General features: G+C 37.1%; 5 protein-coding genes and 1 long non-coding RNA gene across 7 annotated transcripts in view; 1 reads left to right on the forward strand and 5 right to left on the reverse strand.

Annotated features, from left to right (window-relative positions):
* The window catches only part of LOC121390277, a 5,452-nt gene extending 5,117 nt beyond the window's left edge, over positions 1-335 (reverse strand). The window contains exon 1 of the mRNA XM_041522059.1: positions 123-335. Within this exon, the coding sequence (XP_041377993.1) occupies positions 123-335 (213 nt within the window). The remainder of the gene's footprint in view (positions 1-122) is intronic.
* A 4,015-nt stretch (positions 336-4,350) lies between these two features.
* On the reverse strand, positions 4,351-4,944 carry LOC121390278. Its single transcript, XM_041522060.1, has one exon. It carries the CDS (start codon positions 4,942-4,944, stop codon positions 4,351-4,353), a length of 594 nt encoding a protein of 197 aa, XP_041377994.1.
* Positions 4,945-16,495: 11,551 nt separating this feature from the next.
* LOC121390025 lies at positions 16,496-34,028 on the reverse strand. Its single transcript, XM_041521725.1, has 9 exons — positions 33,915-34,028; positions 27,965-29,156; positions 25,426-25,723; positions 24,609-24,776; positions 23,049-23,222; positions 21,901-22,053; positions 21,106-21,211; positions 20,260-20,381; positions 16,496-19,523 (listed from the first exon to the last, which is right to left on the reverse strand). The coding sequence occupies exons 2-9, from the start codon at positions 28,564-28,566 to the stop codon at positions 19,230-19,232; spliced, it is 1,917 nt and encodes a 638-aa protein (XP_041377659.1). The 5' UTR covers positions 28,567-29,156; positions 33,915-34,028; the 3' UTR covers positions 16,496-19,229.
* LOC121390280 (E3 SUMO-protein ligase ZBED1-like) lies at positions 17,419-17,889 on the reverse strand. The gene has a single exon (XM_041522066.1). It carries the CDS (start codon positions 17,887-17,889, stop codon positions 17,419-17,421), a length of 471 nt encoding a protein of 156 aa, XP_041378000.1.
* Positions 33,977-121,363, forward strand: LOC121390024 (tripartite motif-containing protein 2-like). Of its 2 annotated transcripts, none has more exons than XM_041521723.1 (4): positions 33,977-34,086; positions 82,371-82,458; positions 113,631-115,664; positions 119,569-121,363. In XM_041521723.1, exon 3 carries the CDS (start codon positions 113,633-113,635, stop codon positions 115,661-115,663), a length of 2,031 nt encoding a protein of 676 aa, XP_041377657.1. In that variant the 5' UTR covers positions 33,977-34,086; positions 82,371-82,458; positions 113,631-113,632; the 3' UTR covers position 115,664; positions 119,569-121,363. The 2 variants fall into 2 exon arrangements, with proteins under 2 accessions (XP_041377657.1, XP_041377656.1); XM_041521722.1 differs by lacking the exon at positions 33,977-34,086 and adding an exon at positions 80,535-80,677.
* On the reverse strand, positions 55,050-80,364 carry LOC121390026. Its single transcript, XR_005960143.1, has 3 exons — positions 80,290-80,364; positions 71,190-71,345; positions 55,050-55,200 (listed from the first exon to the last, which is right to left on the reverse strand). It is a non-coding gene; the product is annotated as an uncharacterized LOC121390026 (long non-coding RNA).
* Positions 121,364-135,167: the final 13,804 nt, after the last annotated feature.

A 135,167-nucleotide genomic window follows, 5' to 3' on the forward strand; every position in this document is an offset into this window, starting at 1 on the left:
TTAGTATTTCATAGGTGTGTAATATAAAAGTACGTTACAGCTCTCGTTAACGTTTTATAATACTACAATGAAACACACACAAATTACAGAAAAGTCTGGGTTTTATATAAATAATTCCTCACCCATGTGGTAACTAGCGCAACATCTTGTGATTTGTCATGCGCATCAAGAAGAAAATGTCGGATGTAGAAATAGGTCCTCGGGTCTATGGTATTAATGTTTTTATTGGCTGAGAACGGTCGGTAGGCGTATCTCTTCAACGCGTTAAACACTGACGTCACATTCGTGTTGCTTTCTTTCCACAATGACAGTTCAGTGGGGAAATCGACTATCATCTCCAACAGCAAACTTCCGAGGCCTAGGTTCAAGAAACTGTCGTCAAAGTCCGGAGGTATTCGGAAAGCTCTGCCGGCGGAGTCTCTAGATAGCCAAATAGAAAGTACTCGATATATTTTATTATTATTATTTTTTAATAGCTGACGCAACCTTAAAGGTACAATAATAGCGGTTCCCGACATTTTATTATTATTTTTCATTACTTATTAATTTTTGCTTTGAAACATAAAGTTTATACCTTCAACCATATGCCTATAAAAATTACATCCAAATAATTCCATTTACTAGTGGAACACAATTTATTTTAAGAAAGAAATCTTGAGAGTTTGTTACGTCATTGTTTTTTTCGTACACATTCAGCACACTACGTTTACGTAGAATTCTTTGCGGTTAGGTCTCCACTATAGTTCCTAATTGTGACATATGTTATGGTTCACATATTCACTTCCAGCAAATGGTGAAGAATTAAAACAATATGTATGTTTAATGGTAAGCCTTCTGGCTGTATTTTGCCCATGTTATTTTGTAATATTGTACATTGACCTTTTGGGACATTGGTGTACAGCGGAAGAGACAGCGGGAGTGAATTGGTTGATGAACCACCTGTTCGGACCGGTATTACAGCCAGATGCAGTCATATAGCATAAAGCAAAAAAACTGACACGGAAATGATCTCAGTTTTGGAGTGAAAATAAATGCTTATATAATGTATGTTCGCAATGGTGTATGCTGTTAGTGCCAACGAGAACCCGTTCTATTGAGTTTGGGCAATTTAACTTGAGGTTTCAATGGCAGATGACAAAAGAAAGAAAGATGGTGGCCAGTCTATATTTACTCAAAAATTATTCGGGGAAAAAACTTTTTAAAATTATTACTCTAGAATTACTTATGAAAAACATTATGCGCGGGGTCGATTAATATGTAGTCATTTATTACAAAATGGTTTTGGAAATAACGAAACATTGTAGTTTTATCTTTGACATATGACCTTTAAAGATGCTCTATTATAGTTGTATTAAGGCCCAATCCAGGCGCGTATGCAGGGAGGTGTACGGGGGCGGGGGGTATCTAGTCTGTGGCAAGCGAAGATTGTAGAGGGGGAGGGGTTCGAATCATGCAGTTCCAGAAAAGTGTCCGCATTCTCAAGTTGCGCCAGTCTACATTCTCTGGCTATATTTTGTTGGTCTATTCAGTAGGTCAATCACCGTGGGACCCTGTCGTACTCTGTGGCTGGTAGAGTATTGGTTCATATCCCAGTACCGGTTAAAACCAAGAGTAAAATATAAAATTTGCTTTGTTTAACGACACCACTAGAACACTTAGTTTATTAACTTTAACATTTGATCAATCAATTTGACATACAGTTTTAGAGGAGACCCGTTACAATTTTCTATTAGTACTGTACCAAGGGATCTTTTATATGCATTTTACAGCAGACAGGACAGCACATACGCCTGTGATACACTTATTTGGAACTAGAAAAAAGAGTACGCGAAGAAGGTTCGATCCTACGACCCAAGCATCTCAGGCTTAATAGCAAGTGGTCTTTTATATGCACTTCTCCAGACAGAACAGAACATAACACGACCTTTGATAGATCAGTCATGGGGCACTGGTGAGGACGGGGTAAAACAACCAGAGAATAAGTTCACCGAGGAGGTTCGATCCTGCGATCAAAGCACGTCAGGCGAACGCTTTACCTTCTGAGCTGGATCCCTTGAAAATCAGTCAATGCAAAGCTCAGTGTTTAGTCACGATCAATCTATAATTAAAGGGACAAACCCTAGTTTTTAAACATTAAGCTTTAAAGGTGTATTTTTGACTATTATAACCGTTTTTGATAACTGAAATCATACTTTACTTACATTTTATGGTTTAGATTATCAATTTTCGTACATTCGAAGTGTAGCCAAAATGCTTTTGTCATATTTTTAAAAACACACGTGCGTCTGAGAAGTAACAGTTATGGAGTCGAGTTTTAGTCCATTTTCAGAGGGTATTTCAAAGTCACGGGCTCAGTTGTAACGTTATCCAAATGTGTTTCAGGTTTGTAGATTAACTAAACTTAGTGTTAATTTTCACGGGTTGAAACCAGGGTCTGGCCCTTTAAGATCAGGTCTCACTACACAGATGTCATCTGCCATTGAAACCCATGTTATACTACCAACTTCAAGCGAAGATTGCCCATAGAACGGGTTCTCGTTGGCACTAACAACATACACCATTGCGAACATACATTATATTAGCATTTATTTTCACTCCAAAATTGAGAACATTTCCGTCTCAGTTTTTTGCTATATGACCGCATCTGGCTGTAGTACCGGTCCGAACAGGTGGTTCATTAACCGATTCACTCCGGCTGTCACTTGTGCTATATACCCATGTCCCAAAAGGTCGATGCACAATATTACAAAATAACATGGGCAAAATACAGCCAGAAGGCTTACCATTAAACATACATATTGTTTTAATTCTTCACCATTTCCTAGAAGTGAATATGTGAACCATAACATGTGTCACAGTTAGGAACTATAGTGGACCGTCATCAATGAACTCTCACCCGGAAGTCATCTGTGTAGTGAGACCTCAGGTCAGGTCATGGGGCTTAAAGGGAGAGTAAACTAAAACATGAGCCTTATTTGTTGGAAAGATGCATACCCGGACCACCAACACATACTGACACTTTACGAAATGAAAAACGCGTGACTTTAGTGTTAATAAAAAAAAAAACGTGATTATTCCTGCTAACTGGGGGAAGCCATTTTCTTTTCTTTTCGAGGCGTCCGAGACAGCTAGCAAGGGGCGAAGTGACGTCAGCTTCTGACCATCTCCCGCATGTACAGTGTAAACAAAAGCAGTAATTTTCGACAAGGCGCTTCTCTTTGATCAACCTGACTTGTAAAACAACATAAATGACGGGATAATATAATAATATATTTAACTAAATATATTTCAAGTTGCATTAACGGAACAAAATGGGGTTATAGTATTTTTCTCTGTTAAATAATCCAAAGGAAAAATGTACACTATTAGGCCTATTGACATGCTATGTGGGAGCAAAAACAACAACTCACGATACCCAAGTGATACTTTTCTTTTCTTTGGGACTACGTAATTGGTCAGTTCTGTGGTTTTAGATGGAAAAGTCAACTTATTCAGTAGTTTTACAGAACTATTTACAGTAATAAACCATGTCCATTACCATTTTAGGGGCGACAGGTAAGATTACGCAATAGCGGTATGTATTTTTGTGTCTAGACAGCGTCAATTAATTGGCTCGTCTCGTTACCAATCAAATACACGCCTGCCAATCAGGAATCGCAGGTAGAAACAATTAACAGTATATACCAATTAACTAAGAAAACACTCTGTGTATCATTCCAGTACGTAGGTTAATGCATAAAAAAAACATTGTTAATTATTTCGACTTGTTGTGTAGCCACTTTGACAATGGAGTTTTATTTTGTATTGAAAAATAATATATATATATATGGTTTATTACTGTATATATATATATATATATATATATATATATATATATATATATATATATATATATATATATATATTGCTCGATATACTTATTGCTGGCTTACTGGGATGTATATTATTACAGAACATTGCAATGTATGACTATTTATCATCCCGCAAAAAACAGGTAGATTGTTTCTCTAGTTCTAAGGCTCATTCCTGACGTTACGCGTTAAGTATCACGTAACCACCAGCTCGCCAGAGGGCGTATTAACTGGAATGGAACAAAATGGCTGCGCCCGTTATATCTAATAGCCGTCACATTTAACCGTTTTATTAATTAAATATAATAATATACTTGTTGATGTTAAGCAATAATGTGCATTATATATTTTTGAATGTACATACCAGTCCAAAAGCCTTGCTTAAGCATTCCTTTAACGTGCACATTCAGAGAAAGCTGCTGTATCGCACCCCTGTCATGAGAGCAGGAGTCGACCCCTGCCGGCTCCTCAGTCCAGGACAGGACTATAATTAAGATACTTACGCCATTTTATAGAGTTCATCTACTATCTTTTCCGCATCTTTAAGGCCCAACCAGTCGAGAAGTTTCTCTAGATCCTTTACTGGCAGACGGTGGATTGTATCCAGTACGTGGTAGAGATTCTCGGGAGAGCTCTGCCAGAAGTCAACCGTCGCGTTGTACCTTTGTGGCCAGAAATTCATGATGGACGAATTGTAGTGACGGTTCTTGTCATGGTAACTGCTGATGGAATCCAGAGCTAGAACAATCTGCTCTGATGACGGTTTTGGACAGTCTCCATACAGATAGGCTTCCATCAGAACTATAGTGATCCATGACGTCACGAACATATTATTGTCATACACGCCCGGCATGTCGCGGATAAAAGCTAGTTCTGGTGGTCCATGTGTGTTGACCTTTACCTCGCTGCCATAGCCTCCCTTTTCCTTCCTCCAATGCTCTAGAGGTTTGTATTGGGTATCTTTCTTCTCTTGCAGATCTGAGGTCTTCTTGTATAATTCCTTAATTAAAGAGTCAGTGTTAGACTGCACAGTAAGTAGACAGACTGTTATAACAATACCCAAAACGCATACCAGTTTTGTCTGAAAAATCATTTTTGATTTAGGTCTCAGTGTTTGAGTTATTAAGACCTCTCCCGAGTTAAAACAGAACAAGAAAAAGACAGTGAAGGTATGTACACATTTGGCACCTCAGCCTTATCGGAATGACCGAGGTTATTGAACGATTTATGCGACGTACAATAGTAGGATCTTGCAAACTAACCACATGTCTATTTTCACAGGATACAAAATAGTGTTTTTAAAAAAACATGATAACTTTGTTAGGCAACTGATTTGGTTTATAGTGGACTCTCAACTCCAAACAGTCTCTGTTACATACATACACACACAGAGAGAGAGAGAGAGAGAGAGAGAGAGAGAGAGAGAGAGAGAGAGAGAGAGAGAGAGAGAGAGATTATGCCAATCATAGATCATTGTCCCGTTTGTTAGGATCGTATCCAATATGGCATAAGGGGGGGGGGGGGGGGCGCTTTACATGTATTTTCATATGCCCGTGTGGTGGATCTTGTAACCATGTGGAATCCTTATCTGTCTCAGCCTTAGTAGTGTGGTTATGGTTATAGGCTACAAGGTAATTGGTTCACACCTTTGTGCTGGTTCTTACCCAGAGCCTTAAACGGCTCAGTGGGAAGAATTAAGGCCACTACGCACAGTCTTGTCTCTCACTAACCATTGTCCTGGACAGACACTAAACGGTAAGACACTAAGGTTCTTCAAAACACACTCAAACAGGGCAGTTTACTCGTATTCAGAGTAAGAGTTTGTGTTAAATACATCTCTATTGATCAGAACGAACAAAATTCATTAATGTATTCAAAATCTTTGAAACTTTATTCAGATGACACCATGAAGACTTAATGAACAATGAATATTTACAATAACAAGGTGATAACAGCAGTTCTTCATAAAATATACTGAACTACACTGAAAACGCATCATTCAATTTTCATTTGTTCTTGCTATCATATGTGTAAATTCACTATAAAACATGCAATAAGCCTAACACGTGAATACAATTTTTGGTTTTATTTATTGCTTACCAGAATACACCGAGTTATAAAACCCTCAGTTAAATGTATTATTTGTGTCCTCATATCCTTTTTAACCTTACAATTCTGCCCGATGCGTTGTTTTTTGTGGATTTCAGTATACTAGTATTTACAGACACGATTCAATATAACAATAAACACAACTTTAAAAGACAAACAGTGAAGAGATCTGACCTGATATCATGAAAAGATTTGTATATGAATTAATATTCCATATTTGTTTGGTAATATTGGAGATGTGTATTTGTGTTTAAAATGGGTAGTAAAAACAATGTAAATAATTATAGAGGTATCACTCTCATGAGCCACTTATCAAAATTGTTCACAACAATTTTAAACAATAGATTACTGAATGGGAGTTCAACCTACAATATTATATCTGATGCACAGTTTGGGTTTAAGCCCGGTTTTAGCACGGTTGATGCTATTTTTGCTCTGCAGAGTCTTATAACTATTACGCTTGGCAGTAAGAAAAGGATCTATTGTGCTTTCATTGACTTTAGTAAAGCATTTGATACAGTTGAGCATAAGGCATTGTGGCTAAACATTTCTAAATTAGGATTAAATAGTAAGCTTGTAAATGTTGTAAAATCAATGTATGGTCAGATAAAATCATGTGTGAAATATCAGGGAAATGTATCTGAATCCTTCTGGTACAAATCCGGTCTAATTCAAGGAGAAGCTCTTTCGCCATTCTTGTTTTCTTTATTTATTAACGATCTAGAAATGGAACTGTTAAATTCCACCGACCGACTATACCAGTTAAATATGCTTCATCTCTGTCTACTGATGTATGTCGATGATGCAGAATTGTTTTCCGAAAGTGCGCCTAAATTGCAGAGTATGTTAGGGGCCGTCCATAATTTTCAACATTTTCACGAGTTAAACTGTACACTTTTGACCACCCCCTCCCCCTCCCCCCTAAAAGTGTACATCCCCAAATGAAAAATGTTGATCAATAATTTTCATTTTTAAAAAAGGCGTACGCTGGCCTCTTAACATTCCACCCAACCACCTTACCATGAAAAGGAGCACTACTGGTGATCTATTTCGAATTAGGTAGATGACCTTTGTACATAAGTAGGAACATCTGTATGGTTAAATATTGGATAAATTTGTTGAATACAGATAACTGTATTTTGAAAGAGTGTTATAACACCCTATATGACGAGTGTATAAGAAAACCACGTTCTTTTAACTGGGTTAGTCAAATAAGAGACTTGCTTCTCACTAATGGTTTTGGTCACATATGGTATAATCAAAATGTAGAAAATGGTAATACATTTATATCACTATTCAAACAGAGAATGACTGATCAATTTATCCAAGCTATGTATGCTGTATTCAACAATTCTCCAAAATGTCTGTTATACAAATTCGTTGTTAATAATTATTGCTTACAACCTTATCTTCAGAAACCTATTGCCTTGAAATACAAACATATTTTGAGTAAATTTAGATTATCTTCCAATAATCTCTTTATAAAAACGGGCAGATACCACAATATTGACAGGAATAATAGAATTTGTCGTCTGTGCAATATGAATGTAGTAGAAGACGAATATCACTTTGTTCTAGTGTGTCCTTTCTTCAGTAACATAAGAGATAAATATATTAAACCTTTTTATTATAATAAACCACATTATTTAAATTAACGCAACTACTGTCCAGCGACAATTCAAAATGCCTAATTAAATTGTGTAAGTATTTGAACATTGCTATCACGTATAGAACAGACAACATTGATACGTGACATATGTTATTATATTGTATAATATTGCTATGCATGCATTACCCATTTACTATAGAATTTTATTGATTGTAACCCGGTGCTACATACCATTCCCAGCAGTGTGCACATTATATTATTTTATATATAAATATGTATGTATGCCTACAAAATGTATACTTTTTGGCAAAAATAAAATGTGTTTATTACACCTTCTTTTCACCTCACCAAGTTTTATACTTATCAGTCGCCCTATAACATTTGTAAAAGACTATGCCACTGTCTATGGTTTACCGAATTTCTTTGTAGTTTCAGAAATATATATATATATATATATATATATATATATATATATATATATATATATATATGTATGTATGTATGTGTGTGTGTATGTATGTACATGTACACGTACACACACACACACACACACACACACACACACACACACACACACACACATATATATATATATAGACAAACAGATAGATATAGATACATACATACATACATATATATACACACGTGTGTGTGTGTGTGTGTGTGTGTGTGTGTGTGTGTGTGTGTGTTTCCCATTACCATAGTTTGACACCCAATAGCCGATGTATTTTTCGTGCTGGGGTGTCGTTAAACATTCGTTCGTTCGTTCGTTCGTTCGTATGTATGTATGTATGTATGTATGTATGTATGTATGTATGTATGTATGTATGTATGTATGTATGTATGTATGTATGTATATATATATATATATATATATATATATATATACAGTGGACTCTGTCTAAACCGGACTCACTTCGTACAATCGAAATAGTCCGGTTTACATCGAAGACCGGTTTAGACAGAGTTCATCCAGAGTTATGGTTCTTGAATGATCGCGATCAACAATGACATTTGAACCCATGGATGGTTGGGAAACATAGTCATACAAACCAGACTTGCCTCCAACACATAAAAAAAGCAAAATGATTTTAAATTTTTTTTTATTGATTTAATACACATCAAATAGCACACGGAGTTCGTTGTTTTAACAATCTTTCTGTTTTGACTGTGTATTTGAATCAAATTCTTGTATTAATTTGACTTTAGTTTCTAACGAAAATTTGATATGTTGCCGTTTTTTGGGTCGCTCCGCCATTATAAATGAAATAAGACATCACAAAATATACATGTATGTATGTATGTATGCCCACAAATGACTGTCAGGTCAGATGTCGGGAATTAACGTGCTTATATCAATTTAATGTTCAAGCACTCTCGTTGCGAGCACGATTTCTAACTAAAATTAAAAACGTTTATACAAATGATTAGATAAAAATACTAATTAATGGTTAAATAAACTTTATTTACAAGGAAGTTAAAAAGTGTTTATACAAAGGGTTAAAAAGGGTTTCTACAAATGATTATGTAAAAAGTAGAATATTGACAATAAAATATGTCTGGTTAATCTGGTATTTATGTCGGAGGAGAGTAGACGGGAAGGTCTGCCCCATTTTTAATTCATTTCCCTAGGCCATCCCATCCACCACCTCCACCATAATGGAAATGTTAAGAATTGGAAAGTGGAGATTGATGAATATCTCCATATTAACCATAACATGAACCCGCATAAAACTATGTGATTGGTGCTGTGACTTAACTTAAGTCAAAAGAGCTATCACCTATCAAAGAAGAAGGTAAATAATAAAATAACAATAAAACAATAATAAGAAGAAAATAAAATAAGAAAAAAATAAAGAAAAATAAGAAAATTTATATGAACATGTCATAGTAGTAAATTAAAAGGTGTTAATGTAAGTAGAAAGGGAAAAGGTGGATTATATTTTAGTGTCCAGTCATATAAAAGTAAAGTAAAATTGTGGGCAATATTAATGTTAAACCCCCTCTGAAATCCCAATAAGGATACTAATCCATACGAGATGTAGTTCCAATAGGGGTCACATAATTATTAAAATACCTAAAGTAATTTTGTTTTTATTAATCACATATGGTTAAGAACAAAAGCCAAAAAGTTAAAACGTATAAGGATTACTAATATACAGCGTATTACTCCTGCCAGAGAGATTAGACGCAGTGTAACCCTTGATAAATTAAACGTATAAAACACAGCATAAAACATAGAACATAACACACACACACACACACACACACACACACACACACACACACACACACACACACACACACACACAACATATATATATATATATACAATTATTATTAAAATAATAATAATAATAATAATAATAATAATAAAACAAAAAAAATCCCACAAAACAAACACATAAAAAAAAAAAAAAATAATAATAATAATAATTAAAAAAAACACAAAAAAAACCCCACAAATATATATATATATATATATATATATATATATACAAACGACTCGCACCTATTTATACGTGCTACACCATTTATGCTGTTCTGTGGTTCATATACTTTCATGAAAGTAAGAAATTTAACATGCAATTTTTAAATAAATTGAACATACATAAGACTGAGTCCAATGGATGTTTTGATAAGACTGAAACTGATCCCACGAATCATTATCCGGCGTTTCGTCCATAAGAGGACTGCCACTGGCTCCCCTCTATCTGACTTATGTTACTACAGAGGCAGTGACAAGGAAATAATCAAGAGTTATCTCATATTGCAAGACTACACTAGTCCAAAAAACCAAAATGGCTGCCATAACGATGTAAACATAATTTTCTTACTATGGTGTGTATTAGTTTTATTTATTTCTGCACAGATTTGTTTTTTAATAGCATTTTTGTTACTTCCAAAACCTTTAAACGTTTCTTTTTATGTCAACAAAATAGAGGATGAAAACGACTACAGATATATCTTTTGTCTCTAAGAGGACTGCCACTATCAAAGACTATAGGCAACAAACAAACAAGATGGCTTTTCCTGCAGTCTCTTTTCCCCATCGTGTAACGTGATCATTAGATAATGCAAAATACAAACAGAAGTACAACTTTAATAAATTTGTGCTTTCATGATCAACAGAGATCGTCATCATTTGCTTATTTGTCTCACAAGTGTCATCACCATTTTATATCACAAAACAGCTAACAAATTGTAATCTTTTCCTTACAAATTGTAATATTTTCCTAACAAATTGTATTATTTTCCTGACAAATTGTGTTGTATTCATGACAAATTGTGTTCTATTCCTAACAAATTGGGAAATAAGATGCAGAGTCAACTTCAGAACTAGATTTTTCAAGTCTTTCTTTTCTTTTTTTCTCTCCACTTAATACATGTGCATGTAATCTCATACAATCTCTTACATGAGAACTGAACAGTCACATTCCATTGTAGCACTCTGAAAGACATTTTCTATTTAATTTCATCTTCACTGCATTGGAATGTGAACAAGATTGTAAATTACCGTAGATATAAAGTAAATCGAAGAAAGGTGGGTCATGGAAAAATATAAATGCCTAAATAATTAAGGATTGTCTGTTATTTCTTTTATTCTTTTAAGTTCATCGGGGTATGAACAAAAAATCATCTGCAAACTGTGTGAATCGGCGAAGCTCTTCTCATATAGGTTTACGGATGATTTTTTTTCATGCCCAGAGCGTAAAAGAAATAACAGACAATACTTATAATTAAATTTGAATCATACTTTTTTTTCTTTTTTCTTTTTTTAAATATTTATTCCAGTCCCTCATTTACATGACAGACAACTCATGCTGAGGACAAAACATGAGTCGTGGACAGCATCAGTACATGACATAATTATTAGATTTTAAGTAAACTTTCATATAAATATATGTAAACTATACAAATCATGTAAACAAAACAAGACAAATGATACCACTATGGTTTATAAATGTACCATCGATGTCCTAAACTGCGTTCACCTAACGACAAAAACACGAATACGATATTTACGGAAATACTATTCTACATTTTTCAGCTACAATACGTGAAACGAAATAGATTTCAATCAATTAACTTAAAAAATCAACAACGTGGGCGTAAAACAAATCCATTCTAGTAAATAAAATTGAAACACCCTCCAGTAAACAGGAAAGAGTGCGACGTTTCTAACTGCGTTCAGGCGCATGCGTTTTCAAAATGTATCGAACATAGTATGTACGGTTCGTATTTTTTCATTTTTAAGGCCACAACATGAAAAAATATATGTTTCTTAACTATGCACAGTTGACAAACTCTTTCTTTAATATTTTTCTAAAGGAAAAATTCAATTTGTCAAGCGTTCTGGTCCAGACCGCATTTTACCAACACCCACCGCTAACACTTATTGTCAATTCTGATAGGTATTACGTTCATACCAGTGAATAGTTTGTAAAATATCATTTTATTTACAATTTGATTCTTAATTAACACAATTTATACACTAAATATTATTTAGAATTGATATCAATGAATTATTAATACTATTCACTAAAGTAGAAGCACAAACATATAGCATATACATTTTGCAGATCGAATATAATAATTGAAAACAAATTCTAACAACAGGGGTGTTAAACATCATAAAAATTAAATGCTTTGGCCCTGCTGGTCTTGCACGTGTGAAGTCATGTGACACGCACCGAATGTTAACTCATCTTTCTCCATTTTAAGTCAATTTCTACGAGTCAAGTGGACCCGATATTGGTAATTTTAAGGAATAAACAAAAACGACTTAGTAAAATTAATGGTTTTAGGAGTTTGTAAAGTTTTGTATTTAGATACTTACTTGTTTGAACTTTATTGTTAATGAAAATGTTCTAGAACTGTGAAGAAAAACATCACAAATGAACGACAAGCAGACGACAACAAATCGGATGTTAAGTGCACGAACCGTGCAAGAGGAAACAAAGTGAACTGAGTTGGAAGCATAACGCAGTTAGGGACGTTGACGATAATAATAAAAAACGGTTATGGTTTCTGTCAGGCTAGGTTATAGACGAGGGATTATATAAGGGAATCAAGATAATAAGTATAAATAAATAAATAAATAAACCAATAATAATAATAATTAAAAAATAAATAAATAAGAAGAAACAAAACAGAAAAGACTTCACACACACACAAACACACACACACACACACACACACACACACACACACACACGCTCTCTCGCTCACTAACTCACATACACGTGTATGTAAACGTAGTTACTGTTAAAAACCCTTTATATTTTACATATATATATATATATATATATATATATATATATATATATACATGGTAATTTTAAAAATATTAATTTCCTGTGCATTCTTGCAAAGTTCTGCAATCCTATTTTACTAACATTTCATGTTTTAACATATGAACTGTTGGTGGTGGGGGGGGGGGGGGGGGGGGGGAGGAAGGTGTAACATACTTGTAAGTAAATAAATAACCGAGTACTTGAATTATCAAGTTATGTTTTCAAAGAGAGAATAGTACATGGACCACTTAGTAAAGAATTTATTGATACTGTTGTTACTGAAGTGTATATGTTTTTCTACAATGTATCTTTGTTTAATTTAAAATGTGTAATGTCTAGCTGTATCTGTCCTAATGTGTTTCTTATGTCCGAATATAACAAGTTCAAGAGAGAGATTTAGGTTACATATAATTACAAGATGCCAATAACCAATTTAAAAATGTATTCCAGAATTCTTGAACAATATCACATACCCAAAAGAGATGTATTATAGATTCTTTACTTTTATGACAAAAGCTGCGCCCTTCACTATCAACAAGTTTCAACTTATAGGCAAATGTGTTAGTAGTCAATATTCTGTGTACTATTCTATATTGGAACCATCTTAACTTTGTTTCCTGCGTGGTTATAAATGGTTTTAGATAAATAGTAGATCAGTTAAGCTCCATGGTGAAATGACATTGCCATTTTGCCATAGCTGTATTTCGATTATCAGAAAACATTAATGTATAATAAAATAATTTGGAGCCTTTCAGGACAGAGCAGAGTTTACGTTGAACAGGCGAGTCATCTAAAGATATGTTTGTCTCTATAGTAGTCGTGTCATTTTCAGTTTCTTTAAGTATGACCTGAATGAATTAATAACCCCATAGTATTCTAAGAAACACACATTTAATTCGTATAGTTCATTAAATTCTTTTAATTTATAAAATTCACCTTTTTCATTAACAAAATCGCAAATCTGAGAAATACCCTTTTCTAACCACTTCCGTTTAAACGTTTTCTTATTTATTTTTATATGGGAATTGTAAAAAACTGGTTCTGATAAAAAGTCTACAAATGTTGTTACTTTAATGGCTACAGAGAAATCATAAAAAGCACTAATACAATCCTTCCAAAATAAACTATTTATATTTTTAATGCATAGCTTTGGACATTTTTTTCCAAATAAAGCTACATTATGAAGTTGTGGGAAACATACAAATAGAATTGGTTTCCATTTAGGATCTTTTGTCTCTAGTTTTCGTATCCATGTAATCTTCAAAGCTTTAACATAGCTAAATATATTTATCATTCCAAGACCTCCCTCTTTAACAGGTTTGCACAGAGTTGTTCTTTTAACTTTATCTGGTTTTTGGTTCCATACGAACTTGAACAGTATACTGTTTAATTCTTTCTGAAAGGATTCAGATGGATTTGGTAATGCTAATAATAAATAGCTAAGTTTAGATATTAAAAGTGCTTTTATTACAACTATTTTACTGAATCATACTTATTAAAGGAATGCTAAAGCAAGGCTTTTGGACTGGTATGCATATTCAACGATACATAATGCACATTATTGCTTAATATCAACAAGTATAATGGTATAGTTAATTAATAAAACGGTTAAATGTGACGGCGATTATATATAACGGGCTCAGCCATTTCGTACGATCCCAGTGAATAAGCCCTCTGGCGAGCTGGTGGTTACGTAATACCTAACGTGTCACGTCAGGAATTAGTCTTCGAACCGAAGAAAGAAAACATACCTGATTTTTGCAGATGCATCGCAATGTTCTGTAATAATATCCATCCCAGTAACATAGCATCGTGTACATGTGGTTTATTTTTCAATACAAAATAAACCACCATTGTCAAAGTGTTGAAATAACTGCATTATGTTTTGTATATCAATTAACCCACGTACTGCAATAATAGTTGGAGTGTTTTCTTGGTTAATTGATCTTTTCTTTCCGTGGAAAGTACCTGTGGTTCTTGATTGGCAGGTGTATATTTAGACGGTCCCCAGACACTGTGTCTAGACACTAAAAAGACGTGCCTCTTTTATTAAGACCACAGGGTATTGTGTGATAACCTCAAATTGTAATGGACCGTACCAGCCATTCTGATGCTTTATTATTTTAAGTAATTCTGTAAAACCCTTGATTAAGTAGACTTTCCCATCTAAAATCACAAAACTGACCAATTACGTAGTCCTAAAAACAAGAGAGAAAATTATCACTTGGGTATCGTGAGTGGTCGTTTTTTCTTGAACGTATCCTACCAATAGGTCTAATAATATGCATTTTTTCTTTGGATTTTTTAAAAGAAGAAAATACTATAACTCCATTTCGTTATATTGATGCAAACTGAAATATATTTAGTTAAATAGTTTATTATACTATCAAGTCATTTGTGTTGTTTTACAAGTCAGGTTGATGAAAGCGAAGCGCTTTGTCGTAAATTAGAGCGTTTGTTTACACTGTGCATAATAGAGAAGTTAGATGGAGCTGACGTCACTTCGCCCCAAGCTATACCACAGGACGTCACAAAACGAAACAAAATGGCTGCCCCCAGTTAGCAGGAATAATCATGTTTTTTTATTAAATCTAAAATTAAGCGTTTTTCATTTGTTAAAGTGTCAGTATGTGTTGGTGGTCCGGGTATGCATATTTCCAACACAAAAGGCTCTTGTTGGAGTTTAGTCCACCTTTAACAATAACACTAAAACTTCATACTGACCTCATATTATGTACCCGAGGGTGGAATAGCCCTGTCCCACATGGATACATAATGGAGGATTATTTTTCTCCCATCCAGTAGATGAAAAACATGCATTTTCAGAAAATGTGAAAAACCTAAACAAAATTATTTTACAATAAAATAATCTGAAAAGATCGTACTCAAAAATGGTTTATACTAAAAGTATAAACCGAAATTATGATAGTATAATTTCATTATGACAGCAGGTTTCCTTGTTTTTTTTTTATGAAATATAAATAGCATTTCTTGCGTTATTTTGCCGTCTACATGACGTCACCCACAGTTAATATCAGCTCAAACAATAGAAGTCACGTGGTCATGCCAGACCGATTTATTCCGCATGGGCTGACATCATAGAATATGCCTGTCTTGCATGGCTAGGGCTGTCACGTTTACAAAATTTAGTAAACGTTTACACGATACCTATTAAACGAAACGGTCCCGTTTAACCGCTCTTCGTAGCGTGTCCAGTTTCAACTGGTTCTCCACTGTATGCAGTAACACAAGTGAAGGCGTCGCTTGGAAATGGAGACCAGTTATCGCTTATCACTTCGGCCAATTTCGGTAACCTTCGAGAGTATGTAAGGCTTTCTGCCAGCAAATAATTTGAAGATACTGAGAGAGGAAACCCGCTTTCGCCACTTTATGGGCTACCCTTTTCGATTAGCAGCAAGGGATATGCACCATCCCACAGACAGGATAGTACATAGAATGATACATGCCACGGTCTTTGTTACACCAACGGGAATCGATCCTAGATCGATCGCGCATCAGGCTTGCGCTGTACCACTGAGCTATGACCCGCTTCCGAGTTCCGATTATCTACAGGTGTCAAGGAGTTGTTTTATTCAATCCATTATTGTTAGAGAAATCAACGCATTGGACCCATTTTCCATAATTTATTGGAATTAGTATGAAGTAATGAACAGAATATAACGATTTTCAGCCATAATATCAAAATATGCATAACACAACAACAGAATTCTTCCATTATGCAATGTTCTCAATTTTTCAAATAAAAAAGTGTCAACTAAAATAATGTAACAGTGCAAGAGTAGGTTGCGAATCTGCGACGTTAATATTATATTTTTCCTTGCTAAGAACTAGTTTCAGCCATATTAAATATCAAAAGCACAAGTCAGCACAACATAAAATATTTTTTTCAATTTACCAGCCCAGCTCCAATCCAGTATTACTTTAGCTTCAGAAGGTTTCTATGAAAAAATAATGAAACAAGAAGCCGCAAATCTTGGACATTAATAGTTTCAGCAATATTAAATATCAAAAACTGTTTTCATTACACAATGTTTTCAACGCGAAACGTTTCAGTTAAGTCAATCAAACTGGGGTAGAGCAGGCCGAGTCTCGGCGACATCAACAGTTTCATTTGACTCTGGCTCCTGTTTCACAAGGGTGGTGGCGGCAGACTCTTTAACAGCTTTTTCTTGTTGGACATTTTTATCGCGGATTCTCTTATTCAGAAATATAAGCTTGTCGGCCGAATCTGAATCGAGAGAAGCACCCAGTTTTGTAACAGTTCCGCCTGCAACTGAGAAAACACGTTCTGAGGGGACGGACGTGGCGGGCACAGACAGAACACGTCTCGCAAGTACAGCTAGTGTTGGATACACCGTTTTATTTAGTCTCCACCAATCAAACGGATTCTTGTTTGTGCTGATTGGCTTCACGGTCATGTAAAGAGCCAACTCCTCACTACTTGACGTGGGAACAATGATCTCACACTCTTCTGTGTTAAAATAAGGCCCGAGCAGGAATGACACTTCATCTTGCGACATTTTAGCATGTTTCAAACAGGGCTCAATTCCATCAGCATCTGCAGAAACCGTAGGGAGGGGTTGTTTTGATAATCATTGGGAATTTGCAGTTCATTCACACCGGACAGAACATTAGCTTTCACAGTTTCTCTTTGCTCATCAGATAGAAATGGCAGATTTTTGTATCTTGGGTCAAGGAAAGTAGCAAGCATAGTAAGGCTGCTCAGTATCTTGTCGTCGTTGAGACTGTAACGTCTGTCAATGTCTGCGAGTAACTTTTCTTTGAAAGTCGCCACACTGACACAGTCAGTGTCTTTTACCAGAGGATGGTGGTTTTTCAAGCTATAGAGGATAGGATAGAGTCCATTAATGGTCGGATACTCTTCTGAGCACATGATCCGTGTGGCCATATAGAGTGGCTTCAGTACAGGTATCATCCCCTCTATGATGGTCCAGTGACTGTCGGTCAGATCGAGTATTCGGGCATCACCTGGACTTTTCATGTTGTGTACGACAGCATAGACAGATAGACGTTGTTCAAACATGTCAAATGTCGAGTTCCAACGCATTGGACAGTCTAATATCAGTGAATGTTCTGGTAAGTGCATTTATTTTTGGCGGACTTTCAATTCGTTGTTAGCGAAAACTGATCGGCGAAAGTATGATACAAGCTTTCTACCAGCGACGATGGTACCTGAAATTGATGGTATGTCATCGAATGCGCCTCTAATTGACAGCTGGAGGGTGTGTCCAAAACACCATATGTGCATAATTCCATCCATGTGCTCCACACATGCAACCATGTTAGACGCATTGTCAGAGACCAGAGCAGTTACTCCCTCTTTCTCAATACCAAACTCACTGATAACAGCTTTTAGATCTTGAGCTATGTTCATCCCTGTGTGTCGTTCTGTTGTTTGACGTGTTGCTAGTACGCAATTGTGAAAGTAAACTTCGTCATCAACAAAATGAGCAGTAACAGTGAGGTATCCCTCGACAGCACAGCTTGTCCAGTGGTCACACGTAAGTGCCACCCCAATCTGTTTGTTTAACAAGCGAACCAGTTCTTCTTTCATTTCATCATAACTGATAGATATATATTTAGCAATGGTGGTTTTTTCTGGAACTTTAAATGCTGGGTTTAACGTATTACAAAAGTTTTTGAAACCAACCCCTTCAACAATACTCATAGGGCGAAGGTCACGAGCGCACATACACGCCAATGCCCCAGTGCATCGTTGCCAGTGTTCTTTTGACATGCTGGTAGCATGTTGGCTGAACGCAGTTATTAGCTTTTGAGAATGGGAGTTGCCGTTCTTGTCATTATTGTCAATGTTAATTAGGGACTTATGCTTGAACTTTAAATGATTCGCCATAGTTCGCGTACTACCCCCTGAGTACGACATTGTCGCTGACACAGCAAACACTTAGCGCCTGTTTTACCCCCCTGTTCTACAACAGAAAAGAATTTCCATACCGGCGATCTTTTCTTGCCCTCCATTTTGAATAAGGTCTATGGGATAGTGGATGACGTCACGACTCACATTCATCGCTTACGTCATAATTCGTTTAAACGGATACCATTTTTGTAAACGTTTAGTTGGCCTACACAAAACGATGCCGTTTACACGTGTAGGGATGGGATGGGAGAAATGACGTCCCCTGACAATGTAAGTTTTAGGTTCATCGAGAAATTAACAAACTCCTGTTGCTACATCTGGACCAATGAGATCATGTTATGTGGTAATGAATGTAACGGAAATTTAATTGTTAACAATATAAAAGATACGGTAGCTGTGAATATAATCAAACAGATAGGAAAGGTCTTCATTCTTTACAGTTCCTATGATTGTTGCACCGTGTTTTCAAACTGTGCTAGTGCCAGCATTGTCACGGAGTAGGTATACGCATCAGAAGACCAGAAGGGGAAGAAACCCGAGCCAGTGTTGTAACCGTGGAATTTGGTCGGGGTTTTCACTCCAAAATGTGGCTGGTTGAACATGGCTTCATATTTAGCTTCTGGAATAACGCCCTCGACACCGAGCATGAACAGACCTTGAGGAAAGTGCACGTGATCGTGGATTACAGTGCCGTTCAAATACTGCAATCTGTTTATTGGATACCAAAATGGTAGAGTCTGAAAGAAAGATAAAGAAATTAAACAGGTGCATGTGGTGGTCGTGGGGGGGGGGGGGATGGCGCACTGTAGGGATTCACCTCACCTTGCTCTAGTAAATTTTCTTTTTTATAAAACAAATTTCCAGGGTAGCGTGATTTGACCCCCAGATAAACAGTAACAGTCAATACCCCTGTCCTTGCTAAAACATTTACGCACATACCTGAATAAATGTATATTATTTATTAGATCAAACCAATTCCTACGGCCAATGTTTTTTGTTTTTGTGTTTTTTATCTGTTGACTTTTGTGAAATGTGTGTATCTTTAGAATTTACACATACACACACAATATAAATAGTTATGATCCCCAGTAGGCTGACCATTTCAAGGTTGGGGAGCCTTGAACTAAATGTCCACTTACTATATACAGTGAAACTCCTCTAAACAGGACACCCTTGGAACCAAGTAAAATGTCCGCTTTTAAGAGGTATCCGGTATAGAGGTTCCCCTTTGTAAATATCTGTACAGAAAAATGTCCCGTTTTGAGGGGATTCTGGTTTACACGGGGTCCGGTTTTGAGTGGTTTCACTGTACACTTATTTGATGTTGCTGACAACTTCATCAATAAATGTTTATCTTTATGCAAATTTACAAAATACAGTTCATTTGGTTAGTCAGATCACCCTCAACTTCATTTTATTATTAAAATGATATTGGAAAGTGACTTTGCTTAAGTAAAAATATAAAATACATACATCAAAACCTTTACTGGAACCGGAAAAAAATGTGTTCCATGGTTTATAGTCGCCAGACAGAGTAAAAACAGTCAGCCATTTGGTCGCTTTTGATGCAGTTTCTATAACTTTTGATGGTGTTTCTGAAAAGAAAAAGATATATATACATATACTTTGTATTAAAATAGTTTAAAACCATAAGCTAATTTAATTCTTTTTTAACAAAACATCTTAAAGGACTTGATCAAATGTAAGACTGTAAATTAAGGGGTTATTGGGGTTTATACTTGGGGATGGTGCTGGATCTGAAGCTAAAGTAATACTGGATTGGAGTTGGGCTGGTAAATTGTGATGGGGCTATGGCTGTTGCTTGGAATTGGGCTGTCACTTTAGCTTGGGCTGTAACTTGGGCTTAGACTTGGGCCATCACTTGGGTTTGGGCTTAAACTTGGGCCGTCACTTGGGCTTGAGCTGTTCCTTGGACTTAAGACTTGAGCTGTCACTTGATTAGACTTGGACTTAGACTTGGGCTGTCACTTGGACGTGAACCTTCACTTGGGTTTGAGATTAAACTAGGGCCATCACTTGGCCTTAGTCTTGGGCTGTAGCTTGGGCTTAGACTTGGGCATAGGCTGTCACTTGGGCTTAGACATAAGCTATTGCTTTTGTTTTAGCTGTCCCTTGGCCTTAAGATGGGCTATTGCTTGAGTTTTGGCTGTTGCTTGGGTTTGGGCTTGGACATGGCTTGTGCTTGTGTTAGAGGTTGGTCCAAGACTGGATTTGAAAGTGGGGTTGAGGTTAGGATTACAGATGTGACTGACGTCGGGGCTGGAGGTGCAGCAGGGATTGATATCCTCATTTGCCCACCTTTCATCCACACAAGTTTTCTCGTCATGTCGTCAAACACGGTCCACGTTCGAATGAGACAGTTTACAGCCATAGCAGTCGTGAATATCCGGTCTTCTGCTCGTATCTGGGCAAAGAAAAGCGTTTATGAATCTTCTGTGACATAATAACACAAACAAAAACTGACCAAAATGTCTACTGGCCCTAAATTCATTTTGTTGAGTATAATAGCGAAAACAAATGCGTTATTTTATAGATGGGATCTCACGGTATCTTATATCCTAAGTTCAAGGGCCATAACTCTGTCAAGCATGGATAAATTCCATTTTGGCAGAGTTATGGGTCTTGAATAAACTATGGACGTCATATTTCATTTGGTCATAACTGTCAAAAAATGGGTAAATCCACATAAAAAACTAAAGTTTGTTTTGTTTAACGACACTACTAGAGCACATTTATATATTAATCATCGGCTATTGGATGTCAAAAATCCACAAGAAACTAAAACTTTATTTGTAACTTTACATGATAAAGCTATGCAAAACATTTCACTTCAATATCTTGAGGTTTGGCAAACAACAAAATAAGGTCTAAAAAACTACATATGGGACAGATGGACAAACAAACTGACTGACATAGAGACATAATGACTGAGACAAAACCTAGAAAACATAAATATAAAATACAAGTTCAATGTATAATTATTACATTTCCAAACAATAATTAATAATTAATAAAAAAATGTATATTGGATAACACATTCAGTGAATAACAAATTAAATTTCAGTTAAAAAAATGAGGACATTTGATACAAACAAGTGTTTTGTTGTCTCGAGTGCAGTCTCCGTCCCCCAGAAAGTCATCAAAGAAAACCATATCGTCTCCTAATGGCTTGGCCTGGTCCAAGATCACGTGTGTGGCTTTACCCTTCAAGACTGGAGCCAGAATCGACATAACTTCTACAAGTGCCTGAAAACAATATATGAAATATATTATTATATTAGTGCCTCTATAATGCATTTATTTGAGAAACCAATCACACAAACTGTAAAAAGCAGCCAAATCACATTCCCATGTAACATGTAAGGTAATGAACTCGGGGGCCCAATCCCTGACATTACTATAAGACGTTTCTGGGAAACTAACCTATTTTAAAAAACCAAAAACTCCAAAACCCCAAACAAACAAGCAGCCAAATCACATTCCCAAGGCTGAAAAGAAAAACATAGCCCAATGTGCGGTCGGTCTAGGATCAATCCCTGACAGTGGGCCCATTGCACTATTTTTCATTCCAGCCAGTACACTACGACTGGTATACAAAAGACTGTGGTTTGTGCTATTCTGTCTGTGGGATGGTACAAATAAAAAATTCCTCGCTGCCAATGGAAAAATGTAGCAGGTTTCCTCTAAGACTATAAGTCAAAATTGCCAAATGTTTGACATCCAATAGCAGATGATTAATAAATCAACGTGCTGTAATTGTGTCATTAAACAAACCAAATTTTAACTTTATTTAAAGTTAGGAACACTCAACTTTGACCCAGCAAGCTGTTATTTGGTATAATTCTACCTAGACAATACCAGCACACCATGACTGGTACATCCAAGGCCATGGTATGTGCTATCCTGTCTGAGGGATGGTGCATATAAAAGATCCCTTGCTACTAATGGGAAAATGTAGTGGGTTTCCTGTCTAAGACTATATGTCAAATTACCAAAGTTTGACATCCAATAGTCGATGATTACCGTAATAAATCAATGTGCTGTAGTGGTGTCGTTAAACAAACTAAATTTTAACTTTATTTAAAGTTAGGAACACTTTGAACTTTATCCCAGTGAGCTGCTATTTGGTATAATTCCACCTAGATAATAAAACATTATATAATGTCCTACACTACAATTGTGAAACAAGTTTTCTTCTCTCGAATTATTCCTAAAACAATGGCTCAAGAAGTTGTTCTTACTGGGTGTGGTAACTTGCTGTACTTTGCGGTCCTTTCAAGAAGAGCATACGTCCTTGCCACAAAGAAGTAGAATTCTAACACTGATGGATAGTAGGTCAGAGCAAGGTCGCGTCGACCGATGAAATCTGCTTTGATCTCGTATGCAATCAGTGAAGTCGTGTTCAGAAAGATTTGCTGAAATATACAATGTAATAACAGTTAATAGTGGGATGTGATTGTGATCATTTCTGGGAACATGTACATGAAGTAACTGAAGAATGAATGAATGAATGAATGAATGAATGAATGAATGAATGATTAATGACACCCCAGCACACAAATACACATCGGCTATTGGGTGTTATGTATCTGAAGATAGAAGCACAGGAAATTGTATAACGGCGGAGGGTGTACTATCAAAGATATATAAAACAAAAGAAGTATCTATCTAAGGATGGGCTCTAGACTGTGGCGAGTGAAGCTTTTAGGGAGGTCCTGTTCCCCTGAAAAATACATTAAAAAAACTAAAAATTTGTCTTCGAGCAGAGGGAGTTTCAATCCCCCTCAAAATTCACTACACATGTATGAACTTCACCAGTCAAAGTATCATTATAATATAAAGGAAGGAAGGAAATGTTTTATTTAACAACACATTATATTTACGGATATATGGCGTCGGACATGGTTAAGTACCACACAGATATTGAAGAAGAAAACCTGCTGTCACCACTTCATGGACAACTCTTTTTGATTAACAAAAAGAGATCTTTTATATGCACCATCCCACAGACAGGATAGCACATACCATGGCCTTTGATATACCAGTCATGGCGCACTGGCTGGAACGAGAAATAGCCCAATGGGCTCACTGACAGAAATCGATCCCCCAATGACCGCACATCAAGCATTTAGGACTGGGCTACGTCCCGCCCCACACTACAATATGACTGCATACATCTATCATTATTACGATAGTGTAGTAGTGTTGGTATAAAGTGCTGCTATTGACATAGCCACTGAAATTTCTCTATTAGCTCAGTTCAGTTGTTAGAGAACTGGAATCTCACATCAAGGGTCTCTGGTTCGAATCCCTTCTGTGGAGGACAATTTATCTGATACAACTGGAGCCGACATAGGGACTGGGCATGTTCTAAGCATAAGAATACAATTATAACCCAGTCAGGACCCGTAACAGTTCAACTGCCCATAACCCATAGATTTGGGTGGTAGCTTCACTTGAGGGTGCAGGGTGTAGGGGGGTAGGGTGGGCTGTTACATTTGGAGCTGACATAGGGACTGGACGTGTTCTAAGCAACATAATACAATTATAACCCAGTCAGGACCCGTAACAGTTCAACAGCCCGTGGTCCATAGCTCTGGGAGGTAGCCTCACATGAGGGTGGGGGATGGGGAGGGGGTAGTATGTAGTAGTGTTAAAAACATTTCCCTATTGTAGCTCAGTTGATAGACCAACGAACTCTCATACCGAGGATCCGTGGTTCAAATCCCCTCAGTGAATGTTGATTTATTTAGTTACACAGCAATATAAGAACTTTTATAATAAAAATTTGCTTTACAAACCTGAATTTGTTTGTCGTCGAGAATACTGAGTGACTGAAGTCCTGACAGCACTGATGACGTCACGCCATACATGAAGTTGGCTGCCACCGTCACATCGACATTGTTTATACCAAACGGCATGGCAACCCCTTTCTTGTATATTTTCATCTCCTCTTCGATATCCTGAATCTAAATAAAGGAATTATTATGTGTTCAGTGGTTAAGTGTGGCATTGTCAAGTGGCACTTGTAACCACCTACTATACTCCCTTACCACTGGTGGTCATTAGTTAGTGCCATGAGGATGCCAGGTGGGTGTAGGATAATACACAGAGACTGCACCCATGGAGGAAGTTGAGACAGGTAGGTGATGGTGTAGACATCTCAGAAGACAGAATCGGAGGATTTAAACTGACAGACAGGGTCAAAACAAATTGAATTTGTGGGAGAAATTGAAAAGTTTTTTTAATATTAAGATAATGTTTGGGGTTTTTTTAACGACACCTCTGGAGCACATTGATTAATTAATCATCGGCTATTGGATGTCAATCATTTGGTAATTCTGACTCGCAGTCATCAGAGGAAACCCGCTACATATGATAGACAAAAAGTGATAGAGGAGAAAGATGAATGAATGTGTGAGCCAGCTTTAATGGGATTTGAACCACTGTTGTTAGCTTGAATTAAGAAGGTTAATACGCTGGCCCAACAGTGTCCACCTACCAATACATATTAACATTTTTTGCAACAAAATCTTGTGACACCATAAAAGTAAGACTAGTATCTAATAAGTGAGTCATATTTTAATTTCAGTTTTTATTTTTAAAAAAATTCATTACCCATGTGCTAACAAGTGCGACATCTTGCGACTTTTCTTTAGCATTAACAAGAAAGTGTCGGATGTAGAAGTAGGTTCTTGGGTCGATGGTGTTGATGTTTTTATTGGTTGAGAATGGTCGGTAGGCGTACTTTTTCAGCGCGTCAAACACTGATGTCACATTCGTGTTGCTTTCTTTCCACAGAGACAGTTCAGAGGGGAAATAGGCTTTCATCTCCAACAGCAAGCTTCCGAGGCCTAGGTTCAAGAAACTGTCGTCAAAGTCCGGCGGTATTCGGAAGGCTTTGCTGGCCGAGTCTCTATATCAAGATAGAAACAGCTCAATGTACTTTAGTGAAATATCAGATATTATAATATAACATTTAGTTAAATATCTTAAAATATCAGTGAAATAAAAGTATTATCAGTCATTCAGTGATGATAATACATTTTAGAGTGAAAATTTCACTATTTCTCTCTAAAATGTGTTATCGTCACTGTAGAAAGTGTTATCTGCACTGTAAGAAAGGCAGAACTATTTTGCTGCTGGCATTTTAAAAATAAAGGTAAATTGCCAAAAGTTATATAATAAATAGAAAATTTCATTTTTTTTGTAAAATATGATTTATATCTCATCTCGTGAAGTTTGCTTGCGCGACTCGTGAGATATGATTGCAAACTTCACGAGATGAGATATAAATAATATTTGACAAAAAAACATGAACTATCCTCTATTTATCATTGACATAATACAAACATTAGGATATCATTGACATAATACAAACATTAGGATATCATTGACATAATACAAACATTAGGATGATCAAAAACATACTGATCAACTATAAACAGAGACAGGTATTCTAAACATGAAAATATATACTAACAACAAAAGAAGCAAAAATATTTTAAAACTGACTCAGTAAATACATTGTCAAAACGGGCCTAAAATATTTACAAGTTTAGGAAATTTGTACAGACACAAAATCTATTGGGATTCAAAATCTGATGCCAGATGTAACCGGGGTCAAAATGCGTTGAGTGTCCTTAAGTAAAACACATTTCTTTCTTTTGTTGTTAATTCAGTACACTTTAAAGGCATATTGTCACAGACCACTGACCTATTAAATGGCCTAACAAAGTATTACCTAAACAAATATAAAATTGATTTGTCCCTAAATGTACTTTATTCAACCATCTACTTAACCACCATACATGTACTTCACTTATTAATGATATTCCATAAAAATGGTCCATAATTCAAAAACTAACATTGCCGAGAGGGTCGACATGAATTTCACTCCATCATGGGTCAATTACGGTGATGTGATATAGCTAAATTTGGTTTTCAACAATTAATGTAATTATTATTTATTATCCATTTTTACAGAAATAAGGTCCTTAAATCTGTGACAGTATGCCTTTAATCGTTCAAAAGGCTTTGTTAGTCAGAAACCCTTGTTTCTGCCAGCTGAGTGTATAGAGGGTAAAATTATGTACCTTAACATTTTGGAAATTAATTATAAGTTGTAGATCTATGTTTTTGTCATTGTTTTGTTTGACGATAGTACAAGAACTGCTGTATAAAATTTGTCAAAGGGCATAAAATAGTAGGGGCACTTTTATCTTTAAAGGCATATTGTCACAGACTACTGACCTATTACATGGCCTAACAAAGTATTACTTAAGAATATATATATTTGATTTGTCCCTAAATGTACTTTATTCAACCATCTATGTAACCACCGTACTCCACTTATTAACGATATTTTGTAAAAATAATTGAATTATGGCATTGAATTCAAAAACTAACATTGCTGAGAGGGTTGACATGGATTTCACTCCATCATGATGTACATGTAGTTAAAGTGATGCAATAGCTAAGTTTGGTCTGTAAACATTAATGCAATTTTGATTTATTATTCATTTTTAGAGAAATACAGTCCTTAAATCTGTGACAGTATGCCTTTAATATGTACCCTCAAATAATTTTTTCGCAAAAACCCTGGAAACATCTTAATAATGGCAAAAAAATCAGACCAGTCTCTTTACGTCTGGTAGATGGTGGACTCCTATCCCAATTCATTTGTTTTCCAATCCCACACACCATGCCTGAAAGCCTAGTGGTATAGGGGCATGTAAGAAAAGTCTAAGTCCAATCCCACAATGAAAGAAAGAAAGAAATGTTTTATTTAACGACGCACTCAACACATTTTATTTACGGTTATATGGCATCAGACACATGGTTAAGGACCACACAAATACTGAGAGAGGAAACCCACTGTCGCTACTTCATGGGCTACTCTTTTCGATTAGCAGCAAGGGATCTTTTATATGCACCATCCCACAGACAGGGTAGTACATACCACGGCCTTTGATATACCAGTCGTGGTGCACTGGGTGGAACGAGAAATAGCCCAATGGGCCCACCAACAGGGATTGATCACAGACCGACCGCGCATCGAGTGAGCGCTGTACCACTGGTCTACGTCCTGCTCTCTATCCCACAATAAATGCAATGGTAGGCTTATGTTAAGTAATTTATAAGTTACACTACTTACATCATTTGAATGAGATCTTTTAATAACTTTTCCACATCCTTAAGGCCCAACCAGTCGAGCAGTTTCTCAAGATCCTTTATTGGCAGACTGCGAATAATATCCAGTACATGGTAGAGATTCTCGGGAGAGCTCTGCCAGAAGTCCACCGACTCGTTGTACCTCTGCGGCCAGAAATTCATGATGGACGAATTGTAGTGACGGTTCTTGTCATGGTAACTGCTGATGGAATCCAGTGCTAGAACAATCTGCTCTGATGACGGCTTCGGAGCCATACCGTATAGATGAGCTTCCATCAGAGCTATTGTGATCCATGACGTCACGAACATATTATTGTCAAAAACAGCTATGGCATGGCGGATAAAAGCCAGTTCTGGTGGTCCATGGGTATTGACCTTGACCTCGCTGCCATACACGCCTTTGTCCTTCTTCCAGTGCTCTGGAGGGATATATTTGCTATCTTTCTTCTCTTGCAATTCTGCCGTCTTCTTATACAGTTCCTTAATTACCGAGTCAATGTTGGACAGGATAACAGTGTCTACGTTAGGTAGACAGACGGTCAAAACAACACCAAAGACACATACCAGTTTTGTCTGAAAAATCATTTTGGTTTACAGTCTTATAATGTCAAGAGTTATTAAGATCCTGTGTTCAAATGGAAAGAATGAAAAAAGAGACAGTAGTTAGTATACACCCACTACTTGTGGCATCTCGGCCTTATCAGGAAAACTGGGATCATTGAACGAGTTACATCTATGACTTGTTAACCAACCACATGTCTATTCACATAAGAACAAAAATATGTATTTGGTATCTGTTTTCTCTTTCATTTCTGACACAGTCTTTGTATGTAGTTCCTTAATTACCAAGTACGTTTTGAACAGGACAGCATCTACATCTGATAGATTAGTTGTCATAGCAAATTATCAAAAACACATACCAGTATAGACTTTGTCAGGGAACAAGGAAGCCATTTTAATGCCTGGGAGTTACCCAAATGGAAAGAGAGAAACGCACTAACACTGCTCTCATGTCACTCCAGTGATATCAGACACGTAGAGGTCATTGAAAGGGTTCTTTGGTACAGAATAACAGCAGCACATGTTGATTCACAATCTGAAAACAGAACTCTATTTTAATATCCATGATGACTTGGCAAGTTTGGTTTATGATGGACTTGTATTGCTGGCACAATCTGAAAAAGACAAAGTTTGTTTTGTTTAATAACACCACTATAGCATATTGATTTATTAATCATTGGCTATTGGATGTCAAACATTTGGTAATTCTGACATACATGTAGTCATGGAGAGGAAACCCGTTAAATTTTTCCTTTAATAGCAAGGGATCTTTTATATGCACTACTGGCCTTGGTGGCGTTGTGGTTAGGCCATCGGTCTACAGGCTGGTAGGTACTGGGTTCGGATCCCAGTCAAGACATGGGATTTTTAATCCACATACCGACTCCAAACCCTGAGTGAGTGCTCCGCAAGGCTCAATGGGTAGGTGTAAACCATTTGCACTGACCAATGATCCATAATTGGTTAAACAAAGGCCATGGTTTGTGTTATGCTGCCTGTGGGAAGCGCAAATAAAAGATCCTTTGCTGCTAATTGGAAAGAGTAGCCTATGTAGTGGCGACAGCGGGTTTCCTCTCCAAATCTGTGGTCCTTAACCATATGTCTGATGCCATATAACTGTAAATAAAATGTGTTGAGTGCATCATTAAATAAAACATTTCTTTCTTTCATCAATGGGTGTGTAAGAAACACTGACAGGACAGCACATACCATGGCCTTTGATATACCAGTCTTGCTGGAAAGAGGAATAACCAAAATAACCGAATGGTTCCACCAACAGGGATCGATCATTCACCGACCGAGCATCAGGCGAGTGTTCTACCAATACGGCCACGCTCCACACAATGTGAATGATAAGAGACTTTGTGTTAGTGTATTAACAAATACAATGTACATGTATGTGATTCCATACCTTTTACCAGTAAAAACATTTAAGTGTTTTTGACAGTAATTACAGTCTGGCTTGAGGTAAAAACAAAAGGAAAACTATTCTAAAGATATATATACATATAGTCACGAGTATTTTTTAATATGGAAAATATCAACTGAGTCTATGTTAATCGGTACCGATACCGATTAACTAGATGAGGTTGATATTTTACATATTAAAAAACACGAGTAGCAAATTCTATTTATCCTATAACACTTCTAAAATAACATTTTAATTTTTTTTTTTTAGTAAATCACAGTACTAAAGTCGCCGCCATCGATAATATGACGTCATCACGATTAACACAGATTAGTTTGACATCTCACATTTTAAACAAATCTTTGAAAACGTTACGCTCAGGTACACGGGTCTTGTTGGCTTGTAAGCAAATGACCCATCACCAGCAACACATTACCTAGAGACCTTGCAAATTTGCATACCATTATTAACTGGGTTAATAAAGTAACTTATTACATGGGTTTATGACATATCATGGGTAAGTTATAGGATAAATATATATATATATATATTTCTATTAATATACACGTAAAATTTATAAATACATTGGTCAAAATTCAGATCCTGTATATGAACTGTATATAAATTTGTTTTGAGTGCATCAAATAAAACTTTTTTTTTTCTTCTTGGTCAGAATATAAATAAAACAGCAATACTTGCCCATAGTAAGAATTTGTCTTCCATGGAGTTTGAAATAATATTTTCTCAATTTGTAATCATTATATTGTATGTACATGTATATACATACAAAATGGATATCTATTAGAAACGAGATTAACAAAAGAATATTTAAATATAGAATTTATAAGGATAAATTAATCAAGAAAATATAGTTAACAAAATATAAGTAAGCATATACAGGAACAGAGGGGGACTGTGCCTACCCTTTACTCCAGAACGAAAAAGTATGTTTTTCCTTCCACTCTGTATAAAAAATTTGACTCGTCAGATATCATTCCTGTCATATAGTGTGTCTATTTTTTTTCTTATTCTGTATGTCATGCAATTGGATTGATCAGTAAAGCTAATATCATCAAGATCAAAAGACATAAACACCATTTAAAGGTTAAAACAGTGTTATATCAGGAGTAGGGTTACTGAATTGCACTGTGGACAAAAATAGAATGGTGGTTGCATCAGAAAATGTACTCATATTGGGACTGCAGTGCTCTTTGAGAATTATGTTAGTATTAGAAAAAATCAAAACAGACTGAGTATACAGGGATTGAGATGGCAAATTTGATAAATTGTTAGTATCAAAAAAAGTCAAAACAGACTGAGTCCACAGGGTTCTCTGCCTCATTGATTTGAGGTGCATGGGATGTGGTAACGTCTTAAAGGAGTAGACAAAACTGCAAACAAGGATTAAAAATGTTTAGTTTATCATTAATTTGAGTTATAAATCTTAAAACATGACACTAAATATTGTTTAAAAATGTTTCTTCTACAAGCCCAGTGGTAAAGCATTTGCTTGATGCACGGTCGGTCTGGGATCGATCCCCATCAGTGGGCCCATTGGGCTATTTCTCGCTCCAGCCAGTGCACCACGACTGGTATATCAAAGGCTGTGGTATGTCTTATCCTGTCTGTGGGATGGTGCATATAAAAGATCCCTTGCTGCTAATCGAAAAGAGTAGCCCACAGCGGGTTTCCTCTCTCATTATCTGTGTAGTCCTTAACCATATGTCCGACGCCATATAACCGTAAATAAAATTACTCGAGTGCGTCGTTAAATAAAACATTTCCTTCCTGCCTTCTACAAGTACAACAAAGCTAAAGTCCATCACCACTTAAAAGTCGCAGACCCGAGCAACAAGAGTCGGTGACAATGAAATGGTGAAATACCCTTTAAAAATAGACTAGACTTCGTCTTCATAACCGTTTCATAAGGGATGTAACTCTTTAAACACTCCAAAATAAAAGTAATTATGGAGTTATTTTACTTTAAACATCTTCTTTTCTTTTTTTTAATTACACTGTTTACATTATTATTTTGTCAGATAAAAAAAGAAGTTAATACTACATGTATTAAAATGCTGCAATCTCAAAAACACTTTTATTATTTAATCATTTAGAGCAGATCACCTACTGCTCTTACAGACATAAATTATTTCTCCATTTTAACACTAATAACAATCAGAAATGTCGTGCTATATCTGTCTGCTAAATATTACTAATTTTTTATATACTAGTATATATATATATATATATACTCTTCAAAAAAAGTAGGGGAACTCTAATAAGAATTCACAATTGTCAAAATTACAAAGTATATTAGCTGTGGGGAATGGTTATATAATAATAGTGAATTAATTGGACAAACATTACAACCGGTAGTTCAGTATTACAGTAGGTTTTGTGACCACCAAAGATCTTGAAGGACGATTGGGGTCAGAAAATTCTAATGAAATTTGAAAGTTGACAGTTTTCTATCAGTAAATCGCAAATTCAAACAATAAAAATGACTAAAACCAAAATAATAACACTGTATGATCAACAGAATGAAAAAGATTGATTGAAATAATGTTCCACAGTGATTAATCGACCTTCCCGGAAATTGTCAAAATCGAGAATGACACCCCACGCACATGTATGGGGCAATTGCATGATGCACGTGCAAACTATGGAATGTATTTTGGTGTGTTGATAAACAGACCTGAACATTCTTTAATAGGATGTCTGTGGTCAAAACGTATGTTCGGTCTAATAGTTGATATTAACATTAATATTTCAGGTTTCCCTACTTTTTTTAAAGAGTATATATACCCTCCCATGTGGACAGACTGTACCCTCTGATAATATATTTTAGAACCAGGGTTTGCAGTCGGTCTGGGGTCGATCCCCATAGGTGGGTGCATTGGGCTATTTGTCGCTCCAGCCAGTGCACCACGACTGGTATATCAAAAGCTGTGGTATGTGTTATCCTGTCTGTGGGATGGTGCATATAAAAAAAATCCCTTGCTGCTAATCGAAAAGAGTAGCCTATGAAGTAGCGACAGCGGGTCTCCTCTCTTCATATTTCATGAATGTGGACACCCGAAGAGAATGTGTCAAACATTTACACTGTCGGGGGAATGGTTTAATTTTCGTCAACAGCTGTAGAACAATGCTTAGAAGCAAATTTCAGAGGTGAGCTTTCCTAAATTTCTTTAGCAACCGAGACTGCTTTCATCAGTTGAATATGTCTGCTCTGTTATATAGCATTTTCCATTAATTTATCATGTAAATAAGTGTTCTATTTCGTGGTTACTGCTTTTTTCACTCATGTTCTGGTTAAATATTTATTTCCTGACAAGTTTCTACCTGTATTGCAGGGCTCGAAATTAAGAATTTGTCTCCCACAGCAATTTTTTAAAATAATTGCAAAGGGTGAAATAGTCCACCGACGGCAATTTTGAGCCTGCCTATGGCAATTTTTTTTTAAAAGTGACATTTGCAGCAAATAAACCTGACTGAAAGGCTATCTTGTTATATGTAGACATCTTTTAAATGTTCAAATGTTAAATATTGGCAGATAATGTACACCAGGTGTATACATTTTGCCATTGTTGAGAAGCTTTACCGACGGCATAAACGTGCCATCGGTAATGCTCTCTACCTACGGCAATTTATATCTTAATGACGGCCAATTACCAAATTTTACAAACTATATTTTGGCTGGATTTTGTACAATTTGTTGCTGTCAAACTGCGACGTTTGTTATGTCATTTCTTCACTATACACCATAAAATAAATCTATTCGAAAATATATGACGTTCCAGGACGTATGCCACTACGGTATGTTATATCATGAAATTAGTTGACAATAATCGTTGATTACTTGTCGTATTTTCGCAAACAAGTAAAACGTGATTTAGGCCTACAAAGGTGGCGGTACTATTAGTCAAACATACTTATATGAGTTGTGAACTAATGGAACATCTACCTTTAACGATTCTCAAACCTGGGTTTTCCTGTTTAAAATAGAGTTATGCCCCCTAATCTCTCCTGATTTTCATTCATGCGTCATATCTCGATCGATGAAAAAGGTTTAACGAAGGTGAAATTTTCCACAAAATGGAATTCAGTCTGACGAGTTGATACTTCTTTGTCGACAGGTAAGTGTCTGTTGTTCTGTGCATCTGTTCTGTCTGTTAGTAAACAAGTATTCATGTTTTCGGAGTGCAGGCGTACCATACTTCCTTGTATTTCTTTGTTGATTTGATGATCAACTCAGCTGTGTATGGAAATGGAGGCCCTATTTGGTTATATTACAACGCTGTGTCCCAGTGAGGGCCCCGTTTATATTTCCTACTTGGACAGCTGTGTCCAAGATGAACAGAGGGTTAGGGTTAGATTAGGACTAGGGTGAGGTTAAATTATTATTATTATTATATTAATTTTTCCAGTGATCATTAACAGTGTTCGAAATAAGCACTTGTCCGTTTGTCCCACAAGTGAAAATCTATTGGACAAGCAAAATGTGCCTTGGTGGTTGTCCAGTGGCCAAGTAAATTTTTTCAGTGCAGTTTCATTTTGAGAAATCACAAACATCATGATAGATCTACATGAATAAAAAAATATATATATAAATATTTTTTGTAAATAATTTCAGTTTGGTTTGACATAAGTCACTGTAAGAAGAAAAGTAAAAGTTTGTTGCAGATAACAAAGAAACACAAACTATTTCTGTGTGCAATTTAGAAAACTGTTGGCTCAGAAATAAATAACTTGTAATACATTCCATATTATGAAAAAAAGGTGTTCCCTGTGGCACGGACTATAGACAGCTAGAGGCAAGCTCTGGAAACAGATATCCATTAATTGATTCATCATATATTCTAGTTTACTATTTTTTTTTATTAGTGTCGAAAATCAGTTTGAATTTCATCACTTATAATCAGTTGATACCAACCGATAAGCTTTCGATTACACAGTGGGTTAGGACTATGAACATAGAAGAATTTGAATTATAAGAACCAAGCACATATTTGCATGTTATATTGCACACCGGTACTTCCAATGTTTTGTTCCACAGCCAATATAGTCCCGATTGTCTATCTGTTGCCAATCAAAACATCGAAAATGTTGCTTTGTAATACACAATATAGTATATAACCATGCATGCATACCACTAGTAAGTTTTTGCAGTACATGACTTGTACAACACCCTTGTATAAAAGGTGCAGTCCAGCCGATTGATCTCCTTTGATGGGCCCATTGAGCTATTTTTCGTTCAAGCCAGTGCACCACGACTGGTATACCAAAGGATGTGGTATGTGCTATCATGTCTGTGGGCGGGTGTGCATATAAAATATCCTTTGCTACTAAAGGAAAATGTATCAGAGTTTCTTTCTTAAGACTTAATGTCAACATGACCAAATGTTTGACATCTAATAGCCAATGATTAATAAATCAGTGTGCTCTAGTGGTGTCATTAAACAAAGCAAAACATTAAATTTTGAAAGTGAGGAAGTCACTGTCACTAGTGTCAGTATGGTTGTTATGGGGAAGGAAATTTGAGGATCTAATTAGGTCCTGAACCTGTTAGTTATAGTGTTCGGGGGTCTGCTGTCCTATGAACATTTTAAATTTCAGGTGTTCAAATACAGCATTCCCAGCCTTCTAAGCACTATAACGTGGAAAAATTGGGAGGAGGCATAGATCCTTGGTCCCTGCACCCCTCCATTCTGCGACTCTAGCTCTGGTTTAAAATGTGATTCTGGGTGACGATAAACAAATGGTTTTTTTTACTTTCTTTTTTGTTTTGAGCAGGACATAACCCAGTAATAACATGCTGGCCAGATGCACGGTCAGTCTAGGATCGATCCTCGTTGGAGGCTCATTGGACTATTTCTTGGTCCAGCTTGTGCTTCACATCTGGTGTAACAGTCTGTCATGTGGTATGTACTATCCTGTCTGTGGGGTGCTGCATATAAAAGATCCCTTGTTGCTGATCAATCAGAAAGAGTAGCCCATTACATGGCAGCAGTGGGTTTTTACTCATTATCTGTGTGGTCTTTAACCATGTAATAAGATTTAGAATATACATATAACACTAATTTATTTTTTATGACATGTGGTTAAGACATCAAACATACGGCTGGTAGGTACTGGGTTCGCATCACGGTACCGGCTCCCACCCAAAGCAAGATTTAATGACTAAATAGGTAGGTGTAAGGCCACTACACCCTCTTCTCTCTGACTAACTAACAACTAACCCACTGTCCTGGATAGAAAGCCCAGATAACTGAGGTGTGTGCCCAGGACAGCGTGCTTGAACCTTAATTGGACATAAGCACGAAAATAAGTTAAAATGAAATGTGACATATGACTGAATTTGCCAGGGTGGGTCATACACTGGTATGACTGATGTTATATACTACTCAAAAGAATTTAAGGGTCAGACGATATTTTCGACATTATTTTCTGAATGTCAGTTATATTAGCTAGACCATAATGTCACGCATGGTATTGTTACATTTTGACGAAAGTGGGTCTAAGCAACCCATAAATGAATTCAAATCCACTGTCATTGACACTGTCGACTAGTTCTAATGGCGAAAACATGCTTACATTTGCACGTAAATTAGGGCGAAAGCGAAAGGTCTGCTAAGTGCCCATAACTTGCTTTTTCACAAAGCGCTTCATTTGCACGCTTTGCACGTGTATTCCATGTTCCCAATGCTGAATTTCCGTATAATTGGAGCTTGCGTTCGTGTACGGTGCACACTCCAAATTCGACAATGGTACGACTTCAACTGACTATCGAAGATCGAGGAAGGGCTATTGCTTGGCTTCAGGATGGCAATACGCAAAGAAATGTTGCTCTGAGACTTGGTGTCAGTCAGAGTGTCGTTGGCCGACTGGCAACGCTACCAAGCAACGAATTCTGTTCAAAATCGTCCACGTTCGGGAAGACCCCGAAGCACTACAAATAGAGAGGACCGCTACATCACCAATATGGCTCTACGTCAACGCACAACCACTGCACGCCGATTATGTGACAATCTGCGAGAGCCAATAATCTACGCTGCCGTCGCCAGGCTGTTCGACCACCACTCCTACCACGTCACAGAACGGCCAGACGTCACTGGTGCACGCTTCATCTGCGGTGGCAACGTGTTCATTGGGGTCGAGTGATGTTCACTGATGAATCCAGGTTTAGTCTCCAGTTCAACGACGGTCGGGTTCGTGTCTACAGACATCCTGGGGAGCGCTTCGCTGACGTTAACGTTAGACAACATCACCGGTTCGGTGGTGGCAGCGTCATGGTGTGGGGCGGCATCTCTATCCACCACAGGACCCCCCTCTATATGGTGGATGGCAATTTGAATCGAATCTGCTATCTGCTTCAGCAGATTGGCGGCGGGGCAGTTCTGCAGGATGACAATGCCAGACCCCACCGCGCCAGGGTGGTAACGGACTTTCTCAGACAACAAGGTATCGCCAGGATGGATTGGCCAGCATATTCGCCTGACTTGGCCCCAATAGAGAACGCCTGGGACGAATTAGGCAGGAGAGTTCGGGATAACCATGCCCCTCCGGCCAACCTTCATGATCTGGGTCAACTTCTTATGGCAGAGTGGCAGGCCATTCCCCAAGAGTTCTTCAGACGTCTGATCAACAGCATGAGGCAATGATGTGTCGAGTGTATTCGTGCCAGGGGTGGATTCACACACTATTAAACGAATGTTCTAATGTGTAAAATCCATGTTTGACAACCTTCAACTTTGACAGCATGTCATGTGACTTTCTTGTATACAGTGACGTTTATTTATGTTTTTTTGTAAATATGGAACAATAAATAAAAAATTTGGTGTAGTTTACATCATCAATCTAATACACTCTGAAACTTATTTGGTTATAAATTTTTGACCCTTAAATTCTTTTGAGTAGTATATAACCATAATTAAAATGTGTTGAGTGTATCTTTAAATAAAACATCCCTTCCTTCTTTCCGTGGGTCAGGATTTAATAATTAGCTGAGTCAGTTGAGTTCTCACTTAAGGTGCTTGTGTTGCAGGATCGAACCACCTCGGCCGATCCATTCAACTGATTGGGGTTTTTCTTGTTGCAACCAGTGCACCACAACTGGTCAAAGGCCATGGTATGTGCTTTCCTGTCTGTGGGGAAGTGCACATAAAAGATCCCTGGCTGCTAACGAAAAAATATAGCGGGTTTCCTCTGATGACCAAGTGTCAGACTTACCAAATGTTTGACACCCAATAGCTGATGATTAATTAATCAATGTGTTCTAGTGGAAGGAAGGAAATGTTTTATTTAATGACACACTCAACACATTTTATTCACAGTTATATGGCATTAGACATATGGTTAAGGACCACATAGATATTGAGACAGGAACCCCGCTGTCGCCACTTCACGGGCTACTCTTTTCGATTAGCAGCAATTAAGGGATCTTGTATATGCACCATCCCACAGACAGGATAGCACATACCACAGCCTTTGATATACCAGTCGTGGTGCACTAGATGGAAGAAAAAATAGCCCAGTTGGTCCACCGAGTGTTCCGGTGGTGTCGTTAAACAAAACAAACTTTAACTTTCCTTCCTTTCTTTAAACATTTTCGCATGGGAATATGAGATTATTGTCCACCTCAGACTGGCCACACAGGACTCCCTCTGGAATCTGGTCTGAGGTAATGACAACCAGCCCTTCAAGGTGCTTGATCTGTTTGACGACCGGATTTCAAGTGATAAGCTACATCTTTTGATCTCCGGTTGTTTCAACATTTGGACGAAGCATATCAGTTTACAAAGCCTGATGTAAAAATCTCACTGATCTGGCTAATACAGTACCCTGTTTGAAATGTTCACAAAGTAAAAAAATAGTTTTCAAGAGTGGTTTGTTTTTGTGTGTGTCTGTGTGTGTGTTAATAATTATAGGCAGGAACTAGCTCAGTCGGGAGAGCGCTCGCCTGAGGTGCTAGCATCGTAGGATCGAATCGCCTCAGTGGACCCATTCTCTGATTTGGGATTTTCCCCATCCCAACCAGTGCATCATGACTGGTATATCAAAGGCTGTGGTATGTGTTGTCCTAAGTATCACGTTTAGTAATTACATACATGTATATATACCTTAGAGAATATTTAGTTTTTAAGTACAGCAGTTGGTAATCAACTGAGAATTAGCAACTTGTATTAAACATTTTACAATTGTATAGTGATCTCTGAAACTTCCATAGTAAACTGACGGGTTATAAAATGTTCCCTAAATGTGTTTTATTTATTTTAATTTTAATTTTTAAATCATCTTTTAAAATTAATATTCACTACTCTTTTTAGGGGCCCCATTCAAATATTACATAATACTTGAGGGGGTGGTGCAAATATTACGTAATGCTCGAGGGGTGGTGCAAATATTACGTAATGCTCGAGGGGGTGGTGCAGATATTACATAATGCTCAAGGGGGTGGTGTGTGTATATATTCAAACATTATATAGGGTGGGTGTACTGAATACACTTTTTCTTATTACTGGGTTTTTTTTCTTCATAAATGCTCCATCACGGCAACAATGTTTAATAAGTATATAGTAATAGCTAGATGTACAAACACTCAATAATGATTATAAATCAAGTCTTCTTCTTCGTCATCGTACACTCAGACAGGGACCCCAGTGGCTTGAACAAAAGCTGCTGTATTCTGTAGGTTCTCCAAGGGGCCAAAGAGTTTCTTCAATTGAGTTGAAATGCAAGCATTATTTAATATTTTGGGCGATGTATGGTCTAGCATTACAAGGGGAGGGATGGTGTCTAATTTTGACAATTTAAATAGCATTACATACTATATGAATGGCCTTTTAATTAAAATCAGCCTCTCCAATAAATACCCTGTCTCCCCCTCTTCCCATTCTCAAATTCTCTCCATATGAATTTCTATGTACTTGAGTGAGTGTTGAAAGCAGGCAGTCTCATCAATATCAATAATGGCCTGCACTTGACGGCTTTGACTTTCTGTTTTGTGTTTCCTCGGACATCGAGTGACTGGCGGTACGTTCCTGGACATTCCTGGCCGGTTTAATTTGATTGATGGCCATCAATGGGTTATGTATTCATTACCTGAGACGGTAAACTTCAGTGGGTTGCCACTTCCTCTGCTGAGAAAACGTAAGCGTCCGTCTCGCAGCCAAGACAAACAGTATTCTGCATGGTGGTTTCGGTTTTAAACATGAGCAGTTGCAGAGAAGTTTAAATCCATTCCACACATTTTTGTGCAGTTTTAAATAGAGGCATATACAAATAGATATGAGATGAGGATTTTTGTATTGCTTGTGCCGCTTTGTATGTGATTGGTTTAATATAGAACTGTTATTTATAGAGCTCTACATAAAAGAAAGGGATGTACATTGGTTTAATATAGAACTGTTATTTATAGAGCTCTACATAAATGAGAGGGATGTACATTGGTTTAATAATAATATAGAACTGTTATTTATAGAGCTCTACATAAATGAGAGGGATGTACATTGGTTTAATAATAATAGAACTGTTATTTATAGAGCTCTACATAAATGAGAGGGATGTACATTGGTTTAATATAGAACTGTTATTTATAGAGCTCTACATAAATGAGAGGGATGTACATTGGTTTAATATAGAACTGTTATTTATAGAGCTCTACATAAATGAGAGGGATGTACATTGGTTTAATAATAATATAGAACTGTTATTTATAGAGCTCTACATAAATGAGAGGGATGTACATTGGTTTAATAATAATATAGAACTGTTATTTATAGAGCTCCATATGAATGAGAGGGATGTATGTGTAGCTCAGTTGGTAGAGTGCTCGCCTAAGGTGCTTTGGTTCTCTGATTGTTTTTTTCCCTCATCCCAACCACGTAGCCCAGTGGTAAAGTGCTCACTTGATGCTTGGTCAGTTTGAGATCAATCCCCATCAGTGGGCCCATTGGGCTATTTCTCCTCCAGCCAGTGCACTACAACTGGTACATCAAAGACTGAGGTATGTGCTATCCTGTCTGTGGGATGGTGCATATAAAAGATCCCTTGCTGCTAATAGCCCATGAAGTGGCCACAGCAGGTTTTCTCCCTCAGTATCTGTGTGGTCCTTAACCATATGTCCGACGCTATATAACCGTAAATAAAATGTGTTGAGTGTGTTGTTAAATAAACCATTTCCCTCCTTCCTTCATCCCAAGCAGTGCCCATGAGCATGACTAGTATACCAAAGTAATGATATGGACACCTTCTTGGGTGGGCGGTCTACAATCGATTCCTGTCAGCTAGTGTCTCACAGTGGGTCCATATTGGGCTATTTTTCATTCCTGCCGGTTCACCACAACTGGTATGTGCTGTCCTGTCTGTGGGAAAGTGCATATAAAAAATCCTTTGCTGCTAATGGAAAAATGTAGCATGTTTCCTCTGATATATATTACCAAATGTTTGACATCCAATAGCTGATTATTAATTAATCAATGTGTTCTAGTTGTGTTGTTAAATTTAAAAAAACTTTGTTCATGCATAGCATATAATTATACTGCTTATAAATACAGAAACAGGGAACCCTTAAAACATTCAAGAGCAAATATTACATATTATTTACTGGTAAGTGCTTATACAGAAATAGGGGAGTCTTAAAAACATTCAAGAGCAAATATTACATATTATTTACTGGTAAGTGCTTATACAGAAATAGGGGAGTCTTAAAAACATTCAAGAGCAAATATTACATACTTAATTGCAGGTAAAAGTCCCTGACTTACGATAATTCATTTCGTAACTATGGCAATTGTCATGTGCATGCAGTGCCGTTGTTACATTTGAATATAGGATCTTTAAATACCTGTATAAATTACATACCTGAATACCTGTGTATTTCACAAAGGTAGTCAAAGGCATCACACATGTATACACATGTATGCAATGTTTAACATTACAAGAATGTCTTTTATTAATGCAATAGACAATTTTAAAGCCAGGTGCATGCTGTCATGATGTTACTACTAGCAACAATACACACATGCTCTGCACAAATGCCATAAAAAAAAAATAACTTTCACTAAATTGAAGTATTTAAATTGTTATAAAACATTAGCAAACAAGGTTACATTTAAAAATAGAACAAGAAACTTGTGCTCATAGGTTGGTATACCAGCTCCCATGCATAGTGATCAAGTGATGGGAGTGGGGATGTAGTCTGGGTTTGTTTATACATGGTTGTGGAAAACCGGGAAAGTTATGGAATTTAAAAATAATTTTTCCAGGCCTTTGAAAGTACTGGAAAACTGAATTTTTATTTCAAACTATTGGAAAGTTATGGAAAATTGTGGTAATCAATAGTTTTGTAAATTTTTGTTAATATGCCACCTGTGATTTTGACAGTGCTCGAGATTTCCTATCTTACGAGAACTGTGCAAATGGCCAATCAGTGATAACATCTTGACCAAGCTCGGCCAATCGGTGTATGGCTTTTATAAAATCTGTCAGCCATTGTTGTTTTCTAAGCTAGAAGGAAATTGAAATCTTATGAAAAGTACTGGAATTTGGTGTCTGAAGGTCCTGGAAAGTTATGAATATGTGTTCAGCTAAAATTGTAGGAACTCTGTAGCCCAGTGGTAAAGCACTCGCCTGATGTACGGTCGGTCTAGGATCGATCCCCGTCAGTGAGCCCATTGGGCTATTTCTCATTCATGCCAGTGCTCCACAACTGGTATATCAAAGGCTGTGGTTTGAATTGGCTATTCAGTTAGTAGGATGGTGCATATAAAGTTAAGGTTTATTTTGTTTAATGACACCACTAGAGCACAGATTAATGAAAACTCGGCTATTGGATGTCAAACATTTGGTAATTAATTCAGAGGAAACCTACATTTTTCCATAAGCAGCAAGCGATCTTTTATGTGCACTTTCCCTACAGACAGGAAAGCATATACCTTTGACCAGTTGTGGTGCACTGGATGGAACGGGGAAAACCCAAACAATTGAATGGATCCTGCAATGCAAGCACCTCAGGCGAGCTCACATGATCACTTAACTACGTGTAATAACAAACCGCTATTTGAACAGTGTACATAACTGAGCCTTAATTGGACACATCTGTAAGTATGAAAATAAAACTGAGATGATATATAAATATATTGCAAACTCATCTTAATTAGCACATGTATTCTTAATGAGTATGTAGTACATGTAATTGCTATATTTCTGTAATGATAGCCAGCTCATGTACATGACATATATCTTCTAAAATAATAAAGTCATGAACTCGTGCACTTAATTTGTTTTGTTTAAAGACACCACTAGAGCACATTGATTTATTAATCATCGGTTATTTGATGTCAAACATAAGGTCATTTTGACACAGTCATAGAAAGGAAACCCGCTACATTTTTTTTCCTATTAGTAGCAAGGTATCTTTTATATGCACTTTCCCCACAGACAGGGTAGTACATACCACGGCCTTTGATATACCAGTCGTGGTGCACTGGCTGGAATGAGAAATAGTCCAATGGGCCCACCGACGGGGATCTATCCCAAACTGACCATACGTCCTGCCTTTCAGAGCACTTAGATGCTCCAGATAAACTGGTATCTGTTTTTCTCATGGTAATGTTCACTCATGTTTTATTCGATTAGTATAAGGTTCTAACTAGCCAGAGGGTTTTAGATCTTCCGTATGATAATCTCTCACTATCTTTCTGTCTCTACACAGCTTTTCCATCTTGTTTGTCACAACTGGGGCATGTTAAGTAGGTCACCCAGTTCTATATACATGTATATACATGTATATACATGTGTATATACATTTGTGTGTTAGATACACCTTATTTACCTGCAGTATCTACATTGAGGTATGTACATATATATACAGGTGTATACATGTGTATATACATTTGTGTGTTAGATACACCTTATTTACCTGCAGTATCTATATTGAGGTATGTACATATATATATATATATATATATACAGGTGTATACATGTGTATATACATTTGTATGCTAGATACGCCTTATTTACCTGCAGTATCTACATTGAGTTATGTACATGTATATACAGGTGTATACAGGTGTATATACATTTGTATGCTAGATACGCCTTATTTACCTGCAGTATCTACATTGAGGTATGTACATGTATATACAGGTGTATACATGTGTATATACATTTGTGTTAGATACGCTTTATTTACCTGCAGTATCTACATTGAGTTATGTACATGTATATACAGGTGTATACAGGTGTATATACATTTGTATGCTAGATACGCCTTATTTACCTGCAGTATCTACATTGAGGTATGTACATGTATATACAGGTGTATATACATTTGTGTTAGATACGCTTTATTTACCTGCAGTATCTACATTGAGTTATGTACATGTATATACAGGTGTATACATGTGTATATACATTTGTGTGTTAGATACACCTTATTTACCTGCAGTATCTACATTGAGGTATGTACATGTATATACAGGTGTATATACATTTGTGTGTTAGATACGCCTTATTTACCTGTAGTATCTACATTGAGGTATGTACATATATATATATACAGGTGTATGCATGTGTATATACATTTGTGTGTTAGATATGCCTTATTTACCTGCAGTATCTACATTGAGGTATGTACATGTATATACAGGAGTATACATGTGTATATATATTTGTGTGTTAGATACGCCTTATTTACCTGCAGTATCTATATGGAGGTATGTACATGTATATTAGTATTATGCATGTCAATAGTCTGTAATTAACTACCCTTTTGACAAAATTAATTACTCTTAACACTATCCCTAAACGTAACCCATTTTCTTTCTGAGGGAGGCCCCCCATACCCCCTGTTGAGTGTGGTTGCATTCAGTTCCATAGCGCCATACCCAAAAATTTCTTTCTGGCAAAAACCCTGAGTCTGCTTGCCGAATGTGAGTGAGAATTAAATATATAAAGTTTGTTTTGTTTGACAATGTGTCACCACTAGAGTACATTAATTTGTTGACCATTGGCTACTGGATGTTGAACATTGGCTACTGGATGTTGAACATTGGCTACTGGATGTTGAACATTGGCTACTGGATGTTGAACATTGGCTACTGGATGTTGAACACTGGCTACTGGATGTTGACTATTGGCTACTGGATGTTGAACATTGGCTACTGGATGTTGAACATTGGCTACTGGATGTTGACTATTGGCTACTGGATGTTGACCATTGGCTACTGGATGTTGAACATTGGCTACTGGATGTTGAACATTGGCTACTGGATGTTGGCCATTGGCTACTGGATGTTGACCATTGGCTACTGGATGTTGACCATTGGCTACTGGATGTTGACCATTGGCTACTGGATGTTGAACATTGGCTACTGGATGTTGACTATTGGCTACTGGATGTTGACTATTGGCTACTGGATGTTGAACATTGGCTACTGGATGTTGAACATTGGCTACTGGATGTTGAACATTGGCTACTGGATGTTGAACATTGGCTACTGGATGTTGAACATTGGCTACTGGATGTTGAACATTGGCTACTGGATGTTGAACATTGGCTACTGGATGTTGAACATTGGCTACTGGATGTTGAACACTGGCTACTGGATGTTGACTATTGGCTACTGGATGTTGAACATTGGCTACTGGATGTTGAACATTGGCTACTGGATGTTGACTATTGGCTACTGGATGTTGACCATTGGCTACTGGATGTTGAACATTGGCTACTGGATGTTGAACATTGGCTACTGGATGTTGGCCATTGGCTACTGGATGTTGACCATTGGCTACTGGATGTTGACCATTGGCTACTGGATGTTGACCATTGGCTACTGGATGTTGAACATTGGCTACTGGATGTTGAACATTGGCTACTGGATGTTGACTATTGGCTACTGGATGTTGAACATTGGCTACTGGATGTTGAACATTGGCTACTGGATGTTGAACATTGGCTACTGGATGTTGAACATTGGCTACTGGATGTTGAACATTGGCTACTGGATGTTGAACATTGGCTACTGGATGTTGAACATTGGCTACTGGATGTTGAACATTGGCTACTGGATGTTGAACATTGGCTACTGGATGTTGAACATTGGCTACTGGATGTTGAACACTGGCTACTGGATGTTGAACACTGGCTACTGGATGTTGACTACTGGCTACTGGATGTTGACTATTGGCTACTGGATGTTGAACATTGGCTACTGGATGTTGACCACTGGCTACTGGATGTTGACCACTGGCTACTGGATGTTGACCACTGGCTACTGGATGTTGAACATTGGCTACTGGATGTTGAACATTGGCTACTGGATGTTGAACACTGGCTACTGGATGTTGACTATTGGCTACTGGATGTTGACTATTGGCTACTGGATGTTGAACACTGGCTACTGGATGTTGACTATTGGCTACTGGATGTTGAACATTGGCTACTGGATGTTGAACATTGGCTACTGGATGTTGAACATTGGCTACTGGATGTTGAACATTGGCTACTGGATGTTGAACATTGGCTACTGGATGTTGAACACTGGCTACTGGATGTTGACTATTGGCTACTGGATGTTGACTATTGGCTACTGGATGTTGAACATTGGCTACTGGATGTTGAACATTGGCTACTGGATGTTGAACATTGGCTACTGGATGTTGACTATTGGCTACTGGATGTTGAACATTGGCTACTGGATGTTGACTATTGGCTACTGGATGTTGAACATTGGCTACTGGATGTTGAACATTGGCTACTGGATGTTGACTATTGGCTACTGGATGTTGACCATTGGCTACTGGATGTTGACCATTGGCTACTGGATGTTGACTATTGGCTACTGGATGTTGAACATTGGCTACTGGATGTTGAACATTGGCTACTGGATGTTGAACATTGGCTACTGGATGTTGAACACTGGCTACTGGATGTTGACTATTGGCTACTGGATGTTGAACACTGGCTACTGGATGTTGACTATTGGCTACTGGATGTTGAACATTGGCTACTGGATGTTGAACATTGGCTACTGGATGTTGAACATTGGCTACTGGATGTTGACTATTGGCTACTGGATGTTGAACATTGGCTACTGGATGTTGAACATTGGCTACTGGATGTTGAACATTGGCTACTGGATGTTGACCATTGGCTACTGGATGTTGAACATTGGCTACTGGATGTTGAACATTGGCTACTGGATGTTGACCATTGGCTACTGGATGTTGAACATTGGCTACTGGATGTTGAACATTGGCTACTGGATGTTGACTATTGGCTACTGGATGTTGACCATTGGCTACTGGATGTTGACTATTGGCTACTGGATGTTGAACATTGGCTACTGGATGTTGAACATTGGCTACTGGATGTTGAACATTGGCTACTGGATGTTGACTATTGGCTACTGGATGTTGAACATTGGCTACTGGATGTTGACTATTGGCTACTGGATGTTGAACATTGGCTACTGGATGTTGAACATTGGCTACTGGATGTTGAACATTGGCTACTGGATGTTGAACATTGGCTACTGGATGTTGACTATTGGCTACTGGATGTTGAACATTGGCTACTGGATGTTGAACATTGGCTACTGGATGTTGACTATTGGCTACTGGATGTTGACCATTGGCTACTGGATGTTGAACATTGGCTACTGGATGTTGACTATTGGCTACTGGATGTTGAACATTGGCTACTGGATGTTGAACATTGGCTACTGGATGTTGAACATTGGCTACTGGATGTTGAACACTGGCTACTGGATGTTGACTATTGGCTACTGGATGTTGAACACTGGCTACTGGATGTTGACTATTGGCTACTGGATGTTGAACATTGGCTACTGGATGTTGAACATTGGCTACTGGATGTTGAACATTGGCTACTGGATGTTGACTATTGGCTACTGGATGTTGAACATTGGCTACTGGATGTTGAACATTGGCTACTGGATGTTGAACATTGGCTACTGGATGTTGACCATTGGCTACTGGATGTTGACCATTGGCTACTGGATGTTGAACATTGGCTACTGGATGTTGACCATTGGCTACTGGATGTTGACCATTGGCTACTGGATGTTGAACATTGGCTACTGGATGTTGACTATTGGCTACTGGATGTTGACCATTGGCTACTGGATGTTGACTATTGGCTACTGGATGTTGACTATTGGCTACTGGATGTTGAACATTGGCTACTGGATGTTGAACATTGGCTACTGGATGTTGACTATTGGCTACTGGATGTTGAACATTGGCTACTGGATGTTGACTATTGGCTACTGGATGTTGAACATTGGCTACTGGATGTTGACTATTGGCTACTGGATGTTGACTATTGGCTACTGGATGTTGAACATTGGCTACTGGATGTTGAACATTGGCTACTGGATGTTGACTATTGGCTACTGGATGTTGAACATTGGCTACTGGATGTTGACTATTGGCTACTGGATGTTGACCATTGGCTACTGGATGTTGACTATTGGCTACTGGATGTTGACTATTGGCTACTGGATGTTGAACATTGGCTACTGGATGTTGAACATTGGCTACTGGATGTTGACTATTGGCTACTGGATGTTGAACATTGGCTACTGGATGTTGACTATTGGCTACTGGATGTTGACCATTGGCTACTGGATGTTGAACATTGGCTACTGGATGTTGAACATTGGCTACTGGATGTTGACCATTGGCTACTGGATGTTGACTATTGGCTACTGGATGTTGAACATTGGCTACTGGATGTTGAACATTGGCTACTGGATGTTGAACATTGGCTACTGGATGTTGAACATTGGCTACTGGATGTTGACTATTGGCTACTGGATGTTGACCATTGGCTACTGGATGTTGAACATTGGCTACTGGATGTTGACTATTGGCTACTGGATGTTGAACATTGGCTACTGGATGTTGAACATTGGCTACTGGATGTTGACTATTGGCTACTGGATGTTGAACATTCGGTAATTCTGGTGTTTAGTCTTAGAGAAAACCTATATTTTCCCATTATTAGTAAGACATCTTTTACATGTATATGTACTTTCCCATACCATGGACTTTGATGTACCAGTCATGGCTTTGATATACCGTTCATGGTGCACTGGTTGGGATGGGGTGAAAACCCTATCAGAGAATGGGTCCAGTGAGCTAGGTGATTCAATCCTATGATGTAAATACCTCAGGTGAGCGCTCTACCCACTGAGCTAGATCCCGCACCTCACTAAGAATTTTGGTTGGTACTAGTCCGGCTGACAATTCTCTTCTGATATTTTTCTATAATTGTTTTAGTAATTAATCACATTTTAAGCCATCCAAAAAATGAAAACTTTGTATGGGAATATGAGCCCTATATATGCCCTCCTAAATAGCTAGTCTCCAACTCCCCCTCCCACACACACACCCCACAAATACTACCCCCACTTCAAATACCATTCTTATTGACCAGTATCATTTCTTGAAATGACTCTTTTAAAACTGACAAAATTTGCTGGATCAAATTAGCCGGTTTGATGTGATACCAAGATTACGTGCACTCATGAATGGGGTGGTGGGTGCACGGCGTGGTTGCAGTGTGGTGACAACCAGAGGTCCTGCCATGGTTACGGCTCACGGTTGACTGACAAAGTGGCAGCGTGTTGAAGGATGAACAGTTGCATTCATGACTCCTTTACCTGGCAAGCGACCCAATTAGTTCATTATACATCAAGGGCTTAGTCTGATTTGAACCAGATTAGTTTGTCAAACACCTCTCTGTCACTCTGTGGCCGTGTGGCGGGCTGTATACAGAGCAGTTGAGAGTGGTCTCACTCCGCAGCTGTTTGTGGGTACAGCACTGGATGAACTTTCCCAGTACAATAACATTGACTGGTGTGTACAGTGCAGCAATATATATACAATATATGTATGTATGTGTGCTATTTATGTTTTTACTTGTAGCTATACTTTTCCAGTACAGTAACATTGACTATTGTGTACAGCATAACACTATACATGTATAAATTTAATGTGCTATTTATGTTTTTAGCTATAATTTTCTGTCATTGAAAAGTACATTTTGTAGTTGATATATGTGATAACAGTATTAGTGAATAAGGCATAATTTATGTGGTGATATATAAGTTGTTTTGTATGGGGTTTTTTTTTATTTCTTTCAGATACATTTGTATAAGTGATTTAAAATGTAAATAATATTCAAGGCCATATTGAACGGAATAGTGGCACAAATAGATGACCTTTTGAATGTTACAATGTTAAATAAAAGTATTTATACCTGAAGATACGGTATAATGAACTCATTTGTAGTTGTCTTTAATTTCATATAAATTATTAGTCCCCTACTGTCCTTCTGTCTGTGTGTCCGTCCATCTGTCTGTCCGTCTGTCCTACATATAGTTTTCTAGATGGGTTTTTATTTCACAATGCCTTTAGGAATTTAGCTGAAATTTTGTGTATAGCTTTATCATTTTCTGTTACAGATCAAGTTTAACTTTCATGGCTTTTCTTACCTATTTTTTCACAGAGTTATGGGCCTTGAATTTTAGAGATACCAAAAAAAAAAATGGGCCCAGTAGGGGACATGTATTTATAGCAGTACTCTCAGAATGCTTGTTCAGTTTGAAGAAAGGAAGGAAATGTTTTATTTAATGATGCACTCAACACATTTCATTTACAGTTATATGGCATCGGACACATGGTTAGAACCACACAGATATTGAGAGAGGAAACCCGCTGTCGCCACTTCATGGGCTACTCTTTTCGATTAGCAGCAAGGGATCTGTTCAGTTTGGATGCCATTAGTTTTTGTATCAGTTAAATTACAAATGTCTTGAGATCAGATTAGGCCCATGTTTACAGTATATTAATTAACAAATTAATTTTATCATTAAAAAGAATAATATAATAAAATATCCATGTTTCTTTGGCTGTTCTGTGTATTATACATCTACATGTAATTTCACCTCCAAAGAACTTTATTCAACCAGCGAGATACGGTGACACCTGCATGTACCGGTATCTGTTGTCCTCATACCCAACTTAAATGAAATCAATATGTTGGTATATAACTTATTTATGGCTACATGTACCTGGCCATTATTACTAACAACTAAAAGCTATGATCACTAACCCTGTGCCTTGAAAAAGACAATCCAGATAATTGAGGTGTGCCCAGGACAGCATGCTTAAACCTGAATTCATTATAAGCACGAAAATCAAGTTAAAATAAAAAGTTTGTGTAGACATAAAAGATATAAAGTAACATTTGGTTTATGTTAGACTATGGATGAGTATGGGGTTTTTTGTTTAACAACACCACTAGAGCACATTGATTAATTAATCATCAGCTATTGGATGTCCGACATTTTGTAATTATTATGTGTATAGTCATCAGAAGAAACCCACTACATTTTTCGCAATGCATCATGGGATCTTTTATATGCACTTTCCTACAGACAGAAAAGCATATACCACGGCCTTTGACCAGTTGTGGTGCACTGGTTGGAACGAGAAAAAAATGCAATCAGTTTAATGGATCCATTGAGGTGGTTCCATCATAGGACGCAAGCATTTCAAGCGAGCACTCAACCGACTGGGCTAAATGCTGCTCATGGATAAGTAAGCCAGGTCAGGTCAGAGAATTTAACGTGCACATTTAGAGCAAGCTGTTGTAGTGCACGCCTGTCCTGGGTGCATGTGTCAGCCTCAACCAGCTCCTCCATCCAGAACAAGAAAGTAAGCGAGAAAAATAGCTGATTTTGTAGACATTATTATACCAATGATGTTCCACATCTGTAAAGAATTAAGGTACGTAATGTTCTTAATTAAATGTTAGGTGAGCAGTGGTCAGTATAGTTATAGGTATATATACCATGTGGAAAACCTGGCATGCAGTTTCCTGTTGCTGTGTCTAAGTTAAGTAATAGACTGAGTATACTTGGTTTGGTTCCCATCTGGACATACTAAATTAAGGCTGTGTCATCATTACATTTCTGGGGCGAGACGTAGCCCACTGGTCAAGCGCTCGCTTAATGTGCGGTTGGTTTGGAATCAATCCCCGTCAGTGGGCCCATTGGGCTATTTCTCACTCCAGCCAGTGCTTCACAACTGGTGTAACAAAGGGGATGGTATGTACTATCCTGTCTGTGTGATGGTGCATATAAAAAATCCCTTGCTGCCAATCGAAAAGAGTAGCCCATGAAGTGGCGACAGCATTTAAATTCCTGCTTCAATATCTGTGTGGTCCTTAACAGTATGTCGGATGTCATAAAACCATAAATAAAATGTGTTGAGTGCATCATTAAATAAAACATTTCCTTCATTACATTTCTAATGGCTTGAGACTGTGTGGTGCAGAAAAACCCCATGGAATGTGCTGTCTAGTCTTGGAAAGTGTATATAAAAAGATTTCTTAACTTAACTTGATGTTAAAAGAGTTACTTTCAGATGTGTGTGTTGTATGTACTAACAAGTTTAAATATTGGTAATTGAAGTTAAAAACCCAATCATTAAATTCTGTCCATACAGTATACATTCTGTACACTAATTTTGTGAATGAGAACAAAATCAGAAACATATTCAAGGTCGCATATCTCCATACGGCAATAGGGCATGACAGTATGTAGATACATATACTCCAATAAAGCACTGCTGGGTGCCTTGTGTGTAGATCAGATTTATCTTAACCACTGGTTTTAAAAACAAACTGATGGTTCAACGACCAACCCTGTAAATTTAAAAGTAGGTGAGGGGATTAACTGAGAGTTAGTGGGTCAGAATTCCTTTCACATTAGGTGAACCACTGTTGTATAGAAGATACACTGTATGTGTCAACCAACATAAACTGAAGATACCTTTATAAATACGATAGTAGTGTTAACATATGCTAAGCAGCAATAACCAACATCATTCAGTCCTCTTGCAGCGTGTAACATGGGTTATCAGATTATCATGAAAATACATCTGACAAATGTAAGATAAGCGAAAATAGAAGCAGCTAAAATGGTGCTCTCAACACCCCCAGAGTCTTCCGAAGGTGCCAGGATTTAGTGCACTGGTGCCCAGCTGTTGAGAACTGTAGTATGATAACAGTGATGTCTTCCGACTCCCAGTGTTTTCAGGGTGGAATGTTTTTAAAAAACCCCACACAACTCTGGTGAATCTCTGGTTGATCGATGGTTCCATATCAATATACTGATAATTTGACTTCCGGAGATGGATGAGAACTGGTGTCTGTTTATAATAATCACTAAACTCTTGTCACTGTAACACTGATCTTGCCATGCATTGCAAAAAGACAATGTGATGTTGCTTAATTAAGAGAGCTTGTTTTTTCTGTCAGTATCTGTGTGGTCCTTAGTCACATGTCTGATGCCATATAACCATAAATAAAATATTTCCTTCCTTCCTTGTGAGGAGGCAGAACGTAGCCCAGTGGTAAAGCGTTCGCTTGATGCACGGTCGGTCTGGGTTTAAGGGAGATAACTCAAGTTTTGAAAATGCAGATTATATTATGTCTATGTGCATACATATAATTGTTTCATTAAGTTTTTGGAATTAACAGATATTTACTCCTAATTAAACAAATTGAGTGTCTGTCAGTTCAAAGCTTTGAAAAGCTGTTTGAAAAGCTGTTTGAAAAGCTGACTATAAATAAACAGTTATCTCCCTTCATTTAATACTAATGTGAAGCCAGAATAAACGGAAAGTTATCTCCTTTTGTGTACATATGTAATGTGTAAAGCTGAATAGTAAAAGTAGTCTCTCTTTAATTCAGTATGATGGTGCTAGCTGTGAGTAGTCCCCCATTTAAGGGGAGCTGTCACTCTCACTCCCTATTACTCCCCTAAGACTAGTTCAAGGAGAGTGATTTTCAGCTCCCCTAATTAGCATGTGACTTTATATGGTATCAATATGGTAATAGCTCATCTTTTGCGAACACCTGATGTCATCACTGTTTTGACTGTGACTCATGAGTGCAAGTCAGTTTAGCTGTGTTTATTTCCAGTGAGCTCTGCCCTGTGCTAGTTTTCATTCAGTAAACCAGCCTGGCAGTGGCAGTCCTCTGTGGCTGTGCAGGAAGGATGTATTGTGCAGTAAAGGATCTCCTTGGGAGTTACTGTCCTGTTATAGACAAGGCACTAGATAGAGATTCATGGAATCAACCACTAATTTGCTAAATGCCCATTTGACTCTGCATTGTGCAGAGATACAGTCTCGATCTTGGGTAAGTGCTTGCTTAATATGCAGTCAGTCTAGGGTCAATCCCCGCCAGTGGGCTCATTGGGCTATTTCTCATTCTAGCCAATGCACCATGACTGGTATATGAAAGCCTGTAGTATGTGCTATCCTGTCTGTGGTATGGTGCATATAAAAGATCTCTTGCTACTAATGAAAAAATAGCAGGTTTCCTGTCTAAGACTATGTGTCAAAATTACAAAATATTTGACATTCAATAACCCATGATTAATAAATCAATGTGCCCTAGTGGTGTCTTTAAACAAAGTATGCTTTAGTTTTATTAATGCACACATGCATTAAACAGTGTATTGGGATGTTGCTAAAACTATTTTAAAATACATGTACACTAGTTGTATTCTCAAAATACTTCCAGGAACACATTTATGACACACGGATGTTGTGATGCTGTTAAGACTGCTTTAATTTCCCATACACTTGCACCCACTGACCCCAGTCGGACAGGAATTAGTGTCCACTTACTTCATTACTCTGGTTGACACCTACCTGTCTGCAAGGGTCACACACTCGGGCAGATAACTCTGTGGCTTTGAAGATTAATTGACTGTTCGTCTCTGTTAAACTCTCAACATGTGACCTGGACAGGTATCCGAGATGTGACTATTTAAATTAGTTGTGTGTACACACACCTGTATGTAGTTGATGATCAACACTCTAATTCACTCAGGTTAATTATGTAGTGAGACCACAGACCTTTTCCCACCCATTATTTTCTCATCTCCATCTGGGACGTAATTGCTTTTCTCCTAGACCCCCCCCCCCCCCCCCCCCACAATAAACATTCTGGCCCATATACAAGAAACAAACACCATATAATTGCATACAGTCAGTGCCAAATATGGCCAGACGAGCTTTATTATAACAACAACCGTAACCATATTATCAAGACTTGGTCAGTCTCACGACATCAATACAGACTCTTCAACACGTATTCTAAGGGTTCGTCAACCTCCTTTAGGACCAACTCCGATAATAATCTGCAACACGTAAAAAAGATTTGTATGTTATAATGTATAATTCAAAACAAAACATATTATAAAGACTTGTCAGTCTGAGAACTCTGTTCTGAACTTAATACGTATTATAAAGGTTCGCCAACCCTTAACAGCCCAAGTACAGTTATAAAATATAATATAATAATGTATTCGTCATTCTGACTGCTGACCACTGAACTGAGAGAACTCATCACATGATACATTGCCTTTTATACCACATACATAACGCCCTCTATAAATACATATTACCTTCCTTGTTTATTTCCGTATACTAGGAGAAATAAATTTCTTTCTAATTCGGATCTCAAACGAAAGAAATTACATTGATCCAGACAACATCATTCAGGGCAGGACATAACCCAGTGGTAAAGCGCTTGCCTGATGCATGGTCGGTTTAGGATCGATCCCCATCAGGAGGCCCATTGGCCTATTTCTCGTTATACAGGCAGTGCACCACGACTGGTATGACAAAGGCCGTGACATGTGTTATCCTGTCTGTGGGATGGTGCATATAAAAGATTAATAAATCAATGTGCTCTAGTGGTATCGATAAACAAAGCAGGTTTCTTCTCTCTATATCTGTATGGTCCTTAACCATATGTCCGACACTATATAACCGTAAATAAAATGTGTTGAGTGCGTCATTAAATAAAACATTTCCTTCCTTTCTTAAAGGTACACAGTCTTAGTTGTATTGTGCCACCAAAATTGCTACATGCAAGTCCTTCACCAAAACTGTTGGACAAAGCAATATTTGTATCATTAAACATTTGAAAATTTTGAGCATTGAAATGGCAAATACTACATTTTTTATATGACCTACATTTGTGATTAGAGTTAAAGGGTATCAGAGAATATTATGTGACTGGAAACAAAAACTTAATATGGATAATTCATTCTTAATGGTTAACAAAAATTTAATTTTAATTATATGCTTTCAGTAGTGAAAATATAAAATTTGTCAGCAGTGGAAATAAAGTTAGTTCACTGCAACCTTAGTTTTCGATATACCAGTGTGTGTTTCCTGATACCGGATGGTGCAGTTGTGTGTGTATTGTAATCTTTTAACTTAGTCAGCAGTGGAAATAAAGTTGGTTCACTGCAACCTTAGTTTTCGATGTACCAGTTTGTGTTTCCTGATATCGGATGGTGCAGTTGTGTGTATCTCAATCCTGAGTGTATTGTAGGTGTTGAAACAATAATCTCCGGGTTTAACTTTGTCAGCAATGGAAATAAAGTTGGTTCACTGGAACCTTAGTTTTCGATATACCAGTGTGTGTTTCCTGAGACCGGGTGGTGCAGTTGTGTGTGTATCCCAATCCTGAGTGTATTGTAGGTGTTGAAACAATAACCTCCGGGTTTAACTTTGTCAGCAGTGGAAATAAAGTTAGTTCACTGCAACCTTAGTTTTCGAGATGCATTGTACCAGTGTGTCTTTCCTGATATCGGATGGTGCAGTTGTGTGTATCTCAATCCTGAGTGTATTGTAGGTGTTGAAACAATAATCTCCGGGTTTAACTTCGTCAGCAATGGAAATAAAGTTGGTTCACTGGAACCTTAGTTTTCGATATACCAGTGTGTGTTTCCTGAGACCGGGTGGTGCAGTTGTGTGTGTATCCCAATCCTGAATGTATTGTAGGTGTTGAAACAATAATCTCCGGGTTTAACTTCGTCAGCAATGGAAATAAAGTTGGTTCACTGGAACCTTAGTTTTCGATATACCAGTGTGTGTTTCCTGAGACCGGGTGGTGCAGTTGTGTGTGTATCCCAATCCTGAATGTATTGTAGGTGTTGAAACAATAACCTTCGGGTTTAACTTTGTTAGCAGTGGAAATAAAGTTGGTTCACTGCAACCTTAGTTTTCAATATACCAGTGTGTGTTTCCTGAGACTGGGTGCTTCAGTTGTGTGTGTATTCCAATCTTGAGTGTATTGTAGGTGCTAAAACAATAACCTCTGGGTTTAACTTTGTCAGCAGTGGAAATAAAGTTGGTTCATTGCAACCTCAGTTTTTGATGTACCAGTGGGTGTTTCCTGATACCGGATGGTGAAGTTGTGTGTGTATCCCAATCCTGAATGTATTGTAGGTGTTGAAACAATAACCTCCAGGTTACGCTGATTGCTAACAACTGTGCACAGGCGTGTGTGTCCTCATCTTGTTTTAATTGTATTGTTCTAAATATATTTCCCATGGGCATGATATACAAGTCAATATATGCCATTTTGTGTGGTATATATACCAGATATATATGCATACACATATATTATTGCCCTTGTTGAAAATAGAACCAATTAGTCATGGGGGAAATCAATACATTTCGCTGTATATGTGTTAACATCTGGGATTAATACTTGTAGATGCTTTGTGTGGTGTGTTGTAGGTACATTTGTAGTGGAGATTGTACAAGGCCATGTGGATTCATGAACAATAATGTAGGAATCGGCAATTTAATCTCCAACGTATTCAGGATCAAACCACCTCCAGGGCTCGAAACAGCCTCTGGCCAGGTCGCCAAATGTGACCAATGTCCTGTTTGGGCCACTTAAATATTAAAAAATAATGGTGTTACTCACCCAAATAATATTATAACATATATGCCACTACTAATATTTGTATTGCATATATTTGTATTCCACATTAAAATCTTGCTCGTGGTTAGCTTACCATAATTTGCCAACATCCATTATAATTTTTAGGGCCACCATATTTTTTGGTGAGTTTCAAGTCCTGACCTCAGTGGATCCATTCAACTGATTGGGTTTTTTCTCGTTCCATCCAATGCACCACAACTGGACAAAGGCCGTGGTATGTGCTTTCCTGTCTGTGGGAAAGTGCATATAAAAGATCCCTTTCTGCATAAATTAGGAAAACTGAAGCAGGTTTCCTCGGAGTCAAAATTACCAAATGTTTGATATCCACTAGTGTGTCGTTAAACAAAACAAACTTTAACTTTCATTCCAGAGAATATTTTGTTTTCAAAATTTTAATTAATGACAGTTGCTAATCTGTTTGATATTGATTATCAACTATTATTTAACATTTGTGAATTGTGTAGTGATCTCTGATTTAAAATTTGCATAGTGAATTGTGAAACGATACTCAAGAAAAAGTTTGTGGCATTGAATGTACTTTGTGTAAAACATGACTGCAAAATTAACTACTTTTTTAATTTGTATTTTTTAATGAAATTTTGTTATTATATGACCTGGAATATTTTCAAAACTAGTGACCCAAAACGACTATAATTTTGGTCCTCACCTGAATGATTCAGGCAGTAAAACTATGTGTGAGCAGTGATGCACTTGCTAAACATATGATCTATGATTTCATATATTGTTTTCTAAAATCTATATTTTAGCATTCACCTGATGCGTGGTCAATCTAGGATCGATCCCCATTGGTGGGCCCATCAGGCTATTTATCATTCCAGCCAGTGGACCACGTCTGGTATATCAAAGGCTGTGGTGTGCTATCCTGTCTGTGGGATGGTTCATATAAAAGATCCATTGCTACTAATGGAACAATTTAATGGGGTTCCTCTCTAAGACTATAAATGACCTACTGTTTGACATCCAATAGCCGATGCTTAATAAATGAATGTGCTCTAGTGGTGTTGTTAAACAAAAAACAAACTAATTTATTGTACAGTATGAAGAGAGAGGAAAAACCTCAGTCGTTTTGTGCTGTTTGTTTAATTTTAATAAATTTATTCATAAGCTTCAAGTCATCTCAATTAGGATTTCATCAGTAGTCAGAGAAGTGTACAGCCCCATATTGTGTGTTTCAAACACCATGCAGGCCGAGGCATAGCCTCATGGATGCTTCCTGCATTCGGAAGTCAGACCGTCTTCCATCCGGTCCATCTTCATCTGAATAAAACAGCCGAACTTCAACACATACACCAGATGTGTTCAAGCAGATACTCAGTCCACAATGATTCACACAGATATTCATAAATTTATACAAAATTATGCATATATAGAGACACAGATATTTATCAAATTATAAAAAAATGTATGCATACACACAGATATTCATGAAAAGGAAAGATATTATTTTAAAATACCACAGTTCATACAATACATTAACCCATGTTGTACTTGATTTTAACTTACTATCTTTTGCCTTATAGCAGAGCACAAGATATGTATGGCAGTGGTATGTGCTGTCTTGTATGTGGGAAAGTGCATATATTACAATGTGTATAACATTCCTTACTGCTGATGAAAAAATGTAACAGATTTTTTCTAAGACTGAGTAATTTTTTTTACCAAGTTATTGACATCCAGTAGCCGATATGATTAATAAATCAATGTGCTCTAGTGGTGTCGTTAAACAAAACAGATTTTTAATACATGTATGGCTATGTACATCAAAGTTATAACTTAATGTCTTATCACAAATCATTTCTACATGCACATGTACCATATCAGATGGACTGATCAATACATGTATTTTATCTATGCATATTTTTATGGTGAAACATAGCATCACTTTTTATAACCGCTAAGCTTCAAAAATAGGCCTTAGTCATATCAGGATACATGACAGTACGCACACAACAGTGGCTGGCTTTCACCTGAACTGCGGTAAATGCAATGAATACAGGTAAACACGCAGGTACACACACGTGTATATATACCCAGGTGAACAAAAGCGTGCCAGGTAAGGGCGTGTTCGTTTCTTTACGGATGACACACCTGTGAAGAAGACGTTGTTGGTATGTGCTGGGTATTATTATCATCATGTTCGTATAAACACCTTCGTGTAAATAATCTCGGCTAGTGTTTCATATATGCTAGGTGGGCCATGTCATTGACACACAGGCTGGATTAGAGTTATATAGTGGCTATATAATATATACATACATGAATATGTGTACCTAGCTACTCGGTGGTTCTGTTTAACGACACCACTAGAGCACATTGATTTATTAATCATCAGCTATTGGATGTCAAACATTTGGTAATTTTGGAGAAAGAGATCTTTTATACACACCATCCTAAGAAACTATTAAAGCATTTGATATACCAGTTATGGTGTAATGGCTGGAACGAGAAATAGCTGAATGGGGATCGATCCTATAGACAAACCGCGCATCAGGCGAGCACTTTACAACAGAGAAGTTTGTTTTGTTTAGCGACACCACTATACATGTATAATTGTCTAATCTGATGTCCAACATTTAGTCATTTTTACCACAGAAAAATACCAGTTATAATTAAAAGTGATAATTAGTACCATGAAGAAGTAATGTGATTGTCTCAAAGTAACATAATGATAAAATTAGTGATTCATTTTAATGTAAAAATGTAAAGATTATGCAAAGGACAACATGACTATATATATATACATAAAGTATTACAATCGTATAACTTCATTATCATGTAAAAAGATGATTTTAAACAAATACATCAGTTATTGTATACAGTTTGTACATGCTGTTTGTTGTTCCAATGGAAATATATTTACTTTATATTTGAATCCCGGATTTTTGAGATACTCAATATTAAAGATGTACAGTAATGACAATTAATTCAAGTTCAGTAAACTGCTCTTATAACGACCTGGAAGGGACCATGATAGTTAGTTTGTTATAGCAGTAGTTTGTTGTACACAGTTGCACAAGTTGGTTATTAATGTATAGGGAGATAAAACTGGACTTTACAATCAGTTCCTTCTACGCAGTAGTTCTAAGCATGTTTGTTATATGTGTACTTTACTGTAATACATAAAGAATGCTAAATGCATATTAACAAATTAAGTTGTTGTTAAGTATTTAATATAAAAACTGTTTTAAATTTGTTTTACAATTAATATTGTGTTGCCTTTTATTCTATTTTGAAAACCCAGTTCATCATCCTAATGTTGTACTACATATTCAGTGAATCATGGATATGTATTCATTTCAGAAAGTACATTTATTGTATTTGCCCTCTACAAGTATGTCGCATTATTTTGTTTTAGGCATCAATTATGTTAACCTTAAAATGTTTTTCTACTTGGGGAACTTCAACTTAATTATGACTCATGCAGATATCTGTACAGCTGCAGGGTTTAGAGGAGAAATACATGTACATGTAGTGTAGAAATTAGGCAAATATTTTAGAAAACAAAAAAAAGAGCAAAATTCAGTTTTTGTAATTATAGCAACACAAAATTGAAGAAAATAAAGGCTTGTGAAATCGATAATTGTCAAATTTGCTACAATTTGTTTTCAGATATTATTTACCAAATTCATCATTAATTCATTTAAGCAATTTATAGTGAATGCTGTTAATTTTAAAACATTATACATATGTAATTAAATACTGGTACAAGGACACATTCCAGTTTCAAAAGATCGTTATGTCAATGGTCTGTTACTCTGATGGTTTTGGCACAACCCTCGAGATTCATTCCAATTTTTTTTATTGGACTGCAGAATCGAACTTTCTCGGCAGAAAATGTCAAATGTTTGACATCCATTAGCTGATAATTAATAAATCAATGTGCTCTAGTGGTGTCGTTAAACAAAACAAACTTTATGTAGTACATGTACATTGTATGTATAAAAGATCCCTTGCTGCAACTGTCAAAATTATCAAATGTTTGACATCCAATGATAATAATTATTTAATCAGTGTGTTCTAAAGATGCCATTAAACAGAACAAACTTTCACTTTCATTTTCAGTGTAAAGGACCTTCACCTTAATTCATGTGTATATTCATATATCATATTGATATATCATATATACCATCAAACTTTGTATGTATGGGGTTGATTAATTTTAGTTATTTATTACAAATAAATGTTAAAGAAAGCCTAAATATATATTGCACTTGTTTCTGAGATACCGCACCTTTAACAGAGGATTTGCTTGAGTGGGTTTGATTGTAGTGTAATGAACAAGCCCAGCATGGTACCGTAATCGCCATAAAGATTGATTTTCTAATTTTACACCAGTAATGTAATGTCTGAACACGCATTTTGCACGGCTCATCGATATTTTCAATTATTTCAACCACTAGGTGCAGAATCCACTTGATAAACAAGAGCAATGTTGGACCTTGATTAACAACCATCTGTGTGTAACAAGTGATATATTGATGATCAAAAGTTTGTTTAAAGTTTATGTTTAACGACACAACTAGAGCCCATTGCAGGGCTAGCTCTGAGTGAGCAAAACATTTCCCAAATTATCTTTGAAAAATGCAAAACCCAGTTATTTTCCAACAAAACATCAATTATTACTTGCATTTTTTTTGCTAGATTAAAATAAAGTTTGCCAATTGGTCCTAAAATTCACAATTGGTGAATTTGGCGAGTGGCAAAGCGAGCCCTGCATTGATTTATTAATCATTGGGTATTGGCTATTTGGTAATTTTGGCATTATATAATCTTAGGGAGGAAACCTGCTACATGTTTTCCATTAGCAGCAAGGGATCTTTTATATGCACCATCCCACAGATAGAATAGCACATACCACAGCCTTTGATATAGCAGTCGTGGTGCACTGGCAACAACGAGAAATAGCCTAGTAGGCACACCTATGGAGATTGATCCTACACCGACCGTGCATCAGGTGAGCACTTAACCACTGGGCTACGTGTATGGCCTGCCCCTTGAACATCAATTGCAAGCCTTGAATTTGGCAAATTAGAGGGCAAGGAGATTTGTTTTAGGGCTGTACAGTCATAAAGCAGGGCAACAAGACAAACTTAACAAATGTGCCACATTCTGAAGGAAACTATAACAGATATATCTGGTAGAAAAAAATGTGATGGAATCATTTTGATTCCATCGTGAACTTTTGTTGAAATTTCTTTGTGATACAGAATTTTATTCTAAATTTTAAATTTACCTATCGGTGATGTTTGTATTTTTGGCACAGTTCTTTAAGTACTCTGTGTTTTAAGTTAATTCTTGAATTTTTATATTGATGTTGATCATCACTTCATTTACACGTTTAGCATAGTTTAACACGCAATACCCAATGTATTTTTCTTGCTGGGGTGTTGTTAAACATACATTAATGCCTTTCAAAATAAAGAAGTGTATAAATTGTTTCATGTTCTGATAACAAAACTACTTTCAGGAGTTGCCAGTTGAGTATGATTAGTAATAATTAGTAACATGCAAAATAAGACACGGCCAGTTTGGCTGTCAGACTGTTTAATGTTCAGGGCATTGGAATATATTGCTAGGCCGTGACTGCAGCAATTTGCTGCATGAATGGTGTTCAATTCGAGCCCTGCAACAAGAATTTCATCATTGATCAACATTTATTAATTGGTTTGCACTGGCCATGTTCCAAGGCCGTAAAACGAAGTAAGGCCAGTCAGGCATCATTCTGTCTAACCAATATTTGAGCTGATTTTTCGTTTAAAAAGACAACAAACAAAAAAGAAGAAAAAAGTGTGATACTGCTTGGTGCTGTTAATTAATACTGCTTTAAATTTCACCAAATATTGCTTTAAACTGTTTCATAATATAGCAAAAAGCATCTGAGGTTTTTTAATGGATGGTAAAGATATTGTCTAACATCTGACAGTGGGAAAGTGCATATAAAAGATCCCTTGCTACATTAGGAAAATGTGTCAGAATTAGCAAATGTTTAACATCCAATAGCCGATGATTACTAAATCAGTGTGCTCTAGTGGTGTTGTTAAACAAAGCAAACTTTGACTTTAACTTTGGTCATATTATGGTATGGTGTTGTCCATCCATCTGTATGTCCGTCCTCCCATATGTAAGTCTGTCCATAAACTTTTTTATTTCTGGTGTATATCTTCTTTATCAATTCTTATAGGATCATTAAACCTTGCATGCAAGTACAACTTGGGATGACAGTGTATTGTATACATACATGTGTAACTAGGTCACTATGACCTACCTTTCACACATTACTACACATTTAAGAATACCTTTGTCAGGTCTATATATCTTTCTTACCAATTCATATAGGATCATCAAACCTTGTTTGCAAATACAACTTGGGATGGCGGTGTATGTATACATACATGTGTAACTAGGTCACTATGACCTACCTTTCACACATTACTACACATTTAAGAATTATAGAATACCTTTGTCAGGTCTATATATCTTTCTTACCAATTCATATAGGATGATCAAACCTTGTTTGCAAATACAACTTGGGATGGCGGTGTATGTATACATACATGTGTAACTAGGTCACTATGACCTACCTTTCACACATTACTACACATTTAAGAATACCTTTGTCAGGTCTATATATGTTTCTTACCAATTCATATAGGATGATCAAACCTTGTTTGCAAATACAACTTGGGATGGCGGTGTATTGTATACATACATGTGTAACTAGGTCACTATGACCTACCTTTCACACATTACTACACATTTAAGAATACCTTTGTCAGGTCTATATATCTTTCTTACCAATTCATATAGGATGATCAAACCTTGTTTGCAAATACAACTTGGGATGGCGGTGTATTGTATACATACATGTGTAACTAGGTCACTATGACCTACCTTTCACACATTACTACACATTTAAGAATACCTTTGTCAGGTCTATATATCTTTCTTACCAATTCATATAGGATGATCAAACCTTGTTTGCAAATACAACTTGGGATAGCTAGCTGTGTGTTGTGTACATAAGTAGGTCACCATGACCTACTTTTCACGCATTACTACACATTAAAGGAAATACTTGTCCAGGCATATCACATACATGTACTTCATTGGTATTCTTTGTTTTTTCATTGTAGGAAACAATTTTATAATTTCGATGGATGATTTTTACCAAGCCTGTTTATGTGTTACACACGTGTAACTATATACATTTACAATGCATATAAAACAACCGTGTTTAAGAAAAACGGACTTCATAAATTTGATGCTACGTATATGTAGTTTCTAATGTATGAATTGATATCGCAGCCAAAATGGTGCCAAGAAGTAATTGTCCGTGCCAACAGAGTTTAAATCAGATTCTGGGAGTTCCTGCATATTCTTTATCTATTCGGTGTTTGCCCGAATAAATTACTGATGAGATGCACATTAGTGTGATTGCAGCTCCATAGTTAATTACCACACATTGTCATGCATACTTAAGGCTTCTTTTATTTTCCCTGGAATATACATTAAATATTGATGTAACAACAGTGTCACTTGCTGTCATCTTTTTCACTGGTCTCTGTGTATATATACTATTGGAATATACATTAAATATTGATGTAACAACAGTGTCACTTGCTGTCATCTTTTTCACTGGTCTCTGTGTATATATACTACTGGAATATACATTAAATATTGATGTGACAACAGTGTCACTTGCTGTCATCTTTTTCACTGGTCTCTGTGTATATATACTACTGGAATATACATTAAATATTGATGTGACAACAGTGTCACTTGCTGTCATCTTTTTCACTGGTCTCTGTGTATATATACTACTGGAATATACATTAAATATTGATGTGACAACAGTGTCACTTGCTGTCATCTTTTTCACTGGTCTCTGTGTATATATACTACTGGAATATATATTAAATATTGATGTGACAACAGTGTCACTTGCTGTCATCTGTTTCACTGGTCTCTGTGTATATATACACAGAACATTGATTTTAGTTTTTCATATCCAGGAAACATTCACAATTATATCTGTGAAGTTATGAGCCACATGGTTAAAACTACATGTAGGTGGTGTTTAAAGGGACATTCCGGAGTTTGCTGCATTGTAACATGTTTCCGACTAATAAAATAGTTCTACGATTAAACTTACATAATTAAATATATTTTCTTGTTTAGAATATCAGTGTCTGTATATTCAATGTATTTTTGGTCATCTTAATATTTGTAAGAAGCCCAAACTGGATTTTGTCTTAAAATAATTTTGTACTTGTAATATATATTTTAGGAAATAAAATGAAATTTAACCTAGTACAAATATTAGAACGATCAGAAACACGTTTAAGATACTAATATTTTATGTAGAAAAATATATTTGATATGTAATTATAATCGTTAAAAAGTCTGTGTTAGTCGATAACATCTTAAAAATTGCAAGGGTGGGATGTAGCCCAGTGGTAAAGCGTTTGCTTGATGTGCGGTAGGTCTGGGATTGATCCCTGACAGTGGGCCCATTGGGCTATTTCTCGCTCCAGCCAGTGCACACGACTGGTATATCAAAGGCCGTGGTATGTGCTATCCTGTCTGTGGGATGGTGCATAAAAAAGATCCCTTGCTGCTAATTGAAAAAGAGTAGTCCATGAAGTGGCGACAGCAGGTTTCCTCCCTCAATATCTGTGTGGTCCGACGACATATAACCATTAATAAAATGTGTTGAGTGCGTCGTTAAATAAAACATGTCTTTCTTTTTCTTTCTCGTAAATTTGGCCCTACATGTATGTAATTTGTAATATATGAATTGATATCGCAGCCAAAATGGTGCCAAGAAGTAATTGTCCATGCCGACAGAGTTTAAATCAGATTCTGGGAGTTCCTACATATTCTTTATCTATTCGGTGTTTGCCCGAATAAATTACTAATGAGATGCACATTAGTGTGATTGCAGCTCCATAGTTAATTACCACACATTGTCATGCATACTTAAGGCTTCTTTTATTTTCCCTGGAATATACATTAAATATTGATGTGACAACAGTGTCACTTGCTGTCAATCTGACCTATACACAGAACATTGATTTTAGTTTTTCATATCCAGGAAACATTCACAATTATATCTGTGAAGTTATGAGCCACATGGTTAAAACTACATGTAGGTGGTGTTTAAAGGGACATTCCGGAGTTTGCTGCATTGTAAGATGTTTCCGACTAATAAAATATTTCTACGATTAAACTTACATAATTAAATATATTTTCTTGTTTAGAATATCAGTGTCTGTGTATTCATTGTATTTTTGGTCGTCTTAATATTTGTAAGAAGCCCAAACTGGATTTTGTCTTAAAATAATTTTGTATGTATGAAAAAAATATACATGTGTATTTTAGGAAATAAAATGAAATTTAACCTAGTACAAATATTAGAACGATCAGAAACCAGTTTAATATACAGCCACTAATATTTTATGCAGAAAAATATATTTGATATGTAATAACAATTGTTAAAAAGTCTGTGTTAGTCGATAACATCTTAAAAATTGCAGCAAACTCAGGAATGTCCCTTTAATTAATTTTCAGGTACTATATAAATTATAATGTTCAAGTTCCACCCCAGTTGCGACAGTATTTACAAATACACCTATATATATATACCTGCTAAACTTAAGGGTTAAGAATACCATATAGGTATGGCAGTATAATATAATGTATTTAAATGACTTTGTACTGACGAAGGCCGTCGATTTCACACTGGGCTATAACATCCCCTCAAATGAGTCAAAGGAACACTGTAGTGTATCTTTTCATCTGTAAGGCAGTAATTGCAGAGTGCTTGTAATTTTTATCGCTCCAGTAAAGAACTATGGCAATTGTAAATGTTCACTGATATGATCAGCTTACGGCCATCCCAGGAGCAGTATACGCAACATGGGAAGTTGTTTTAGAAGTGGTCTAATTGGGGTGGGTGAGAAAGGGGGCGGGTGTGGTGATGGGAAGTTGTTTTAGAAGTGGTCTGATTGGGGTGGGTGGGAAAGGGAGTGGGTGTGGTGATGGGAAGTTGTTTTAGAAGTGGTCTAATTGGGGTGGGTGGGAAAGGGAGTGGGTGTGGTGATGGGAAGTTGTTTTAGAAGTGGTCTAATTGGGGTGGGTGGGAAAGGGGGTGGGTGTGGTGATGGGAAGTTGTTTTAGAAGTGGTCTAATTGGGGGTTTGTTGGAAAGGGGGTGGGTGTGGTGATGGGAAGTTGTTTTAGAAGTGGTCTAATTGGGGGTTTGTTGGAAAGGGGGCGGGTGTGGTGATGGGAAGTTGTTTTAGAAGTGGTCTGATTGGGGTGGGTGTTGGAAAGGGGGGGCGGGTGTGGTGATGGGAAGTTGTTTTAGAAGTGGTCTAATTGGGGGTTTGTTGGAAAGGGGGCGGGTGTGGTGATGGGAAGTTGTTTTAGAAGTGGTCTAATTGGGGGTTTGTTGGAAAGGGGGCGGGTGTGGTGATGGGAAGTTGTTTTAGAAGTGGTCTAATTGGGGGTTTGTTGGAAAGGGGGCGGGTGTGGTGATTGGAAGTTGTTTTAGAAGTGGTCTAATTGGGGGTTTGTTGGAAAGGGGGCGGGTGTGGTGATGGGAAGTTGTTTTAGAAGTGGTCTAATTGGGGTGGGTGGGAAAGGGAGTGGGTGTGGTGATGGGAAGTTGTTTTAGAAGTGGTCTAATTGGGGTGGGTGGGAAAGGGAGTGGGTGTGGTGATGGGAAGTTGTTTTAGAAGTGGTCTGATTGGGGTGGGTGGGAAAGGGAGTGGGTGTGGTGATGGGAAGTTGTTTTAGAAGTGGTCTAATTGGGGGTTTGTTGGAAAGGGGGCGGGTGTGGTGATGGGAAGTTGTTTTAGAAGTGGTCTAATTGGGGGTTTGTTGGAAAGGGGGCGGGTGTGGTGATGGGAAGTTGTTTTAGAAGTGGTCTAATTGGGGGTTTGTTGGAAAGGGGGCGGGTGTGGTGATGGGAAGTTGTTTTAGAAGTGGTCTAATTGGGGTGGGTGGGAAAGGGGGCGGGTGTGGTGATGGGAAGTTGTTTTAGAAGTGGTCTAATTGGGGTGGGTGGGAAAGGGGGTGGGTGTGGTGATGGGAAGTTGTTTTAGAAGTGGTCTGATTGGGGTGGGTGGGAAAGGGGGCGGGTGTGGTGATGGGAAGTTGTTTTAGAAGTGGTCTAATTGGGGTGGGTGGGAAAGGGGGCGGGTGTGGTGATGGGAAGTTGTTTTAGAAGTGGTCTAATTGGGGGTTTGTTGGAAAGGGGGTGGGTGTGGTGATGGGATGTTGTTTTAGAAGTGGTCTAATTGGGGTGGGTGGGAAAGGGAGTGGGTGTGGTGATGGGAAGTTGTTTTAGAAGTGGTCTAATTGGGGGTTTGTTGGAAAGGGGGCGGGTGTGGTGATGGGAAGTTGTTTTAGAAGTGGTCTAATTGGGGTGGGTGGGAAAGGGAGTGGGTGTGGTGATGGGAAGTTGTTTTAGAAGTGGTCTAATTGGGGTGGATGGGAAAGGGGGCGGGTGTGGTGATGGGAAGTTGTTTTAGAAGTGGTCTAATTGGGGTGGGTGGGAAAGGGAGTGGGTGTGGTGATGGGAAGTTGTTTTAGAAGTGGTCTAATTGGGGGTTTGTTGGAAAGGGGGCGGGTGTGGTGATGGGAAGTTGTTTTAGAAGTGGTCTAATTGGGGGTTTGTTGGAAAGGGGGCGGGTGTGGTGATGGGAAGTTGTTTTAGAAGTGGTCTGATTGGGGTGGGTGGGAAAGGGGGCGGGTGTGGTGATGGGAAGTTGTTTTAGAAGTGGTCTAATTGGGGGTTTGTTGGAAAGGGGGTGGGTGTGGTGATGGGAAGTTGTTTTAGAAGTGGTCTAATTGGGGGTTTGTTGGAAAGGGGGCGGGTGTGGTGATGGGAAGTTGTTTTAGAAGTGGTCTAATTGGGGGTTGTTGGAAAGGGGGCGGGTGTGGTGATGGGAAGTTGTTTTAGAAGTGGTCTAATTGGGGGTTTGTTGGAAAGGGGGCGGGTGTGGTGATGGGAAGTTGTTTTAGAAGTGGTCTGATTGGGGTTGGTGGGAAAGGGAGTGGGTGTGGTGATGGGAAGTTGTTTTAGAAGTGGTCTAATTGGGGTTTGTTGGAAAGGGGGCGGGTGTGGTGATGGGAAGTTGTTTTAGAAGTGGTCTAATTGGGGGTTTGTTGGAAAGGGAGTGGGTGTGGTGATGGGAAGTTGTTTTAGAAGTGGTCTGATTGGGGGTTTGTTGGAAAGGGAGCGGGTGTGGTGATGGGAAGTTGTTTTAGAAGTGGTCTAATTGGGGGTTTGTTGGAAAGGGGGCGGGTGTGGTGATGGGAAGTTGTTTTAGAAGTGGTCTGATTGGGGGTTTGTTGGAAAGGGAGTGGGTATAATGGTATTAGTTTGGTGGGGCTGTCCCCGAAATGGTTACATGACTGGGTGAGCGCCCCAGTTTAAAATGCTTTTCCATCACATCCAGTGTCATACAACTAGTTTATCAAATGCAGTGGTATGTGCTGTCCTGTCTGGAAAAGTGTGTGTAAAGGATTCCTTGCTGCTAATGGAAAAATGTTGCAGATTTTTTATCTCAAGACTCAGAATGAGCAAATGTTTGATATCTAACAGCCAATAATTATTTTATTAGTGTGTTCTAGTGGTGCCATGAAACAAAACCAGACTTTAATTTTCAGAGAAAACATTTTGTTTTCAAAATCTTGATTATAATAACAATATTTCTACTCAGTTAAAAATTGATTAGCAACTACAGTTTAATGCTTTAAAATGTGTAGTGATCTCTGAAACCTGTGTAGCGACCCATTGGGCTATTTCTCGTTCCAGCCAGTGCACCAAGACTGGTATATCAAAGGCTGTGGTATGTACTACCCTGTCTGTGGGATGGTGGGATGGTGCATATAAAAGATCCCTTGCTGCTAATCGAAAAGAGTAGCCCATGAAGTGGCGACAACAGGTTTCCTCTCTCAATATCTGTGTGGTCCTTAACCATATGTCTGACGCCATATAACCGTAAAAATGTGTTGAGTATGTCGTTAAATAAAACATTTCTTTCTTTTTTTTGTGTAGCAAAACATGACACAAATACTGAAGAAAACGTTCCCTGACTTTAGCCCACCCCTGTGCTAATTTCGTGACCTGCCCTTATCAAAGTAGAGATATGTTAGCTGATGGGTATAATTCTGTTTGAACTTGTGAATCTCTGACACGAAGGGTCGTCTCAGTGTTTGAGGTGTCTGGTAATCGTATATAAGAGCTACTTTTGTTTCCTTTCTGTTTACTTTGAAGAAGGGGAACTTTGTGTAACTTAATTATCTTGAAGCTGAAAGAGAAAAATGTTATACATAGTAATATACTGACCAAGTAAAGCATGTTAGCTGATGATGAGTGTAATCTCTGACACAGAGGGTCATCTCAGTGTTTGACCTGTCTGGTAGTCGGACATAACTGGTACTTTTGTGTCCTTTCTGTTTACTTTGAAGATGAGAAACTTTGTGTAGCTTAATTATCTTGAAGCTGAAAAAAGTGATAAATATACCGAGTAATGAAAAAAACATAAAGAATAATTTAGATTTATTTAATTTGTTTTAAATTATTCAGTTGAATTTAATTATTTTTAGGGTCTTTTAACATTATCAATGCCTTTATGAACATTTAATGTAGACCCATTTTAACAGTCTATTTACCGAAATACTTTTATCGTGAAAAATATATATTAAATAGTTTTACATATCTTATGATCTTATGTTGTCCAGTATATTAACATGTGTGGGTGTTTGGGCCTTGGTGGATTCATGGCAGTCTCAGGGCTATGTTAGTTAAGTGGACAGCTTGTAAAAACCAAAATGATGAGATAGGATCGAGACGCAACAGGCAAAACAACTTTACAGGATCTTCGAGCATAGCCAGACCAAAAGGTTTTTTTAGATTTTACTTGTGGTGAGATTAACTCGATGGTAGCCCTCACCAAATCCATCCCTACATGACATGTATTTAGTGGAATGTAAGCCATCAAGTGGTCTTAGTTTAAACTTTGTTGTGAATCGATGTGCATTTAGTATGGTTACTTCCAGTTGTTGCTGAGGCAAGACATAGCTAAGTGGTAAAGGGCCTGCTCGATGCGCGGCCAATCTGGGAGATCAATCCCCGTCGGTGGGCCCATTGGGCTGTTTGTCATTCCAGCCAGTGCACCACAACTGCTGTGGTATGTACTACCCTGTCTGTGGGATGGTGCATATAAAAGATCCCTTGCTGTTACTCGAAAAGAGTATCCCATGAAGTGGTGACAGCAGGTTTCCTCTGTCAGTATCTGTGTGGTCCGTAACCATATGTATGTATGATGCCATAAATATATCCATACATAAAATGTGTTGAGTGTGTCGTTAAATGAAACATTTCCTTCCTTCCAGTTGTTGCTACACCAACTTTGGTTATATATGAAGTGCTTCAGTTTGCTTTGAACCTATTCCACAACAGTATGAGGACATTGGCAGTCACTTTCAGGTCTGTGTTCTTCATGTCTCAGTGGTCAGCGACAGGGTTCGCTTTGATTCCAGTATTTGATGTCACATCATATAAAAGTGCAGCCCCAGAATGACGTCACATTAAAGCAATGGGTCGTCGGGGCCCCCCACTCTCCTGTTACACCACAAACAGTATTTGATGTCACATCATATAAAAGTGCAGCCCCAGAATGACATCACATTAAAGCAATGGGTCGTCGGGGCCCCCCACTCTCCTGTTACATCACAAACAGTATTTGATGTCACATCATATAAAAGTGCAGCCCCAGAATGACGTCACATTAAAGCAATGGGTCGTCGGGGGCCCCCCACTCTCCTGTTACATCACAAACAGTATTTGATGTCACATCATATAAAAGTGCAGCCCCAGAATGACGTCACATTAAAGCAATGGGTCGTCGGGGGGGCCCCCCACTCTCCTGTAACATCACAAACAGTATTTGATGTCACATCATATAAAAGTGCAGCCCCAGAATGACATCACATTAAAGCAATGGGTCGTCGGGGCCCCGCACTCTCCTGTTACATCACAAACAGTATTTGATGTCACATCATATAAAAGTGCAGCCCCAGAATGACATCACATTAAAGCAATGGGTCGTCGGGGGCCCCCCACTCTCCTGTTACATCACAAACAGTATTTGATGTCACATCATATAAAAGTGCAGCCCCAGAATGACGTCACTTTAAAGCAATGGGTCGTCGGGGCCCCCCACTCTCCTGTTACATCACAAACAGTATTTGATGTCACATCATATAAAAGTGCAGCCCCAGAATGACGTCACATTAAAGCAATGGGTCGTCGGGGCCCCCCACTCTCCTGTTACACCACAAACAGTATTTGATGTCACATCATATAAAAGTGCAGCCCCAGAATGACGTCACATTAAAGCAATGGGTCGTCGGGGCCCCCCACTCTCCTGTTACACCACAAACAGTATTTGGTGTCACATCATATACAAGTGCAGCCCCAGAATGACGTCACATTAAAGCAATGGGTCGTCGAGGCCCCCCACTCTCCTGTTACATCACAAACAGTATTTGATGTCACATCATATAAAAGTGCAGCCCCAGAATGATATCACATTAAAGCAATGGGTCGTCGGTGCCCCCCACTCTCCTGTTACATCACAAACAGTATTTGATGTAGGCTCACTGAAGACTTACAGTTTGCTTTGATGCACTTACAGTGGTTGGTGTGTCGGCAGTTAATGTCATGGAATCCACCTCCAGTTCAAAGTACACCAATGTGCTTTATGGAAATGGAATTTGGCAAGTTAAGAGCATAAGACATATATACCAGGCATTGATGCCATATAACTGTAAATAAAATGTGTTGAGTGCGTCGTTAAATAAAACATTTTTTTTTTTTTTTCCTGGTTTGCCACTCTCTTAAATCTTCCCAGACGAGTATGGAGAGGAGAGCAAATGATCACTCGGTCACCTTTCCTAGCCAAGACTGATTTAGTTTTTCAATGTGAACATCTTGAATAATCTTCAGTGACTTTAGTACATGTTGGTGCCTGTGTGCATGGTGCAATCTGAGATGTTGGTGCCTGTGTGCATGGTGCAATCTGAGATGTTGGTGCCTGTGTGCATGGTGCAATCTGAGATGTTGGTGCCTGTGTGCATGGTGCAATCTGAGATGTTGGTGCCTGTGTGCATGGTGCAATCTGAGACAAGTTCAGATATAATTTTATTAGCACAAGGTCATATTGCCTTTGGCCATTCACAAATACATGTACATTGTACAGTAGGTAATGAATTCAATTACGAACAATTACTGTTGTCGGGTGTCGTCTTTCAGGACATATAGCCACGGTTAATTTTCTCATTAGTGTGGTTTTCTGTGCATTAAGTTGACCATTGGTGAGGCTTAAATCGCAGCTAGGACATGGTCCAGTGGTAATGTGCTGTCTATCTAGGATCGATCCCCGTCGGTGGTCCCATTAGGGTCTTTCTCGTTCCAGCCAGTGCACCATGACTGGTGTATCAAAGAGTGTGGTATGTGCTTTCCCGTCTGTGAGATGGTGCATATAAAATATGCCTTACTACTAATGGTAAAATATAGTGGATTTTCTCTATAAAAGACTATGTCAAAATTACCACTAAGGCACATTGATTTATTAATCATCTGCACAGGGATGTCAAACAATTTGCTCTAGTGGTGTTCGTAAACAAAACAAACTGTTTTTTACATGTAACCTGGTTGTGCATACTGTAAGCTCTCTGTGGGAATGGGAAACTCGTTTAACATGCCCATATCCAAATGAGGTTCAGGCACGCCCATCTTGAATCTGGTCTCAGACTTCTCCAGAACCGGCCTCAGTGGCGTCGTGGTAGGCCATCGGTCTACAGGCTGGTAGGTACTGGGTTCGGATCCCAGTCAAGGCATGGGATTTTTAATCGAGATACCGACTCCAAACCCTGAGTGAGTGCTCCACAAGGCTCAATGGGTAGGTGTAAACCACTTGCACCGACCAGTGATCCATAACTGGTTCAACAAAGGCCATGGTTTGTGCTATCCTGCCTGTGGGAAGCGCAAATAAAAGATCCCTTGCTGCCTATCGTAAAAAGAGTAGCCTATGTGGCGACAGCGGGTTTCCTCTAAAAACAGTGTCAGAATGACCATATGTTTGACGTCCAATAGCCGATGATAAGATAAAAAATCAATGTGCTCTAGCGGCGGCGTTAAATAAAACAAACTTTACTTTCAGACTTCGCCAGGGAAGTCCCAGGACAGGAGAGGCTCTGTGTGTGTTAAAATTAATATGACCATGGGCTTTTGTCTCATTTCCTGATAAAGGCAACTCTGTGTCCATAATAATTAATCTGACTTGTATGATTTGGTGAACATGTAACTGCATCAGACCTCAGCCTCGGTGACAGTAATGTAATAACGCTCAGAATTCTGTATTTTGTAGAGTCGGAAGCAGTGTTTGCATCTCAAAGTTTATGCTGGAAGCAAAGTCTAGAATGTGATTAGCAGTTCCAGAATTATAGTCTCTCTGTGATCCGTCCCATACTCCTACAAAAAAAATGTAGTTTTTTTGTATATAATCAGGGTTTCCGCCAGAGGATAAAATGGATAAAATGCCATATCCCCATAACAATATTTTGCTATGGTGCCATACCCAAAATACAATGTAGTTTGCAGATTATCTTATTATTACTGTATGATTAATGTTGGCTTTAAATATTTTATAAAACTATCTCATGTGCAGCAGGATGAGCCTTTCAGGAAGAATAAATACAAAGAAAAGTGAACAGATTATCTATCTATATATATATATATATATATACCAAGTGCTGTATTCCATGAGGTTCATCATTTTGTCTTCTCTAGCGCCACGTCGGTGGACCCATTCGGCTATTTCTCATTCCAGCCAGTGCTCCACAACTGGTGTAACAAAGGCCGTGGTATGTACTATCATGTCTGTGGGATGGTGCATATAAAAGATCCCTTGCTGTTAATCGAAAAAGAGTAGCCCATGAAGTGGCGACAGCAAGTTTCCTCTCTTAATATCTGTGTGGTCCTTAACCATATGTCTGACACCATATAACCGTAAATAAAATGTGTTAAGAGCGTCGTTAAATAAAACATTTCTTTCTTTCTGTAGCGCCATACCGAAAAATTTCTTTCTGGTAGAAACCCTGATAATTTCAATTTGATTTGATGTGAGAAGAAAAGTAAGTGTTTTGGAAATAACAAAACAAAAAAAAACATCACCACACACTATTTTAGTGTGTAATTTAAAAAACAATCTGCTCAGAAATAAAACAAATTTCTTACACACCCGTTGGTGAGAACACCATGCATTATTTTTGATAACACATGGTTGGTTACACATGTATGTGTGTTAACAGTTTCAAGACATATGACTGGCTGCACCTAGGTGATGACCAGTCACCACTGCTATACATCCAATGAACAACTACACAATGGAAATCGATTACATTGTGACCTATAGTTAACCTGACAATCATGGGTCTGTGACGTGTAAGTTAGCTACAAGTGCAACGGCTGTAAATAACTTTTACTCAAAAAAGAATTTAAAATTTGCTTAAAACATGGTTTTTGAGGATATGTAAGAAATAGTTTAATACATTCATGTCCGTTAAATACCATGGCATTTATCTCACAATTTGTTTAAAAACGTATCAAACTCGCTTTCACTCGTTAGATACATTTTAAAACAACTCGTTGTGAGATAAATGGTATCTAATGGTCACTCATGTATTATTCTCTGTGTATGGTACATACCATACAGTAAGAAAATAGCATTCCCTGATGGGAAGGACTATGAATTAGATTCCTAATTTGACTTGTGGTTGAACTTTCTTTGTTAAAACAGCAATGCAGAAGACTTGAGACAGAGGTTGGTAAAGTTTATGATTTATATCATCACTCTTGATAGTGAGGAATTCTCGACATATCTGGAATATTGTCAAAAATAAGGTGGAAAGCAATTTCAGCTGCTCATAAAGCTGATTATCAGAAAATATGTTGTGTATTTGGAGCGGTATTTGCTGCCAGTTTTCTGTCTGTTTCAAGACTTGTGTTATGGTTGAGCCAACGGCTTATAAAGGCATATTGTCACAGATCATTGACCTATTTAATGGTCTAACAAAGTCTTACTTGAACAAAAATAATTCGATTTGTCCCTAAATGCACTTTATTCAACCATCTTCATAACCATCATACTCCATTTATTAATGATATTTCATAAATATAATTGAATTATGGCAATGGTCTATAATTCAAAAACTAAAATTGCCGAGAGGGTTGGCATGGATTTCACTCCATCATGGTTCAGTTAAGGTGATGCGATAGCTAGATTTAGTTTCCAACAATTAATGTAATTTTTATTTATTATCCATTTTTAGAGAAATAAGGTCCTTAAATCTGTGACAGTATGCCTTTAATAAAAAAAACAAAGTTAGTTATGTTTAACGACACCACCATCACTAGCGCATTAGTATTAATTTATTATGTCAAATAGTTTGAAATTCTGACATACATACATGTAGTCTTAGAGAGGAAACCTACTTTTTTTTCCATTAGTAGCAAGGGATCTTTTATTTGCACCATCCCACAGACAGGATAGCACATACCAGTCATGATGTACCGGCAGGAGCAAGAAATAGTCCAATGGACTCACTGACGAGGATCGATTCTAGACCACCCACCAATATAATTGTTTTAGGGTTACTGACAATGAATACCAGACTTGGTGTTGTTGTGGTTAAGCCATTGAACATAATTAAGGCTGGTAGGTACTGGTACCCTGATACCGGCTCCCACCCAGAGAGTTTTAATGACTCAATGGGTAGGTGTAAGACCCTACATCAACGTTTCACTCACTAACCACTAACCCACTGTCCTGGATAGACATTCCAGATAGCTGACATTATGCTTTAACCTTAACTGGTTTATAAGCACAAAAATAACTGGATGAACAGTGAATGAATTGGTCTTAATTGCCACCTAGCTTTCCCTTTCTCTCTCTGTAGTCAGGAACATGTATCGATGGGTAATTAACAATAGTGGGCACCATGCTTGCTTAATTACCATGGCAACATTAATAAAATATAATGGCCTTTAATAATTAAATCTGTATTTTGGAATTGTGTGGTTTTAGTTACCTTATGGATTGTAACAAACAAAGATACGTGTAGTGTAATATAGCTATATGTCTGGTGGCTGCAACATACTGTTACATGAGGTGCCCTTAATGGTATGATGGTTAAGGCCTTGATGCCTCAAATTGCTGATTTAATCCTTGATATCACGCTATATATTCCCCCCCCCGATCCTTGACCCTGGTCGGGCTGCTGGTGCTCTCTTGCACTTGCTAGCATGAGCGGTCCCTTCTCCCACCTATCCCAACCCATTTCCTGTCCTGGACGGAGGAGCCGGCGAAAGTCGACACCTGCGCCCATGACAGGCGTGTGCTACGACAGCTTGCTCTGAATGTGCACGTTAAATGAATATTTTTAAAGAATCTATAGCTGTGAGCTGTGTAATGGTTATATGCCAGTCTTTGACGGGTTGTATTATGGTATGGTGTTGTCCATCCGTCCATGCTGCAACCTACTTCACACACGTTACACTGTACATTAAAGGAAATCCGTGCCTGGGCCATATCATCCTTATCAATTCATATAGGTTCATTAAATCTTGTATGCAAGGACACCTTGGGATGGCAGAGTATTGCATACCGTAACTAGGTCATCGCAACCTTTTTATGGGCGTATCATTGTACATGTACATTGTAAACAAGTACAGTGAATTAGCCCATGAGGCCACACAAGCATCATTAAATAAACATATAATTTAAGCCATGCAATCCTGATCCCTATTTTAAGAAGCAGTCTTAGCACTAAGATCACCATAACTTTATAACTACCTTATGCACTTAAGGTGATCTTAAAGCTAAGATCACTTCGTAAAATGGGGCACTAGAGATAGTAATGTATTCAGACAGAATACAGTGAAGTTTTTTTTAAATCAGAAATCAAAAATTAAAAATTACGGGCCGAATTTATTAAATTTGTTCATGTCTTACACACATGTACAGGGTAACTACATATATTTACAATCCTTAAAGGGACATTCCTGAGTTTGCTGCATTGTAAGATGTTTCCGACTAATAAAATATTTCTACAATTAAACTTACATATTAAATATATTTTCTTGTTTAGAATATCAGTTTCTGTATATTCAATATGTTTCTGATCGTCTTAATATTTGTAAGATACCCAGACTAGATTTTGTCTTCAAACAATTAAAATAAAAATAAAATGAAAATTAACCTAGCACAAATATTAGAACGATCAGAAACGCATTGAATATATAGCCACTAATATTCTAAACAAGAAAATATATTTAATATGTAAGTTTAATAGTAGAAATATGTTATTGGTCCATAAAATCTTAAAACATTGCAGCAAACTCAGGAATTTCCCTTTAAACACATAATATGTTTAAGAAAAACAGGCTTCGTAAATTCGGACATAAATGTTAAGCATACATGTACAAAAGGAAGGAAATGTTTTATTTAACGACGCACTCAACACATTTTATTTACGGTTATATGGCGTCGGACATATGGTTAAGGACCACACAGATATTGAGAGAGGAAACCTGCTGTCGTCACTTCATGGGCTACTCTTTTCAGTTAGCAGCAAGGGATCTTTTATATGCACCATTCCACAGACAGGATAATACACACCACAGCCTTTGTTATACCAGTTGTGGAGCACTGGCTAGAACGAAAAATAGCCCAATGGGTCCACCGACGGGGATCGATCCTATACCGACCGCGCATCAGGTGAAATCTTTACCACTTTACCACTGGGCTACGTCCCACCCCTTTCATACATATACAATGACATGCTCATAAAAAGTAGGCTGTGGTGACCTAGTTGTGGTATACAATACTCTATTCATTGATGAGAATTTACTAGCCAAATTAGGTCTGAAATTATCCTTTCATTTTGGATTATTATTTTTGTAAATATTCCTTACCATTTTAACTTCTTCTCTGTTTTTTTCATTAAAAAATATATAATAGTAGGTAATTTGACAGTTACATTAAAAAATAGAAAAAAGTAAGGGATTAAGTTGGACAATGCACATAGAAGCATCAATTCATTAAAAATAATTAACTTGCTATTACAGAGCACATGGATTATTTTTTTAATGAATCCACACTTCCTCATACATTCTCCACTACACACAGACACAAAACCACTAAACATATATAGCACCAGACTGGAACACTACGCATGCATGTACATGTCCACCTATCAAATATTCATTGTGAATGAATATCACTTTCCCTGTATTCTTCTTCTTTGTATCATGTATACCGTCAAGCTGTGTGCGTATAAAAGTTTTGATTACTCGATCGCTGATGCATTAATGTGCACACCATTATCTGGAGCAGATGAGCAGTAGCTGCAGTCCATGTATCTCTCCCAGTGCCAACTGGCAAGAGAAGTTTTGTGCTTGAAGCTGAGCAAAATCAATACTCTGAAAAATGCACACTTGAGTGCAGTACTGTGTATATAACGCACACTGGAGCGCAGTACTGTGTATAACGCACACTGGAGCGTGCATGCAGGTATAAAAAGTCGACACGCGGCCCTTCAGGTCTGTAGTACAGCTTGTTCGTCCTCACGGATGGGTCGAGTGTCTGTGTGTAGTGGTCTATAGAGTGTGTACGGTTACCTACTCTCTTATTAATGAGGGGGTCGATCGTTTCTCATCTTACTGTTCTGTGAAGCAGGTTTCTTAGTGATGTATCTACAATATTCAAGGTGAGATGTTATGTCACGTTGTGCATGTGTTTAAGTGGTTGTATGTGTGTCTCGATTATTACGTGGACATGTGGCTGTGTGTACATGCAGTCGTGCTGGGATCGATCCCCATCAGTGGGCCCATTGGCTGTTTCTCATTCCAGCCAATGCACCACAACTGGTATAACAAAGGCCATGGTACATGCTATCCTGTCTGTGGGATGGTGCATATAAAAGATACCTTGCTACTAATAGAAAAATGTAGCGGGTTTCCTCTCTTAAGACTTAGTATGTAGTAATATGTCAAAATTAGCTAATGTTTTGACATCCAACAGAAAAATTATTAATAAATCAATGAGCTCCAGGTGTTGTTAAATTTAATGTTATGAAATACGTGTCTTGCCATTGAGATTGTGGGACTGGTAGAAATTGATGTGGTTATGCTTTGTAAAGAGAGCTCATATGCTTAAGGGGAAATGCGATTGATTTTGGCTATAGTTCAATCTGATAAGCTGCCGTAACTAAGCAATGTATTATTAATCATGAGAAAACACAGCAGTTAAGTGTTGGTTGGGTTTCTTTCTTGTTTTTTTCCCCCTTTTCTTTTTCATCAGGGTTAAATAAAGAATTTTAAATGCTCCTTCCTCCCCCCCCCCCCCACCTCCCCCTGTATCTGACGTGTGTGTGTGTGTGTATATATATATTGAATTATGTGCTAGAAGTTAAGGTGGCCTCTGTAATTTATAGGCTGTTAAATATTTAATAATGGTCAAATTATTGTAGATTATTTGGATATTAAAGGGACATTTCCCAGTTTGCTGCAATTTTTAAGATGTTATCGACTAACAGACTTTTTAACAATTGTAATTACATATCAAATATATTTTTCTGCATAAAATATTAGTGGCTGTATATTAAACATGTTTCTGATCGTTCTAATATTTGTACTAGGTTAAATTTCATTTTATTTCCTAAAATATAGTTTTTTCATACGTACGAAATTATTTTAAGACAAAATCCAGTTTGGGCTTCTTAGAAATATTAAGACGACCAGAAAACATTGAATATACAGACACTGATATTGTAAACAAGAACATATATTTAATATGTAACTATAATCGTAGAACTATTTTATTAGTCGGAGACATCTTACAATGGAGCAAACTGAGGAATGTCCCTTTAAACGGGAATATTTTGTTTAGTATCAGTTCACAATTCAGAGATCGCTACACCTCAGCTATCTGGGCTGTCTGTCCAGGACAGTGAGTTGTTAGTAGTTAATGGTTAGTGAGAGGGAAGAGGGTGTAGTGCATGGTCTTACACCTACGCACTGAGCTGTTAAAACTTGTTCTGGGTGGGAGGTAGTACCGGGCTGCAAACCCAATACCTACCAGCTTTATAAGTCCGATGGCTTAACCACGTCACCACCGAGGCCAGTTTTAACTTTAAATGCTTTATATGTCCGATGGCTTAACAACGTCACCACCGAGGCCAGTTTTAACTTTAAATGCTTTATATGTCCGATGGCTTAACAACGTCACCACCGAGGCCAGTTTTAACTTTAAATGCTTTATATGTCCGATGGCTTAACCACGTCACCACCGAGGCCAGTTTTAACTTTAAATGCTTTATATGTCCGATGGCTTAACTACGTCACCACCGAGGCCAGTTTTAACTTTAAATGCTTTATATGATTGTTCATTTCTGTTTGTAGGAGTTGGCGGAGCAGAAATTACATGAAAGTGCCTGGTACAACAGCTGATCTAAAACGTGTGGTGGGGCAGAACTTCTATGCTCATGAGGTTAGTGTTTACAATTTAAACATACATGTATGAATGAGGTTAGTGTTTACAATTTAAACATATGAATGAGGTTAGTGTTTACAATTTAAACATATGAATGAGGTTAGTGTTTACAATTTATACATACATACCAAGTTAGAATTTAAACATATGAATGAGGTTAGTGTTTACAATTTAAACATATACCAGGTTAGAATTTAAACATATGAGATTCATATTTAGAATTTAAACATATGAATGAGGTTAGTGTTTACGATTTAAATATATATACCAGGTTAGAATTTAAACATATGAGGTTAGTGTTTACAATTTAAACATATATACCAGGTTAGAATTTAAACATATGAATGAGGTTAGTGTTTACAATTTAAACATATATACCAGGTTAGAATTTAAACATGAATGAGGTTAGTGTTTACAATTGAAATATACATACCAGGTTAGAATTTAAACATATGAGGTTAGTGTTTACAATTGAAACATACATACCAGGTTAGAATTTAAACATGAGGTTAGTGTTTACAATTTAAACATATGAATGAGGTTAGTGTTTACGATTTAAATATATATACCAGGTTAGAATTTAAACATATGAGGTTAGTGTTTACAATTTAAACATATATACCAGGTTAGAATTTAAACATGAATGTGGTTAGTGTTTACAATTGAAACATACATACCAGGTTAGAATTTAAACATATGAGGTTAGTGTTTACAATTGAAACATACATACCAGGTTAGAATTTAAACATGAGGTTAGTGTTTACAATTTAAACATACATACCCAGGTGAGAATTTAAACATATGAGGTTAGATTTTAGAATTTAAAACATACACAGTTAGTATTTTGAATTTAAACATATGAGGTTAGTATTCAGAATTTGGATATGAGGTTAACATTTAGAATTTAATCATGCAAGGTTAGTATTTAGAATTTAAACATACAAGGTTTGTATTTACAATTTAAACATACAGGGTTTATATTTATAATTTAAACATGCAAGGTTAGTATCTAGAATTTAAACATATGCGGTTAATATTTAGAATTTAAAAATATGCAAGTTTAGTATTTAGCATTTAAAACATGCAGGGTTAGTATTAAATAATTTAAAATTTAAACATACGGCCCAGATTTATGAAGCGTGTTGTGACCCCCCATTTTCTTGCAGGTAGATTAGATGCGAGGTGCTACACTTTCTATTGCTGTATTTCCTGGGTGTGTTGATACGCTGCTTATATCAGTTGTATTAGTAAACGTTAACATCATCAGCAATAGGAATTGATTTGCTCTATTAGAACCTGTATGTAACTCCACGGAAGTGTGTATTATGAGCAGCTATTGTTATGCTAATGTAATAACTCAGAATGTAAACATGGCTGGTGTTTAGTTTACTGTGTGCTGTATTATTACGACCAACAGCTGCCACCACGCGTATATATACTATATTAACACACATACAGTGACAGGTATATACAGCTGGCCGCATTTCTCTCTGATCTATTGATTTAGTGTGTCCTTCGTGCTTCTGTGTGTAGTTATTATGTACAGTCATCCTACTGGCCTACAGGCTGGTAGGTACTGGGTTCGGATCCTAGTTGAGGCATGGGATTTTTAATCCAGATACCAACTCCAAACCCTGATTGAGTGCTCCGCAAGGCTCAGTGGGTAGGTGTAAACCACTTGCACCGACCAGTGATCCATAACTGGTTCAACAAAGGCCATGGTTTGTGCTATCCTGCCTGTGGGAAGCGCAAATAAAAGATCCCTTGCTGCTAATCGGAAAGAGTAGCCTATGAAGTGGTGACAGCAGGTTTCCTCTCTCAATATCTGTGTGGTCCTTAACCATATGTTCGACGCCATATAACTGAAAATAAAATGTGTTAAGTGCGTTGTTAAATAAAAAGTTTCTTGTTCTTTTTTTTTTTCCTACTGGCCTTGATGGGATATACACTCTAGTGGTGTTGTTAAACAAAACAAACAAACTTTGATGGAATACACATGACATTGTGTAGTGGAAGGAAAGAAGGAAATGTTTTATTTAACAATGCATTCAACACATTTTATTTATGGTCATATGGCATCGGACATATGGTTAAGTACCACACATATGTTGAGAGAGGAAACCCATTGTCGCCACTTCATGGGCTACTCTTTCCGATTAGCAGCAAGGGATCTTTTATATGCACCATCCCACAGACAGGATAGTACATACCGCATCCTTTGTTACACCAGTTGTGGAGCACTGGCTGGAGCAAGAAATAGCCCAATGGGTTGTGTAGTGGATTAAATGGGTCCCATGTAGTGAATTGTTGGTCTGCATTAGTGGAAATTATCATTGGATCGCACGCCTTCGGTGAACCCAGGGCAGGATGTAGCCCAGTGGTATAGCACTCGCTTTATGTGCGGTCGGTCTGGGATCGATCCCTATCAGTGGGCCCATTGGGCTATTTCTCGTTCCAGCCAGTGCTCCACAACTGGTATAACACAGGTCGTGGTATATACTATATCTTGTCTGTGGGATGGTGCATATAAAAGATCCCTTGCTGTTAATCGAAAGGAGTATAGCCTATGAAGTGATGACAGCTGGTTTCCTCTCTCAGTATCTGTGTGGTCCTTAACCATGTGAATGTGAGGTTGGCATGTGAATGTTCGGTGTTTATAGCATTTCTATGCATGCTGTTATAAAGAGGTGGTCTTGCTGCGAGGTTGGCATGTGAATGTTCGGTGTTTATAGCTGATCGGACAGGATTGATTGCGGGTAGCAATTTAGTGCTGACATCTAGCTTGTTGTGGCTTTAACATTCTGGTCATCTCGCCTACTCGAGAAGCCAGATCAATTCAGATTGGCTCACATTCATTGATGCGTGTTAATATGTTCACCTCCCATGACCGAGCGCTTGGGCAATCGATCATGACTGACCTTAATTTAATGCATGTAATAGTGTATATAAACCATTTAAATGATCATAAATAGATTTTTGTTTATGTTTAATTTTTCTGTAAAATTATTATTTACCAGATCAGATAATTGTAAATAATGATTTTACTTATCTATATGATCACAAAACTTCAAAGATGTTCAATGGATTTCAGACACTTAATTATTATGGGTTGGGTTGCAAGAGGAATTTATTCAATATGTGTGTCTACTTGACTTCACTTTGAGTAGGGGTGGGACGTAGCCCAGTGGTAAAGCGCTCGCTTGATGCACGGTAGGTTTGGGATCGGTCCCTGTCAGTGCACCATGACTGGTACATCACAGGCTGTGGTATGTGTTATCCTGTCTATGGGATGGTACATATAAAAGATCCTTTGCTGCTAATCGAAAAGAGTAGCCCATGAAATGGCGACAGCGGGTTTCCTCTCTCAATATCTGTGTGGTCCTTAACCATATGTCCGACACCATATAACCGTAAATAAAATGTGTTGAGTGTGTTGTTAAATAAACCATTTCCTTCTGTTCCTTCACTATAAGTAAAACGGTGAGATACAGGCATTAATTACCTTTCCGACAGTGTTGGCAATGGCGTCAACTTTTCCTTCACTTTAAGTAAAACGGTGAGATACAGGCATTAATTACCTTTCCGACAGTGTTGGCAATGGCGTCAACTTTTCCTTCACTTTAAGTAAAACGGTGAGATACAGGCATTAATTACCTTTCCGACAGTGTTGGCAATGGCGTCAACTTTTCCTTCACTTTAAGTAAAACGGTGAGATACAGGCATTAATTACCTTTCCGACAGTGTTGGCAATGGCGTCAACTTTTCCTTCACTTTAAGTAAAACGGTGAGATACAGGCATTAATTACCTTTCCGACAGTGTTGGCAATGGCGTCAACTTTTCCTTCACTTTAAGTAAAACGGTGAGATACAGGCATTAATTACCTTTCCGACAGTGTTGGCAATGGCGTCAACTTTTCCTTCACTTTAAGTAAAACGGTGAGATACAGGCATTAATTACCTTTCCGACAGTGTTGGCAATGGCGTCAACTTTTCCTTCACTTTAAGTAAAACGGTGAGATACAGGCATTAATTACCTTTCCGACAGTGTTGGCAATGGCGTCAACTTTTCCTTCACTTTAAGTAAAACGGTGAGATACAGGCATTAATTACCTTTCCGACAGTGTTGGCAATGGCGTCAACTTTTCCTTCACTTTAAGTAAAACGGTGAGATACAGGCATTAATTACCTTTCCGACAGTGTTGGCAATGGCGTCAACTTTTCCTTCACTATAAGTAAAACGGTGAGATACAGGCATTAATTACCTTTCCGACAGTGTTGGCAATGGCGTCAACTTTTCCTTCACTTTAAGTAAAACGGTGAGATACAGGCATTAATTACCTTTCCGACAGTGTTGGCAATGGCGTCAACTTTTCCTTCACTTTAAGTAAAACGGTGAGATACAGGCATTAATTACCTTTCCGACAGTGTTGGCAATGGCGTCAACTTTTCCTTCACTTTAAGTAAAACGGTGAGATACAGGCATTAATTACCTTTCCGACAGTGTTGGCAATGGCGTCAACTTTTCCTTCACTTTAAGTAAAACGGTGAGATACAGGCATTAATTACCTTTCCGACAGTGTTGGCAATGGCGTCAACTTTTCCTTCACTTTAAGTAAAACGGTGAGATACAGGCATTAATTACCTTTCCGACAGTGTTGGCAATGGCGTCAACTTTTCCTTCACTTTAAGTAAAACGGTGAGATACAGGCATTAATTACCTTTCCGACAGTGTTGGCAATGGCGTCAACTTTTCCTTCACTTTAAGTAAAACGGTGAGATACAGGCATTAATTACCTTTCCGACAGTGTTGGCAATGGCGTCAACTTTTGCATTACGGTTTCACATTAAAGTTTTGCATGTTTATCAGTTTCTCATAAACTACAAGTCCTAGGTCAGTGAAATTTGGTTTATAGTTGCACCTATGGATGTACATCATAGTGCACCACAGAATTCTTGTTTTTATACTTTTGCATGTATTTAATTTATAGGGGTCGCAAGGTTAAAAAGGTACCCGGTAACAACTAGTTTATAACCTAATATATTTCACTAAAATTAACCAATGTGCTGGGGCATTTATTTTCCATTTAAAAGTGTATTGATGTTTTGTTCTACTTCATCTGCCCTGCTATATATTATATATCCAGAACGAGCGTGATTACTGTAGACATGTATGTGTTCTATCTGTAACTGTAAATGTATGTGTTATTATAGATTTTCCCTGCTATATATTATATCCAGACCGAGCGTGATTACTGTAGACATGTATGTGTTCTATCTGTAACTGTAAATGTATGTGTTATTATAGATTTTCCCTGCTATATATTATATCCAGACCGAGCGTGATTACTGTAGACATGTATGTGTTCTATCTGTAACTATAAATGTATGTGTTATTATAGATCTGCCCTGCTATATATTATATCCAGACCGAGCGTGATTACTGTAGACATGTATGTGTTCTATCTGTAACTGTAAATGTATGTGTTATTATAGATCTGACCTGCTATATATTATATCCAGACCGAGCGTGATTTATGTAGACATGTATGTGTTCTATCTGTAACTGTAAATGTATGTGTTATTATAGATCTGACCTGCTATATATTATATCCAGACTGAGCGTGATTACTGTAGACATGTATGTGTTCTATCTGTAACTGTAAATGTATGTGTTATTATAGATCTGACCTGCTATATATTATATACAGAACAAGGGTGATTACGGTAGACATGTATGTGTTCTATCTGTAACTGTAAATGTATGTGTTATTATCTGTCATGTAGTCAAGACTTGATGGCCTCCTGTCAACAACTTGTCTATAATTAACTTGGTGTATGTTAGGTGTTGAGTTTTTTGCGCTGTTTACACCTCCACATGAAAACAAATTGAGTGCAGTGATTAATTGCTCCCATAACATACATATAGATTATGGGGAGCCATTCAAGATATTATCATGTCGATATAAATCCACATGATAATTAAGAGAAGCTAAAAATGTTTTAAAAAAATAATTTAATCCCTCTGCAGTGTTTCAATGGAATTGAATGTATTCACAATCAAGAGGGGGTATAGGGGGGCCAGAAAGAAAATGGGTTACGTTTAGGGTTAGGGTTGAGAACATCATACAGTAATGATAAGAGTCAATAATTTTGTCAAAATGTTAACTTAAAAAACATAAAATCTGCAAAATATTTGGATATACATATAGCACCATCCCCATTTTACCCTCTGGCAGAAACCCTTTCTCTCCTTTGAATACCATCTTATTTCTTCCTGAGCTGGCAGTTCCTCCTGCCTTTCAGCTTGTTTCACTGTCCACCTTCACATCCCAGTCCTTGTCTCTCAAACAATGACAGGTGCTTGTCTCTTGTGGCTATGCATGCCACACACCTGCCATTTCCCATCAGCTTTAGCTGTGGTCTTAGTCTGACCACTTTGGAGAGAGTTCAGTAGTTACTTGTGGCACTGTTAAGAGCTAGGCAATTGTAGGGCAGCTAAAACTTACTCTCCTTGAAATTGGACTATAGTCTGAGAGGAGTGCTGGGAAGTGTGAGAGTGATAGCTCCCCTTAAACGGTGAAGTCTGACTGTTAAATAAGGAAAGGAAGGAAATGTTTTATTTAATGACGCACTCAACACATTTTATTTATGGTTATATGACGTCGGACATATGGTTAAGAACCACACAGATATTGAGAGGGGAAACCCGCTGTCGACACTTCATGGGCTACTAGCTCTTTTCGATTAGTAGCAAGGGATCTTTTATATGCATCATCCCACAGACAGGATAGTACATACCACAGCCTTTGTTACACCAGTCGTGGAGCACTGGCTGGAATGAGAAATAGCCCAGTGGGTCCACCGATGGGGATCGATCCTGAACCGACCGCGCATCAAGCAAATGCTTTACCACTGTGTTACGTCCCACCCTGACTGTTAAATAAGACCATGACCGAGTTTTTACTTTAAAAAACAGAACTTTGTTTTGTTTAACGACACCACTAGAACACATTGATTAATAAATCATTGGCTTTTGGATGTTAAACATTTGGTAATTCTGACTCTTAGTCATCAGAGGAAAGGTGCTACATTTTTTCCATTAAAAGCAAGGGATCTTTTATATGCACTTTCGCACAGACAGGAAAGCACATACCTGTACACGGCCTTTGACCAGTTGTGGTGCACTGGTTAGAATGAGAGAGAAAAACCCAAACTAACAGAAAAATGTAGCAGATTTCCTCCAAGACTACATGTATACATGTCAAATATAGTGGCCTTGTTAAACAAAGTAAACTTTAACTTTAAAGGGACATTCCTCAGTTTGCTGCAATTTGTAAGATGTTATCGACTAACATGGACTTTTTAACGATTGTAATTACATATCAAATATATTTTTCTGCACAATATATTAATGGCTGTATATTAAACGTGTTTCTGATCATTGTAATATTTGTACTAGGTTAAATTTCATTTTATTTCCTAAAATATTTTTTTTCGTATGTACGTAATTATTTGAAGACAAAATCCAGTTTAGGCTTCTTACAAATATTAAGATGACCAGAAAGACATTAAATATACAGACAATGATATTCTAAACAAGAAAATATATTTAATATGTAAGTTTAATCGTAAACATTTTATTAGTCGGAAACATCTTACAATGGAGCAAACTCAGGAATGTCCCTTAAAATGTTGACTTTTCATTTTCGTTTTAAAAAAAAAAAAAATTATGCTTATATCCAGTTAAGGTTCAAGTATGTTAACTTGAACCTTAACTGGATATAAACATAAAAATAAATGTAAAAAAAACGAAAATGAAAAGTCAACATTTGAATCTACACTTTCTTCTACCATGTGACACCTGACAAAATGTCTGCTTGAAACTTTAAAAAAGATGATCTATGGGCAGCTCACATGGTCTGGTGGTCAGTTAATTTGTCAACAAAACAATCTGGATTGCCGGTGTCTTCAAGCGTATCCCGTGTATAATACACAGTCATTGAATGCCAGGGCCTGCCATGAAAGGAAATCAGCGTGTTCAATTGTCCACCTGTCCACTGCAATCTTGTAAGATAGGGCAAACAGTTTGGTAGTTGTGAGCCTATGTATTATTACTGTGTCCAAGTGGTGTTAGTGCTTTGTTCATCTGACCACAATGTGTGGAGTGAGAACAAATTATATACTGAACCCCACAGAAAACGCATCACTCAATTTTTAGTTGTATTGCTGTTATCTGAGATTGCTGTAAAACCATATTTTATATGCAAGTGCATTTCACCATAATGCTGGGCAGGATTTAGTTCAGTCAGTTGAGTGCTCGTCTGAGGTGTTTGTGTTGCAGGATTGAACCCCTTTAGTGGATCCATTCATTAGTGTATGATTTTCTTAACTCTAACCCTAAACTTAACCCATTTTCTTTCTGGGGGAGCCCCCTTCCCATACCCCCCTGTTGACTGTGGCTGCATTCAATTTCATAGCGCCATCGTATCCAAAAATGTCTTTATGGCAGAAACACTGACTTTGTGTTGAATGCATGCAGCAGTATTCCTTTTGTAGATGGTTCATTTTGATGAACATGAAATGAGTAGAATATTATATGTTAGACTTCAAAACGACATACTAATTAAAGTAATTTAAAATGAGGGGCGGGATGTAGCCTTGTGGTAAAGCACTCGCTCGATGCGTGGTTGGTCTGAGATAGATCCCCGTCGGTGGGCCCATTGCACTATTTCTCATTCCAGCTAGTGCACCACAACTGGTATATCAAAGGCTGTGGTAAGTACTACTCTGTCTGTGGGATGGTGCATATAAAAGATCCCTTGCTGCTATTTGAGAAGAGTAGTCCATGAGGTGGCGACAGCGGGTTTCCTCTCTCAGTGTCTGTGTTGTTCTTAACCATATGTCTGACACCATATAACTGTAAATAAAATGTGTTGAGTGCATCGTTAAATAAAACATTACCTTCCTTCCTTCAAAAAGACGTACTAAAGTAATTTAATATCGGCTGAAGTGTAATTAAATATTCATTTCCTAATCTTTAACGGGCAGGTTTAATTTACATATGACTCAGTCGGTGGACATTTGCCTACTGTTCAAAGATAGAACCACCTCAGTGAATCTATTCTCTGTTTGGGGTTTTCCCATTCCATCCAGCGTTCCATGCTGGATCCTTGCTGCTAATTAAAACTCGTGTGTCAGAAATACTATATGTATTGCATGTAATAGAAATATTTAATTTTGCTTTAATGGTGTCAGCAAACAAAAGGAACGTTTTGTTAATTTTTCTATTATTTTAAGTGAACAAATGTACTTGTTTTGTGTTTTTATTCAAACACCTATAGCTATCCCATCGAATGAAGTCGTTTTGTTAATTTTTCTATTATTTTAAGTGAACAAATGTACTGGTTTTGTGTTTTTATTCAAACACCTATAGCTATCCCATCGAATGAAGTCGTTTTGTTAATTTTTCTATTATTTTAAGTGAACAAATGTACTGGTTTTGTGTTTTTATTCAAACACCTATAGCTATCCCATCGAATGAAGTCGTTTCTGAGAATAATGGATGCTAGCAGAAAAGAAGTGACTTGAGATCATAAATAATGTCTGTGTACAGATTTAACAGACATTTCTTTAAAAAGAGTCATTTGTGTTTAGAATTACTTCCCTTTTGATGCTTGACTTCTTGTAATGATCTTTGAAGTAGCTCTTGAAGAGTCTTCCAGTCACTACACGGTAACTCAGTCAACTGTCAGAATGACTTAATTAACAAAACGCGCTGCACATTCTGTCTTTGTAGGGGCAGGATACAGGTCAGTAGTAGACCTCAAGTGTCCTGGGTCACAGGATCAATCATCCTTAGTGGGTTCCCTTTTTCTTTTTTACTTTTTTTTCTTCTTTTTTTCTGGCCCAGCTGGTGTGCTATATTACCGGTACATCAAAGGCAGTTGTGCTGTTCTGCCTTTGGGAAAGTGTATATAAAAGATCCATTGCTGCTTTTTTCAGTAGCAGAAGGGTTTTTCATGATATCTCTCTCTCTCTCTCTCTCTCTCTCTCTCTCTCTCTCTCTCTCTCTCTCTCTCTCTCTCTCTCTCTCTCTCTCTCTCTCACACACACATTTGACATCCAGTAGGCGATGATTAATAAATCAATGTGCTCTAGTGGTGTCATTAAACAAAACAAACTTCTTTCACACAAACACACAGTGCTCCCCTGATGTATGATCGATGTAAGATCGATCCCCATCAGTGGACCCATTGGGCTTTTTCTCGTTCCTGCCAGTGCTCCACAACTGGTGTAACAAAGGCTGTGGTATATACTATCCTGTATGTGGGATGGTGCATATAAAAGATCCCTGGCTGCTAATTAAAAATAATAGCTCATAAAGTGGTGACAGGGGGTTTCCTCTCTCAATATACGTGTGGTTCTCAATCATAAGTCCGATGCCAGATAACCATAAATAAAAAAAATGTGTTGAGTGCGTCGTTAAACAAAACATTTCCTTCATTCCTTTCTCTCACACATGCACGCATAAACACGCACACACACGTTGCACAAAAATTATTTGCCTTTCCAGTCTTGGCTGGGAAATAGGAAAATAAAATAAATGTCAGTTATTACACAAGCTTTCTTTGGTAACAAGTTTATATATGTCCCAAGTGAACTAATTTTCATCTGTCAGGAAGTGGTGCAATGAGTTTAATATTCTTTTTATTACTCCGAGGAGAACGTCGAACCCTTCTAGCTTGTACTAAGAAACCTTTCAATTTGTGTGCCACTGGGGGCAAAGCTATTTTGCGACTACTCTGTTGTTAACAAACACTCCTTTCCTTTAAGGTAGATTAGTGTGTTAGATAATTAATATTACAGTTGTGAAGACACTTCAGTCATGGAAATATGTCAGTGGTGCTTGCAGGTTGCTAAACAGATGGCCTGTCTTAATTCACTAGCATGTCTGGAATCCATTTTGTTCACAGAGAAGTATCGAAATTTGCCAGCTTGTATCCAGTTAATGTTCAAACACTCTGGGTCGAATTTACGAAAAGTCATCATGTGTTTATTTTAGATGCATCTAATTTTGTTAAATGCAGCCAATATATTACATGAGTGCATATATGGCTCAATGCCAAGATGTAATATGGTAAAATTAGAAAACATGTGGATTAAGAAAAGAAAAAAAGTTATGCCATCATCATACATGTATATATATAGCTTTGTAGTAGAGCACTCAATCACTAGAGGTGCAGTTGGTCCTGTAGGGTCAGTTGCTGACCTGTAATTGTCTTGTCCTACGCATGCTCCACAACAGTACATCAAAAGCCATGGTATGTACTGTCTAGTTTTTAGGTAAAGTTCATATGAAACATCCATTGCTGCATTTCAGTAGCAGTTGCCTTCCCTCTGTTTTTTACCTCCCCATCTTTCTCTGTCTGTGTCTGTCTGTCTGTCTGTCTGTCTCTCTCTCTCTCTCTCTCTCTCTCTCTCTCTCTCTCTCTCTCTCTCTCTCTCTCTCTCTCTCTCTCTCTCTCTCTCTCTCTCTCCCCCTCTTAATCTCTTTTCTCTTTTTCAGCCAAGTATAAAAATAGGTTACACACCAAATGACTACAGTTTAAAATGTGCTGAGGTGTCATTATAAACAAATATTCCTTTCGTTTTCCATCTGTGAGATACGCAAACCATGCTAGCCACAATAGACCCCGTTAAACCGTTCCGCATGCTTGTGAGATACGCAAACCATGCTAGCCACAATAGACCCCGTTAAACTGTTCCGCATGCTTGTGCCGGTGGTGCCGAGATATAACGCATCTTGCATGACACAATTTCAAAATCACATTCACGCAGGTAATTGACCATCAAATGTGGTCATTTGTTTAGAACACACAACTTTCAATTGACCAAGCAATTTTATGTTGTTTCACCAAGTGGTCATTCGTCAGGCATGGACAGGTTTAGGAGAGCCGGCCGGTGGTCACCTCTGAAGATACCGGTCTAGCGTGGGGTATGATTGACAGGTTGCATAACCCTGTCTCCAGGTGCTTGGTGATGTCAGATTTGATTATACACCTGTGTTGTTATAGACTGTGATTCTTCCCATATATCATACCTGTGTCTGTATATATATATATATATATATATATATATATATATACCCTCGCCATACCAGAGAGATGTAAAACCATTGTCATGCAGTCAAACGTCAATGCAGACTAAGCTGTCGCATGCTGGTATATAGGTAGTCATTGTAACTGTGCCATAGGCTAGTTAATATATGCAGGTTGATATTTTCATGGTACACGTACATGTACAGGTAAAATTATCTTCACTATAATATTAAATAAACAGGTGGTTATAATTTTTACTGTATGCAGTTACATGTTAATGTAGGTATAGTTAGTTTGACTGTATGTTGTCAAGTGCTAGTACATATCTATAGTCAGTTTGACTGTATGTTGTCAAGTGCTAGTACATATCTATAGTCAGTTTGACTGCATGTTGTCAAGTGTTGATACACATCTATAGTCAATTTGACTTTATGTTTTCAAGTGTTAGTACATATCTATAGTCAGTTTGACTGCATGTTGTCAAGTGCTAGTACATATCTATAGTCAGTTTGACTATGCAATAGGTTAGTGTATATATATATATATATATATATATATATATATATATATATATATATATATATATTATATACATATATATATACATATACATATACATATACATATACATATACATATACATATACATATACATATACAGGTATGTTGCAGATATTTTCATGGTACAGGTAAAATTATCTTCACTATAATATTAAATAAACAGATAGTCATAGTTTTGACGGCATGCGTTCACATGCTAGAACTATTATATATCCAGGTAACTATTTTATGGTGTATGTAGGTACATACATGTGCAGGTAAAATTAGTTTAACTATATAGGGTTTAAGTTTATTATAACTCCAAGAACAAATTTGCTAGTGTCAGAGTTGGTTTAAACTCTTCTTCACCAAATTGACATACCCGGTAAGTTGAATTTTGTGAATATATAGGTCCGTAATTTTACCTGCATCATGAAAAATATATATATATATATATAAATGATAAAAGAAAACAAGTGTACAGTATATATGTATTTAAAAATAATTATAAGAAATAATCTCCTTTTACATGTTTCATCTTATCTTCAGAAAGGAACTGCTAAATAAATGCTAAATATGACGTCATACATATTATGACGTTACTGCAGTATATAAATATATACACACACACTCACTAACTAGCCTATTGCATAGTCTAAATGATTATCTATATGTACAAACCTAATTCCAAAACTGTGTGTTGTTTGTACATGTATACATGTGTAGCTATTTCCTTAAATAATTCTGTTTTCGTAAATGTTAGTTCACTTTGGCTATACAGATTAACTGATCAAATTCGACAAATTGCTTTTAATTTTGGCTGTCCAGTTCAAACTTTATCATGTTAAAAGCTGATATAAACACACTGGGCTGAATTTACAACGTCTGTTTTTCTTAAACGCAGGTGTTTAAGCATTATTGATGTACATTAGTATATAGCTACATATGTGTACGACATAAACAGGGATTGTAAATTTGATCCAATATGAATACATATGGTATATTACAATAGTATTAATAAACATGGATGTACATAAAAATAGAATTCTGTAAGGTATGGTGTCGACACATGCATGTATACAGTGCATGGTTATTATAGCACCTGGTTTAAGTAAGAGAGTAATCGAGAAAAAACCTGCTGCCATGCATAACATATGGACTAGCTATATAATATGTGCTACTATATCCAACATGGATATAGGGTTTTTTTCAATTCCGCAACAGTGTGTGATTTTGGTTTTAAAAATTTAAGTGTCATAAAGTCTCCTTGTTTGCAAATCTTTAGAGCCTGCCACTAACCCAGCGTGCCCTGCTGTGTTTCTCCAGTAGAATAGAAAATATGCTAAATGTTTTGCTTGAAACCATGGAAAAGATCGCTATTCAAGACTGTGGTTTCCCAGGATTTTAAAATATATGTTCACTGTTCCCTTTCGAATAATCAATGTAATTTGTACAAATAAGTTTTACGAGCCATGCGGGTTCATATGCTAGCCAAGCTAGAGAGTGCTATATGATTTTTGGGCTCCCAGACTACCCTGAAAATCGCACACTGCATGCCCAACATTTACTAACTTCATTGGAACAGTTGTCATATCAGTGAGTATTCTAATGTATTTTCCATTAATTCATGTATATATATATATACATATACATACAGTGGTTAATTACTGTTGCCAAACAACCAGATCAACATTTACTAACTTCATTGGAACAGTTGTCATATCAGTGAGTATTCTAATGTATTTTCCATTAATTCATGTATATATATATATATACATATACATACAGTGGTTAATTACTGTTGCCAAACAACCAGATCAACATTTACTAACTTCATTGGAACAGTTGTCATATCAGTGAGTATTCTAATGTATTTTCCATTAATTCATGTATATATATATACATATACATACAGTGGTTAATTACTGTTGCCAAACAACCAGATCAACATTTACTAACTTCATTGGAACAGTTGTCATATCAGTGAGTATTCTAATGTATTTTCCATTAATTCATGTATATATATATACATATACATACAGTGGTTAATTACTGTTGCCAAACAACCAGATCAACATTTACTAACTTCATTGGAACAGTTGTCATATCAGTGAGTATTCTAATGTATTTTCCATTAATTCATGTATATATATACATATACATACAGTGGTTAATTACTGTTGCCAAACAACCAGATCAACTTTTACTAACTTCATTGGAACAGTTGTCATATCAGTGAGTATTCTAATGTATTTTCCATTAATTCATGTATATATATACATATACATACAGTGGTTAATTACTGTTGCCAAACAACCAGATCAACTTTTACTAACTTCATTGGAACAGTTGTCATATCAGTGAGTATTCTAATGTATTTTCCATTAATTCATGTATACATATACATATACATATACATACAGTGGTTAATTACTGTTGCCAAACAACCAGATCAACATTTACTAACTTCATTGGAACAGTTGTCATATCAGTGAGTATTCTAATGTATTTTCCATTAATTCATGTATATATATATACATATACATACAGTGGTTAATTACTGTTGCCAAACAACCAGATCAACATTTACTAACTTCATTGGAACAGTTGTCATATCAGTGAGTATTCTAATGTATTTTCCATTAATTCATGTATATATATACATATACATACAGTGGTTAATTACTGTTGCCAAACAACCAGATCAACATTTACTAACTTCATTGGAACAGTTGTCATATCAGTGAGTATTCTAATGTATTTTCCATTAATTCATGTATATATATATACATATACATACAGTGGTTAATTACTGTTGCCAAACAACCAGATCAACATTTACTAACTTCATTGGAACAGTTGTCATATCAGTGAGTATTCTAATGTATTTTCCATTAATTCATGTATATATATATACATATACATACAGTGGTTAATTACTGTTGCCAAACAACCAGATCAACATTTACTAACTTCATTGGAACAGTTGTCATATCAGTGAGTATTCTAATGTATTTTCCATTAATTCATGTATATATATACATATACATACAGTGGTTAATTACTGTTGCCAAACAACCAGATCAACTTTGCAATTAGGCCATGTGTGTATGGTGTATAAATTCCATTAATTCCCTGTATGTGTATCTACAATTGTGTTGCTATGCACACAAGCTGAAATTAACAGTTAATTGTTGGCTTATAGGTCCCAGCATGTAACTTTTAAGGGGATTGTGTCATAACTATATCAGCTGGCCTATGTGGAAATGAGTGAAAATGGTGTGCTAACATCAAAGTGTCAACATTGTCTGGCACCACAGTAAAAGGTTCTCTCCAGGGAAATACATGTAATAAGTGTATAATGTCATTTGGAGTGCTGTATTGAAGTTCAATTCCCCCCTTGGGGGAGGGTGAGATGTACATGTGTTTAGTTCAGTAGTAGAACACTCACCTGGGGTGCAATATGAGTCGTATTTTATAGATTATCCAAGATGGACTTTCAGTCTGTCATGAACAAAATCAAGGTGATCCGAGGATTACTCTCCTGAGTGAACTTAATTTGGTGGGTTTGGGGTTGCGGTTTTGATTATTTATTTTTTTATTTTTTTTTTTTTTTGGGGGGGGGGGGGTTGTTTTGTTTGTTTTTGTTTTTTGTTGTTTTTTCTTGGTGGTGGGTTGTTTTTTTGTTATAGTGGTGTGGGTATTTTTAGGGGTTTTTTTAAGGTTATATTATTTTATTTTACATTGGTTTTGGGGGCCTTATGGAGTAGTAGCAGGTGGAGGGGTTAGGGGGTTCCTGTCCTTGCAGCAAGTATAAAGAAACATTCCTTTCATTTCCATCTTCCATGGTGGACAATGACCAGATGGATTATTTTCCATTCCAGTCAGTGCTCCACTGCTAGCATCTCAAAGGTTATGGTATGTGCTGTCTTGTCTGTCTGGATTCTCCCACAACTCTGGCTTATTGATGCGCTATCCAAAGTGTGTTTGTCTCCTTGTTCTTTATAAAAAGCTCTTGGTACTCTCCCAACTCCCTCGACAATTTAAAACTTGCAAATTTGTATCCATTGTCATTCATGATGAACGAAAATGTTTCAGTTTCACACGTCATCAGTCAGTTAAATAAAGTTACAATTTTTTATTTTTTTTAACGACACCACTAGAGCACATTGATATATATTGGCTATTGGATGGCATACATATTTGGTAATTTTGAGATATAGTCTTAGAGAGGAAACGTACCCACTACATTTTTTCATTAGTAGCAAGGGATCTTTTATATGCACCATCCCACAGACAGAATAGCATATATACCATGGCCTTTGATTGGATTGGATTGGATAACATATTAACGTGCGTATATCCAATTACGGTTATGCTTTTTATATACCAGTCATGGTGCCCTGGCTGAAATGAGAAATAGCCCAATGGGCCCACCAATGGGGATCGATCACCACATCGACCGCACATGAGGCGAGCACATTACCACTGGGCTATGTCCCACCACTAGTTAATTACGTAAATGTCATGTTTTCATGTGCTTACTAGGATGATTGCCATGACCAGGTCCTGAAAGCCATGTAACCTACACCAGGAAGTGAATTCTGCGATGCTACATATGTATATTGTTTGCTGATTACCCATTCAGTTATTGATGCATGCGTAACTCTATCTGGTAACTCAACACTTGCCAATATTGGTGACATTCATGAGGATCTTTCAAAGCTTGCATTATTTGTGTTATTTTCCAACCAGTGCACCACAACTGGTCAAAGGCCGTGGTATGTGTTTTCCTGTCAGTGGGAAAGTGCATAAATATGATAGTGTAGTTTATTTATGATAAAACGGTAAAAAAAAAAGAAGTTACTTTTTTCAGCCATCTTTGTTTGTGTAAAATAACGGTTTATTTATCGAATGGATGGGAGAAAAAGACTCCCATCATATGCAGTCATGTGGGATAGAAAAAGTACTCCAGAGGTGGTGAAAATTTCGACCTAGGACGAGGCTTGCCACATATGATGGAGTCAATTAATCTACAAATGACAGTATATTATAAACATATTTCTGCATTTTTTTTATCTCATATTTATAATACTCTTCTGAATTTATATATATATATATATACATAGAGGATACTCCCCGAGTGTCTTGTGATATCATAATTTATCAGCACGAGTTGATAAAGTATGAAATTCCACAAGACACGAGGGGGGTATTCTTTTTATCATCCATTATCATTCTTTTCATTTGCAACAGTTGTAAACAATGTCAGTAATGTGGGTTGAATGTCAGCGGTAAGACTCATTAACTAGCAGAACGGCAGTGGCGTGATGCCACTAATGGTAGGTTTAGTGCTGAAACAAATGGATGATAAATTGTAAATATCTGGAACACCGGTAATCGGAATTGATCCATTCACTTAATAACTGCATGCATTCATTAAAATATACACCAACCAGTGATCCATAACTGGTTCAACAAAGGCCATGGTTTGTGCTATCCTGCCTGTGGGAAGCAGAAATAAAAATCCCTTGCTGCTAATCGGAAAGAGTAGCCCATGTAGTGGTGACAGCGGGTTTCCTTTAAAAATCTGTGTGGTCCTTAACCATATGTCTGATGCCATATAACCGTAAATAAAATGTGTTGAGTGCGTCGTTAAATAAAACATTTCTTTCTTTCTTTCATTAAAATATATTTTATTTATGTACATTTGTTTAATAACAACATTTTAATATATTTCTAGTTATTTAATATTATATACAATACTTATACATCCTGGTATATTTTAAACAAAAAAGTCTGTGTTTTGTTTAACTACACCATTAGAGCATACTCATTTATTAGTCATCAGCTGTTGGATGTCAAACATTTGGTAATTAGCCAATAAATGTTTTCCATTAGCAGCAGCTGTTTTAACACAAACCGTAATATATCTGGGATTTCATCACAATTTACACAATTTTCAAGAAGTATCAATTTACTTAGCTATAAAAGTCGGTGTGCCCAAAGAATGAAATTCTCATTTGTGTACACTAGTGCCATGAATATGGTAGTTGTTGGCACACTAATTTATAAATCATCGGCTGTTGGATGTCAAACATTTGGTCATTATCCACCACATCGTGTTTTATTAGCAGCAGCTGTTTTAAAACAAACCATAATATAGTGGAAATTTCATCACATTTTACGCAATTTTTCAACTGTAATATTACGTGAAATGTCAATTTACTCCACTATAAGTCAGTGTGCCTGACAGAATGAAATCCACGGTCGTGTACACTATATAATGCCATGGATACGATAGTTGTTGGCACACGTATCCAAGGATCTCGACTGGCCGGAACATGAAAGCACAAGTTATATCTCGGGACATGATGAATCAATATAACTGTGGCCAGCGTGCAGGCAATTATAGCCGGAGCCGGCTCACACTGTGTTTTGTGACTCGATGCGGTGTGGCCAATTTGGTCGAATTATCAGGACGGGACAGTGTCTGGAGATACAGGTGTTTTATGGGGGGTGGCTGTCGCTTGGTCAGGTGCTGGTCGGTGCATGTATATTGTGCTGCCAGTGTGTGTGTGTGTGTGTCTGGTTGTCGGTCTCAGTTAGGTTAGTCTGTAGGCTGGGGAAAGTTTTCATTGTGAAGCCAGATGGTGGTTGGCTTGTTGCTGCTATTGAAAGCTGTGGTGCTGTCACTGAGGTATGGTGTGTATATAGATACATATAGACACATGGGGTTTGAGGTGTAACAGTCTGGAACAGACATATTGGGTGGATTATACTGGATATATTTGTCATGGTGATTTTTTTTTTAGTGATTTTCAACCTGTACTGGACATATTTAGTTCAGTTGTAATGGTGAACATTTAAAGATTGGTTGAATTATACAGAACTTTTGGAGATTTTTTGTTTTGTGATTTTCAACGTATACTAGACATATTTAGTTTAGTTGTAACAGTGGACGCCTAAAGATTGTGTGGATTATTATACAGAACTTTTGGAGATTTTTTGTTGTGATTTTCAACCTATACTGGACATATTTAGTTGATATTGTAGGTGATATTTGTTCGTGATATTTTCATTTCAAATTGGACAGATTCATCTAAGCTGTAACAATTTGAACTGACATGTTTGGTAGACTTACTAAAGGAGATGTAAGTGTTTGTGATGTCTTTATATAAGCCATTCAATAATATTTTTTATTATCCATATGGTTCAACATAACCGAGTTAATAATAATCATACGAAGCACACATGTAATAACAAGTGTAATGACGTAATTTTGGGAAGCGACATCATAACATGACGCTGCTTCTCCAGTCCTAGCTCAAACTGTGCATTTGAAATATGACGTCATTTTGTCGTCTCCTTCTAGTTGTGGCTGAAACATTTTGAGTTGAATCTTGTTATTCAGAAAGAAAACAATAATAATAATATGAATAATAAAGAAATTATTACACTCACGTGTGTGTCATACTGATTTTACAAAACTCATGTCAGGATTCATGTATTACGCTTGGGCAATACAAAAATTGTAAAATCAGTACGACACACAAGCTCGTATAATAATCTGTATTTAATGTACAATTCGCTACATGCAGTCACGGGGTGGGATCTACAGGTAGCTCAGTTGGTAGAACGCTCGCCTAAGGTGCTTGTGTCATAGGATCGAATCACATCAGTGGACCCATTCTCTGATTGGGCTTCTTTCCCCCCCCCCCCATCCCAACCAGTGCACCATGACTGATATAGCATAGGTCATGGTATGTGCTGTCCTGTGTGAAGGAAAGTGCATATACAAAATCCCTTGCTACTGATGGACAAATATAATGGGTTTCCTCACTAAGACTGTATGTCAAACTTACCAAAGGTTTTATGTCAAATAGCTGAAAATTAATAAATCAATGTTCTCTAGTGGTGTCGTTGAACAAAAACAAAGTTTCACTTTCATTAAGTCACATAGACAATATATAGCTTTGGTTAATCTTCACTTACAGATATAAAAGTTTCACTTTCATTAAGTCACATAGACAATATATAGCTTTGGTTAATCTTCACTTACAGATATAAAAGTTTCACTTTCATTAAGTCACATAGACAATATATAGCTTTGGTTAATCTTCACTTACAGATATAAAAGTTTAACTTTCATTTTTTCATTAGTAGCAAGGGATCTTTAATATGCACCATCTCACAGACAGGATAGCACATACCAGGGCTTTTGATATACTAGTCGTGGTGCACTGGCTGGAATGAGAAGTAGACCAATGGGCCCACCGACATTTTAAGAGGAAACCTGCTACATTTTTCCATTAGTAGCAAGGGATATTTTATATGCATCATCCCACAGGCAGGATAGCACATACCACATTCTTTGATATACCAGTCATGGTGCACTGGCTGGAACGAGAAATAGCCCAATGTAGCCACCGACTGTAGGTTTTAAGGTTAGATTGTTCAATCGCATATCAGGTCACCTTCAGTTTTATTTTCATAACAAACCTGGACTTGTTAGGTGACAAACTGAAAAGTTATATACACATATATAAACGGAAATACATGTATCTGGTTTCATCTTATACTATAGTATGTCAGAATTATGACATGTTTGACATCCAATGAATGATTAATAAATCAGTGTGTTCTAGTGGTGTCATCGTACAAAATAAACTTGAACTTTATTGGTGTCAAGAATCATCTACTTGATCCAGATCTCTTTAGCTAACAGTCTCTTGACTGGAGTTACCGGAAGGTGTATATAGGACATTAGGAATGTTTAGTGTTCCTTCAGTCATGGTGTCATCACTGGCTATAAGGTATCAACATACCGCATACTGGCTTGTGTTTCACACCATGATCAACATACTACCTTCAGTGGTGTAGGAAGGTGCCAAAAAGTGTGTGGGGGGGGGGGGGGGGGGGGGGGGGGGGGACTTTTATATTTACACACTTTTACACTATTATAAAGCAAATATAAAGCAAAATATCTGAAAAGTGGGGGGCACATGCACACACCCCTCCCCCCTCCCCACTTCCTACGCCAGTGACCTGACATGTATATATTATATGCATTATATACTCCTAACCAGGGACGGGATGTAGCCCAGTGGTCAAGTGCTCGCCTGATGTACAGTCGGTCTAGCATCGATCCCTGTTGGTGGGCCCATTGGGCTATTTCTCGGTATAGCTAGTGCACCACTACTGGTATATATCAAAGGTCGTGGTATGTGCTATCCTGTCTGGGATGTTTTGTATATATGATTCCTTGCTACTAATAAACAAAATGTAGTGGTTTTCCTGTTGAAGATTATACGTCAGAATTACCAAATGTTTGACATCCAGTTGTCAATGATCAATAAATCAATGTGCTCTAGTGGTGTCCTTAAGTAAAACTAAACTTTTTAACTTGACTGGAGTTACCAGAAGGTGTATATAAGACATGGCAGAGGAATGTTGAGATACACTTCAAATCATGGTGTCATCACCTGCTGTAAGGTATCAACATATCACATACTAGCTTGTATTTCACGTTGTGTTAACTGTTTGTGATAATATAGGTATCAACATACCGGCATACTATAGCTTGTATTTCACGTTGTGTTAACTGTTTGTGATAATATAGGTATCAACATACCGGTGTATATATATTATATACTCCCAATCATTCCAATTCGTGTCATCATTCACCAGTGCAGGTGTAAAAGTCATTAGTGTCAGATTTATGTTCTGCCCATGCAACTTTGCTGAAATGATTCTGGTACAATATATAAAATACAAATGCTGAAGTAGTGTATTTCAGCTGAAGCAAACTGCTGTTGCAACCCACAGACCTGAAAGCACATGGCCTCAGATTACAGTTATCTTCCCATTTGGTTGTCCAAAATCCGGAAGTTTGACCACGCAAGTAGTCTGCTGTTTGACTGTGATTATTTCATGGCAGACAGCTATGAAGTGGCAACTGTTTGACTGAAGTGACAGGGGATAGCATGTAGTTTGTAAACATGTGTAACTTGTTGACATTGGAGACTTGTTTGTGGTAATTCCGGCCCATGCAAAAGTAGTGCTTTTTGTGTAAAATGGGTGTACTCCGGCCTGGTTTAGAAGGTGTGTCTGTTTAAACCAATATGCTGGGAGAAAGAGCTGGACAACAGGGGTTGTCCTTTTCAGGGTATGTGTCCCCCATGCAGGCAAAGGTACATACAAAACTTCACGGGCCTGCTGATATTAATAAAAATGTTATAGCCACTAAGGCTATATAGAAACATATAGCGAAATTAATTGTGGTCTGAGGCCACATACCACGGCCTTTGTCCAGTTGTGATGCACTGGTTGTAAAAAGAAAAACCCAATAAGTTGAAAGTATCGATCCACTGAGGTGGTTCGATCCTGCGACACAAGCACCTTAAGCGAGCACTCAACCAACTGAGTTAACTGCTGAGTCAAAGTGTGTTTTAATTGAAGCAAAGTACTGTTGCCTCAGCATTTGTTTTTGCTGAGGTAATTTTCTGAATTTCAACAGCTGTATACTGGCCAGAAAAAACAAAAACAAAAAACTTTAGTTGATTCATTCCATTATTGGGTTTTTCCCATCCCAACCAGTGTCTCAAACGACATGGTAGGTGTTGTCCTGTATAAAAGATCCCTTTGTAAATGTAAAATATCGTCCATTTCTTCTAAAAACTAAATTACGATATGTTTGACATCCAATACTCTACACAAGCATTGTTGAAATTCATTACTCTGTGGTGTACGTTTACCTGAAAGTGAATTGTCTGTGATACTCTGTAAGTTAACTGCAAGTACAAAACACTGTAAATATGTTTTAGTTAGAAAACATGTTTGACTTTATTTTAAACCTGGTTTTTGAGAATGTGTAAGAAATAAAACACTATATTCTTGTTAATATATAATGCATTAGACATATACTACTTCATATTATGTAGCAAAAAATGTGCACTTTCAGTGTTTCTGCCAGAAATTAATTTTTGGGCATTGGGCTATAATTGAATGCAACCACAGTCAACAGTGGGTATGGTGGGCCTCCCACAGAAAGAAAACGTTTAGGGTTAGGGTTAAGAAAATCATACAGTAATGATAATAATAATTAATTTGTGAAAAGGTTAACTTTAAAAAAAAATCTATAAAAAATTTGGGTATGCATGGTGCCTAATTGTACCCTCTGGCATGCACCTTGATGTTACATTACATTATATTGCATTATATTACCAGTTACTTCATTTCCTCAGGGCTGTTACCATAACTACTGGTATATTGCTGATATACATTAATTATACTGTGGCAGGTTAATAGTTTTTGTAAATCCATCCCATATACATGTGTGTGTGTATGAGAGAGAGAGAGAGAGAGCGAGAGAGAGAGAGAGTGAGAATGGGAGAGAGTGAGAATGGGAGAGAGAGAGAATGGGAGAGAGAGAGACAGACAGAGAGAGAGACACACACAGAGAGACACACACAGAGAGAGAGAGAGAGATAGTTGCATTTCTTTTGTCTGTCAGTATACATGTATATCTGAAAGTGTTGCAGCCAGTGAACCACTACGTTTAAGGTCAGTTTACATGGCACTAATCTTGAAAACATGCCCTGTGTATAACAATATGCATTGTTATATTATATCCCCCACTTTATCAGGCCCATGTTTGATTGATGTGGTTTATATTACCCACATGTCCTTTGTTCTGCCCCAGTGTTCCAGGCATACATATATACATATGGATTAAATTGCCTATCAACGTAATGGAATCGCCTTGACGCTGGGGTCACTGCATGGCAGTCACTTCAGGTGTATTTTTCTGTGTGTGGTGTTTTATTATACCAGAATGATAACTTTGTAATGGTTTGGTGTTATTTTGGGGGTAGAAAATAACTGTCTGAGCTATATTTGGATCTGAATGTACATGTATGTATATCATAGAGCGATTAGCAGGGAATATTATTTTGGGGGGCTTTTTTTTTTTCTCTCACTTTTTATGTTTTTATTTTATTATTATATTTCTGTTTTGGTTTGTTTGCAGATTTTTTGTTGGTTTGTTGTTGTTTGGAGGTTTTTATTATTTATTTATTTACTTGCTTTTTAAATCAAGTGGTCTGTAAGTTAATGTTATAATTTAAAATAAGAAATTATATTGTCAAAAAGACGTTACCTCATAATATTGTTACATTTTGTGTTACAGTTTTGATAAAAGTACATGGGGTGGGACGTAGCCCGGTGGTAAAGTGCTTGTTCGATGCACAGTCGATTTGGGATCGATCCCCGTCAATGGGCCCATTGTGGCTATTGGGCTATTTCTCATTCCGGCCAGTGCACCATGACTGGTATGTATTTCAAAAGTCGTGGTATGTGTTATCCTGTCTGTGGGATGGTGCATATAAAAGATCCCATGCTACTAATCGAAAAATGTAGCTGACCATTTCCTCTCTAAGACTATATGTCAATCAATGATTAATACATGAATGTGCTCTAGTGGTGTCAAAACAGACAAACAAACGTTTTACAAAGTGCCAGCTTGGCTTGTTTCAGTAAGTACAGACGTGATCAAGGATTGTTAGTGAAGTCATATAATATATGTCTCCACGAATGTTTAGTTATCTACCAGTCCATCTCCGTTTGTCCGTCTGTCTGTCCATCCGTCTGGCCCACATATAGTTTTCCGGGGTTTTTGGGGTTTTTTTTTGTAATGCCTCGAGATATTGAGTTAAAAGTTTGTGTATAGCTTTATCATGTTCTGTTACAGATCAAGTTTGACTTTCATGGCAATTTACTCATTTTCTTTACAGAGTTATGGCCCTTGAACTTAGGAGATATGAACATTTGTTTTCCACAATTTTTGCATTGCCAGAAGATATTGAGATGAATTTTTTAATATAGCTTTATCATGTACTGTTACAAATAAAGTTTGACTTTCATGGCGATTTATCCATTTTTCACAAAGTTATGGCCTTTGAATTTAGGAGATAAGAAAAATTGTTGGGCATGGAAGGGGACATGTATTGCTTTGGTAGTAGTCTCAGAATCCTTGTTTTATTATTGAATTATCGGGGGGGGGGGGGGGGGGGGGGGAGAGGTGTCCAAGGCAATTATGGGTATAAGTTGCATTCATAACAGTAATATTAAAGATGACTGAGCACGGTCAAATATATATGAAACAAAAATTATTGCTGCCCTAATTGGTAGCAATATTAGTGTGGCCTAACAATATATATTCAGGGCACAGGATGTAGCTCAGTGGTATAGTGCTCGCCTGATGTGCAATCCATCTAGGATCAATTTCCGTCAGTGCATGCACCCGTTGGGCTATTTCTCGTTCCAGCCAGTGCTCCACAACTGGTATAACAAAGGCTGTGGTATGTACTACCCTGTCTGGGTTGGTTCATATAAAAGATACTTTGCTGCTAATTGAAAAGAGTACATGTAACCCATGAAGTGACGACAGCGGGTTTCCTCTCTCAGTATCTGTGTGGTCCTTAACCATATGTCTGACACCATATAACCATAAATAAAATGTGTTGAGTGTGTCGTTAAATAAACATTTCCATCCTTCCTTCCTTCAATATCTATTCCCAGTAAAATGATATGTTACAGATTTGTTTGGTTTTTTTTGTTAAAAACAAATTTGTGTGCAAAATGAGGGCACTTAATATATAAAATTTATTTCAGTGTTTTAAATGACATCACCATGTCCTTGAATGAACAAGTTGAATGTGAATGGCCACATTTTTTATGTGTGTCGTTCCAGCCAGTGCACCACGACTGGTATATCAAAGGTTGTGGTATATGTTATCCTGTCAGGGATGGTGCATATAAAGATCCCTTGTTACTAATGGGAAAATGTAGCTGGTTCCCTCTCTAAGACTGTCAGAATTATCAAATATTTAACATCCAGTAGCCAATGATTAATAAATCAATGTGCTATAGTGGTTTTGTTAAACAAAACAAACTAAATTTTATATGTGCTCCTTGGATGTGCTGATAAAAGGTTTATGGGGGGGGGTTTCAATTTGTTTTGTTTTTTTGGGGGGGTTTGTTTTGTTTTTTAAGTTGTTAAACATACACAATGTATGCTAACATATTGGCAGTAGGAATTGATTAAATACAATTACGGCAATTTTTACACTTTTTGATTTTAACAATTATTCCGCATTACTGAAGCAGAGTGTGTTTGATTTATCGACAGAGGCCTAGCTAATTAATCGACAGATAAAAAAAGGGACGAAAAACCTGCATTGAAAATGAAGATATGTTCAATAATGTATTTCCGATACCTTGGAGTAATGGCTATAAATATATAACCCTCGACATCCCGGTTTCACTGGCAGCATGCATTTCTACAGGTTTAAAGCAGTGGAAAAATCAATACTTCACACATTCAGACGCTTTCATTGATTAAAACACTGCTTCTTTCATATAGATTATCAACGTATACACAAGGACAGGTTTTTATCAGGGACAGGTTTTTATCAGGAATACCGGTAAATTGTGTTCATCATGACTACTACTAGTACTAGTAAGAATGATAAATTCAAGTAAGGAAACTGTGACAGTGTCTTTTATATTTCTGTCTCTCTCTCTCTTTCTCTCTAGGTCTCTCTTTCTCGCTCTCTCTCTCTCTCTCTCTCTCTCTCTCTCTCTCTCTCTCTCTCTCTAGGTCTCTCTCTCTCTCTCTCTCTCTCTCTAGGTCTCTCTCTCTCTCTCTCTCTCTCTCTCTCTCTCTCTCTCTCTCTCTCTCTCTCTCTCTCTAGGTCTCTCTCTCTCTCTTTCTCTCTAGGTCTCTCTCTCTCTTTCTCTCTAGGTCTCTCTCTCTCTTTTTCTCTCTAGGTCTCTCTTTTCTCTCTCTAGGTCTCTCTCTCTCTCTCTCTCTCTCTAGGTCTCTCTCTCTCTGTCTCTCTCTCTGTCTCTCTCTCTCTCTGTCTCTCTCTGTCTCTCTCTCTCTCTCTCTGTCTGTCTCTCTCTCTCTCTCTGTCTCTCTCTCTCTCTGTCTCTCTCTCTCTCTCTCTCTCTCTCTCTCTCTCTCTCTCTCTCTCTCTCTCTCTCTCTCTCTCTCTCTCTTGTTCAATGAATGTAAACTTAAAGCATACTATTATTTGTACCTCCTACTTCTCAACACTATAAAGGTTTCTAAATTTTTCGTCCATTTTCATTTCTATATCTATTCTTGAAGAGATTTTTTTTTTTTTTTTTAAAATGTGTTCATTAAAAAATCGACTGCTGTTGTATGGGCATGACCTTACACTTTCCCAGGAAGCTGTGTATACTCACTGTGGATTGGAATCAGTGTCGAATTATGTGAACCCAATATCTACTACATGGCCTTAAACCTAATGACTTAGGCATTGATCCCTGACGGTGATGCAGCCTCCATAGACCTTATCATCGCTGGTATAGAAAACACACCAGATGTCTTATCTGGCATCCTTGGTTATTGGAAGAAAGAAAAAAAACTATTACAGCAATTTGTAAAATTTTGTTTCTGGTTCATATATCATCTTGATTAATGGAGATAAACATTTCAACATCTTCTGAGAACCTCTAACAAGCTTGTTATCAGCTTTCTGCTTACAGCATATAACCATTTAAATTTCCAGTGTGCTGTCTCTTGTACAGTTGCAATTTCTTGTTCCAGCCAGTGCACCAAGACTGGTGCATCAAACGCTGTTGTATGTACTACCCTGTCTGTGGGACGGTGCATATAAGAGATCCCTTGCTGCTAATCGAAAAGAGTAGCCCATGAAGTGGCGACAGCGGGTTTCCTCTCTCAATATCTATGTGCTCCTTAACCATATGTCTGATGCCATATAACCGTAATTAGAAGGTGTTGAGTGCGTCGTTAAATAAAACATTTCTTTCTTTCTTGTACAGTTGCATGTGACTTTTGAATTTTTATATTTATTTCATTATTACTTCATTCATATACAGTTGAATCCCATTGGTTCGAACCTCGTCACAGTGCTCGAGAAAGTGTTCAGCCCATCGGGTAGTTCGACCTAACTATTCGGTGAACATCAATTAAGTGTAACTTTAGACTTCATTTTTGGTTTTCGAGCATTGCCATGCATTCGAGCATTGCCATGTATTTGAGCATTGCCATGCATTCGACCTTTCCGAGTTCGACGAAACGAAATTCGACTGTATTTACCTTTGTTTTACACCCAGTATAGCCGATGTGTATTTTCATGCTGGGGTGTCGTTATACATTCGTTCATTCATTCATTTGTTCATTCTTGTACAGGTTTAGATAATTTGTCTATAACCATGCAGTCTTGCAGGCCTCTGTTTGACATCCAATAGCTGATGATTAATTAATAAATCAATGTGCTCTAGTGGTGTCATTAAACAAAATAAACTTTAACTTTTTGCAGTTCTCTGAGAATAATTTTTTTACATAATCCATGTATGTGTACCAATGCCATATAACCGTAAATAAAATGTGTTGAGTGTGTCGTTAAATAAAACATTTCCTTTCTTCCATTTATGGGTTGTGTAAAATACATTTGGGTAAGCCATTGCCTTTTTGCAGAACCCACCGGCCTCGGTGGTGTCGTGGTTAGGTCATCGGTCAACAGGCTGGTAGGTACTGCATGGGTTCGGATCCCAGTCGAGGCATGGGATTTTTAATCCGGATACCGACTCCAAACCCGGAGTGAGTGCTCCGCAAGGCTCAATGGGTAGGTGTAAACCATTTGCACCGACCAGTGATCCATAACTGGTTCAACAAAGGCCATGGTTTGTGCTATCCTGTCTGGGAAGCACAAATAAAAGATCCCTTGCTGCTAAATGGAAAGAGTAGCCCATATAGTGGCGACAGCGGGTTTCCTCTCAAAATCTGTGTGGTCCTTAACCATATGTCTGATGCCATATAACCGTAAATGAAATGTTTTGAGGGTGTCATTAAATAAAACTTTTCTTTCTTTCTTTTACATGTACCTGCATACTGTATTAATTGATATTTACAAAACAAAGAAATAAACTTTAATAGTATTGTTCTTAGTAAAACTAAATTCAATTTTTGTTTTCAATTTACCTGTATTGTTATTACATACTACAATACTGGAAGATGTAAAAATGAAAGAAAGAAAAAAGAAGAAAAAAAGCTATATTTGTATGAGTTTTATCTTCATAACATTTAAAACTAATCTTATTGTTATTACAATAATAATGTCAACCTGCTATTCAGAAGATTAAAAATAAAAATAAAAGCAATACATGCATATGGATAAGTTTTATCTGCAATATGTTAGATAATATTATATATACATACATTGTTCATGAGTGTAAAATAATTTAGCACCAGCTGTAGGTTAAGTTAGGGCTATTTTTACTGTGTGCATGCATGCCTATGTGACATCTCAGATAAGCATCTGGAGAGCGCCTGGTGCCCCATCACCCTAGTTCCTGTAATTGATGTGTTACTGGGCCGAACAACAAACACGAACACGTCTATTTGCGTCCTCCCGCAGTAGGTGCAGAGCCAAAAGATAAGACCAAATGCTACATCTGGAGCCCGTGATGTCACTGATTCACAACCTTTTTTTCTCTTTTTTCTTTCTGACAGTATTTTCTGCACAACTAGTTTTCGTTAAGTGCAGGGCATAATTGCTTGCCAGTCATTTTTTTCCGTAGTTTTTTCCGTTAATTTTCATTTTCTTCTGCATTTTTTTAAATCTGATTATCATCTTGATTCATCAGTGGGTTCATTTTCTTCTGTTCATTTTTTTCTTCTGTTTTTTTTAAATCTGATTATTATCGTGATTCTCCAATGGGTATTGTGTTCTGGACTAGTTTTGTCTTGATTTACGAGATGCGTAAATTAATTGCCAGACTAAATTGAGGGTAAGATATTATTGCTGTGAGAATGGTTTCATTGCGGTAAGTACAGGGTTTCATTAGTTACCTGTCTGTTCTTTGTCAGAAATCTGCTACAAGTTAACTGTAACAGATCTCGTCTGAAGACTTTGTGTCAGAATTACTAACATATCCTGTAGCCAATGATTAACAAGTTAGTGTTCTCTAGTGATGTCTTTTAACAAAACAACCGTGTTTTGTTTTCTCCATTGATGTACAAGTACTTGGTTCATATTAAAGTTTTGGAGGTTGTAGATAAACAAATTTGTTTAAAAATTGCCTTATAATTAACGTAATTACTTTTGGGACTAGACTTTATAATAGCAAGGAGTGGAACATAGCTCAGTGGTACAATACTCACTTGATGCACCGTCAATCTGGGATCGATTCCTGTTGGTGGGGCCCATTGGGAAAATTCTTGTTCCAGCCACTGCACCACAACTGATATATCAACGGTCGTGCTATGTGCTATCCTGTCTGCAGGATGGTATATATAAAAGATCCTTTGCTACTAATGCTGGCTACTAATGCTGTCTAATACTATTAAAATTACCAAATATTAGCGATGGTTAATAACTCAGTGTGCTATAGTGGTGATACATTAACTCAACCAAACTTTTTATATTTTTATATTTCTCAAAATATATTTTACTTTTTTTTCTTTCTTTTTTTCAGTTATGATGCCGTCAACGTTGGTGGAGACCGTCTCTCTGAATTATGAAGACTTCAATGACAGCTTCCTCACCTGCGGCACCTGCCTGTGTATGTACGACGGGGTGGAGCACCATCCCAAACTGCTACCCTGCTCCCACACGGTGTGCCGCGGCTGTCTAGAGCGCATCATCGCCGCCCAGACGCTAGACACCGGCTCGTTCCGCTGCCCGATATGCCGGGAGGTGATCACCCTGCCGCAGGGCGGAGTCGTGGCCTTCCCCGCCAGCTTCCTTGTCAACCAGCTTCTTGACCTGATGGCCAGCCAGCGGCGCGACATCATCCCCAAGTGCTCTGTCCATTCCAACCAGGAACTGCTGTTCTGCGAGACCTGTGATATCGTCTTCTGCGTTCTGTGCACGGACGGTAACCATAACGACCGCGGTGCCAGTGAGCACACGGTGATCCCGTTCGCTATCGCCATCAAGAGGATGTCTGAGATCCTGCTGTACAAGGCACACCTGTGCATCAAGAACCTGAACAATGCCTACGAGAATGTCTCTGAGGAGCTACGACGCCTCGAGCACTCGGTCGACCGCACCCTTGACCAGATCAACCGGTCCTTCCAGGACGTCGTCATGGTGATCGACAAGCGGCGCCATGAGTGCCTGCAGTGGGTGCGGAAGATCCGCGAGGAGAAGAAGACGATCCTGAAGGAGCAGCTCGACCTGATCCAGGCAGAGAAGGAGCGCGTGCAGCAGGAGTGCGACGGGCTGCAGTACCAGGTGGAGGTGCGAAACATCACCAAGAAGATAGGGGACCTCAACGAGAAGCTCGACACCACCAGCACACTGGCCGAGCCGCGCGAGAACTCCTTCATCAGGTACGAGTACAAGCACAACGAGGCGCTGAAGGAGATCGCGCGGGCCGTCGGGAAATATGGGCAGATCAAGGTGAGCACAACGTTCCCGGCTCTGTCGACGGCCAAGATCGGCGAGGCGACGTCTCACCTCCGGTCCAGCGCCCGAGTCTCCACAGTCGATTACCACGGCAACCCACGTTCTAGTGGATCAGATCCGGTGACGGCAGAGCTGCGTACAGACGCCGGGGAGATGGTCGAGACTAAGATCAAAGACAATGACGATGGAACGTACGATATAATCTTTGTTCCGCCCAAGTCTGGCGACATGAAACTATGCATCAGTATTTTCTGTAGGCCAATCAAAGGGAGTCCCTTCAGGGTGCAGGTCACCGATCATATAAATTCCGTCTGGAAGTTCGGATCTCGTGGAACTGGGATTCTGAATCTCGTGCAGCCTGTGCGTGTATCGGCCGACACGGGGGGCTGTGTTTACATTCTCGATACAGGCAATAGCCGGATTGTTGTTCTCGGGCCCGGGGGCGAAGTTATACGACACATCGGCCCTGCGGGGCTGGAGCAGCAGAGTGCCACGGGACTGTGCACAACGCCGGACGGCAATCTGGCTGTGATAAACTGGCGGACGAAGTTCGTGTCCATCATGACCACCGAGGGCGATCTAGTCAAGAAGTTCACCACGCAGGACTTCATCGAGCCGATCGACATCGCCGTCAACAGCCGCGGCGACATCATCGTCGCGGACAGCAGCGCGGGCAAGGTGTTCATCTTCGACCCCTCGGGAATCCTCATGACCACGTTCGGAAGCAAGGGAGAGAAGGACGGCCAGTTCAAACTGATCTCCGCATTGACCGTGGGAAAATGCGACGAGATCCTCGTCACCGACCACCGAGTCCAGATCTTCAGTCGAGACGGGAAGTTCTCGCGCAGACTCCCTGACACCGGGAAGGGCCAATACGGCGGGATTACTGTGGACGCCGGCGGCCACATTCTCGCGACGAAGATGGAGAAGGGGAAGGGGTTCGTGCAGGTGATGAATTCCAGCGGGAAGCTCCTCTTCTGTATTGACAGCTACGACAGCAAGTTGAAACGCCCCAGCGGATTGGTCGCGGCGCTCGATTTCCATATAGTGGTCGTAGACCTCGGGAATGACTGCATTAAGAAATTTCGATATAAATAGAGTAAGTGGATTGTTTTATACTTTAGTAGAAACAGGGTTATTAAGAAGGTCTGATATAAATAGAGTGAGTCGATTGTTTTATACTTTAGTAGAAACAGGGTTATTAAGAAGGTCTGATATAAATAGAGTGAGTGGATTGTTTTATACTTAGTAGAAACAGGGTTATTAAGAAAGTCTGATATAAATAGAGTGAGTGGATTGTTTTATACTTAGTACAAACAGGGTTGTGAAGAAAGTCTGATATAAATAGAGTGAGTGGATTGTTTTATACTTAGTACAAACAGGGTTGTGAAGAAAGTCTGATATAAATAGAGTCAATGGATTGTTTTATACTTAGTACAAACAGGGTTGTGAAGAAAGTCTGATATAAATAGAGTGAGTGGATTGTTTTATACTTAGTACAAACAGGGTTGTGAAGAAAGTCTGATATAAATAGAGTAAAGTTTTATACTTAGTACAAACAGGGTTGTGAAGAAAGTCTGATATAAATAGAGTGAGTGGATTGTTTTATACTTAGTACAAACAGGGTTGTGAAGAAAGTCTGATATAAATAGAGTAAATGGTTTGTTTTATACTTAGTACAAACAGGGTTGTGAAGAAAGTCTGATATAAATAGAGTGAGTGGATTGTTTTATACTTAGTACAAACAGGGTTGTGAAGAAAGTCTGATATAAATAGAGTGAGTGGATTGTTTTATACTTAGTACAAACAGGGTTATTAAGAAGGTCTGATATAAATAGAGTGAGTGGATTGTTTTATACTTAGTAGAAACAGGGTTATTAAGAAGGTCTGATATAAATAGAGTGAGTGGATTGTTTTATACTTAGTACAAACAGGGTTGTGAAGAAAGTCTGATATAAATAGAGTGAGTGGATTGTTTTATACTTAGTACAAACAGGGTTGTGAAGAAAGTCTGATATAAATAGAGTAAATGGATTGTCAGGGCTAGCTAGATACTCATTCAGGGCTAGCTTTGGGTGAGCAAAAGAATTCTCCAAATTGTGTATTAAACTTCAAAAATTTAAGAAATTGTCAGTTATTTTCTAAAAAATGTCAAGTATTACATGAAATTATTTCGCCAAATTAAAATAAAATTCACCAACTGCTTTCAAAATTCACAATTGGCAAATTTGGCAAGTGCCAGAGCTAGCCCTGATTGTATTATACTTTAGTAGAAACAGAGTTATTAAGAAATTCTGATTTAAATAAAGTGAGTGGATTGTATTATACTTTAGTAGAAACAGAGTTATTAAATTCTGATTTAAATAAAGTGAGTGGATTGTATTATACTTTAGTAGAAACAGAGTTATTAAATTCTGATTTAAATAAAGTGAGTGGATTCTTTTATACTTTAGTAGAAACAGAGTTATTAAGAAATTCTTATTTAAATAAAGTGAGTGGATTGTATTATACTTTAGTAGAAACAGGGTTATTAAGAAATTCTGATATAAATAGAGTAAGTGGATTGTATTATACTTTAGTAGAAACAGGGTTATTAAGAAGGTCTGATATAAATAGAGTAAGTGGATTGTATTATACTTTAGTAGAAACAGGGTTATTAAGAAATTCTGATATAAATAGAGTAAGTGGATTGTATTATACTTTAGTAGAAACAGGGTTATTAAGAAAACCTGATATAAATAGAGTAAGTGGATTCTTTTATACTTACTAGAAACAGAGTTATTAAGAAATTCTGATATAAATAGTGGATTGTATTATACTTAGTACTAATAGAGTTATTAAGAAATTCTGATATAAATATAGTAAGTGGATTCTTTTATACTTTAGTAGAAACAGAGTTATTAAGAAATTCTGATTTAAATAAAGTGAGTGGATTGTATTATACTTTAGTAGAAACAGAGTTATTAAGAAATTCTGATATAAATAGAGTAAGTGGAATCTTTTATACTTTAGTAAAAACTGGGTTACAACAAATTGTTGTGGGTGGGGAGTATACATCATTTTCTTGTAGTGTTTGTTGATTTCTGTAATGATTGCATTAAACATTTTAAAATTCTGATATAAATAGATTAATTGGATTGTATTATACTTCAGTAGAAACTGGGTTACTGCCAGGCAACAAACTGAGGTGGTGGGGTCAAGGTTGGGATAAATTTTCAACTGTTTCACATCCAATATCTGATAAAGAATTAATCAATGTGCTCTAGTGGTATCATTAAACAAAACTAACTTGAACTTGAATGAGGTTTTTTTTATTAATTTGGTTACATGCTTTTTTGGCAATTTGTATCATTTAAGCCAAAATGAATTTGAATTCACTGTTTGATAGTTTGAATCAGATATCAAAGTCAGCTGTACATAATGTAAAATACCCATCTTGTAATACTATAAATATATATATACATTGTAACTGATCCATCACACGCAGAAACCTACCACTTAGCATGAGTTTAGAAACCATGTGGCTCAGTTTCCCTTTGTTTACTTTGATGTTGAAAAAGTAACATCATAACATAAGGCTATATAGAGGATAATAAACGAGTTTCCAGTTGTCAAATTTATGTCCTGAGTGAAATAATGTTCAGTTGTCACAAGCTTTAGCGAGTGAGTGACAAATGAAAATTATTTCATGAGGGACATAAATTTTATAATAACTGGTACCGAGTTTGTTATTCTATTTATTACCTGAGCTATTTTTCTCAAAAAGCCTTTATTTTCGACACACATGAACATACATGCATAGAAACGATATAAACCATTTTACGCACGTTCTGAGTATTGCTATAACTTCGTTATTTAATCACGTTCATAGATAATTTTCAAAAACAAAAGTTCTCTTTATTCTGGTACAAAATCTATTAAGAATTGCATTAAAATGACATTTTGTTATAAATTTAATACCAAAAACAAACTCTTTAAAAACTACACGACGTCATTGTGTGTGTTTGCCAAATCTTGGTGACGTCATGTTTAGTACCAACACAGTCATTAGTTTGTAAGCGTCAAATCATCCAATAGTATTGTTCATTAGACCAATACATGATAATTTCTTAGTCAGAAATTATGATTTTTATTTTCCACGTTATGAGTGCCTTCTGGGGTGATAATACTTGTTATTTACAAAATAAAGTATACAGTGAGACCTGTCTAGACCAGACCCAAGCCAGGGATCTAATGTTTATCCAATTTAGACAGGATCTGGTGGTTTGAGGGTCGCATTTTAGTATTTAGAAACTCAGGGACCATGAAACTTGGCTGGTTTTGTATATAGAGCATTACTAGTTAATGACATCGGATATTTGCTTTAAATCCTGTGAAGGTAAGAATGAGAAATTCCATGAGGCAGATATCCGACATCATTAGCTACATCTTTACCCTGTAGACCATAAAAATTAAGGAGAAAAGCTATTATAATTGTTATTACAGCCACATTGTATGATGACGTAAAGGTGAAATGAGCGATTTTGCAGTGTCGCTATGCATGTGACGTCACATGAGTGATGTCAAAAGTCGTATCCTGACAGGTGAAATGAGCGATTTTGCAGTGTCGCTATGCATGTGACGTCACATGAGTGATGTCAAAAGTCGTATCCTGACAGGTGAAATGAGCGATTTTGCAGTGTCGCTATGCATGTGACGTCACATGAGTGATGTCAAAAGTCGTATCCTGACAGGTGAAATGAGCGATTTTGCAGTGTCGCTATGCATGTGACGTCACATGAGTGATGTCAAAAGTCGTATCCTGACAGGTCAAATGAGCGATTTTGCAGTGTCGCTATGCATGTGACGTCACATGAGTGATGTCAAAAGTCGTATCCTGACAGGTGTAATGAGCGATTTTGCAGTGTCGCTATGCATGTGACGTCACATGAGTGATGTCAAAAGTCGTATCCTGACAGCTCATAAAGTTTCATTTGTGACAGTTTTGTATTCTTTTCTTTCAGAAGGAAACCTGCTTCCGCACAGTTTCAGGACAAATCCACTTCCTCTTCCTGTGAGGAGACTCCAACAGTGGATTGCCAGTTTACTTATCACGAGGAAAAACTATATATATATATATCTACAAGATAAACGGACAAGCCGATCTCAAGACTGAGCAGAAAACCAAAGACAATATTTATTATACGTCTGTGACATGCCTGTATTATATAACACATTTACTGTATGATATACCAGCATTTCTGCCAGAGAGACATTTTTGGGTATGGCACTATGGAATTGAATGCAATCACAATTATGTGGGGCCTACCCTAAAAAGAAAATGGGTTAAGTTTAGGGTTAGGGTTAAAAAAATCATACAGTAATGATAAGAGTAATTTTTTTTTTAAAGTTAACTTCAAAAAAAAATCTGCACAAATATTTGGGTATTGTGCCATACCTGTTTTACCCTCTGGTAGAAAGCCTGGTGTGATACGTGTATTAGAAGTATACCTTTCCCATAGAAACACCGCAAGTTGCTTCTCACTGTCATGATAAGATGGAAAAATCAAAAAGAAATTTAAGATGGCTTTGTCAGGATAGATCGGTGTTTCACCCAGGATTTACTTTTATGAGCATCTGAAGTGTGCAAATTGACATTCAAAGTGTACAAATTCAGCACCTGAAGTGTGCAAGTTCAGCATCTTGAGTGCAAATTGAGCATCTTGAGTGTGCAAAATAAGTATATGGGGTGCTGATTGAGCATTCAGAGTGTGCAAATTGAGCATCTGAAGTGTGCAAGTTGAGCATCCAGGGTATGCAATTTAAGTCCATGAAGTGTGCAAATTGACTATTCAAACAGGACACAGTTAGCACCTAAAGGATGCCAACTAAGCACCAGAAATGTACAAGAGTAGGGATCTTCTTCTTAATGAACTTTTCATCTCTATACTAAGCTAATAGTTCTGGTGTATAATGCCACAAGGGGTGTTTGTTACAGCGACAGCCCCCAGGGTCGACCAAGACCTGGTGGAAACACTAGTAGAACACACACCATGGTATCAGAATTTTCACATGTTGAATTTTCATGCGCTATTATAACATTCAGAAAGAAGGTTTTTTAAATTTTTCAGAAAGGTTTTTCATTTTTCTGAAAGGTGGATTTTTTTTTACATTTTAATTAAACCATTTTACACTGAAATACACAAATTTATCTTTACCTCAGTTTTTATCAGCTATTTTTGCCCGACAGTAAATGTTTTCTGGGCTCATTTATATTTGCTAATTTCTTTAGGTATTGATATTTGTCAGCGAAATGCAATGTTTTTGGCTATTACAGCTAATTTAACATATACATTACTTAAACATTTTGATTAAATGTGACCTTATATGGGAAAACCAGACCAACATCACTGATAGGAACTGTGGAATAATGTCTTTTTTAAGTAATATAGTCGTTTGGAAAATGATGTAAATATGCTGAAAAGAAATAATGGAACACCAGGCATGGTGCTTATAAAACTTTTAGAGTCTAGACGCGGTTAACTTTCTGATACAATGGATGAGAGTTCTGATACAAGTCAATATTTGATGTTAATATTTAGGTATTCACTTATTTCTTTTCATCAAAATACAAAATAATATCTTTACTTTACTTTACCAAAAATATAAGGACTACGGATATTGTGAAAGATGTTAAATAGGGGACAATATTTCAAAATCTTAGGTAACCGAAAGTCAGTTCACATGAGTTTTATTTAGGTAACCGATTGTTCGGTTACGTGAATATAGTTCTCGTAACCTATAAGTTAGGCCTACCTAATCCTAAAACACTTGGACTACGGTTCTGTGCTACAATGGTGGTTCTGTGCTACATTGGTGGTTCTGTGCTACATTGGTGGTTCTGTGCTACAATGGTGGTTCTGTGCTACAATGGTGGTTCAAATGTATTTAAAAACAAACTGATTTTCTCTTTCATTACTGGTATATGGTACTTTAAATTTTAGAATGTAATTGTTCACCACGTAACCGATAGGCAGTTCTAGTGATTTTAAAGTTGCGTAACCGACACGCGAACAGAACAACGGTTCTCGTGAAATATTGTGCCCTGTAAAACATGTTTGTTTTTAGTCCTAATCATCAGTTTTAGTAATCACAATTTCACTAAGACAAAGGCAGAAATGATATTGTTTCATTTATTATTAAAGACCGATCAAAATCCTTTGGTTTGTACATTTACAACATGACACAGGTGTGAAATATTTTTTGAAAATCAAAATTTGTATTTTCCATAGTTATAAATGATCAGTGTTGGCAAGTCCATGGAGTTGTCCGTCTTTTTGGTGTCCGTGGGATGGGACGTAGCCCAGTGGTAAAACGCTCAGTAGATGTGTGGTTGGTCTAGGATCAGTCCTTAATGGTGGACCATTGGGCTATTTCTCATTCCATCCAATGCACCAAGACTGATATATCAAAGGTTGTGGTATGTACTATCCTGTCTGTGGGATGGTGCATATCAAAGATCCCTTGCTACTAATGGAAACAATGTAGTAGTTTTCCTCTATGACTGTGTCAAAATGACCATGTTTGACATCCAATAGCTGATGATTAATAAATCAATGTGCTCTAGTGGTGTCGTTAAACAAAATAAACTTTCTTTCAAATGTTTGACATCCAATAGCCGATGATTAACAAATCAATGTGCTCTAGTGGTGTTGTTAAACAAAACAGACTTTTTCTGGTGTTGGTGGTAATTCAAAATGTATTTTATGCGAACCATAAAACTGCACATACCTCTATAGTCAGCACGGTTTAATGTCCCAAAGAACAGACGTTGAATAAAATCAATTATAATTACTTTAATTGTTCATTAATTGTGCAATATGGCTTTAATTTGTTGGCATTGGAAACTTTAATTCATCATATTTGTCTTACATACGTTTGATTTTGAATATTACTCTCTGCAGGGACATAACTCACATGATATTAATATTATTATTTAAATTTTTTAAAGATTTCCTCAAAATACATGATATTGTTTATTAAAATGCATTTGTCAAGACATTTTACAGCCATCTTAATATGTGCAATGATTAAATTGTAGCTGTCTTGATATAGTTATTTTCATACTTTTTAAAATTCCAAATATAATCTTTTTTTTCTAGTTTTTTTTTTACTTTATACAGCACAATTACAGCTTTATTATATATCACTGGATAAAAACAATTAAAAATTCACATTACTAGTCAGTTTGTATAGATCATTTGCACTCAGTCTGTTTCACATTTTATGCTGACTCAGTCTGATTAGGATTATTGTTTATAACAATAATGCACTTTTAACATTGTCATGAAAACATTTCTTCTACATGTTTATTGATTAGTTAACTTTAATCTAACTTTAATCGTTGTTGAATTAGAGATGTTTACAATGTATGACATAATTAGACAGAAGTTAAAATGTGTCAGTAATTTATGAAGTATACAGGTTAGTACATACAAGTAAGACATACAGACTTAGGCCATGAAATTCATTCAATCCTAAGTTTCATTAATCCCCTACCAGTTCAACCATCTGTCTGTCTATCTGCCTGTCCATCTGTCCCACATGTAGTTTTCCAGACATTTTTTTTTATTGCAACATCTCAAGATATTCAGCTGAAATTTTCTGTATAGGTTTATCATGTACTGCGATTTGCCCATTTTTGATAAAGTTACATTTGTACACGTAATGCACTTGAACTTAGGAGATAAACAAATTAGTTTTCCGGGGGAAAAAATTCCTTATATGCCTCAAGATATTGAGCTGAAATTTTGTTTGTAGCTTTATCATGGACTGCTACAGATCAAGTTTGACTTTCATGGCGATTTGCCCATTTTTGATAAAGTTACATTTGTACATGTAAGGCACTTGAACTTAGGAGATAAGAAAATTAGTTTTCCGGTAAAAGATTTCCACAATGCATCAAGATATTGAGTTGCAATTTTTAATATAGCTTTATCATGTACTACTACAGATCCAGTTTGACTTTCATGGAATTTTACCAATGTTTTTTGCAGAATTATGGTACTTAAATTTACGAGATATGAAACTGTGTTGGGTATAGTAGAGGACATGTATTGCTTTAGCAGTACTCTCAAAATGCTTGTTTGATCTGAGAATACTTAGTTACAACTTCCAAGTCAAATATTTGTTGGCCTCAAGGCTAGTAGGTACTGGATTCACATCCCAGGACTGGCTTTCACCCAGAGTGAGTTTTAATAGTTAACTGGGCAGGTGTGAATCCAGTATTCATTAACGACAAATTACAATTCATTGACTCACGATCCAGCATGAACACTGTACCTGAAAATTAATTGGATATATAAGCATACATTTTTTAATTGGGATGAAAATAACCTTTGGTTAAGTGTGCTGTAAGCAAGTAAGCTCACAACTTAAAATTGTTCTGAGCAATCTTAAAACTGCCCAGAAATTTAAAAAAAAAAAAGTGTTGAAGAGTAGGCTAAAAAGTTACATTTCCTGTCTGATGAACACGAAAATAAATTTAAAAAATAGCTTTTGAAAAATCATTTTTTCTTTTCATTCCCATATTCATTAGGTAAGTCTAACAACTTTGCTTAATTTATGTGTTTGTAATTACTAATAAAACACCTGGCTTAGATAAACCTGTTAGATACTGTAAACATGTTATAGATTGTTTTAACTTGTGTTAGGTATTGTAAACATGTTCAACATTGAAACTAAATTAGTCGATTTAAACATGTTAGATATTGAAAAACATTTGTTAGACATTATAAACATGTTACAAAGATAACATGTTATAAACTTTATAATCATGTTACAACATGTTATAGATGTTACAACATGTTAGACATAAACATGTCACAAACATTATAAGCATGTTCTAAATTGTATTAACATGTTACAACACGTTATAGGCATAAACATTTTATGAACTTTATTAACATGTTGCAACGTGTTATAAATGTTATAACATGTTACAGACATTATAAACATGTTATAGAAATAAACATGTATTAACATACATTATTCAGCCATTTTTTTCTGTATAGAATGAAAGATTTTTTTTTATATCATTTTAATACATGTATTGCCTTTTTCCCCCCTTCATTTTTTTACCTGCTACACTGGTGCCATTTTGGTTTTTATAAAACTATTTAGGTAGATTATATGAAATGTGTTTTGTTCTCAAGAATAATTATATTGATATTATTTATTTGGAATGTATGGAGTGGAGTAGTAATTTGGTTTTGTCAGTATTTTTTCATACATATCGTTTTTTGTCGTCTGTTGTCGTTGCTGGTTTTTATGTATGTTTGTTATTATTCGAAGACTTGATCTGAAATTTTTGAAGGAGGAAATTCAATATGGAAATGCCTGTTGTTATGACCATGCCCACTGTTTTGCTAAAGTTTACTTGAAAAGAAAGGAATGTTTGTTTATTGACACCCCAGCTCATTGTTGGATAAGTTGCTGTAATTGTGAAATAAAGGTATTTTGTAGGAGTAACTGATGTGACGAAATAACCATACCAAATAATCATAGTTAAAATATGCTGAGACATCAGTAAACAAATTGTCCCTTTCTTTCGAGCCATATTATGAAACTGGAGTTGTTGGGAGTCGTTAAGTATTGTAACATCATCACTGTCGCTAAAAATGTATGAAATATACCAGCTTCATATGCCAGTGATATAAAATGTAACTTTAACTGCTTAGTGGTGTAAAAAAAAAAAAAAAAAAACGAAAAAGTAAAAGTATGACCATTTTAGCTGTGAGAAATATAGCCATGCAATATTAGTAGTATGAAATACTGAAGGGAAGAGAATCAGTAAATGAATAAATGAATGTTTACCGACACCCCAGAATGAATAATACATCGGCCATTGGGTGTCCAACTAAGGTAAATGCAATAATGAAGTGATGATCAACATCACTGTCAAGCCTTTAATGACATCATATTTAGGCATGTATTGTCATCACTTTAAAGTATCAAAATATTTTCAGAGAAAAGTCTAGATGTAAAAGGTTTTATGAACACAGGCATGAAATTTTATTTTGTTTTACATTCCTGTTTGGTTACGACAACAAAGTGAGTGGTAAGCAATGCCAAGAAACCATGATACTGCAGCAGACCTCACAGAATTGAAACTTTGCATGCAACAACTGAGGTAATTCATTTCATTTTGGACAAAGGCTGTGGTATGTGCTTTCCTGTCTGTGGGAAAGTGCATATAAAAGATCCCTTGCTGCATTAGGGAAAATGTTGCAGATTTCCTCTAATGACTAAGATTCAGAATTACCCAACGTTTGACATCCACTAGCCGATGATTAATTAATCAATGTGCTCTAGTGGTGTCATTAAACAAAACAAACTATCCATTTAATTTTTGTGCATGTTAACCCATCATTACCATGTAAATGATGATCTATGTTTAATTCAAACAGAAATGAGTTTCACAAAACTATAGACTTTGAGAGCAATATACAAATGAAATGATTGGTCTTGCAATTTTCAAAGGCCTGTTTAATTTCCAAATGCATAAAAAATCCAATCTATGCACTTAGAGCTAGCTAGTGTGAAGAATATGCAGTATGTTGTGTTGTTGTTTAACGGTCCGCGTTCCTCTTTGAAAGTCTGTTGATACTTCTGGGTCGAACTTACAATTTTTTGCTTAAACTTTTTTTTCTTTTCTTTTTTTTAAATGTTTACATAAGTTGAAGATAATAGAGAATACTATTAAAGTGGCTATTAGATACCATTTATTTTACGACTTGTTTCAAAACGTATCTAATGAGCGAATGTGAGTTGGATATATTTTTTAAACAAGTTGTAAGATAAATAGTATGTAATGAATACAAGTGTAGCATTAATATTCTGTTTTTGCATAAACTCAACAAACCAGGTTGAAAAGAAATCTAAATATATTTTCCAGCTACAAGTTATTTACTTCAAATTTGCACTTGCACACGGAAGGAATGTTTTATTTAACAATGCACTTAACACATTTTAATTACGGTTATATGGCATCAGACACTTGCACAAATAACTTATAAGTCAAAGAGTAACCAGTTTCAGTAGTGTTCATTTCAGTGGATAGTGTGGCTTTGATGTTTAGGTCATCACTATGGAGATTACTATGTAGCAGCCAATCAGCTGTCTTTAAAACTGATCTTCTACTTGTACAGTGAATGTTTGGCAAGACCGAACTCTTCAACTGATAATGAACATAACCATAGGAACTCTTCAACTGATAATGAATGTAACCATAGGAACTCTTCAACTGATAATGAACGTAACCATAGGAACTCTTCAACTGATAATGAACGTAACCATAGGAATTTAAAGTTAGTTTTGTTTAACACCACCACTAGAGCACATTGATTAATTAATCATCAGCTATTGGATGTCAAACATTTGATAAATCTGGCACAAAGTCTTAATAGAAAATCCACTACATTTTTCCATATGTAAAAGCAGATGTAAAGAAATGTATGTTTCAAGCAAGAAATTTAAGTTTATCGGAATATCCTTGCAGCATTTTAAGAGAACTATGGACCTTTAATAGGGATTATTCTTGCAGTTTATTGTCGTGTAAAAATAATTGAGTGAATGGTTCTAGATTAATACTTTACTGGGTATTATATTTAAAATGTATAGCAATTTATTTATTTCTACTTTGCATAAATATCATGTTTTGCATTTAGTAGACTAGCTATTTTCATATTGTTTAACCTTGCCTGTACGGGATTTCTTCACATTGTTCACAAGTGCATATAGATTTTAAAGCTGTGATTAAATCTGTTGATGTCAACAATTTCAGTGGCTTGTTTTTCTTGTTAGTTCACTACCAGTCCAATCAGAGGGGACTATAGGTTTCTTCTCCGTTTGTCTGTCCGTCTGTTTTCTTGATGGGTTTTTTCACAATGTTTTGAGAAACTGAGCTGCAATTTTGTGCATAGCTGTATCATATACTATTACAGATCAAGTTCATGATGATTTATCCATTTTTGAGAGCGCTTGAACTTAAGAGATTGGACATTTGCTTTCTATTGCCTCAAGATATTTAGCTAAATTTTTGTGTATGTCTTTGCAATGTACCATTGCAGATCAAGTTTGACTGTCATGATGATTTTATGGCCGTTGAACTTTGGAGATAAGATACACACACAATCACGCCACATCAGCAAATCGTCAGTATTAAGCGGGTGCACATATGGAATCATTTGGAAATGATACGTTTAACATCCTAATGCATCTCTAAGTTAAGGCCAATCAGTGGAAGAACTGAACGCAACCGATTAGATGATAACAAAGTACGACCATGACCGTACATCAGTACGTTGTTCTGTTACACCATCACCGACGGCGCACCATGCATTGTGTAGACAGTACTTCAGGTTCAGAAGGCAGGAGAGGATCACCGTACTTTTAACAGATAAATAGTACATCTATTTAAATCACAATATTTGTAAATTTTAAAAATATGTCCTGAAATTTTAATGATGCACAGAAACTTTTCCCGTGATATATGTATATATATATATATGTGTGTGTGTGTGGGTGTATGTATGTATGTACATTGTATATATATATGTATATATATCTATATGTATATACATGTATGTATATATATATATACATACATACATGCATACATACATACATACATACATAAATCTTTTTTGTGTGTTCTTAAAACCAAAAATGGCCAGAAAAAATGCCACAAATACGGGTAATAGAGGACGGGAGTTTGGAAACCCGCCGTCCAACAATTCGAAATAAAAAAGCGGGGTTTACCAGTCCGATTCGGCCTTTGCTGGATTGGTTAAACTGCTGTACGGTGTATTGCAGTGCATCCACCACATTGGGTTACTGGAGGAGAATCTAGCCAATTCGACCCTCACTAGCAAGGAAGGTGGAGGAGCTTAACTCCATCAAACCGGCACGTCCAAATTTAGATATTACATTCGACTTGAACTTGACAAATCAAAATTGGGCCAATCAAACCATGGACGTGTTGATTAAGCATTATGCTAACTCTCTAAAACTACTGAAGTCTAAGGTTATTTCGGCCATGTCATCAAAAAACTTAGACTTCGATCGTGCTCAATTTACTGCTATCAAGTGGAGAAGAAAAAACTACAAAACAAAATTAACCGATTCTAGTCTGTCGGAATTTTCCCGTTATCTTTCGGACCTTCTCCCCAACACAGAGAATAGTGTGGGTAGTTCTTGTCAAACTACTACTCCTCTGCCACAAAGACAAAAACGAGCACGATCCCCACATGTTAACACCCCTTCCAAACGTCCTGACCTTAAGGCAACACCGCCCATTGCCAAAATTCTATCAATTTCGGCACAACGTTTCGGACAAATCTCAATGGCGCCTTCCTGAAATTAAGAAAAAAACTCTTCTTTTTGGCTCATCAAATCTCTCCAGAATTAATTTGGACACGCATCCTGAGGTGCAAGTAGAATGTTACCCGGCCAATTTTAATCACTTTCGGACCATGGCCTCAAATTATAAGGGCAAGTCTCAACCCAAAACCATTGTTCTTAACATTGGTATAAACTCAAAAGATCAAAATCCAACCAGTGCAATAAATCAGTTGCGAAACATGATAAGCTCGATTCGGAAACGTTTCCCTAGGTCAAAAATACTTTTTATCGAGCTTAACTTTTCGGACAGACTTTTGGCTAGTCAAAAAACCTGCCTCAACCAAATAAATTTGGCTGCAAAAACCATGAGGGACATCAAACTTATACCTGCGCTTCACGCATGTGATTTTGAGGTTGGGCAGGACAACATTCACTGGACAGAAACAACTGCCAATAAACTGTATCGCAGTTGGATGAGGTACTTAAATTTAAACTAAGGCTGGGAAAGGGTAATGTCCACCCTGATTTAGGACTAGGAACTAACATTGTTAACCTAACTGGTGACACTAACCTTCTAACATCCGCTGAAAAAGCATTACTGGGCAGGGGTTTGAATTTTGTTCCCACCCCCCCAACTAAAAACAGGCTTAGAGGCTAAACTTGACAATGGTGTAATGGATACGGCAGTTTTTGACAACAAAATAAAACTGGCCGACTATTTTCGGCGTTCAACTGGAGAAAAAATCCCATTCACGGAAAACTCTGGCTGGTTACCCCCAAACTCTGGTATAATATCCGCCCGGTCCCCTCCATTATTATTTTTAGTTAGGGTTGAGGGTTAGGGTTAGGGTTAAGGTTAGGGTTAAGGTTAGGGTTAGGGTTGGGGTTATGGCTGGGGTTAGGACTAGGGTTAGGGTTGGAGTTAGGGTTAGGGTTAGGGTTAGGGTTAGGGGAAGGGGGGACCGGGCGGATATTTTTCCGATCCTGAAATCATTAAAGCTCATAAAAGGATAGTGGAAAAAGTGGGTGATATGACAGTTTACACAAATCAGCAAAATCTTTCTGTCATGGAACGTCATGCTCTCACCAAACCAAGCAAAAACCGCAAAATTGTTATAAAACCTGCAGATAAAGGGTCAGCCACTGTCATTCTATCAAGGGAGAACTATATCCGGGAAGCCCATCGACAGCTTAATAATTCAAAGTACTACAAAAATTTAGACAAAGCTATTTGGCCTGAAAATTGTAAAAAGTTCAATGCAATTATTCACTGTCTAAAAGATCAGGGACATATAAATAAAAAACAAGTAAAATATTTTATTTACTTCCGAAAATCCACAAGCCAGTCGATACATGGACCGATATTAACACACCACCCGGTCATCCAATCATTTCAGACTGTGGATCAGAATCGTACAATATTTCAGAATACATAGACTTTCACTTAAAACCAATTGCAAATAGACATGAAAGCTTTGTGAAAAACACTGAAGATCTTCTATCAAAATTATCAAAAACCAAAATCCCAAAAGATTCATTCTTGGTTACCCTTGATATTGACTCCATGTACACCAACATAGGTATTGATGCGGGCATTGATTCAGTTAAGAGAGCATTCGATAAGTACCCAGATCCAAACAGACCAGATACGAACATTATTGAGCTGTTAGAATTAAGCCTAAAAGGAAATGATTTTGAGTTTGATGGAGAGATGTATCAGCAAGTGTGTGGTTGTGCTATGGGCAAACGTTTTAGTCCAAACTTTGCATCTATCTATGTCACGAATGGGAAGAGGCTGCTTTAAAGAAATCGAGTAAAACACCTCTTTTGTACCTCAGATATCTCGACGATATACTTATCATTTGGCCACATTCTAAACAAGAATTTTGGAACTTTTTTGAGCTATTAAATCAACAGGATGACAATATCAAACTTAAGGCCACCATATCAGATAAATCAGTTGACTTTTTGGATGTAACAATTTATAAAGGTACACAGTTTGAAACAACAGGTTACCTAGACTACAAAGTGTTTTTCAAACCCACAGACACACACCAACTTCTCCACTGCAAGTCTTTTCACCCATGCCACACCTTTAAAGGCATTGTTAAATCTCAGATTATTAGATTTCACAGAAATTCGAGTAACAAACAGAATTTCAATGAGGCTTGTTCACTTTTATTTGGTGCTTTAAAACCTAGGGAATATTCAAAACGGTTTTTAAGAAAAATTAAATCTGAAACTGTTCGAGAATTAGAAAATCCCTTTAGGGCAACTGAAGACTATAAACCATACAAACTTCAGCATAACCAATCACCTCAAATAAGCACTGGCTCCTTTACTACTTGTGCCAAAACCAGGTGTAGACTTCACAACTTACTTAAAACGCAGTCAACTTTCAAAAGTCAACAGACCAAAATTGAATATCAAATTCGGACAGACATGAACTGTGATTCGAAAAATGTAGTATATCTAATCACCTGTAATTTATGTAGTACACGTGTATTTTAAGCATATAGGTTTTATGTAATTAATGTTTAATTTCAGGTTCTTAGAGGAGTATGTACCTTTAAGTATGGTATTTAGTATGTATTTCATTAATGTTTATTTTCAGGCTGTAACAACTACAGGTTGAACAACATATCACTATAATTAACATTTTATCACCTTTTTCTAGTATTGCCCTGTACCTGTGATGTGTGTTCGTGTATGCTGGTCAATCACGCGTGACCACATCAGTGCAGTCAGTGTGAGCTCTTTTGGTAGCCATAGCTACAATACAAACACCCAAGCTATCTTTAAACTTTGACCCTTGTCTCTTTCTCACCCATTGGATAATTAACGCTCACCTGTATCTGCATGCTTTCTTTGGACTGACCAGACAGGACAGAATTATTTAGTATTTGGAGAAACAAGTTCAGATCAGAGAGAAATAGTAGAAGTTTAATTTAAAGGTTTCCCCAGTTGTTATGGAATATATCAACACAATGCCTACGTGTAATTCATATGGGTGTGTCTTGTGTCTTATGTTTAATAAAAGATGATGCCCTAACCCGTAGCTGGTGTTGTGAACTTTGTTGAACCTAGCTTCACGCACAAAATACCGACTGCTACATTTATGTAAAAAAAACAGTACGTAGGACAAACGCAAAACCAAATGAGAATTAGAGCAGTTTGTCACAAGTATGATATTCGGCATGAAGTTGACACCCCTGTCGCCAATCACTTCAATCTACCTGACCATTCGTTAGATGAAAATTTTGAAATAATTCCAATTGAACAACCCCTGATACTTGGTTCAAAAGACGAAACAGACCTCTTGAGACTTGAACGAGAGGCCTTCTGGATTCGTACATTACAGATAAAACAGCCGTTTGGAATCAACGTTGAATCTGGTAAAGCTGTAAAAAGAGATAAAATAATTTTTCAAATAATTTACAGTCGACGTAGCGTTGATATTGGTAAACTTATGAAGGAGGAGTTTTTAAATCTGCAAACTGTTATGAAACACCCTATTACAGCACGTCCGGTTATTGCATATAGAAAAATTCCAAGTCTCAAGGATATCTTAGTCTCCACCTGACTACACGCCGCTTAAGCCTCTAAGCCAGTCCATTTTTCAGTGGTTGGTTTGTTGTTATCCCTTTCCTAACAATTTTTTAAAAACAAATACATCGTATCCGGCTGTAAACAAAACATAGTACTAGCCAAATAAATGTCAAACAAGACTGACCGAAAAACAGTTATATTTTGTATATCACAACGGTCAATTTAAAATCAATTTCGAATCCTCATTCATTCTTAAATACATACATACATACACACACACACATATATATATATATATATATATATATATATATATATATATATATACACACACACACATACACACACATAACTGTTTTAATGTGTCAGTAGTTTGGTCCAGAAAATACTGAAGTATAAAGTCTATAGTTTTAAATACATCTGCAGTAAATACACGAATTCAGTATTCAGTGCACAATTCCGGGTGGTAGGCCCTCGCTGATTCGTCTCAGGCGAGCTGATTGGAACTTCTGACATCCGGGCATACACGACAAGCTGTCGTCAAAACCAGATTTCTCCATTAGCCAGAACGTCTCCAGCAGTCCCTTGCCCTGCAAACAAATCATTAGTCATATTACTTGTTTCAAAACTTGTGATCTGTAAAAATCATTATTGATATTAGTCATTTGCAAACACATGGTCTGAAAAAAATCATAATACGATATTACTCATTTGCAAACACATGGTCTGAAAAAAATCATTATTGATATTACTCATTTGCAAACACATGGTATGCAAATATATTTTTTATTAATCGTTTGCAAACACATGATCTGAAAATATCATTATTCATAATACTCGCTTGCCTGAAAACAAATCACCATTTTGCTCATTTGCAAATTCGTGATCTGCAAAAATCAACGTTCATATTACTCGTTTGCAAACGTATGGCCTGCAGACATCATCACTGATATTACAAATATTTGATATTGCTCGTTTGCAAAGTCATGGTCTGCAAAAATCATCGTTCATATTATTTGTTTGCAAACAAATGCTTTGCAAAACAAATCACTATTGATATTACTCGTTTGCAAACACATGGTCTGCATAAATCATCATTTATATTATTCGTTTGCAGACACATGGCCTGAAAAAAAGAAGATATTACTCATTTGCAAACCCATGGTCTGCAAACGTTCACCATTGATATTACTCGTTTGCAAACCACATGGCTTGTAAAAACATCATTGATATTACTCGTTTACAAACCACATGGCCTGTAAAAACATCATTGATATTACTCGTTAACAAAGACAAGATCTGCAAAAATTACTACTGATATAGTAATTACTTGTTTCCATTTTGTTGTTGTTGTTTTTTGCCAGTAAAAATCACCATTGATATTACTTGTTTGCAAAGGTATGCCATTAAAAAATCACGTTTAATATTACTCATTTCCAAACCTATGCCTGCAAAAATCACCATTTATATTACTCATTTGCAAATCCATGGTCTGAAAAAAACATCATTGATATTACCCGTTTGCAAACACATGGCCTGCTAAAACCATCATAGATATTGCTTGTTTGCAAACCCATGGTCTAAAAAAACACTTTTGATATTAATCGTTTGCAAAACAATATGGCCTGAACAAATCATTATTGATAAAAGTTGCATTTTTAGAACAACGGCGTGAAAACAATCTCCAGAAAAAGCACACAAAAAGCACACAAAAAACCCTCACAAAAAAACCCAATCTAATTAAAATTAGCTCCACTATTACATGTGGATCTAACAGCAGCCAGTTGGAGCCCATGTCCACCAATCAAAACTTTACTTGCAGAATCATGCCAGTGATTTAAAAATAATTTGAAAACATTCCGAATTATCCTGAGGGTATACGACATGTTTCGTGTGAATTACGAATGCCTTAAAACATGTTTTATTTTATAAAATAAATAATTTGTAATGTAAAACTGAAGACTGATTTAGTTGGGTGTTTTTTTATAAATAAGTAAATAATTTTTAATGTAAAATTGAAGACTGATAACCCATCCCGTACGTATTGGTATGGTTCGCTGTACTGCGGCCACTAAAATAGACACGCCCGATATTTTTAGAATTTGTATGCTCCCAAATAACGTTATAAAAGGCGAAGTGTGATTGGTCAATATTTAAATTATTATTTACAGACAAAATGTTACCTGGACATTGGAGACTACGCAGTGTTGTTAGCAACCTGATTAAAATTAGTTCTACTGGTCTAAATAAGGCATTCGTAATTCACATGAAACATATCGTATACCCTCAGGATAATTCGGAATGTTTTCAAATTATTTTCAAATCACTGGCATGATTCTGCAAGTAAGGTTTTGATTGGTGGACATGAGCTCCAACTGGCTGCTGTTAGATCCACATGTAATAGTGGAGCTAATTTTAATTAGACTGTACGCAGTGTTGTTAGCAATCTGATTAAAATTAGTTCTACTGGTCTAAATAAGGCATTCGTAATTCACATGAAACATATCGTATACCCTCAGGATAATTCGGAATGTTTTCAAATTATTTTCAAATCACTGGCATGATTCTGCAAGTAAGGTTTTGATTGGTGGACATGAGCTCCAACTGGCTGCTGTTAGATCCACATGTAATAGTGGAGCTAATTTTAATTAGATTGTACGCAGTGTTGTTA

Source organism: Gigantopelta aegis, chromosome 15, assembly GCF_016097555.1.
Source record: "Gigantopelta aegis isolate Gae_Host chromosome 15, Gae_host_genome, whole genome shotgun sequence".
Lineage (NCBI taxonomy): Eukaryota > Metazoa > Mollusca > Gastropoda > Neomphalida > Peltospiridae > Gigantopelta > Gigantopelta aegis.

Bases quoted from the DNA above. Each gene is read 5' to 3' on its own strand.
- LOC121390278 (XM_041522060.1), bottom strand. From the start codon at position 4,944: ATGATTTTTCAGACAAAACTGGTATGCGTTTTGGGTATTGTTATAACA.
- LOC121390280 (XM_041522066.1), bottom strand. From the start codon at position 17,889: ATGAAAAGTCCAGGTGATGCCCGAATACTCGATCTGACCGACAGTCAC.
- LOC121390025 (XM_041521725.1), bottom strand. From the start codon at position 28,566: ATGATTTTTCAGACAAAACTGGTATGTGTCTTTGGTGTTGTTTTGACC. The intron at 23,223-24,608 runs GTTTGTAAAGCA...TGTATATTTCAG, and splicing joins TCGACGACAAACAAATTCAG to CAAATCTTTCTGAACACGAC. The intron at 22,054-23,048 runs GTAAGAACAACT...TATTGTTTTCAG, and splicing joins ACAGCAAGTTACCACACCCA to GCACTTGTAGAAGTTATGTC.
- LOC121390024 (XM_041521723.1), top strand. From the start codon at position 113,633: ATGATGCCGTCAACGTTGGTGGAGACCGTCTCTCTGAATTATGAAGAC.